Here is a 127701-nt window from a genome sequence, read left to right as displayed (position 1 = left end):
TTTAATCATAAGACCCAATTACTGAATGTCAAGTCTCTGGGTTTTCTTCAGAATATGTATGGCTCTGATTTACTACGACACTATATATGACACATTAGGAGTCCTACTAGTGGTTCTCAAATGTTTTATTTGCAAGGACCCCCATAACTCTGAGAGTGTACAAATGGAACCAAATGGACCCGTAAATATCTGGTCACTTCAGAAGAGAAAACCCAAATAAAATGCTCTCCACTCCACTGGTCTACTCTGCACATATGTATTATTATGCAGGGTGACAAGGGGGTGTGGTCTCTGAAGACCATATTCACACGGCGGCCATTTTATTATTAAGTTAATGAAATGCCACCCCGTTACTTCAATGCAAAATGACTAAATGGCCGCCATGTGAATATGCTCTATTATCTCCAATTCCATAGTGTAAAATAATACCAGTCAGAGTTCCATAGTTTTTGTGTCCACCCCCTCCCCACCCCCCCTTGTGAAAAAGTCTTGCCCCCCCCTCCTGCAGAAGCTAAAATTGTGTGTGTGTGTGTGTGTGTGTGTGTGTGTGTGTGTGTGTGTGTGTGTGTGTGTGTGTGTGTGTGTGTGTGTGTGTGTGTGTGTGTGTGTGTGTGTGTGTGTGTGTGTGTGTGTGTGTGTGTGTGTGTGTGTGTGTGTGTGTGTGGTTAAACCACTGAGGCTTCTGACTGGAAACTCGAATCTCGAAACTTGAATTTCACTTCCTGATTCACTCAGCAACCAATCAGAATTATTATTTTATTAAACATCACCTGTTACTATAGAGACATGTTGAACAACCTGAGAGACAGACAGAGTGAGTGAGTGAGTGAGTGAGTGAGTGAGCGAGCGAGCGAGCGAGTGAGTGAGTGAGTCCACATCAGTCCAGAAATCCTTTTGACATTTCTATGCATCCAGTAGAATGAATGGTTATCAAAGTGAAAGTGTCAGTTATTAAGTCAGAGATGAGACGTACGGCATGGATTTATACTCAGAGGGCATTTCACTGCATTCAAGTTCAGGAGAGTTTGGAAAGGCAATTCTTTTGAACGCTGCCTTTAGGTACCACATGGAAAGCACTAAAGCAGGCGTTTACATTTCTTTCACCATTTAGTAAATATCTGGAGAGAGAGAGAGCACTTTTAGCAGATGGATAAAGGGGCGCGGTCTTGAGCCCCCTTTAACCCATTTTGGGCGGGAACCCCATATTTAAAGTTTTTCAGAAAACTTAGGTCAGGATTTAGAAGGTGTTTTTAGAATCGGTCTCAGGTCTAAATGGCTTAAAGGAGTAGTTCACCCAAAAAAGTACTTATTTCTATCAATTACACCCCATGAAGCCTTGAATTCATGGAAATGTATTTGTTTTTGTCTCATTCCTGAGTCAATAATTTGATTACCGGTGGTCTCTCCGGTAGGAGCATCTTTCCACCGGTCATCATATTATTGGCTCCATGAATTCAAGGATAGCAGATCTACAAGCTCACAACTTGTCGTTGTGAGCTGCAATTTTCACTACTTTTGGGGTGACACTCTTGTATGTTGAAGTAGAGCAGGGGTCTTCAACGTTTTCAGCCCAAGGACCCCCTAGTAGAGACAGAGACGAAGCAGGGACCCCTTACCTGAGAGAGAGACGAAGCAGGGACCCCCATACATTCCATACAATTGTGTTGCAGATTAAACTTTTCAATAGATTTTATAGATAGCTTCATTGACTATCATCGGTGTTGTGTAAATTAATATTTTTTGTTCATTTCAGACATTTAACCACTTAAACCTTCAATAGTTGGTACTTGATTTTATTCTTTTCCCCTCTATACGCTAAACCCCTTTGCCGAAAATAGCAGATCTACAAGCTCACAACGCCTCGCAGCGCGAGGCGTTGTGAGCTTGTAGATCTGCTATTTTCAGCTAATGTTCATCAGAATAGAAATGCTAGGGTTCAAGTGGTTAAAATGTAAAAAAAAAAATCCTATCACAAAGATTTGGCGGACCCCCTGGAGTAACTCTGAGGATCCCCTAGGGGTCCCGGACCCCCTGTTGAAGACCCCTGAAGTAGAGCATTAATTTACGAAAAAGAAAACACTTGAACATTTTAAATATGGAGATACAAGGTTATTATAATAAACATGTTACAGCTTTGTGAAATAATAAGACCCACTCTTCAGTTATTATTGACACACACACACACACACACACACACACACACACACACACACACCTCACTGGACGGCCCGCCACACTTTTTTTTACACCTCTCGCGCTTAGCGGAGAGTGTGGTATTGTAGAGGAGGTCTCCCTGAACGCGTGCGTATGTCCAAAGTGTTGCCTCGCGGAGCCGTCTCCTGTGCAGCGCCCACTATTGTCTAAAAGTGGCACTTTTCTGACCTCTGACCTCACTGGACGGCCCGCCACACTTTTTTTTACACCTCTCCCGCTTAGCGGAGAGTGTGGTATTGTAGAGGAGGTCTCCCTGAACGCGTGCGTATGTTCAAAGTGTTGCCTCGCGGAGCCGTCTCCTGTGCAGCGCCCACTATTGTCTAAAAGTGGCACTTTTCTGACCTCTGACCTCACTGGACGGCCCGCCACACTTTTTTTTACACCTCTCCCGCTTAGCGGAGAGTGTGGTATTGTAGAGGAGGTCTCCCTGAACGCGTGCGTATGTCCAAAGTGTTGCCTCGCGGAGCCGTCTCCTGTGCAGCGCCCACTATTGTCTAAAAGTGGCACTTTTCTGACCTCTGACCTCACTGGACGGCCCGCCACACTTTTTTTTACACCTCTCCCGCTTAGCGGAGAGTGTGGTATTGTAGAGGAGGTCTCCCTGAACGCGTGCGTATGTTCAAAGTGTTGCCTCGCGGAGCCGTCTCCTGTGCAGCGCCCACTATTGTCTAAAAGTGGCACTTTTCTGACCTCTGACCTCACTGGACGGCCCACCACACTTTTTTTTACACCTCTCCCGCTTAGCGGAGAGTGTGGTATTGTAGAGGAGGTCTCCCTGAACGCGTGCGTATGTTCAAAGTGTTGCCTCGCGGAGCCGTCTCCTGTGCAGCGCCCACTATTGTCTGAAAGCGGCACTTTTTGCCACTTTTCTGACCTCTGACCTCACTGGACGGTCCGCCACACTTTTTTTTACACTTCTCGGGCTTATCCGAGAGTGTGGTATTGTAGAGGAGGTCTCCCTGAACGCGTGCGTATGTCCAAAGTGTTGCCTCACGGAGCCGTCTCCTGTCCAGTGTCCAATTTGTATAGGCTATGCATTCCTTTGAACAGCATTTATCCATTTATATAAATTATTAATGTTTTAAATCCCTTTTTGTTACACAGAAACATAATATGTGTTGTATAGAAACATAATATGTCGTTTAAATGCTTAATTTATAGTTTTAATGTGCAAATTAACCGTTTTTCAATGGCTCCTTTTTGCTCTAGAGGGTACTCTTATTCTGAAGAGTTCGTCCACCGGAAGTCTTATTGTTGCCACCTTATCGTTGCTGACGGAACACAGCTCTTATCGTTGCTGACGGAACACAGCTCGTCACTCACAGTGTTTGTACCGTATCGTTTTAGACCGTAAACAAGTGTTCGTAGCCCTCCGTGAAGTGGACGTTAATCCCACGACAGAAGGAGCCACTTACCCCTCAATCTGACCCTGAACAACGGTGTGATTCCCCACATTCTGGCCGTTCCTGCTGGAACAACAAACACATGGTTTATTGACACTGACACGCAGGGAACCGTTCCAGATCACCTCCGCTGCGGTGCTGCCTGCCTTACTGGTATTTCATTTGTCCTTTGAGCTCATAGACCTACTCTTGTTTTGGGGAGATAACTTTATTATGATTTGTTTGTTTATTATTTGGGGAATCTAAAAAGCTGCCGATCTACTCGGTGAAGTGGAATGAACATTAAAGGGATATTTCACTTTCAAAAAAACGTTGGGTAATTTTATCGTCTACTCAGGCTTTTGTGAACCCCCCAGACCGTTTTTAAGTTGCTCGATTCAATATTTAGATATATGATATTCATTTTATCAGACACGCCCCCTTCCTATACAAACACATTTTAACTTCAAACTCCATTTTTAACATGTTAGATTCATCAAAAACACCCGTCCTTGTTTCTGGTGACTCACCCTGCCCTCCTCATGCGTGAGGGGGCCGTGTTCTTTCGATAACCTTTATCATTTATTTTAAAATGTTTTTTTTTGGAAAATGAAAAAAATTAAATACAATAAAAAAATGTAATTATTATTATTTCTCTGGTACCCCTACGAATACAAATTAACCAATTCAGTGGAAACCGTTACTTATTACCGTTATGTTATTTTCTTGTACGATGAAGTAGAGATTAAATGTGAAGATGCAAGGTTATTATAATAAACATTCCACAGCTTTGTGAAATAATAAGACCCACTCTTCAGTTATTATTGACACACACACACACACACACACACACACACACACACACACACACACACACACACACACACACACACACACACACACACACAGAGTGTTGTACAGTATACCAGATATATAAATGATTTATTAAAAAGAAACAGGATGTTAAGTACACAACATAAAACATGATGTGAACCTTAGTACTGCAGTGAAAACACACTTCATTATTGTTACGTTTTTAGTTGAGATATATAAATATATGTATGGTCTCTGTCCAGAGGAAACCTCATTATGTCCAAAATTTTTCAGGATTCAAAATCATCAAAAGTAGCAGATCTACAAGCTCAGACACATTTGGAGCTTGTAGACCTGCTACTTTAAATGCTTTTGTGTGATGCTGTAGTATGATCAAGGACGTTAATTTAAGGAAAAAATCATAACAAGTTAGAATATGGAGATAAGAGGTTTCTGCCTGACAGCAACGATATCGGCTCCTAAAGGCCAGTAAGTGTTCATAATTCATAAATGATACAAAAAGCAACATTAATGATCAGTTTTCCAGGGAGGAGAGTTGAACCACGATCAAAATTCATGATATTCAGCCAAATGTGTTAATATAGCATCACAATAATTTCAACCACTTTATCCATATTTTATACGTTGGCTATGCAGGGGATAATTGACTGGTAGCTGGTCATTATTAAAAAATAAATCCGGACCGGGTGATTATGCACCGTCACGGAGCTGAGGTGCATAATCACCCTGTCTTTATTTTTCAATAATGACCAGCTACCAGTCAATTATCCCACTTATTACACGGCTACTTAATAAATTAATTAATACATTGACTCAAATTTAACAGCAAAATGAAGTATTTCCTTACTTACGGCAATTAAAGTATTCCATAAGTATTGCGCTGGGCAGACACAGTCGCCTTGGAAAACAAAGACGTTGATCAAATAGACTGCATGTTTGGTTACTGCATCGTCTATTTCTCACTTCAAATGTTTTCAACAACATTCTTGAGAGCAACGTTTAGTTGTAAATGACATGGTGTGCCCCCCTAGGGTGCAGCAGTATAGGACATGGTGTTGTGGGTAAATGCAGAGACATGCAGCTTTATATAGACCAGTGCTTCTCAACCTTTTCAGGCCACAACGCGACCCCCCCAAAATAATCATATTTGAACTGGAGACCCCCCCAAAATAATCATATTTGAACTGGAGACCCCCCCAAAATAATCATATTTGAACTGCAGACCCCCCCCTCCCCCAAAAAACAAACAAACAAACATATTTGAACTGGAGACCCCCCCCAAAATAAACATATTTGAACTGCGGACCCCCCCAAAATAAACATATTTGAACTGGAGACCCCCCCAAAATAATCATATTTGAACTGGAGACCCCCCCCAAATAATCATATTTGAACTGCGTACCCCCCCAAAATAATCATATTTGAACTGGGGACCCCCCACCCTGATAATCATATTTGAACTGGGGACCCCCCCAAAATAATCATATTTGAACTGGGGACCCCCCATCCTGATAAGCACTTGGAATATAGGAGTTGAGGCATTACATTTTGACTCGGTTCCACAGTTAAATATTGTGAAAATAACAGATCTACAAGCTCACAACGCCTCGCAAAGCGAGGCGTTGTGAGCTTGTAGATCAGCTATTTTCAAATGTTTTGCCTCTTTCTTATATTATTTGACAATTTGGCCAATGTTTGACCAATTTGTTTTTTTGGGAGGTATTTATTTGTATTTTTAGGTATTTTTATTTTAGGTATTTCACTTCACTGGGGGTCCCGCCCCACAGGTTGAGAACCACTGATCTAGAGCTCTGGCCTGTATCAGATATTTACGGGGCCAGAGCTCTGCTCTGGACACGTATTGTTATTGGCAGTATTCTGTCACTTCTTCTTCTGCCACTTTTCGCAGTTCTGGCTGAACCGCGCTGTCGTTTTTTATGAAACTCGGCCATATGGTAGATGGTCATGAAAAACGATAAACAAATAATTCTCACAATCTTTCGTCCAAAGGTGGCGCTATAGCACTCAATTGAAAATGCCAACTTTGACCAGGTACAACTCATGCCCTGTTTGACCTACAGCCATGAAACTTGGATACACATATGCGTCTCCTCATGCTGAACAACTTTCACCCTCTGACTTTTGACCTCTGACCTTTAGATCTCCCACCATTTTGAATTATATGAAAAACAGTCATTGGCTCCTAACTTCTGCATTTTTTCACTTATGGAAAATCCGTTGGAAATTTTTGTAGGCAGTGGTCCAAGGTTCAAGTGCTAAACGTTTCGTGCAGATTGCTCAAAAATCCCAGGAGGAGATAGATTTTAACTATTACAGTTTAAAGAAAATTATTCATCTGTGCCTAAAACATACATGCAGACTCACATTTCTTTGAAACTTTGCAGAAATGTACAGGGTCATTCCAAATATCACTGAAACCAATCTTACTCCAATTGGCCAAAAGGGGGCGCTATAGCAATTTTTTGAAAAGGCAGACTTTAAACAGGCATAAGTCATGCCTCGTTTGGCCGAAAGTCGTGAAACTTGCTTACACATGTGCCTTGACTCATGAGGAACACACGTATCGATTTGACCATTAAGCTCCGCCCTTAGATTTTCCGCAATTTTGAGCAGTTTGAAAAATACTTGTTTTTGCCAGTTCTGGCTTAACCGTGCATACGCTTTTTACGAAACTCGGCCATATGGTAGATGCTCATGAAAAACTACCAAGAAATAATTCTCACACTCATTCGTCAAAGGGTGGCGCTATAGCACTCAATTGAAAGTGCCAACTTTGAACAGGTACAACTCATGCCCTGTTTGACCTACAACCATGAAACTTCGATACACTCATGCGTCTCTTCATGCCCGACAACTTTCGTGGTCTGACTTTTGACCTCTGACCTTTAGATCTCCCACCATTTTGAATTATATGAAAAACAGTCATTGGCTCCTAACTTCTGCATTTTTTCACTTATGGAAAATCCGCCGCTTTTGTTTTGTCGGCAAAGGTCCTAAGTTCATGTGTAAAATGTTTTGTGCAGATTACTCAAAAATCCCAGGAGGAAATAGATTTTAACTATTGCAGTTTTATGAAAATTATTCATCTGCCCCTAACACATACATGCAAGACTCACATTTCTTTGAAACGTTGCAGTAATGTAGAGAGTCATTCCAAATATCACTGAAACCAATCTCACTCCAATTGGCCAAAGGGGGGCGCTATAGCAATTTTTTGAAAATGCAAACTTTAAACAGGCAAAAGTTCGGCTCGTTTGGCCGAAAGTCGTGAAACTTGCTTACACTTGTGCCTTGACTCATGAGGAACACATCTATCGCTTTGACCAGTAAGCTCCGCCCTTAGATTGTCCGCAATTTTGAGCAGTTTGAAAAACACTTAAACCCAGGATTTTTCAGCTATTTGCGTGAAACTGTATCATCTGTGTGATCTCCTTTTTCACAGTTACTTGTCTGTTGGGCCAATGGCGTCTCCCTTAAATGAATGCCTCACAATCTCAAGGTCGCCAGTTCAAGCCTCACTTGATGCAGACTTAATTTAAGTTGAATTGCAAACGACATGACTGTATCAATGAATACATGTGCAAATGGTAAAGATAACCTGAAATGCTTATTTGAGAGTACGTTTTTTCAACGTATGACATACTTCATTCTGAAAATAGCTGATCTACAATCTCACAACTTTTCATGGTTTGTGAGCTTGTAGATCGGCTACTTTCACTAGTTTTGGTTCTGAGGAGATGTACAATTTCTTCATTGGTAAATGGTTTGTGAACGAGTGATCTTAGCGTTAGTGAAACAGGGGCTTGGTTCATGAAAGAAGGCAAGAGTTTATGATCTTCAACAGACAATATCAGTCTGGACAAAGCTATAGCACTATAGGTAGTGTTGCAGCCTATAGTCTGAAGGTTGAGAGTTCGAATCCTGTTAATGGCAGTAGGTTGAGATGTCCAATCAAACCATTATGTTTCCATCTCTCTCTCTCATCAATCTATTGTTTCCATGTCACTCTCTCTCTCTTCAATCTATTCCGTTTCCATGTCTCTCTCTCTCTCTATTCACTGGCCCCGTATTATCGCTGCTTGCAGCTATATTTCTCATTATGTTTGAACAGGGCAATCTAACGTTGAGTCAGAGAAAGATGGAGTTTGTGGCTCCTTCTGCCACATTAAACAAATGAGTTGAGTTGTAGTGAAGGTTCTCAAAGTGTGTGTATTGTCATATATATTGATATAAAATCTGTTCATATAAGTTGTCGTCACTGTGGTGTTGATACGAGTGGCTGTGGTCAGACTAACAGCACAGTTACAGCTCTCTGTTACACAATACCTACAAAAACTTGACATAATGGACAGTTATAAATACCAAATGATTTTTACTGCAGCATTTTACAGCATATTTAGTATATTTTTTCAAATTTTATTACTCACCATATTGCCATCATTTGGTGTTTGGTCCCCTGGGGAAAAAAAGACAGAGTTGAATTTAGAATCATTTATAATTATTATTGTTTTTAATGTACAGTAACTCACTTAGACCTGACACACTACTCTACATTTACTAACGTGTCGCCCTTATTGTTACTATACTTCTTAACCTGACTGCAGTGTCGTCAAACGTGTGCGACTGTATGGACATTGTCAACAGTCACTTGGAGTCAAATACATTATTTAGCTGGAAACTAAAATAAATAAGAAATAACTTTAGTGAACCCTCTTCCCTCTCATAGCGGTTCAGTCATCTACAGTATAGAACGTTTTTCTGTGATGATGTGTTTAGTTTTAACAGGTTATTTGGCTGAGAGAGAACATTCTCACCTTTAGCTGACATACACCTGTATATGATATATGATATGATAAATATCATAACAAACATGATCAGGTACAGCAGTGCTCTACCAACAGTCCACAGGATGTGGGTCAGACCAGGGGACTCTGCAGGGGGCGATGTCTTATCTATGGATGACATTAAGAAACATTATACTGAAAAACGTTCAGGACAAAGGGCACATAACATTAAAGCGGCACTATGTAACTGTAAAAAAAAAAAATACAATTTAATGTCCAATCTGTATGGTCGAGTATGTTAATAGAATATAAATTATACAATTGGGGTGGTTGTATTTTGTCTACCTGATCTTCTATTGAGACATTTAGATAATGTCAAAGGTCATGTCTTACCTAGGATCTGACATGAATTTTGACCTTATGGTCAAGATTCAATTTATCCCCTGAGCAAGCAGCACCAATCAGCAATTAACAAACGTGTAAAATGTAACAATTGGCCAGGGGATTACACTATATTTGCGGACAATTGTTTTTCAAAAATTGCGAAAAGAGACGATCTACAAGCTCACAACATGTTGTAATATGTTCTGAGCTCTTTGATCTGCTATTTTAGCTTTTTGTCGTACAACAAAGTATAGATTAGGGTTTAATAGTGGTTAATAGTGGTTAATAACTTGCATTTTCATCACACAAAGGAAACATTTCCCACCTGAGGGCACGGCGGTAAAATCAATAGATTTAATCACTTCTCCATCGGTCAGCTGACACCTGAACACCTCACTGTTATTCCTCTTCTGGGGGATCTGAATGGTCACTGTGTCATTGCAGAGATGCTGTTTCTCTTCACTGGTTTTGTTCCATATTTTATTATCCTTATCTATCCATCTTAGAGAATGTCTACACTTTCTATACTGGTCATTTCCCACTATAGAGCAGGATAACAGCAGCTGGCTGCTCCTGGGATCGAGATCTGTCCCTGGTGACAGTGTTTGAGATACTGAGAGAGAGAAAACATAGTGAATATTAATTGTTGTTGATATTGATGTTGGCTGAAGACAAAATGTATGATTTAAACTAGAACTCTAAATATTCAGTGGATTGAGACAAAATAAATGGTAAAGAAGATACTCACTGGTGAAGAGAGAGACATAATAACGACTTTTAGGAGCACTGTCGACTAACCGGCAAGAGTACAGACCGACATCCTCAGCTGTGAAGTTCTTTATAACCAAAGAACAGTTTATTTCAACTCTCAGTCTCTGTGCTCTTGCTTTGTCATTTCTCAATTGATTATTGTCAATCTTCCCATTTCTAACTAAACCTAGAGTAGCAGGAGAACTGTACCCATGAAAAAGCCATTCATCCTGGTCACAATGACTTGTGTCACAAGGCAGAGTGACTTCTTCTCCAACTCTTTGGTAGACAACTACGTCCTGTTGTCTGGTATTTGCTGATGGATAAATGACAACGATAATTGATCATTGCATCTCACTGATACATTTATATTCATATGAACATTTCAGACAATTACAGTATATTGAGGAGTGTAAGGGTTAAGTGTCAGAGACACAAACACAGGCCAAACTATTGTTATTGTTTTAAACATAAAACATAAACGTGAATAAATAATAGATGTGTGCAACATCATATGGATATGATCAGTTGAATTTTATCTGTCAAGTAATTCAACCCTGATCAGATAAAATGTTATATTATCAAACAATTTGTAAAAGCAGTTGTCATAAAAAGGTGCATAATTGATGTTGCATTAATTATGTATTTATTGTACTGTAGGCCTACTTACATTGACTATATGTAAAAAATGTAATGTATTCTCACCAGGCAGATGAAGCAGTACTGTCAATAATAATAATAATAATAATAATTCAGTCCATTTGAATTCAGCCATACTTCACTTTCTATACTCTCTATTGTTCTGTTGATTTCGGCTGTCTCTGAACTACTGCCTCTTAAACACGCAGATGTACTTTCTATCATTAACTGAACTCCTCCTTGTTATTACAGCTATTTTATGCTATTCTGTATCTAGGCAGTTTAACTTCTGTTCACACACACACACACACACACACACACACACACACACACACACACACACACACACACACACACACACACACACACACACACACACAATTTCTAAATTCTAAGAAAGGATGTGCCAACTTCTATGAGCCAACCAGCTATTAAAAACACCTTGATCAACTAGAGAGTTGTTAGTTCCTCATTATCAGAAACACAAGCTTTAACATGTGTGTTTGTTACTATAGTTCAGATTGTGACGACAGTCACCCATCATGTTTACCACAAATATACAGAACGCTGTTTAGATGTTGTTGTTTAGACAGATGCAAGGTTAATTGTTGACCAGGTATCTTAGCCTTTTGAGGTATACCAGTGGTGAAAGTACTCACATTTTGTTCTTAAGTAAAAGTACCAATACCACAATGTAGAAATACAAATACAAATAAAAGTTTAGTATTTAAAATGTACTTGAGTAAAAGTAAAAAAGTATTAGTACTAAGTAAGTACTAAAAGTAAAAGTACTCATTTTGCAGAATGTCCCATTTCATAAGTTTCCATATTCATTAAAAAATGCTTTGAAAATAGCAGATCTACATACTCACAACACATCGCATTGTGAGCTTGTAGATCTGCTATTTTCAAATAGCCTAAGTATGCATAGGGCTGAAGTGGTTAATGCATGTATTGTCATAATAATCAAAATCTACAAATTAAATAGTAATTAAAGTTGTAAAATTGTAGTGGAGTAAAAAAGTTCAATATTTGCCTCTGAGATGTAGTGGAGTAGAAGTACCAACAATTTTAAAAAAATCCTCAAATACAGTACTTGATTAAATGTACTTAGTTACTTTACACCACTGGGTACTACATTGTTCTCACTGCACTCAACATAATTGTGACTCTTTACCTTGTTGCTTGCTCTGCTACTCTGATCTTGTATTTGTCGCTCTGGATAAGTGTGTCTGCTAAATGTCTGAATTGTAATTGTACTTGGTGGGGACTAATGATGTTGGAGAGACTGGAAATAATAATTATTTTCTGTCCGGCAGAAACCAGCTAACTCCATGTATGCGTGTTTGCATTTTTTCCCATAAATCGGTGCTATAGACCAATTATTTGTTTACTAACATTTAGACTGGACGCACAGGTGATTGTTTCACGCATTCAATTTCCAACCTGTTGTTTCGGGGTGCGCTGGTTTCAGCACACCCCAACCCCCTCTTGTGTGTTGGCTAGTGAGGCGCGTCCTAGCGAGACCTGACAGAATGGGCTTCATTGCGCGCATACTGGTTGCACGCATACTGGTTCTTATCAGTGTGACGTCGTCTGTTAAGGGGTCTATAGAACACCCTTTACGTCTGTGTGTTGATAAAAAAATCACACCCAGTGTGAAGTGGGCGGTGTGGTCACAGTGGTCATCACAGTGATGGAAGTGATTCACTTAAAAAAAAACAAAGTGTTTTTTTAAGTCCATACTGCTATTCATAGGGCTGCACATGTGTCATGTGTTTCGCTAGCCAATCACAGTCCTGAATTTGCAAAGTCAGCCAATCACATTACAGCTAGTGGTGATGACACTAGCTGTAATGTGATTGGCTGACTTTGCAAAAGTATAGATTTGCATTGACTGTGGAAGGGTTACGGTTGTAGACTGCGTTGTAGACTATTGGCCAATCACGGTGCAGGATTGGTCAGTGTCCAAACCTCACTTATAGGGGGCGGTTACACCGCCCCAAAAATATTGAACCAATGAAAAGTATTAAAAAGCGCTTCTGACAAAACCAGCTAACATTGGATCCTCAAACTTTCTGCTAAACCAGCTAACTCCACCAAAGGGGGGTGGAGTTAGCTGTTTTTTCTGACTCCAGGCTCCACCCTCTTTTGACCTCCAACCTCATGGTGAGCTTGGAGGTCCATTCAGCTGTTCTTATCAATGATGAACAAAAACTCCACTTTTTGTTTTGTTTTTGTCATTTCGTGAAAATTTTACATTTTGGATTTAGCTGGTTTCTGCCAGATAGCAGAGATATAATCTGTAATATAATATTGTACTTCGTGGGAACTAATGATGTTGGAGAGACTGGAAAAAAAGCAAGAGATGTTTAGTATTATGACATCCGTCTCCACCTGTTTTAGGTTGCTTTTTTTCAGGAGGCAGGGATCATCAGCGCCTGGGTCCAGTGCATCCCATCAGTACAGTGGTTCTCAAACTTTTTCATGTCAAGGACCCCCAAAATGCTATGTATATCGACCCCCCCCCCCCATCAAAAAAATATTTTGTGCCAGGGAATTTTGCAAAATAGCAGGCGGCTTAATGGGCAAAGTATACAATATAGTTAAAGTGGTTAAAATGATTGTGACGCTATATTTGCTCATTTTGCTGGGGACCCCCTGGTACACCCCCCCAAGGACCCCACTTTGAGAACCAATGCATAACCTAGTGGAGTGGTTCTCAACCTGTGGGTCCTCACATGATTGGGGGATGGGGGGTCCCCAGATGACAGTGAAGTGAATTTAAGGACTTTTAAAACATTCTTGCCTACAAAATTGCCAAATTGTCAAATAATATAAGAAAGTTGTGAGCTTGTAGATCTGCTATTTTCACAATATTTATCTATGGAACCGAGTCAAACTAAATGTATTGCCTCAACTCCAAGTGCTTGTCAGGGTGGGGGGTCCCCAGTTCAAATATGATTATTTTGGGGGATCGCGGCCTGAAAAGGTTGAGAACCACTGACCTAGTGCTGCACTTGTCTTGTTTAGCTTGCTGTTTGTTTGGTTCTGAACAACCCTACATCATATATGTACAGTATTTACATCCACTCACATACTGTACATCACTGGCTGACACACTACTCCACAATATCTTTTGTATTTGGAATTATTTATTACTTAAATTCCTTGAATGAGCTCTAATACATTTCTTTGTCGCCCTTATTGTTACTATACTTCTTAACCTGACTGCAGTGCTGTCAAACTTGTGCGACTGTACTATGGACATTGTCAACAGTCACTTGGAGTCAAATACATTATTTAGCTGGAAACTAAAATAAATAAGAAATAACTTTAGTGAACCCTCTTCCCTCTCATAGTGGTTCAGTCATCTACAGTGTAGGACGTTTCTCTGTGATGATGGTGTTTAGTTTTAACAGGTTATTTGGATGAACCATTTTGCTACAGTAGGAACTTTGAATAAAAGCATCATCTATATTGCATACAAACTGCACACGACTGTTCAAAGTTTAGTAGCAGAATGTGTAAAAAAAAAAACATAAAGATGTTTTATTTTGCGGAAGAGGACCAGGAAGATAGCATGATGACATCTACTGTAAACGCAATTAGCAATTTCCCCTCAGTAGCTACGTATGTTAAATGAGGAAGTGTTAATGTGTTAATAGTAGACTGGTGTGCATGTGGTATTGATTGCTTAAAGGTTATTTCCAATATGCAAAACAGAGAAGTCTAAAGCAATAACAAGAGCCAGATGAGGTTGGTGCCTTGCTCAAGGACACAATGTCCACATAGGAACCACATGACCCTTGATGCAGAAACATTCTGGACTGGAGCGAATAGAACCTTTGACAAAACCTTTTGGTCACACTGGTTTTATCCTGATGTATTTGTCCCTTAAGATTGCAATATGATATAATAGAATAGAATAGAAGAGTTGTGTTACTGCAAAATAGAATGAGAGCACTTTATTGAATGTCACAACAAAGCAAATTCCATATTCTCATCCAGGAAAACTAACGCAACTACAGTATTATACAGCGTGTCAGAGAGAAAATAGAGAGTTCTAAAAAGTTTCACAAAATATTCAAAGCAACTTTTGAAACAGTAACATGTCTAATATTAACATTAATGGTAGAACATTTCTTGCATACACGATACATGAAAATAGATCAATCACCAAGCACAGCTCTTATAACAATTAATGAGAGTGATACTGATAGGTTAAAGTCAAATCTTTTGTTTGTAAAACTCATTTATAGCCTTTACGGAATAACTTTATGTGAGCAAAATACAGTACATGAGCTGCATTACAATGCTACTGAATACGGCATTGGAATGATATCTATTTGAAAATACCTGACAGAGCAGGTATGGTCACTTATTTCTGTGGTGTGTTGACAATGTTGAAGAGTTTGTTGAATCAATGACGAGCAGAAACAGAACAGAAATATTGTGAAAATAGCCGAACTACAAGCTCACAACGCGAGGCGTTGTGAGCTTGTAGATCGGCTATTTTCACAATATTTGCCTCTTTCTTATGTAATATTTGACAATTTGGTATTCATTAAATTGAAACTTTAGAATAGGTGCAGATACCCTGTATACACTTGTACTGTATGTTGGTTTGTCATGTAGCTTGTAGTTTGGCTATTTTGACAATATTTATCTGTGGAACCGAGTCAAACTAAATGTAATGCCTACAACTGTGCTTGTCAGGGTGGGAGATCCCCAGTTCAAATGTGATTATTTTGGGGGGTCGCGGCCTGAAAAGGTTGAGAACTAATGGTGTAGTGTAGGGAGACGTGGGTATTATGGATTAAAGCAAAAATAAAATCTCACGACTGACATTTCTTGTATGACCAAGTCTGATTTGTGAAACAGTATGAAAAGGAGCCCTCCCCCCTCCCACACTAGCACTTTGTTCCTAAACAACTAGAAAAAGAGCTCCTCGGAGCACAGGTCTCCGCCAGGTCAGGTAGGTTATTGTGGGCCAGCAATGTTCGAAATTTGCCCATTGACCGATGACCCGGTCATCAAATCATTGGCTTTGGAATGCGACACAAACAAAACAAATCTCCTCAAATTCAAGTCTTCATGTAATTGATAGAAACGTCTGCTTTAAGTCAATTGACTTCTGCTGCAACTAATGCTTGCTTGATAATGTTAATAGATATCTATCTATAATTCACAAGTTTATGATATACCTTCAGTTCCTCATTATGGGTTTTTCTCTGCAAAAGACACAAAGGTTGTAAAACCGATGGTCTATTTCCACCCCCTTTAGAATGAAATTAATATAAACATAAATTCATAAATTATATTGGAAAACTACAAACTGCACGACAGCAATTTCCTCTTATCTTCAGGGTTCATACTGTCACTCATAATTTTTGTTTATTCCCTTACATGCATTAATCATTTCAAATTATCTTGATCAAGTGATTCTGTAGCTGCATTTGAAAAACAAGAAATTAAGACCAGATAAATTGGGATTAAAATCATTGTATTGTACAGATTTTACAATGTTTTGACTGTAACGAGAAAGTACAGGTTATTATCATGGATGAATCCAGACAGAGCCAACTGTATCTTTGACAAACAGCTTCTATCTGTCGACTTCTTTCAAACAACAAAGTCCAACAGCGCCTTCAAAAGTAAAAAGAAACTCGAAACTGTTTTAACAGTAGTACACTGTACATTCACATTCAACACTATTGTCTGCAAATATAAGCACATACACAGCATTGTCTGGGCATTCTACCTTCGGTTGTCAGGAAGTGAAATATTAACGTCTGTTTGGATAATACAGAGATATAATGAAAGAAGACTTGATATGACAAGACATGACCTCCACACAACCCAGGCCAGTATTGGCACAATAGATGTTGTCTGAATACTCTGAATCAATACATGCATCAAATTATTTTCCAGTCTTTTGTCCATATCTCAATTGGTTTAGAACAAGGGTTCCCAAACTTTTCAGGCCGCGACCAACCAATGCCAATGTTGTGCTATCATATTATGCTGTGTACTGTATATCAGGTCATTCACCTTTCTTCATTAAGCTCAACACATGTTCTGCCATAACTGGCTGAAGATGAACTGGGGCTGATAAATAGAATAACATAAATACATTATTTGAATATACTTTATAGGAGACTACAGCGCTCTCATAATGTACAAAAATAATGACTCCTGTTGTAAAAAAAAAGGTAGAAGTTAGAAAACAACAATAAAGTGTGTGAAGACTAAATGTCAGTTAATTTACCAAGTGTTGAAAAAAGTAAGAATGAGTAAGCTAACAAAGTATACGTAGATTAATTTACAGAGGTTTAAAAAACAAAAGGTTTAAAAAACACAAATAAATCAAAAATAAATTACCAACTGAAGGGAAACCGTGACATTAGTTCTGACATACAAACATTCCACATAAATAATTATGCACTAAATGTTGGTGCAAACACACATCCATACTGGCGCACAAATACACAGTCTTGAAAGAGATCCACAGCTTGTACCTCAACAAATACAGTGATAAACCGTCTCTCCATTGTAAACAATGGACATTTCACTACTAAAATAATAACATTTTGAAAGTTGAAATAGTACCCTTGCTAAATGTTTGCAATTTCCCCAAGAGATAGTTAATGCCAAGATACAAGCTTTTATTTGTCATTTTTTAAAAACGGACATGCTACTAAAAACAGGATTATTTAGAGAACTTGAGTGTGCGTCACATTAATACGTTTTCCACCATGTTTAGCAACAGCTGCCTTACGATACCATACTAAGCTGACAAGTGTGCATGGTCCAAACGGTTAGACTCAATTGAACTATTTAAGACTGCTATTCACCAATGTAACCCATTAAAACCGGGAAAGCATCCGTGTATAGATTTTTTTTTGCAAAAACAAATATTTTGCAAATCCTTGAATATATAGTATACTTTTAAAGCAACATTTTTTTTACTCAAATCTTTGCTTCTGGGGGCCCCTGGAACAAAATATTTTGAGAGGGGGTCGCGACAACGTGAATATAGAATGTTATTTTGGCCGAATGTTCACCTCCAGAATAGGGACGGGACGCGCTAGGGTTCATGTGATCCAGTCTGTAATGACAGTATATCGTCGCTGTCGACTAGAAACCTCTTATCTCCATATTCTAACTTTTTGTGTCTTTTCGTAAATTAACGCCCCTACTTGATTGCATAATACAGCGTCACACAGAAGTAGCAAAACTCAAAACGCGTCGCTTCGCACCACATTTCGAGCTTGTAGATCTGCTACTTTTACTATTTTTTAATTTGAATCCTGAAAAGTAACAGTTTTGGACGTATGAGGTTTCCACCCGACAGAGACGATACGGTGCATCCTGTTGAAACACCATTGCCCCATCACTACTGGCTGATGTAATAGTTCGATTTTCTACACAGTTACTGAAAGTGTATGAGATGTGTTCTGGTTCTGTTAAAGGGATAGTTCACCCAAAAAAGTACTTATTTTCTATCAATAACACACCCCTTGAATATAATATACTGCAAGGGTTCCCAAACTTTTAAGGCCGAGACCCCCCAAAATAATCATATTTGAATTGCGGACCCCCCCACCCTGACAAGCGCTTGGAATTGAGGCATTACATTTAGTTTGACTCAACTGAACTCAAGCTCACAACGCCTCGCACTGCGAGGCGTTGTGAGCTGGTATCGGCTATTTTTACATTGTTTGCCTCTTTCTTACGTAATATTTTTACATTTGGCCAATTAGGTCTCAAAAGTCATACATTGTCACTTTAGAAATGTGCAGATACCCTGTATACACTTATAGTGTATGTTGGTTGTGAGAAAACAATGTTGCACATTAAGCTAATCATCTGGGGACTCCCACAAAATAATTTGGGGACCCCGGCCCCAGTTTGGGAACCACTAATATATTCTCTATGAACTCATGCTCTTACATCACGGCAGTAGAAAATAGGATTGTGCATGTTGTCTGTATTGTGCACTATTCTGCAGAGCGCTGAGAATCTGTTTGGTCAATTAAATATTAAAAGTACACTTCAAGGTTTGTCTCATGAGTCATGATGACTCATCAAAAGTATTATTATTTATACCAAAGAGGTTTTAGTAAGCTGACCACATATTACCATATTACTAGATGCACTTTAGTAATGGTAGAACTGTTGTCATGAGAACTAAGCCCTATTAGTCAAGACCTTTGACATTTAAAACAACAAGACATTACTGTTACTTGCCTCTGTGGGGCAGTGTTTGTAGAGTGTCAGGTAGATTAAGATACATGGATTAAAGCAAAAAAAAAAATCTCAGGTTTAAAATGTGCTAATGTACTGTGACAACCCTGGGGTTGTCAGGAGTTTAGCTCATGTGGTTGTCATGGTTACTAACTTGGCGTCTTGTGTTTGTTTCAGAGAATGATTGGAGGGCGGAGTGTGCCGTCAGTGTAGATCTGGCCCACCTGGTTCTCCCTCTATATAAAAAGCTGCAGGACCAAATTCTATTCTATGTTTCTCACCATGCAGCTCACTGTGAACACTCCAGCCTTTAGCGGAATCGGTGTGAAAAGAGCCCCCCACCCGCAAGAAAGACTGAGGTCAAAATACGATTGTTGGTCTTTGACCAGTTGAGCAGTTGAGTGTGTTTACAAGCACACCTAAGAGCCAAAATAGTTTATACGTCTTGCAGTAAAAATGACTGGGGATGCTTCAAATGCTGAGATCCCTGATAAATATTTTTGACTTGGTTAATGTTGCCTGGCAACAACAGCAGTTGGTAAACAGAATTTGGCATCCAATGAAAAATAAAACACATTATATTGATGAGGTGCTAATCACAGTGTGCAACTAAGAGCTGTTTCCTAAACAATTAACAAAATATGTAAAATAATGATGTTTTAAGTAACACTGTTGCTGCTGTTCTTCATACAGTAGGCCTATACTGCCAACCAGGTGAAGAAATCACAAACTGAGGCTTTAACCTTTGCTTTTATATGAAATATCCAAGACTATTAAGATTTCACGGAAGATGCCTCTGAACATGTAGTTTGACCACTTAAAATGCTCTAATAATAATAACAACCGAAAATAGACGATCTATAAGCTCTCAATGCGTCGCAGACGCATTGAGAGCTTGTAGATCGGCTATTTTCTCTGCGCAACACGCTTCAATAGTCCATATTCACACGGCGGCCATTTTGGAATTTAACATTGCGTTGCTGTGGCAACTGGGGTGGCATTTCATTGACTTAATGGCAATATGGCCGCCATATTAATATGGTCTATAGAATCCAAAATGACCGAAATCAGTTTGTGGCGACTGAGAACTTGAATCCATGAAGATAGATTGGTAGTGCTGACCATGCACATGGGCTACACCCCGTTTAGAAAGCCAATGGAGATCCTCTCAGTCAACGCAATCACTGTCTTTAGTGTGAATACTTTGTTATGGGTGCTGGATTTATTTGTTGGGGGACATTCTTTCTTTTTTTTTAAATGCCAGATACAGACGGCAGCCACAGGAGAAGTCCGTTTTTTTCCTGCACTTTGGCGCCGCCAAGTGGAATTGTTAAGACATTTCATGTTTTAATCTATTATTACTTCTAACTAAATGTAGTTTGATTGAGACAGAATCATTCTGGGTTACATTATATAAATACACTTATAAACACACTTGGGGTGTTGGCAAAGTGTGGTCCAGGGACCCTTGGGGTTTCCAAATGGACCCTTACTTGTCTGCAACTCTGAGAGTGTACAAATGGAACCAAATGGACCCTTACAGTTCTGTAACTGAGAGTGTATAAAAGGAACCAAATGGACCCTTACTTGTCTGTGACACCGATAGATCTGCTATTTTTTTTAATAGCCATAGCTATAATCTAAAATGACACAGATGCGTTCCCGGTCTTAATGGCCTAACAACACTATAGAGCTCAAGACCCTGATGCTAGATAGGAGAGTTCGGAGGGCAGCGGATTCAGGAGTCCCGAGTTGGTGTTGGCTATAGACCACACTCTTAGTTGCATCACATCGCATCGCACGGGTCCATTTGGTTCCATTTGTACACTCTTGGGAGTTATGGGGGTCATGGAAATTAAAAAAAAGAAGTTTGAGTACCAGTGCCATACATTCCGTCTTTACAATGGAGATCACTTCCAGACGTGGTCAGAGGTGCATTTGGTTTACATGAACACCAAAGAGTACATGTAACTGCTTCACCAATCCACATAAATCAACCACAGTACATGAAAGGAAATAAATATATGTGCGCTCAGAGAGGCAGTTTAAACTAGAAAAGGGGTATAACTTATATTTTAAAAAAAAAAGGATAGTCAGGACACTAATATGTCACAAAAGGTGTGGGGGAGCGGTTGAGTTAGCCTAAAGAAATGGCTAATAATGACACAATAGAAATGTAATGTTTAGCCAATATATTACAACTCTACGCTGCAGAGCTACAAAGAATTCAAGTAACCTCAGGAAAATTATGTCCCATTGCAAGAGCCATGCACTAATTAAACATCACTGCTGACTCATCTAACACAGAAAAATTGTGAGTGTTAATTTAAGTCTAAGATTGCACAAATGGAATCAAATGGAACTGTTACAAATGGATGAATTAGCACTGAGGATTTCACTGTGTGGACACTTGAGAAGAAGACTTGTCTAATCTCGTGTCTTGAATAAATGACTTCACTTCTACCTCCCTTACTCAGCCTATTACTCTTTTTCATAAAGGGTCATCCATGGCTCTCAGGGATGTTTTGTGAAATCAGTTTTCAGGTACTGTTGCTCTGGGATTGAGTGCTTTAAGCTTTGTTACGTCTGTACTCGTCATAAGCAGCTCTGAATGAGGCCGTTGGTTAAGTAGTAACATGTAATGACATACATGGTGATGTAAAAACTTGTCGTTTTTGTTAAATTTACACAACTTATAACATATTTACTCAGCCTCAAAGAACAATGACCCTTTGGTAGAGGTTTGGGTTTTACCATTTGAATTAGGAAGAAGATCCGGATTGGGTCCGTGGATCCAGATTCGGATCTTCAAATAGTAAAACCAACAGGAAGTTGATATTTCTTATTAAAAGGAAAGGAAAACAAACCCCCAAAAACGTGCCAGGTTTAGAAATGGGCAAAATGTGCTTTGTTTGCCTTCATTGGTGTACAATAAAGGGTTGACTTGGAGTTTCATTGTGCAATCTTAAGTCAACGGGGCAACTGTTGAAGATATCTCACCAATATTGGGACTTACCTAATGGCAAGGTAGCTACACAATATAAAAGGAGGAAAGAAAAGCACATCCACACTGAAAAAAATATAACATAAAAACTGCGTCTAAGGAAGGGTGAGAGCCCGAAACGTCATACAGCAGCACTCAGGTGCAATAAAAAAGTCTAAAAAAACTGGAGCCCACAGTGTACGAGCGTTCTCTTTCAGTTTTCAAGGCATCTACACAACCCGTCCCACGCCTCTACCAAAGAGTCATTGTGATTTAACTATAATACAAATTGTTGCTGTCGGGGCAGAAACCTCTTATCTCCATCTTCTAACTTTTGGTGTTTTTTTTCGTAAATGAATGCCCTACTTGATCATACTACAGCGTCACACAAAAACAGCAAAAGTAGCAGATCTATAAGCTCAAAACACGGCGCGAAGCGACGCGTTTCGAGCTTGTAGATCTGCTACTTTTGATGCTTTAAAAAAAAATGTATTGAGTCAAAAACATGTTATGACAATACCTAATTAAGTTCATTTTTTCACTTTTTTCCCACATGTATTATCCTCCTGTTAACAGACATTTCGAACCATTTAAAAATAAATATTGTACAACTTTTAATTTGAATCTTGATTTAGATATGAGGTTTCCACCCGACAGAGACGAAATACAAGTGCAGTGGAGCCTTTTCCTCTTATTTTGTTTCACTGTGCTTCTGTACTTTGCTTAACAAACCGAACCCCCCCCTATTATGGTACGACGGCAACCGAGCCACGTTCATTTTGAGCAGAGTTCTCTTCCATCTCCACAGCGGGTGTTTGGGAACATGCGATAAAAGGACTGTGCACTGAACCCCATACCACACCACAGGAGGGGGGGCGGGGGTCAGCCACAGCCTGTCAGATGAAAGCTGGGAGATAAGACTCCTTGTGTGCCTTGCTGTCAGGGGACCCGCTCCACCCGGGGGTTAGAATCCACCCCACATATTTGTGACTGTAAAATACTTTTGGTGTGCTTGTTTTTTTTACGTGGGCTCGTGTTAAGAGTTTCCACATATCAGAATAAACCCTAAGTTGCTTGAAAATCAAGCGCTCCCTTTGGAGGATTTCGCACAGTATGCGTCCCATGTCAGCAAGAAGCGACTGCTGTTCTTCGTTTATCCTGTGATCCAGTGTGACATCCTTTTTGGGCTTACAGAGAGTTTTTTTCCCTGTGATCCAGTGTGACATCCTTTGGGCTTAACAGAGAGTTTTTTTCCCTGTGATCCAGTGTGACATCCTTTGGGTTTTACAGAGAGGTCTCGCGGGAGAAGCTGAAGGAATGTTCGAGCTTGACTCCGTTGGTTTCCTTCTCAGAAGGACACTCCACAGGACACTCGGTAGGGAGCTATAGGGCAGAGGAGAGAGAGACAAAGAGGGAGAGAGATGATTACTTTGAGGCCAAAAGTATCCCAAAAAAAAGTTCCATCCAAACAAATTGAATGGAACCTAGTAAGTAAGTAGGTCGGAGAGGCTTATTGTCGGTATCAGCCGAGAACGCAGCAGTCTATCCTCGTTACGATGCGCTATTACGGAAACTATATTAAAGGTGTGAATGTTCCTGTTTTCATAACTACTTTAAGTATGAAATGACAATGTTTTCATCAAAGATTCTTCGGGTTCCCGAAAAAGCAGTTTACCTCTGATGAAACAGGCCATATTCACATAGTTGCATGAATTTCATCCACTGACTATAATGGATAAGCCCATCTTTAGAAGGATAAGGCAACGTGTGTTTTGTCTGTCTCTGATCCACCTGTCATTTCGCTTCACCGACTCAGAGACATCCCAAACTGCAGCTGTAGTTAGTGTTATGGAATGTGTGTATGTACTGTACATTTGTGTATGTATTTGAGTAAATATGCATGTTTATTAGACAGCTGGACACAGAATAGGAGATTGCTTCATGTCTGCTTGCTTGAACTATATTAAGAGTAATGATGAAACATGATGACACATATGATATCTGGACATGTCACAATGACCCTTGTGTCTAAAGGCCTGTGATTCAAATAGAGATGAGAGAACAGACTGCACATATTAGGTCTGCAGCATACATTTTGATGAATGGATGCAGGAAGCTAATATTGAAACTAGCTTTCTGTCTGCCTGACGGGGAATGATAAGAGGGTATTTAACCCTTTTAGACCCGGAACGCATCTGTGTCATTTTAAGATTTCTTTGGCTATTGAAAATACATATATTTTTAAATCCTGAAAATGTGTGCAAATCTTTGAATATATTTTATATATATATTTTATATATACAGGTATATATTTTTGAACTCAAATCTTTGCTTCTGGGGGGTCCCTGTTTGAGCACCACAAAAAAACAGAAGCAAAGATTTGAGTTACAAATATTCGCTTTAGAAAATATATATATATTCAAAGATTTGCACAATTGTTCACGATTTTTCAAAAATAGCAGATCTACACGCTCATAGCACTTGGTGCCACGCTATGAGCTTGTAGATCTGCTATTTTTGAATAGCCAAAGAAATCTTAAAACGACATTCCCGATCTTAATGGGTTAAGCCAGAACCAAGGAACTCATGGGAGTTGATTGAGCTGAAGCTGATTGAGCTTTGACTGCTGATGCTGCTTGCTTCTTCTGCTGGTAGGATGATTCCTGCCTAAGTCATCGCTGCTGCCTGCTCGTGCACATGCTAGATTAAACCTAGGATGTTGTAATGTATAATTGATCGTGAAATAAATCGTGAACATGCAGACTGGTCTGTCATCCTTGCTTGGGGTGCCTTGCTCCTCGAGAGATTCCACCACATTAGCATAAAGCTATAAATGCAGTATATACCACCTGCAAATGTTTCTCCCACAACAAGGGGACATTCTGAATTACTTGTTCTAGCGGTGGTATCTCATCACATAAAACAGCCAGTGAAACGGCGAGGAGTACTTTTACAGCACTTAATTAACCCATTAAGACCTGAGGCCGATTCTACTTAATGTCTTCTAAGTCCTAACAGTTTTCTGAAAAAAACACGTATGTTGCTTATATCAGCGGTGCTCAAAACCTTTTCATGTCAAGGACCCCCAAAATGATATGTATTTGGCCGCCGACTCCCATCTCAAAATATTAAGTTTCAGTTTTCCAGAAGCAAAGAGTTTAAAATGTTCGCTTTGTAATGTATGTATTCAAAGATGTATGTATTCAAAGATCCATCACAACACCAGACCAACACCCCCCCCCCCCACACACACCCCCGCCCCCCCAGGTAACAGAGGACACTTGGTTGGGGGGTAATATTGTAGGGCAAAGACTGGGAAGACAATCAGATTGAGTTGGCTTAAGGACACTTCTTGGGGCCCTTGGCAGTCATTAAGGAATCCCAAAAGAGAGATACTGGACAGATGGATGACATAGATTTAATGGGCTAGCATTCTTGAAGGGCACTCTGTTGGGAAGGGAACCTAGTCTGAGGGGCCATTTCTTTCAGGCACTCCCAAGCAGAAAGAAGCTAAGATATATGGGACAAGAGATTGAATCAATAGTCTAGTCCCTTTGTAGACAGCTGGACTCCCTATAGCTGAAGGGCCAAATCGCCATGGTGCACTGAAACATTGTCTGGATTTAAAGGATAAATGCTCTTACACGATATGATATTTATTGCTGATATGACCTCTTGAGGTCCGGCAACTGGCTGAGGTAACATTCTTGCAGTGGTGTAAAGTAACTAAATACGTTTACTCAAGTACTGTACTTAAGTACAATTTTGAGGTATTTATTTTACTTTACTGGAGCATTTCCAAAATTCAATACCTTTACTTCTACTCCACTACATATCAGAGGCAAATATTGTACTTTTTACTTTGTAGATTTTACAGTAGTATACATTACATTAACCACTTTCAGCCCTATATATTTCGGCTATTTGAACATAGCAGATCTACAAGCTCACAGAGCATTTCTACATTGCAGTATTGCTACTTTTACTTAAGTAAAACATGTGAGTACTTTTTCACCCACTGCATCCTTATATAGTGAAGTATGTCCATGGCATTTGGCTGACTGCTGGCAGGCTAGGAGCTGAGAGCATACTGGAGCATTTCCAGCACGTATTGTCTTCATTGATTTTCTCACTCCGTTATCCAAACAACGCTCAGTCCAACCGTGCTCCCATAAACAGCAGCTAGCTGAGCTACTGAAAGTAGAATAGCTAATGCTTACAGTAAGCAGGTAATCACTGGTTGATTACTCTCACCATTTGTCTTGCTTTGCTGTTCTTTAATGCTTACACACAGCAAACAGTCTGCTACAACTCTCAGTTCTGCTTTTTACTGAGGTGTAAAAAGTGTGTGTGTGTGTGTGTGTGTGTGTGTGTGTGTGTGTGTGTGTGTGTGTGTGTGTGTGTGTGTGTGTGTGTGTGTGTGTGTGTGTGTGTGTGTGTGTGTGTGTGTGTGTGTGTGTGTGTGTGTGTGTGTGTGCGTGGCGTGCGTGCGTGCGTGCGTGCGTGCGCGTGCGTGCGTGCGTTGCGTGCGTGCGTGCGGACTTGCCTTCAAGTGATTGCTGTCTGCTCCTATGTTGACGTTGTTTCTTTTCAGTTCCGATTTGATCAAGGCTGAAACATATACAAAACACATGGCAATATGAGTGAGAAACAAGTACACAGGTACTGACGCGGACACAGCACACACACGCACACGCACACGCATGCAAAATGTTAACAAAGCACGCACATCCAAAAGTGTCCCAGGTGCTGATCAGGAGAACATAATTATTAAAATAGAAAAATATAGTCTGCACATTGGATCAAGCTCCCATAGTAATATTGGATTTCTGACAATTCCCGCCCGCAATGCTTATAATTCTGACCGCCTGCAGTTAATGTTTGAGCGACCGCTCCTGCCTGCATGCCAAATTTAAGCGACGTTTAGTTCATTCGTGATAAGTCACGAATAGATTGAGACCAATAATAGGTTGAGAACATTTTATTTATAAAATGTAAATACAAGTGTGGATATATTATATTTGATCTAGGCGTTTAGGCTCTGCTTATACATGACTCCCTGCTCAGCACATTAGCAGACAACCATTTAAGAGCAGGGAGATAACAATCTATAACAACCCCCCCCCAACCCCCCCGGGGGAAAACGGTTAACCCTTAGGGACAGCAGAGCCTACTGGTGGTGCTGGGGTGGTGGTGGTGGAGGGAGCAAATAAAGCACATACACAACATCAGTGGCAGCACTGACAGCCAGAAGAAGTGCAATGAATCAGGTGCACCTTAGTCCATTAAGACCTGGAAAGTCTGTCATTTTAGATTATTTTGGCTATTCAAAAATAGCAGATATACAAGCTCATAGCGCGGCACCGAGTGCCGCGCTATGAGCTTGTAGATCTGCTATTTTTTGAAAAATCTTGACAATTTGTGCAAATCTTTTAATATATTTATATATTTTTAAGCGAACATTTTTAACTCTGATCTGTGCTTCTGGGGGTCCCTGGAACAAAACATTTTGAGATGGGGGTCCGCGGCCAAATACATTTGGGGGTCCTTGACATGGAAAAAGTTGGAGCACCACTGATATAGCAACCAAACAACAACAATTACTGTATATGTATTTGGCTCAAAATATTTAGTTCCAGGGACCCCCAGAAGCAAAGTTTTGAGTTCAAATGTTTGCTTTAAAAGAATATATATTCAAACATTTTCAAGATTTTTCAAAAATAGCAGATCTACAAACTTGTATATCTGCTATTTTTGAATAGCCAAAGAAATCTAAAATGACACAGATGAGTTCCTGGATTGAATAGGTTAAGTAGACCACCAAATTTGGTCACTTGCTTGACTCGTCACATACAGTACATCGCCCACATAGTGTGCTGCACACATGCGTATAAACCTCTCGAGTGTTTCTGCCTGAACTAGCTCTCAGGCTACGCCGTTGGTTCTCAAAGTGGGGTCCGGGTACCCCCAAAATGTGTTAATATAGCATCATTTTTTTTAACACTTTAACCTTTTATACTTTGGCTATTCAAAAATAGCAGATATACAAGCTCATAGTGCGGCACCGAGTGCCGCGCTATGAGCTTGTAGATCTGCTATTTTAGAAAAATCATGAAAATGTGTCCAAACCTTTGAATGTATATGTTTTAAAGCGACCATTTGTAACTCAAATCTTTGCTTCTGGGGGTCCCTGGAACAAAATATTTGAGATGGGGGTCAGCGGCCAAATATATATCATTTTGGGGGTCCTTGACATGAAAAGGTTTGAGAACCACTGGGCTACGCATCATTTCTGCCAGGCATACAAACAGCGCCGAGGTGACATGTGACAACATGTTGTTTTTTTTCCGGGTCAGGTGTCACACAATTGTCCTATTTGGATTCAAAACGGCTATTGTAGCTGAAAAGCTACCAGTTTGCATGTCTGCCTGCATAATACTGCAATATTCTCAATGAGACCCAAACAGAAACTCAGAATGAGAGACAGACAGACAGACAGACAGACAGACAGACGGCCATAGGTTATTAAATAGATTAAATAGATGCATTAGGCACATACCAGTCGGGGCTCGGGAACAACATTTACAAATGACGTTCTCCTCTACATTGAGCCAAATACATATGAATTTGGGGATCTTTGACACGAAAAGGTTGAGAAGCATCACTGTAATATGGGAGCGTGATCCAGTGTTTTTATTTAAACTTATACAAGCACACGTAAACACCATACTGTACCTGTGAGTAATATTCCCAGGAATATCCAGGAGCACAGGAAGAGGTTTCCAGCCAAAGGTCTATAGTCCGTCGTCAGTCTGCCCTGGATCAGTGTGAAAATAATCCCAAACAGCTGGGTACACACGCACACGCGCACACGCACACACACGCACACACACGCACGCACACGCACACGCACACGCACACGCACACACACACACACACAGATCAACACATGAGGTGAGTGAAGTGAGCACTTCGGTCTGCCACCTCGGGGCGACTGATTGCCTCGTCACTCAAGGGCCCTTCTGGCCGATCCACACGGTCACGACTCTTTTCTGTTCTGGCCCCACAGTGGTGGAATGAACTTCCCACTGATGTTAGGACAGCAGAGTCACTGCCCATATTTCGCCGCAGGCTGAAGACCCACCTCTTCAGGAAACACTACCCTTCCTCTTTGCCTGGCCTACTTGTTGTTAACTAGTTGTACGAACGCTTGTTGTCTATTGTTGTATTGTTTATTGGATCTTGTTTAGTCGATACACTTATTTGTTTTAGCTCCTGCTCATTTGATTCTGCTATTTTGTCTCATCTGTTTAGGGAAGTAGGTAGCTGATATATTGCACTTTTACCTTAGCGCTAGGTATACTCTTGGTTGCTTGTTTTGGCAGAAAATGCACTTAAGACTTCTGGTGATTAGTAGTTTTCGTTCCCTACCTATGTTGAATGCACTTATTGTAAGTCGCTTTGGATAAAAGCGTCTGCTAAATGACTGTAATGTAATGTAATGTAATGTAATGTAATGTAATGTAATGCATTCCAAACAGGAACCTAGCTATATATCGATGCTGTCGGGGCAGAAACCTCTTATCTCCATATTTTAACTTTGTTTTTTCGTAAATTAACGTCCTACTTGATCACTCTACAGTGTCACACAAAAATCATCAAAAGTAGTAGATCTACAAGCTTGAAACGCGGCGCGAAGCGACGCGTTTCAAGCTTGTAGATCTGCTACTTTTTTTTGCTATTTTTGAATTTGAATCCTGAAAAGTAACTGTTTTGGACGTATGAGGTTTCCACCTGACAGAGACGTTTATTAGTCTAGATGGAAAGTGGGGTCCACGGGCATAGGGTGGATTTTCTTTCGCCACCTGGTTTATCTTATTCCTTGAAGTCTGTATTTTAAGATTCTGCCAGGTAACAGGCTGAAATAATGTCCCATGGCGTTCATTTTAATTTAACCCTTTATTTCTGGTCCTGAACCCAAACCAGAAAATGGAAAAAATAGATAATAGAAAATAGAAAAGAGCACAACTTTTGAAGGAGACAGCCTACAGAGACAATTGACAAAAAAGATCCACCCTATGCGCATGGACCCCACTTTGATAATAATTGCGATTAGGCGATTACGTAATAATTGTGACGGGCCTAGAAGTCACACAGGCACCTCAGGTTGACCTCTGTTACCTGGGCGAAGGCGTTGAGGAGACCCGAGGAGGTTCCTTCAGACTCCGGGTAGGTGATCTCCACTCCAAACTCAAAGCCCAGAGGGAGGTACCCGGTCATGAAGAACCTGGAGGACACACACATGTTTGTGTTGGTTAGCAACGAGGACATAGGACAAGGTTTGGTGACTCAACCTACAGCAGTGGTTCTCTTTGACTTTTTCAAGACAAGGAACACCCTGATATATATTTGGCCGTGGTCTGACCCCCATCTGAAAATGTTTTGGGCCAGGGACCCCCAAAAGAGAAGGTTTTAAAAAATATATATATATCTTCTAGATCTGCTGTTTTTGAATAGCCAACTTAAATGGATAGAGTGGTTAAAATAATTGTGCCGCTATATTAACTACTTTTGCTGGGGACCCCCTGCGACCCCACCAAGGACCCCTGGAGGTCCCCGGACCCCAATTTCCCCACCACCACACACACACCAGGATAACAAAGACAAGATATGGTGACCCGATGTTCTTAGCTTGCAAATACCCGCCCCCGACCCACACCACACGTTTGACGTTGCAACCGTAAACAGCCACACCTGCCTTCAGCAGCTGTGTTTGAACATATAACAAGCACTATACTGTACAATATTCTCCCAGACAGCATGTGAGTCTGTTTTAAAACAAAAGAAAAGGAAGCGCTGCCTGTGTTTCAATCACAGTGGCTCTCAAAACAGGTGCTCTTCAGTGGAACAGGTATACTTCAGGCATAGAAACAAAGGAAGCCAAAGTTCTGCTTGTGGTGAGGCAGACCGTAGGGGGAAGAAATACTGAGGCACTCCGTCTTCAGGTGAAAAAATAAATGATTTATTTTGCAGATGAGCAAGGCAACAGCTGACCGACGCGTTTCGACACTTAAGACCTCGCTTTTGCCTGAACAGCCTGTCCCGGACAACAAACACATTATTGTTTAGCGTCCATTCTGTTAATGCAATAAATCACTTTCTACAGTCCAGGACGACTGACAATCCACCAAACAAATTCATTCAATCATTAACAGAATGGATAAACAATAACGTGTTTGTTTTCCAGGACAGGTTGTTCAGACAAAAAAACGAGGCACAGCCATGGGTGCCAGTTTTGCCCCCCAACTACGCATGCCTTTTATTAGGACTATGGCAAGAGAAGCACATCACAGGCCCTTCCAATCTCCACAGAATCATCTGGTATGGACCAGTGGTGTACAATTACTCTGCTACAATTATTTGAACACTAGTTACTAGTAACTTTGTAGATTTTGGCTACTTTCACTTTTTGGACCTCAATATCATGAAGTCATCTTCAGGGGAGCTGCATACCACCATCTTCCGTAAGAACACAGACCGCAAAACGATTGTGCGAGCTGACAGTTTTCACATCCCCTCACCTTGTTAAAAACATTCCCTACGGACAATTCCAGCGTCTCCGACGCATCTGTGACCAAGAAGAGGATTTTTTTTAAAAGCTACTGGGGTGAAATTACGGTTCCACAATATATACGTAACTACAGCTTTAGATTCTCTCTAAAGCATACAGTCCTATCCACCACAGACACAGTTTGGTTTGTAAGAGTTCATATACGGTCAGTCTTTTACCCGAGCGCTCCGGCAGTGACGAACACCAGGTAGATGTTGTTGAGGTCCAGGGTGAAGGTGAACACCAGCATGCCCAGAAACGACAAGATGTACACCAGCAGAGTGGTCATCCTGGAGAGTAGAAGACCAAGAACACAGGAACACATGTTCAGTAAAAAAATAAATAGACTTGTAAATGAGTAAAAGTAAAAGTATAGACAATTGGACATACTCCAGTAAAGTAAAAGTAAAAGTAAAGGAGGAGTCGGTGTATGAAAAAGCACCATTCTTTGGTACGACTTTGGTACTCTCCTATTAGACAAACTAACCTGACATAGACCTACTGCACATATACATGGAGCTGCTACCTTTAACCCTTTAAGACCTGAGGCGATTCTTAATTTTTTTTTCTAAATCCTTGGGGGGAAAAAAAGTAAAAAAAAAAAAAAAAAAAAAAAAAATTTTCAAGATTTTTCAAAAATAGCAGATCTACAAGCTCATAGCGCGGCACTCGGTGCCGCGCTATGAGCTTGTATATCTGCTATTTTTGAATAGCCCAAGAAATATAAAGTGACGTTCCAGGTCTTAATGGGTAAAACACATTTTAAATCTGAGACTTTTGTGTGTACTATTTAAATTGTTTTGGGAAAAAGTGACTGCAAAAGATTGCTGTTATTTGTCTCAAAAAAGGTGTATATATAACATGTCATGTACATATAAGGTCTGTCGCAATGTGACATAGCTCTGTACCCCCTCCAACTGTACATACTTTCCCCATTTTGTTGTCTTACATTGTTGTTATTATGTTTTGACTCTTGCTTTGACAATGTAAATGTATGTTTTCTTTTGCCAATAAAGCTGCTTGGAATTGAGAATTGAATTGTATGCACGTAATCCATGTATGCATGTGTAGGTGTGCGTAGAAGAGATTGTCTTTTTGTGTGTGTGTGTGTGTGTGTGTGTGTGTGTGTGTCAGGGGCGTAACTACCGTCACGCAGACAACGCGGTTGCGTTGGGCCCCATGACGTTAGGGGCACTTCCCCACCAAGAGAAAATAAAATAAAAATAAAATTAAGATATAAAAAAAATAATTATGAATTAAAAAATAAACCTGGGTGTGCCCCTTAACATTGTTACAAAACCGTTGTTTATGTACCCGAAATCCGTCACAAACCCGCAAAAAAAGTATCAGAAACCACTAAATAACCGCAAAATTTTCCGGGCGCACATGCACGCGTTGTGCGCGCGTGCATGTGCGCTCATGAGGGCCCGCTGTGACCACCTCGCGTCGGGGCACACTGTTGCCTCGTTACGCGACTGGTGTGTGTGTGTGTGTGTGTGTGTCGTTTTGTGTGTGCACGTGTGTGTTATGTACTTGTATGTCTTGGTGTAGTCCAGCCATAGGCCACAGATGATGGAGCCCACCATCCCAGCTACCACCAGGGTCAGTCCAATACGCCCTGCGTTCAACTCCTGGTTCTGTGGACAGAGAAGACAAGAGGAGACGAGATCAGAATCAGAATCAACTTTATTGTCACATCACAGGGTTTCCAGGTGTAACACAGTGGGTGGAATTCGTTTTTGTGCTAGCTCCATTGATTTTGTTATTTCCAAAGCCACTATAACAGCTCACAACGCGTCACAACGCGTCGCATCATTCGGCTATTTTCAAAAAGCCAGTGTATACAGTATAGAGGTTTAAAGTGCTCATGTGGCCTAATAGTCGCTTCTTTTGGGCTTGTTTTCATAAACCTGCTGGTTGCTTATTTATCTCGTAAAATCTGGCAGCACTGACCTGGACACACGTATAGACTAGGACGGGCTGGGGGAGGAACCAGTGACCTTCTGATTCCCAGGCGGCCTCTCTACCCACTCAAGCACAGCTGCCCCCATTGTGTGTGTGTGTGTGTGTGTGTGTGTGTGTGTGTGTGTGTGTGTGTGTGTGTGTGTGTGTGAGTGTGTGTGTGTGTGTGTGTGTGTGTGTGTGTGTGCTCATGTACAAATCATTGGTGTCGGGGCAGAAATGTCTTATCTCCGTATTTTAACTTTTTGTGTTTTTTTCCCCTAAATTAACACTATACTTGATCATACTACAGCGTCACACAAAAGCTTCAAAAGTAGCAGATCTACAAGCTCTAAACGCTGTGTTTTGAGCTGAGAGAGGCGTGCACAAAAGACATGATGTGTGTGTGCATGCACGGTGGACCATAGATAAACTGTTTTGCTGGTTGCACGGTGTCTCAGTGTGATTGTCTGCCTTATGCTCAGTGGTGTAAAGTAACTAAGTACGTTTACTCAAGTACTGTACTTAAGTACAATTTTGGGGTACTTTTACTTTACTGGAGTATTTCCAATTGTCTATACTTTTACTTCTACTCCACTACATCTCAGAGGCAAATATTGTATTTTTTACTTTAATTACTTTGCAGATATAAATTATTACATCATAAAACATGCATTAACCACTTTAGCCCTATACCTAGGCTATTTGAAAATAGCCGATCTACAAGCTCACAACGCGTCGCATCGCGACGCGTTGTGAGCTTGTAGATCGGCTATTTTCAAACATTTTAGTACTTTTACTTTTGGTACTTTAAGTACATTTTGATACCAATACTTTTGTACTTTTACTCAAGCACATTTTGAATTCCGGACTTTTACTTGTAACAGATTACGTCTACATTGCAGTATTGATACTTTTACTTAAGTAAAACATTTGAGTACTTTTTTCCACTGCATATGCTCTTGCTCATGTTGCACAACTCTCTGCGACCGTCTCCTGGTACAGTGTGAACCCACAGCCCTGCATCAGCAGCAGTGAACATTCACACAGCTGACAGGCAACTTTTTCTGCTCTTGTAAACTCTCTCCTATCTCTCCACAAAGAGCCACATGTCAGAACACATAGGGTCATATCTCTCCATAAAGAGGCCATGTCAGAACACATAGGGTCATCTTATGGAAGGGATAGCCAGTCACATGCTCTGTCTGTGTGTGCGTGCGTGCGTGCGTGCGTGCGTGCGTGCATGCGTGCGTGTGTGAGGGAGGGAGGACTGCTTAAGTCATCTGACATTTTAACTGGTAGAAATAGAGAACCTAACACAGGAGGGAAAGTCTTGTGTGACTACGTGTGTGTGTGTGTGTGTGTGTGTGTTTGTGTGAGAGAGAGAGAGAGAGCCTGCATGGTGGTACATGTGTGTGAAGTTGTACAGCGCGCACATGTGTGTCTGTGTGAGAGTGGATTTTACTGGTTCTGTAAAAGCTTCTAGCCAAGCACAGTCATAGAGTTATAATATATCTAGAGGGCAGACTGCCCCTGCCCCAGCTATTCATTTCAATGAGAGTTGCTCAGTGGTGTTTGAAGCACCCGGAAGTCTGCCCGAAGTACCAATATCGGAGCCAATATCGGAGCCAATAGAGCAGGCCATAGAGTTATGAGCCGGCACCACTAGGTTTTCAAACGGTAGACGCACGCGCAGTAGCATTTTAAATGCGGAAATATTGCTATCCCAGATTTGACCACCAGGTCGGACGCTTCAATGTTCTACCGTGGTTCTGGGGGCTTGAGCGCAGTGCGTCTCATCGCCATGTCCATGAAACCTTGTATGTAGGCCTGTCACAATAAATGCATCTTCTATTCCCTCCTTGTAACCTTTTTTGGAACTTCATACTCGTATTCCAGTGTATGAATTGTACATACTGTACAATTCAAATGGCAAAAAGCACTTTGAATTTGAAAGTGAACACACAATTACCGGAGGCGAGACGAATGAACGACACAAAAATGCGGAAATACTCCGGTGAATAATATTCCCATCATAATGATTAACAGTACGTTAAGACATAAACACGATAGATAAAGTCAGAAACAGAGGAAGAGCAAGAGATAAAGTCATATTCACATGTCGGTATATTTGTGTCTGTGAGACAAACAGAAAGACAGATGTTGGAATTGTTTTTAATTGACGATTTTTTTGTTTAAACTTTTTTTAAATATTTTATTTATTTATTTATGTTTCAAAAGTAGGAAACAAAAAAATAAAAGGGGATATTTACTGGCGACCCATAAAAATTGGTCCGTGACCCAACCACTGACTCCCGAACCACTGTTTGGGTTTATACAGTGTGTGTGTGTGTGTGTGTGTGTGTGTGTGTGTGTGTGTGTGTGTGTGTGTGTGTGTGTGTGTGTGTGTGTGTGTGTGTGTGTGTGTCTCACACACACACACACACACACACACACACACACACACACACACACACACACACACACAGAGTGTTGTTCTGGGTGGCAGGCATGCGTGAGAGCAGCTAATGAACTCAGTCACAGACAATGGACTCACAGACATGTCTCCTCGTTGCTTCAGCGTCAGCTTCCCCTCCCTCCCTTCATCTCTCTTTCTCTCTCTCCCTCTCCTACTCTCTTTTCATCTTTCTCGTTACCCCATGCACATCCCCAAGACAGTCCCTGTATGTGTGTCCCTATCCCTGTCTCTCTCTACTGTGTACTATCAATAAATGCAGAAAGAATGCAACAATCTATTAAAAATTGAGGGAAATATATCCATACAGTAGCCTACTGTGACTTTACCTCATAGCAAGCCATGATCATCTGGTTGAGAAGAGTAGATACAGAGTAGAAGGAGCCAGTCATTATACCTACAAACACAAATAGAGAAAACGGTTCATTTCTTCCATAGAACAGCGACACAGAAACGCATGAGTTTGACCCCCCCCCCCCCCCCCCCCCCCGCAACTTGGTCAAACGTTGGTAGTGGGTTACTTTAATATGGCCAAAGAAGGCTAATTTATGAAGATCCGCCATCCCAATTGGAGCCACTAGAGGCAAAATGGTACACAAATCCTACAAGTGGGCGACGGCAGATCTCGTGAACGTTTGTTTACTGGTGCTAAATCCCGCGAGAGTGGGACAAAGAAAGGTTGATAATAATTTGTCTCTGAAAAAAATAACATTTTGGTATGAAAATCTTGAGAATAATTGTGTGTCTTGTGATGATCGCGTCCAATATTTAGTTCAGTGACCATGGAGCTAAAGAATGGTTCAGAAGCTGTGTTCACTCTCCCATTGGAAATAATAATAGACTCCAACCTGCTTCCAATCTCCTAAAAAAGTTAGAGCGAGTCAATGACACTGCCAGGGTTGGAGGTTCTATATGAAATGTGCTGCCAAAAAAAACACTGGGAGAATATGTGTCTGTGTCACATTGACTGCTCAGATAAAATCTAACTAATGGAACAAATGGCTGCAGGACACAGACTCTCCTAACTCAGTAAACACAGTCAGAAAACCCGGTCAGGAAGCACAGCATAACAGAAAAGTGGAAGTGACAGACACAAAAAACGACACAGTGGGATTGATTTGACAAGGCTTTTAACAGGACTGGAGGATTCCCAGAGCACCTCGAGGTGCTCGGTCATGTGCAATTTGATGGATATAGTATAAAACAGGCAGCTGGTGGGTTTGGAAGGCGGCTTACTTAGTAGTAGTCACAGGGTAGGGTGGGTGGTTTGATTACCGGAACTGACAGTGTGCAACGGCACTGACCGCAGTGGTTCTCAACCTTTCCAGGCCGCAACCCCCCCCCTCCCCCCAAATGAATCATATATTGAGCTGGGGACCCCCACCCTGATACAGTAAGCACATATACATTTTGTGAAAATTGCAGATCTACAAGCTGAGGCGTTGTGAGCTCGTAGATCGTCTATTTTCAAAATGCCTCTTTCTTATATTTTTTTGACAATTTGGCCAATGTTTGACCAGTTTTGGAATATGGTTTGTTTATTTTTGATGCAGTAAGTAATGGTCTTTTTTTCCTTCTTTTTTTTTAGGTATGAAAAAGGTCTTAAAAGTCCTTAAATTGTCACTTCACTGTCATCTGGGGACCCCCCACCCCCCAAAAAAAATAAATCATGTGGGATGAGAACAAGTTGAGAACCACTGAACTAAGGGCTACTTAGGTACTAAAACCCCTGGAAATGGCATAATCCTAAGAAATGTGCTTTTTGCTGGGTGGATACTATACTCGTACTGACGATGCTGTTGACCGTCCGTTGAGCTCATTTTCATTTTGAATTAGCATGTGTCAGGTTTCAAGGGAGTTGGCTTGGACCTGGTCTTCTAGATAATCAAGGGATCAGGAGTGCCCATGTACCTGTCAGACTACTTCAACAACGTGAGAGACACGCAGGTTCAACACCAGAGGGAGCTCCACTGATCTTGTTCAACCCAATGTCAGCACAAACACAGGGTTAAATTCATTCTACTGTTATGCCACCAAAATGTGGAATGCCCTACCAACAGCCGTTAATAACTGTGACTCCCTACCCTACTCTAACCGCCATAAGAGAGGACCTGTCCTGGTCCTAGAAAAGTATTTTGGTTTCTGGGAATCTTCTTCCGCTGTGGATCGAAACATTGCCATTTTTGTAATAAAGAAGTAAATCTTTTACCTAGTGGCGTAGCCAGAACGCTAGCGTAGGCTGGGCTAGGCAGGAGCGGGTGGGCACGTGCACGTGTGTGTGAAGATTTGCGTTTTTTGGTGGGGTTTGGGTACTTTTTTTGCGGGTTTGTGACGGATTTCAGATACACTGTTAACAAAATGGCTGAATATGACATATAAAAAAACCTATATATATATATATATATATATATATATATTTTGCGCCCCTGCCTTTACCTGCTTTGGTGTGCGGGCTCTACCTTTTTGAACTGAGGCCTCTTTAGCCCAGCACCCAGCACCCACAGTCTTATGTGAAGTTTGTAGGAAGGGGCCATTATTTTTTAATTCAGTAATCGCCCTTAGGTCAGGCACTCTCAACTGTTTTACTACAGCCAGCCCATTGGGTAAACAAAGGCCCTATTTAACATTACAACAGACTAACTGCATAATAATAATGTGTATAATAAATATGAATTGTATTGTGAATACATACTACTTGCATGGTTATTTTGTCCACAACAAGTGCAAGTACTTTATGAATAACTCCCTCAGAATATAAAGTAAGACACACAGGTACACAGGATAACAGGTAGACAGGATAACATACACACGCACGTGTGCGTGCGTGCGTGTGTGCGTGTGTGCGTGTGTGTGTGTGTGGGTGGGGGGGTGTGGGGGGGTGTTGTGTAACATCCCCCCAGGTCGTAACAGTATATGATAATGTGTTTTTCACTCAAATGACCTTGAAGAAGGTTCATAAAGGCTCGTTGAAAAAAAGTCACATCAGCTAATCAGTGGTACCGTAAATACAGTACAAATGTCAATTTAGGCATTCAGCATTACTGTAACAGTAGTAGCTGCTTTTACTTTTAGAAGTAATAGCAATAACAATAGACTAAAATAAATTATATAATAATAGAACAACAATAATAGAACCCATATTCTCGAGACTCAGAGTAAAAAAAAAAGTTTTATCCACAGGAAGACCGATCCGCGATTCGCGACTGCGGACGTTTTAGATCTCTTTCTAGTTCGGCTTCAGAACTGTTACACCCCTAATTGTTACCATTGTTGGGGTTTGGACGGTCCTTTGACAATCCATTTAGTCTGTAGCCATGTTCATGGAATAACGCAAAATAAAATGACTGGAACATTTGACTTTCTTTCAACTCTTGTTTTTAGTGTTTTGTTGCTTATCCAAGTTCTTTTTTCCTAATAAAGCTGTTCTCTTTTTTCTCCCTCTCCCCCTGGCCCCCACACACACATGTAAAGCGAGTACTAAGAAAAGAGATATATATATTCCAGGTATTATTATTATTTTGTCAGATTTTGCCAAATCCTAATCAGTGATTTATGAAACAGCGAGAAAGGAGACCTCCCCACACAAACACAAAGACACACAAAAACACACACAACGCACGCACGTACGCACGCACGCACTAGCGTTTCCTAAACAATTAACACAGTACAGAATGTAACATTTTAACGTTTAGTTATTATCATTCTAAACCTAGGTTGCTGCTGTTCCACATACAGCCAACCCTTTGAAAAAAAGAAAATCACTGATTGAAGCTTTAATTGAGGCTTTGTTTTTGTAAAATATCTGAGACCATTCATGTTTATGGAAGACGTTTCTGAACATGTATTCTATTGCTAGTTTGACCTCTTCAAATACACTTTGATCTTAAAATAACCAAGCTGGGAACCCATTTGGTATAAAAAAGAGGGAGAATTGTTTTTGTTTGTTTTCCTTTGTTTTAGCCTCTGGGGGCAGCACCTCCCCTTTCTTAATCCATTTCCTCCCAGGTGCTGCTGTGTTTATTCCTACTAACAACAACACTACATGCTAAAGGCACACGGTGCTGACAGATTCTGCTCTTTTAGAGATTATATAAAGTAATTGACAAGCAAAAATAGCAGATCTACAAGCTCACAACGTAGGTTCGCAGCGCGACGTGTTGGAAAAAGTACTCACGTTTCTAAATAAAAGTATCACTACTGCAATATAGAAATACTCTGTTACAAATGAAAGTCCGGAATTAAAAATGCACTTGAGTAAAAGTACAAAAGTGTTGGCATCACAATGTACTTAACACGTTGAGTGCCATAAACGGTCCGGACCGTTTATGGCCCATTTTTTTTTAAATATATTTTTCCCACGTGGGGCGCTCTAACGAAACTTTGGGATCATCCAAGGAGTCTCTGAGAAGGAGAGGCCGGATGTGGATCCATGTCAAAAATGCTTCCGGTTGGCCGCTCCAATGTTAACCTGTCCTTGACTAAAAGCTTAATATCTCCATTTCTTTTTAACGTGGTGGAGCCGTTTTCCAACGTAAGTGGATGGAAGATATGCTGGCATTGAACGTACCCATTTTAATAAACCTCTGGCACACAATGTGTTAAAGTACCAAAAGTAAAAGTACTCATTATGCATATAAAAATAGCAGATCTACAAGCTCACAATGCGTCGCATTGTGAGCGACGCATTGTGAGCTTGTAGATCGGCTATTTTCAAATGGCCGAAATGTATATAGGGCTGAAGTAGTTACTTAGTAGTATGTTTTGTAATAATAATCAGTCTACAAGGTAACAAGTAACTAAAGTTTTCAAATAAATGTAGTGGGGTAAAGGTACAATATTCGGATCCGAGATGTAGTGGAGTAGAAAGTAAAAGTACTGAAAAAGTACAAATACCTCAACATTTTACTTAAGTACCGTACTTAACGACATATACTTAGTTACTTTCGAGCACTGGTTGGAGGGCTGATTCCAGCCTCCAAATGAGTGAAATCAGTGGTTGGCGAGTGAGAACTTTGATCCATGCATGTTGTCCTGTCTCCTGTCCTTACCGTAGCTGGCCAGCAGCAGCAGGAAGGCCTTGTTCCTGAAGAGGTTGACGATGGAGCGTCTGTAGGAGTAATCCTCTGGAGGGGAGGATGGAAGCACGGCCTGGGCCTGGCTGGGGGGCAGCGGGGGGCGGTCCTTTATGACTGGACACACACACACACACACACACACACACACACACACACACACACACACACATTTATTTTATGTGGATCTACACAGAAAGCGCAATATATTAATGACCAAACTGACACAGAAATCACTATTCAAAAAGCTAGTAAAGAGACACAATGGGGAAATATTTGTTGTAGGACGTTCTAGATGTTTTTCAATGCATTATAATTAGTCTTATATGTGTTCTTAAAATTATTTTGTATATGGACTATAAAGTTTAATGTACTTTATCTTTTCTCTTTATGTTTTGTCTTTTTAAATGTATGTTTTAAATGTATGTATTGTTTTTATATGTGGACCCCAGGAAGACTAGCGGAACCTTTAGGGCACAGCTAATGGGGATCCTAACAAATAAACAAATAAACAAATACATTATAGATCCAAACACTGATCAGAATAAGGTTACATTACGGTCAAACCAGATACAACTGCTTCACATGCTTATTAACACGCAGAGGAAAAATGTATTAAGTCATCAACACAATGATGACTTAATATATACAGAATGTTTTTTGCATTAGTCTTTTGCGATCCTCACAATCGCAGGCCAAGGAGCACAAGTTTGTGAACGTGACCCAGACTCCCAAACACAAGGACAAGTTGACAGTGCAGGAACACTTATCCATGGTTACTTCGACAATGCATGCACCTCATGGTACCATAACCGCACCGCGTGACGCGTGCTTCAGGACTCCACCGCACACTGGTCAAAGGCCGCGCCCCTTGAACCCTTGAGTGACAGCGATGCGTCCAAACACGCCCCCACGGCTGTTTTCTATGAGAACATAGGCTAACACAGTTATATATCAAGACGATGCGTCGCGCAATCATTATATTTACACTTATATTACAGAAACGGCAGGTCAGCTGCCACTCTTAGTTCTTTCTTTTAGATCGCCTAAAAACACTGCTATTATTTCGGTGCTAGCCCAGTTTGTATCCCTATTCATAGCCCTGTCCTCAGCCTGTTTCCTAGGTAACTAGCACTGCTGTTCCTCCATTTGTCAGTCCCCCTGTTACTAAGGTTGCTAGCTCTCACTTTGCCCCGTCTGCTAGCCCACCTAGGTACCCTGTCCTGCCTAATTGTTTGCCTGCCTGTCTCCCTGTAACAGAGAGAGGTCCTCTGTTACTTATGTTTGAGATAACCTTCATGTATTGACTGATATTTGCACAGCACATTTGCACTTTTAGTATTTTGCACAGTTCACCTTGCAGTGCAATATGGAGAGAGTGCAATATGTTTGTGGTGTGAGGTTTTATTGTTGCGGTTGATTGAATGCTCAACAGTACGTGTTTGTTGCCAGCATGATTGGGCTGGACCATAGCAGGATAACAGAGGGGGGGTTATGATGTGATGTGTGGTTGCAATTGCTAATAGTTATGTTGTAGTATAGTGTGGATAAATAAGCATTATTGGTGTAGTTCATGGAGCTTTAATAGATGTTAAGAGAGTTCATGTTATCTGTATTTATGTATGTGTATTATCCGGTAATCTACCCCTTGACATGGTTGAGTCCAAAGTAATTGCCTCCACCTGAGTATAAAAGGCTGCCAGCCACAAACACACTCAGTTGGTGGTAGGATGAGAGCTGGACACCACCATGTCACCTGTGTGGAGAGCCTCCTGTGTTCATGTATTGTTTGTATTGTCGGTGAACAATCGGAATAAATACACCTTTTTGGTTGCACCCTATCAAGGCCTCTGTACTAACTCCAACCGCAAGTCGGGCATTCTCACACTCCCTATCTGTATGTCTGCTAGGGTGTATGCCAGTCTGCTTGTGTGCCTGTCTACTACCTAGTCCTCTACTCTCCCTTCTATCTTGTTTAACCACCTGTTATGTCAGACCGCCTGTTTGTCCGCTTGTCTGTCTGTCTGTCTGTCTGTCAGTCAGTTAGTTTGTTTGTCTCTTGGTTTGCTCAACTATCCCTTGAAGGGGGGGGGGGGGGGGGCTGTCATGAACTGTCTGTTGGGTACCTTATTATGCAGTGTTGTTCCTAGTGTTCCTTGTCACCAGTCTGTAATTGCAAATGTAGTTCAACTTAGCCTGGGCAGCATTCCTTTTCGGGTATATGATCCGGTCGGGAGCGGAAGTAGCCCTACGTCACCGGGCGCGTCATCAGCGACCGGATCGCGACAAACCGGAAAGACGTCTCACCCCAAAATAGGTCCGTCCTAATAAAATCCTTGATGCGGCGTAGTTTAGCTTATTTTTTAAATAAAAATGTGAGTGTACTTTCCGGAGACTATTTAGCGTCTGTATTATCCATATTATCCCACGGGGAAATTCTATTCCATTTAAATAGGGATTGGGGAACCAAAACAAAGCGGCACCGCAAAACCGGATCGCGACAATCCGGAAAGAGGATTATTTTTTCTTTTTCTTTTTTTCAGTAGGCGTGGCCTAGACCGGATCATATGGGTCTTTAGTAACGCATACCAGGCTTTCATCCGAGGTGGAAAGACTGGTGACGCGAGGTTAAGTTCAACTGTGTCCTGTTCAGTTTCAGCCAATCATGTGTTGATTGTAATTATGTTTCACCTGTGTCCTGTTAGTCTGTGTCTATTTAAACCTTCCTGTGTTTAATGTTCCATTGTCAGATTATAATCATTGTTACCGTGTGTTCCTGCCTGTGATTGTTCTGCTATAAGTCTGTTTGGTATAACTTGATCTGCCTGCTTGCCTTGTTCTGCTTCGTGTGTCCTCACGTGACACAGACCGTGACTAAATGTTTTGATGAATTGAGTACAAAGGACCCCAATGGAAACAAGCCATAGGCTTTCTTGGGTTTAAAATCCTCTTAGCAGACCTTGTCTTGAACTGTACTTTCCTGTGCTTTTTTTGAAAACTGCTAAGTATTCAATCAATCAATCAATATCGTAAGGCCATAATACGTTCCACCAAAGGCTGATATTTCATAAGTTTGGATGTAAAACAAGTGTCCACGTGCAAATCAAATGGGCAGCCTCTTTCCACACACAATACACAACACACACACACAATAAATATTTATATTGAGGTACTTGGTAAAAAAAACTTTGATATTTGGTTTTGCCCCTATCGCCCAGCTATATTCCCCACACTCACCCAGAACAAATGCAAACTGGGTATGTGTGAAAAGAAGGAGTAATACTTCTCAGGCCATAGCCTTCAATTCATGGGAAGTTAGACCTGGACGCACCTGGTAGGCCTATGTACTGTATGCATCTGAGTGTGTGTGCAATGCATGCACGTACACACACACACACGCACATACGCACGCAGGTGCACACAAACGAACATGCACGCACACACAGAACTCTTTTCTTGTCTACAAAGGTATGCCTGTTGTTGGCTTAACTTGAATGTAAAGATACAAGAGGTGCCAGGCAGCCAACTGAACTATATGCTTTGAGACACCAGATGGCAGATGGCTACATATATATACGCTACAGAATCTCCAAGATTGTGTGTGTGTGTGTGTGTGTGTGTGTGTGTGTGTGTGTGTGTGTGTGTGTGTGTGTGTGTGTGTGTGTGTGTGTGTGTGTGTGTGTGTGTGTGTGTGTGTGTGTGTGTGTGTGTGTGTGTACATTCATGTGTGTGTGTGTGTGTGTGTGTGTGTGTACATTCATGTGTGTTTATTACGTGCATGTTTTTGTGTGAGAGAGAGAATTAAATGCAGCGAGAAGAGACTGTGTGTGTGTGTGTGTGTGTGTGTGTGTGTGTGAGGAGGAAATGAGAGGTGTTAAATATATCGTCTCTGTCGGGTGGAAACCTCAAACTGTTACTTTTCAGAATTCAAATTCAAAAACAGCAAAAGTAGCACTCACAGAGACAGTTTGTAAACCTTGTCACTGTTGCGTGATGTGTCCTTTAGATTTTACAAATTTTCAGTCAATTCTGTTCAATTTGCCTTGCATATGTTGAGAAACGCGGTGCTGATTTTTGATAAGAGCCTGAGTGCACATCTTCACATTTGCAGAATACAGGTGAATTTTGTTTGTTCCAAGTACAATAGAAATATGTTTAAAAATTAATAACTGAGGTGAATTTGTTTCAGAATCAGTCTGAAAGTCATCATTGTCAGCAGTCATATTTGTTTTCTGTGGCTGTCTCTGTGTGTGTCAATGCCTCTGTCTGTAGCGGTACCACTGCACGGCGACAACGTGCGCTGTCCTATGCCCTTCAGAGCAGGTGTAGTGTTTGTATTGTGTCCCGTCTCCCTCACACGGTCAAAGAGGAATACACAAATCTAGAATTACACCAACCATTGTTTTATCTCCATTTCATCATCATTGCTTTTTAGAGCTATTCTACATTTTCACAACACATGTGTGCACTGGGTAATAGACTGTTACAGAAGCAAGCTCAAAACGTGTCGCTTTGTGCCATGTCTCGAGCTTGCGGATCTGCTACTGTTGATGCTTTTGTGTGACGTGACGCTGTAGTATGATCAAGTAGGGTGTTCATTTACAACAACAAAAATCACAAAAAGTGAAAATATGGAGATAAGAGGTTTCTGCCCGACAGCAACAAAATGGTGATTAGCACCTTTATCCAAAGCGCTTAACAGTGTGCATTACATTCACACACCGACGTCTGAGGAAACCATGCAAGTCACAACAAACCTGCTCATCCTGGAGCAGTTATAGAGCGTGCCAACGCGTCGTCACCACCGGGGGGCGCGGCATAGTAGCGAAGACATGTTTGTTTTGGGCAATGTTAAGTCAACCTGGTTTATACCCCTCAAAGATGTCCGCTGCTACCAAAAGACACTTGTTGACGCCCCCTTCAGGATTTTTGGCACGCTCTATAGGGCTCAGTGTCTTGCTCAAGGACACTTCGACTGTACATATACAGCCAGGAGGAGTGGCCGGGGGATCGAACCGGAAACCTTCTGATTCCCAAGCAGCCGCCCCAAAAGACAGACAGACAGACAGACAGACAGACAGTACCTACCTATCACAGTGAGCACGAGGAGGACAGAGGAGATGATGGCAGTGCCGTAGAACATGACGCTGATGTTGCGTCCCATCTGGTCCAGGTCTGGAGTGTTGGGGACCAGGACTGGAGGCAACAGGAAACCTATAGCTGTACCCAACTAGAGAGAGAGAGGGGGGGGGGGGGCACGGTTTAGTGCATGACATAGGCTAGTAGTGAGATGAATAAAGAGACTGACACACATGATGTATACACAGGCTTTAGTTACTATACTGTTATTACCCTTCAATGTAGTGGCTACATAGTGGTCCTCCTGCTTATCCAGAACCCACAGAAAACAACCTGAGGCGATTAACATATCATATTTTTATGTTTACATAATGTACTGACAACAGCATCCAAAGGAACCACACATCGTGGCTTTAGATTAATCCCAGTACAGTTGGTGATTAACAGAACTCTATAAACCCTGAGTTATACTTGCATGCTGAATGCTTGTGAGCTTCTAGATCTGCTATTTTTGATGCGCAACACCTGCCCAACTTAACCCATTCAATCCGGGGACGCATCTCTGTCATTTTAGATTTCTTTGGCTATTAAAAAGTAGCAGATATACAAGTTATGAGCTTGAAGATCTGCTATTTTTTGAAAAATCGTGAAGATTTGTGCAAATCTTTGAATATATATATTTTTAAAGCAAACATTTGTAACTCAAATCTTTGCATCTTGAACAAAATATTTTACAAATGTTCGCTTTAAAAAAAGATATATTTGAAGATATGCAAAAATGTTCGAGATTTTTCAAAAATAGCAGATCTACAAGCTCATGGCGCGGCACTCGGTGCCGCGCCATGAGCTTGTAGATCTGCTGTTTTTGAATAGCCAAAGAAATCTAAAATGACAGAGATTGAATGGGTATAAGCGTATAGCCTCGTCAGTGTGTGTCAGTCAGTCAGTCAGGCACCTTCATATAAACACAAGACAACCATCAGATTTTTTTAGGCCCACCTGATTCCCGAGCACGGCCGTGGCGCACGCCGTCGACACCTCCTTGGGTCCGAACCAGACCGAGGCCACGCGCGACGGCAGGCCCAGGATGAACACCTGCGCCACGGAGCAGACCACCTGCGCCGCCATGGTGACGGCGAAGCGGTCGGGGGCGACGCTGGCGCACTTGAGCCAGGCGCCCAGGCAGTTGAGGCCGGCGCCCAGCACCGCCGTCAGCCTCAGACCCCGGCGGTCCAGCAGCCACGTCGCCGGGAAGATGAGCGGGATGTAGGCCACCATGTAGACGATGGAGAGCCAGTCCACCTTGTTGTTAATGGAAAATTACAATTTATATCGTTGTTGATTTACTATTGTTATTAACTTATTATTCATTCATTATTCCTCTTATTTGAGTATTACTGTAGGACTGGATTCTGAATGAGTGCAATCAGAAGTACACATGATTGTTGTTATGTTTATGTTATGTTTATTCAACTTTCAGCATGATCACAGGTTTAAAGATGCAGGTGCCATTGAAAACACTGAAATATTTTACAATACAGCACAAATCTCACAAACGCAATCGCCTATCAAATAAATCCAATAACCTAAAACAAAAGTCTAAAATCCACCATCATTTAAGAGTCAAACATGTTTTGCACATTGTTATGATCATGTGATTGATTGAATACTTTATTAGCAGTTTGCAAAAAAAAAGGCACAGGAAAGTACAGTTCAATACAAGGTCTGCTAAGAGCTAAGAGACACTCTCCATGAATGGAGTGCCCAAAAATACTGCATCAGGGTCGTCTGATTACATTTGTATCCTTGGGGTTAAACTTACATCCTCCTGGAACTCTGTAGGTTTTTTTTATACCAATACTGGGATCTGTGTCAGACTCCCTTTGCCTTCCCAGGCAACCAGAAGCTGTCAGCTTTCTCTTATCACTTTGTCTATTCTCATTTCAGTCCATCTTTCATGTTCATATACAGTGACGGCTCCAGAAAATTGTGACTGGGGGGGTCTATGGGGGGGCTGTTTTTTTTTAGAGCAGGGGCTAATGAATTTTGGTAACAAACAATAATGAATAATACTAATACAACAAACGAGATTCAATGGTCCTGTTTAATAGGCCACATAATGTAAATACACATTACAAAATGTTTAGTGACTGGTTCTCAACCTTTTTAGACTAAGTACCACCTATATTGTACAATATTTGTCTCTCCAAGTACCAGCATTATGACTGATGTTAAAATACTCTACAGTATTATAGACCTACCCCATCCTATTCAGCTATACCAGGGGTCTTCAACAGGGGGTCCTCAGAGTTACTACAGGGGGTCCGCCAAATCTTTGTGATATATATATTGTTTTTACATTAACCACTTGGACCCTAGCATCCCTTTTCTGATGAGAACTTTAGCCAAAAATAGCCGATCTACTAGATCTGCTATTTTTGGCAAAGAGTTATAGATGTAGAGGGAAAAAAGCAGCAAACGTTTATCTGAAACACAATTTTATACAATATAGAGGGGGTCCCTGCTTCATCTCTCTCTCAGCTAGGGGGTCCTTGGCCTGAAAACGTTGAAGACCCCTGAGCTATACTGTATATGCACAGTTAACACATGAGGTGTGATCTTTTCATTGTTATATTGTCATCTGCTGTATCAAATAAATCTACTGAAAGACATTTAGCTGCAATTCTTCATTCATTCTCTGAACTGGGAGGGAAATGTTCAGTTTAATGTCCACAACAACACCAACACTCACCTTGTCGCTGGTCACCCCATAGTACTGGGTGAAGACATTGGTGATGATGCTGTACTGGATCCACTGGAACGCGTTGACCAGAGAGTACAGGCTGAACACCGCCAGCACGGCGAAGCGATGCCAATAGAGCCGGGTCTCCAGACCCTTATCACCGCATCCTCCTCCCTCTCCTCCTCCGTTGGGCAGCATCGCCTCTTTCTCATCCGGCTGAGGGATCTCCTGCTCCGCCAGAGCGTGATCGCTCAGGTGGATCGCATCATCCTCCGCCCTCGCTGGTGATCCGTTGCTCTGCACCAGCTCGTACGTCGTCGTTCCGTCCGGTTCGGGAGGAACGTCGTCCTTCTTGCACATCACCGTGATGTCGTCAGGTGCAGCGGTAGTAGTAGTAGCGGCTTTGTCAGCAGCACGCAGATGCTCCTCCTGGACCAGCTCCCCGGCCACCATGATGATGGAGGAGGAGGATGATGCCGGCCCCCGGGCGGTGGAGAGCGGCGAGCCGGGCGAGACGATCAGCGCGGCGGCAGGAAGGAGAAGAGCTCTGAGTCGGTGGAATAAAGGCTGCTGGTGGTGACGCGAGGTTTATAGATGCAAAGCAGCCGGAGGGACGCTCCCTCATGTCGGTATTATTATTATTATCACACTGACAGACGGACTAGACTACAGCGGTACGCACCACGCTGCAGGCATGTTGGTTATTACGAACGATCGAAAAACTATTTTTAAAAAAAATCTATGGAATATGAATAATAATGGCCATATTCTACCAACTCATTAAATCGTGGGCCAGCCAGGCTTCCTCATTCATGTAGTCACACTCTCAGTCTCATATCATGCTGCTGTCTAGTGTCTAGTCTACAGTAGCCTACTATATCTCTATCTCTATCTCTCAGGCAACGAGGCTTTTGTGTGAGATATCTCTCCCTCCGACCTCCTCTCTCTCTCTCTCTCTCTCTCTCTCTCTCTCTCTCTCTCTCTCTCTTTCTCTCTCTCTTCTCTAGCTCTCTCTCTCTCTCGTGCTTCCCCCTAGCCATGGATACACGACGGTCGTCTGTCACGACCGTCATGGATGAACTTCAACCTGGTGTTTGCACTTTATCCATTTACGGCCCGCACATGTACATAAACGTTCAGATTTCTAATCTAAGTTCTTACCCCATAGCCACGGATGTTACAATTATGTACGGTTCCTCAGAAGTACTCGTATCTTCTGTATTGTTCAATAAAAAGCATTTTAATCCGATCGGTGGCCATTTTCTCATAGAGTTATGATGTATCAGAGTGCAATACACCTCCCAACCGATAGGGTCGCGTAGTTGAAAGCATATGGAGAAAATACGAAGAAAATAGCCACCGATCGAATTAAAATTATGTTTATTGAACAATACGGAACATATGGGTACTTCTGAGGGAACAAACAGAATTGTGACATCCGTGGCCATACGGTAAGCATATATATATTTGAAATCTGAACGTTTATGTAGATGTATGGGCCGTAAGAGAAGTGCAAACACAAAGTTGAAGTTCATTCATGACTGTCATGATGTGACAGTCATGTTTCAGGGCTAGTTCCCTCCTCCCTCTTCTCTCTCGCTTGCTCGCTCGCTCGCTCGCTCTCTCTCTCTCTTCCTAGTACAGGCAGAGCCTTCCGACGATGACACGACCAATAGCAATGCAGAAACGGAGAGGGTTGTACCATTTCCAGTACACGCCGTGTGTCATGTTGTGTGCGTGTGTGAGAGAGAGAGAGAGAGAGAGAGAGAGAGAGAGAGAGAGAGAGAGAGAGAGAGAGAGAGAGAGAGAGAGAGAGAGAGAGAGAGAGAGAGAGAGAGAGAGAGAGAGAGAGAGAGAGAGAGAGACACACACACACACACACACACACACACACACACACACACACACACACTTAGAGAGACAGACAGAGATAGATAGCAGGGCATGAGGGGTGATGTGTAGGAAAGGATGATGCAACAGGCCACACATGTTTGTGAACATATGTGTAGACCATATGATATATACAGTAATAGTGTAAAGGCCTTTAGCCTGCAATATTACTGTCACTTCATAGTTTACAGCTACAGTATAGATATAATCTTAGCCCCATTGATTTCAAGTTTGTATGTGTTTGTATGCATGTTTGTTTGTAGGTTAGCACTGGCTCCATTAGTTAGTGCTGCTAGTCCATATGTTCAGGCAATTATCTTCTGCTAATCCTAATCTTGCTTGACCCAGTGGGACTGAACTAGGCCTATTGCCAGTCTAGTGAGGCCAATAGAATGTTTTAATTGTGTGTGTGTGTGTGTGTGTGTGTGTGTGTGTGTGTGTGTGTGTGTGTGTGTGTGTGTGTGTGTGTGTGCGTGCGTGCGTGCGTGCGTGCGTGCGTGCGTGCGTGCGTGCGTGCGTGCGTGCGTGCGTGCGTGCGTGCGTATATATATATATATATATATATGAAAAAAGAGGACTCCTGCACATCCAAAAAACCCGGTAGGAGGTGCAAGTCTAGTCAGCAGGCATATAAACTGTAAATAGAGGATAGACCTTCCATAAGGGACTGCACTCCCCAGAGAACAGAGATGGACAACTTACTTCTGCATTTAAGTGATCTATATAGCACCTGACGAAGCTCACGGCGAAATGCATCGTGCTATGTAAATCACTTAAATGCAGTAGTAAGTTCCAGACAGTAGTAAGTAGAAGGTCCATCCTTTTTTACAGTGTGTGTGTGTGTACATTTAAAAGATCCATGTTATTACTATGTTATTACCCATATACTTAGACTGTACATTAGGCTAAATACTGTAAATGTTAAAATGACTGATCATATTTTATATCTATCTATCTATCCATCCATCTATCTCTGTATATCTACCTACCTACCTTCATACCCATACCTACCTACCTATTAGGCCTATTTCAATTTGTAAAGAATAGTGAATCATGACAGTGACTATAAACAGCAGCTGTATTTCAAATACATGTGAAATCCCACTGTGGTTGTGCTGGTGACCGGTAACATGTCTCTGGGTGATCCGGTGACAAGGCACTTCCTCAGGTTTCCTGTACTGTACCCATGGAAACGCAGTGGACATCAAAGCACTCTTCAGGACACCAGTCAGTGTCACACAAAGCTTTTGGATACAACAAACATAAGCAACCAAAAATAACCACACGAATAGTTGGGATCGTCATGTCCAAATCTAACGAGCAAGCCGCCGTCTGTGAGATGAACCTGCACAGGGAGACGTGGTGCCAAGTGGAGACCGACAGCAGAGCGTTCCTGGAGAGAAGGGAGATGAGACATTTCCGGTGTCACCTCCGGAACAGCTCCCAGAAGACTGTGGCACCACAACCCAGGTCAGCCTGGACGGAGAAGCCGGTCACCAAGAAGCACGTGGAGAGGAAACACTATGAAGAGAGCTGTAAGAACCTTCTATCTTAACCCAGTGGTAACTGTCAAGGACCCCTAAATTGATATGTATTTGGTCTTGGACCAAATACATATCAAGCGCTGCAAGCTTGTACGTCTGCTATTTTTTGAATAACCAATGTATAAATGGAGACCTGATAGATGTGTTTTCAGGCCAATTTTGAAAGAAACCAGTGATCGTTTAATGGATGGTGTCAGGGCATTCCACATTTTGCTGGCAGAGTAGTAGAATGAGTGGAATTTGGGTGGTACCAGGTATCAAGGTTGCTTCCTCTAGTGTTGTGTCTGTGGGTGTCACTCACTTTGGAGAAGTAGTTAGACAGGTACGAGGTATTGAGGACGATGCTTCTTTGATACTAAATACCAATCCAATTTGTATAATATTTGCTTAACCCTGTCTATTGGTTTGATCCTGACTCTTACTATTCTCTCTTTCAGACAACCACAGAGCCCACCTGGTCTAGACTCTCACAGACCTCAAACACAATTTGTTTGAGGTGAGTGATTCATATGAGGACAACATATGTGAAATTCCTGTATTTATTTATTTTTAGCCGCCAGCTGAAAGCGCGGCTCTGTATTCACTCTGACTCTGACCCGACAGATTTCCGACATGTATTCAACACTTTTTTTGCTATTGGCTGTCCTGGCTGTCCTTCACTACTTCACAGCCAATGGGCAGACACTACTTTAAAGCCAATGGACGGCCGTCCTAGCCAATGGACGGCCGTCGTTTACAGCACCCGCCTTGGTATGTTGTTAGCTGCTAGCATGGCCTGCTACTTGTATTGTGTAACTGCTGGTTCATAATGCAACCTGATAATAATGTCCAAAGCATGTCTGTGAACGTTTACATCCATTACTGTGTTGGCATTAGTTGGGATTAATGATTATTAGCCAAACCAACTTAATATGAGCCGTTAGCGTGTTGCTAAGCTAACGGACGTTTAGTGTTAGCATGCGGCTAACGTTAATGCTAACGTCGTCACCGTGACTGAACTAACAATGTAAACATCTCATCTACAAACTTTATGAACCTTACTGTGGTTAATGTTATCAGTGCTACCCAAGTAGTCCATTGAAAAGTATTATTTTGGTGTATTTTGTGTATTGTAACTTGGACACTGTAACTTAATGGTAGAGGGGGACGCGTTGTACGTTCAGAATGCCTCATGGGTAATGTAGTCATTTTCTGCTATTTCGGTTCTACTGTGATAGACTGTATTGGGGCAAAAAAAGCCTGCCGCTGGCGGCTATATTATGACTTGTCATATCTTGTTTACTTATTTACAACGTGAAAGCAATACAATAAGAAAACAATGCCATTGTGACAGAGCAGCCAGACAGACACATTTCCTAAAGTTCAGCAGTACACATTCATTGTATGTATGCTTAAAACGTTTATAGATTCTCAGTCCCACAGAAAGCGCACATTCTGCTGTGACTGGAATTCTAATGCTTTTGCTTATCTGCACAGATGCTGTTATGGGGAAGCTGCCTTGAAGCATAACTGTGTAGTGGGGGTGTGGTGCCTGAAGAGCTGATTAATACATGGGGAGCATCTTGGGGGGGATTGCTATTGCACTGGGGTTGGTTGATTAGATGGCCACGGGTGGAGTATGAGTCGACTATATAAAGGGAACAGCTCAGATAAGTATGGGCTGTCATGGGTAGAGGCTGACACCTTACCACTCTGTTAAAAGTTATGTTGTTTGAGTTTTGAGTTGCCTTTTCTTTAATTGTAGTTTCACCTATGTTATCCAGGCCTGGAACAAAAAACACACCTTTATTCTCCCTGCATTTCTGACATTATAAAGGGTTTTCACTGACTTTAAGCCGATCTACAATCCCACTTGGTAACAGCTATTCTTCACCATCAGTTCATTCAACCATGTGTTTCCCCATCAAGTCTCAATCTCACGGGCATCTAGTACAGATGCTCTCCTGCACATCCCCCTAGGGAGGCAGGTCCTCTGGGCACGTGGGCCCTGGGGCAGACCAAGGACCATCTAGTACAGATGCTCCCTGGAAGTCTCCCTTGGGAGGGAGGTCCTCTGGGCGCGTGGGCCCTGGGGCAGACCAAGGACCATATTGGGGGGGGGGATTATATCTCCACGCTGGCATTGGAACGACCTCGGTATCCCCCAGGGTTCAAAGTTGTTCTTTATTGTTACATCTTGTGTACAGGTACATACGAGTAAAACGTATTTTGGTTTGGCTTCCTTCAGACAATACAGCAGCATCAGCAGAACAACAGAATAATGATAGAAAGATAAGAGTGCAAAAAAATAGCAAAAAGAGAATAAAATAGAGCAGGGGTCTTCAACGTTTTCAGGCCAAGGACCCCCTAACTGAGAGAGAGATGCAGCAGGGACCCCCTCTATATCGTATAAAATTGTGTTTCAGATAAACTTTTGCTGCTCTTTTTTCCCTCTACACCTATAACTCTTTGCCAAAAATAGCCGATCTACAAGCTCACAACGCCTCGCAGCGCGAGGCGTTGTGAGCTTGTAGATCTGCTATTTTTGGCTTAAGTTCTCCTCAGAAAAGGGATGCTAGGGTTCAAGTGGTTGATGTAAAAAAATATATATATTTCACACAAAGATTTGGCGGACCCCCTGTAGTAACTCTGAGGACCCCCTAGGGGCCCCGGACCCCCTGTTGAAGACCCCTGGTATACACCAACAGCATTTTTTCCTAGTAGCTGCACCTAACTTTGTGTAAACAACTTTGTGGCTAATGTTGCCCAGCAAAGTAAAGTCTTGAGCTCTCTGCTGGAACTGTTGCCCCCACGCTCCGGAATAAGCGGTCGTCGATGGATGGATGGATGTGCGTGTGTTACTGTGTATGTTAATATTAATAAAGTGCGATGGCGTTACATTTTCCTAGCCTTGGGGAACAGTCTGAATGCATTGTTTGTGGTGGCCTGCTGAACGCTTTGGGACGACACGCCCTTGACGTCAGCAATGTACTGGCACGACATGAAGATGTTCCGGGGTTCGTTCCTCACCTAGGGAACAGGTCAAACAGGAAACAGATACTATTAGATCAATAGCTGCCATTTAAAGAAGAACACCTTTATCCAACAGTAACAGTAACATAATGTCTAATCCATACATTTACTACTGAGCTACTCTGATGTTCAAAGCAGGATTATCCACAAAGACCTAATTTATACTTCAAAATGTTTTTAATTTTTTATTCTTGACTCAATTTTTTGTTCATCTAATAAGACATGCCACATGGCTAAAATACATTAGATTGGATGATATGAAAATCAACGTGCAGAAACTGACTGCATTTTGTTTTTGTCAAGTAGGTTATTGTTTGTGTTTTAATGCATTTCAAAGCCGGATTAATTTGGCAAGCCTATAGCCTGGAGGAGAGATTGATTTACTAACCAATATCAAATGACCAGCTTAAAAACCATGCAGCTACTGTAAATCGGTTAATTATTCCAAAATCTAATAACATTCAGTATGCTTTGGAAAATGTTCCGCAGAAATGTCCAGTGAATTGGTTCAACATGCCAGACTCAGACAGCCAGTATTGCCCTGATAAAATAGTATCTACCGTGTCTTCTAAAGCTGTGGTCAAGTCAAGCAAGCAAGTCAAGTACCCCCAAGTTGATATGTATTTGGTCGCAGACCCCCATCTTAAAATATTTTGTGCCAGGGACCCCCAGAAGAGAATATCTATGCTGAAAACATAACATTTGTGATATTTTTCAAATATGTTCAAAAATACAAAGTACAAGCTTGCAGCTTGAGCTTGTAGATCTGCTAATTTAGAAAATATTATTTCAAAATTATTTCAAAATTATTATGTGATATGGTTTATTATAATGATAAAGACTTGCCTGCTTGTCAGGTCCCAGTGCAGGAGAGTCCGTTTCCAGGCAAATGTGTTCCAATGGAATCTGCTTGATCAGCTTGGCTCTCTGACATGATGGTAATAATCACAATCAGTATCAATTACATGTACCGTAATCCCCAAACTAGTTCTGGGCGATATGGACATAATTAAATATCATTATATTTTTGACCAAATGCTTCAATATTGATATTTTGACAATATCATTATTTTTCTCCAAATGTTTTAAAAAATAGAAAAAACGAATAGTCAATCTACAAGCTCATAAAATCATCATATCAAATATCACTGTATGGCCCCGTCCTACCTCAAACCCAATACAAAGGGAGGAGAGACATGCACATCCACACCCAAATTTGGGCAGGTGCTACGCGAAAAAATATAACATGAAAACTGATGAGAGAACGCTCGCACACTGTGGGCTCCAGTTGTAGGAGTATTTTTATTGCACCTGAGTGCTGCTGTGACGTTTTGGGCTCTCACCTTCCCTCAGACTGAAGGCCAGTTCAGTTCATGTCAAGCAAGCAAAAAAAAAAAATCAGTACATGGGCAATCATAACCCTTTAAAATACTGCTTTTACACTAACTTTATTGCTGCTCTTTGGTAGGTGTCCTCAGCCAAAACGTGACAGTCCAGTTCAGTAAGTGCATACAAATACATGTGTGTAGGACTTTATGGCCTCTTCAAGACTTACAGAAGTCTTTACACAGTGGTAAAATGCTGTAAAAAGGTGAGATTGTAGAATGTGATAGGTGTATAGTCATCATCATGGTGTTGATATGCAGTAGATGGCACCTCAGAGTCAACCACATGTACACGTGCATGCCCACACCTACAATAAAAACAAACCCCTATCCCAACCCCACACAAACACATAGGACAACTAAGTTAGATATTTGTAGTGTAAAATATACTTTCTGCTTAGCAGCAGAACGTTGGGGGAAAGAGTCACAGTCCCTGGATACTTACAGTACAAGGACAATATATTGATTTTATATCTATTGAGATTGCGATATGAGACCAATCGTCTGGGATTTTTGTAGTAATAGTGATATGTTGTCTTTTCCTGGTTTTAATCACTTAAGCCCTATTTTAGAGTTTCACAATATTTGAGTTTCTTCAGCCCTACCTGTACCCTAAGTAAACAAATAAACACACACACACACACACACACGCACGCACACCTACCTGTTGGTTGGTGCAGACGGCAGGGGGAAAGGAGAGGAAGTATCCAGCCTTCACGGCCTCCAGACCCACCGACGGCCTCCCAGCAAAGTTATGGAGCAGAGCTCTGGTGACACCTGAGAGAACCAAGGAAATTAGACTGACCCTGGAACCAATCACCACATAACTTGGCATAACTTGCCATATGCTCTCAGCTTCTAGCGAAGCTCTCCAAGAGAACAACTGAAACGATGATCGTATTCACACCTGGCCATACTGTACGCACCTTGTTCTCTCATGGTTGCTATGGTCACCTGAGCAGCAGATCTTGAGTGGACGTTCCTGTGCATTGGGGAGCAGGAGACAAGGAGTCATCGTCATCATCATTGTCAGAAACGGCAAGGTTCATTTCCCCTCCGCTCCACAAGGAGACACCACAATGGGATTCAGACTGGTACCTGTGGTGGTGACCTCACTTCCTCCCACTATAAAAGCAGGACTGGATTCCCATTTCTCCCCTTGTCCTTAGTTTCCAAACACATGCGGCCGGCCTGTGTGTTTGCCGTGTGCTGCCCATGTGCTGATGTTTGCCACACGTCTGTTAAACCTGCTATAATGTAAGTTCCAGTGTTTTACTTCTAGTGATGTGGATTAAGAATTGAAGAATTGATGAACTTGAGTTATATGGATATTTAGATGTGTTTAATATTATGAAGTAAATACTTGGCCAATTATTATTTTGATGATATACCTTTAGTGATGTGGATTAAGAATTGAAGAATTGATGAACTTGAGTTATATGGATATTTAGATGTGTTTAATATTATGAAGTAAATACTTGGCCAATTATTATGTTGATGATATTTATGTTTGATATTTTACCTGGCATGATATTCTAATTTGTTTCTTTGAGTCTTTGTTTAGAACCATGGCATCATCATGAAAACCTACTGTCATACTATTCCATCAGTATCCGGCTAAATAAACTGGATATTTGATTGCAACCTTGTTTCCTGGTGGTTTGTGGCTCCAGTATGAACTTAAACCCATTAATACCTGGAACTGTCATGTTTAGATTTGAGCTAAAAAGCATTATTTTACACTTTAGGCTATTTTTGAAAAATCATGAAAATGTGTGCAAATCTTTGAACATAATATATTTTTAAAGCGAACATTTTTAACTCAAACCTTTGCTTCTGGGGGTTCCCTAGAACAAAATATTTTGATGGGGGTCCGCGGCCAAATACATATAATTTTGGGGGTCCTTGACATGAAAAAGATTGAGCACCACTGATATAGAAACATACGTTTTTCAGAAAACTGTTGAGATTTAGGAGACATGTAGAATCGGCTTCAGGTCTCAATGGGTTAAAGCAAAAATGTCAGTCCTAATGTGCGATTTGTGAAACAGTATGAAAAGGAGCCCCCCCCTTCCCACAATAGCATTGTTTCCTAAATAAACACAATATGTAAAATGATGATGTTTTAGTAATACTGTTCCTGCTGTTCTACATACAGCCAACCAGGTGAAGAAATCACAGATTGAGGCTTTAATCTTTGCTTTTATATGAAATATCCGAGACTTGAAATCCGAAGGCGTTGTGAGCTTGTAGATCGTCTATTTTCACAATATTTTACTGTGGAATCCAGTCAAACAAAATGTAATGCCTCAACTCCTACAATTCCAAGTACTTGTCAGGGTGGGGGGTCCCCAGTTCAAATACGATTATTTTGGCGGGTCCCCTGTTCAAATATGATTATTTTGGGGGGGTCCCCAGTTAAAGAAAACTGAAGTCTTGAGAACCACTGCAGTAGACAACCTTTCCATTTCGGAAGACCAGTTCAGCAACGTTTAGCTGTTGCACTTGTGTCTTGGACCAGTGCCCTAAAGTTCCTCTGAGCTGGGAACGACTTGTTCCTTAACTCAGAGACTGAGCCAGAATCCCTGTACTCTTCAATTTCTCATTCTCAGTAGCCACTCTGAACAATCTTATAGAGAACATACACAGAAATGGCTCGGAGACACCTAGACTTCACATTTAGTGGAAATGGGGAAGTGCATGGGCCGTAGAATATACGCTATAAATATCACTCTCTATATATATATATATACGTTAAGCATACAGTTACACCGTGTATAATCACTGTGTAATCGCGGTTGGCACTCATATGGCTGAAGATGTATTTGGATGTACCGCATTAACCTTTATATTTATACTTGATAGGTTGAAAGCTGTGCACACACATGATCTTTTACAGTGAAGCCCTCATGGCCCCAACATGCATGTCTTTTTTTTTGGTGTGGGAGTAAACTGATGTTCAACCCATTAAAACCGGGAAAGCATCTGTGTCACTTTTAGATTCATTTAGGCTATTCAAAAATAGCAGATATACAAGCTCCGCGCTACGAGCTTGTAGATCTGCTATTTTTGTAAAATCGTAAAAAAATTGATATATTTGAATATATATATATATATATATATATATATATATATATATATATATAATTTTTTTTAGGATTTAGAAAAACTTTTTTTTTTTCGGCCTCAGGTCTTAATGGGTTGAAACCGGGAAAGCATCTGTCATTTTAGATTTTAGCTATATATACTGTATATACAGCAACATAAGTTTTTCAGAAAACTCTTTTTAGAACAGTGGTTTAGAACAGTCTAATAATATTTCACATTGCTACGGATGGTCCTGTTCTATTGGGGTTAACTGATTGCTCACACGGGCAGGTCCAGCTCCTTGGCGATCTGGAGCTGTTGGATGAAGACAGCCATCTGGTCTTCTCTGTCCTGGGCAGTGGGTGCACACCATGGAGTGAAATCCAGCCCTATCTGGAACCATGGGGGACACAGAACAAAAGGACACTCCTTATGAAACCAAAGGAAAAAGGTTTATTTGCACCGGTTTTGTAACCACCCACAACATGTCTCACAGATACATGCACAGATATTGTTTGGGTGGAGGCTGTAGGGAGTCTAATGTGCTTTTACACTACTAACCCCATATTTCATTCTCTATCACAGGGGTCTTCAACAGGTGGTCCGGGGCCCCTAGGGGGTCCTCAGAGTTACTACAGGGGGTCCGACAAATCTTTGTGTGATAGGAGTTTTTATTTTACCTTAACCACTTGAACCCTAGTATCCCTTTTCTGAGGAGAACTTTAGCCAAAAATAGCAGATCTACAAGCTCACTTGTGAGCTTGTAGATCGGCTATTTTGGGCAAAGAGGCTATAGGTGTAGAGGGAAAAAAGAGCAGACCAAGTAAACAAAAAATGTTGAATCTGAAACACAATTTTATACGTTATTGAGGGGGTCCCTGCTTCATCTCGCTCTCAGCTAGGGGGTCCTTGGCCTGAAAACGTTGAAGACCCCTGCTCTATTACACACGCACACACGCTTGCTCGCTCGCTCACTCACTCACATTCCTATGCGAAACATGGAACCCAGTCACCCAGACATAATCCTATGTATCCAGAGAGAAACATGTGTTTCATGTTAATCCCCCCTCTCCGCCCTCAGTTTCCTATCACCCTACAAACCTCACAAATATTTTTAAATAACAATAATTAGGGTTAGGGACCAGGCTGGTTGACTTTGGCTCTTTAATGCCCGTCTCTTAGCATGTGTTAAAGAGGAGGGGATGATATGATGACAAATGATATGTTTCGTATGTGTGTGCATTCATGTCCTTGATAAGACAGTCTCTAGATGGTTCTATGTCATTAGAGAAGGAATTGTGCGAGTGAGAGAGGATGTGTGTATGGGACAGTCTGTGAAGGAAAGAGTATGGATGCAGCCGGTGTGCCTGAGAAATGATGTGTGAGAGATTTAAGAAGTTACATGACAAGGGCTTAGGAGGCCAGTTAGACTTTTAACAAGTTTAATCCTCTTGATGCTCAAAAAAAATGGTCATTACAGTCTTGTGCTGTTTCACTAATGCGGTCGGGCCACGTGTGTGTGTGTGTGTGTGTGTGTGTGTGTGTGTGTGTGTGTGTGTGTGTGTGTGTGTGTGTGTGTGTGTGTGTGTGTGTGTGTGTGTGTGTGTGTGTGTGTGTGTGTGTGTGTGTGTGTGTGTGTGTGTGTGTGTGTGTGTGTGTGTGTGTGTGTGTGTTTGCAAGCGCAACTGTTATCACTAAAGGCCCATAGTCCCATACCATACTGGTGTTTGTTGACATTTTCCAAAGCATACTGTACCATGGTTTGTTTGATTTTCCATTCAGTTCAGTACAGTATACGAAAATGAACATACAGACTTGAAACTTGCACGAGATAAGTAATCAAGTAGTAAGTAATAAACAGTAAACTTTATGACGTTTTAAGGCACTTATGGTCTACAACACTGAGTCAATAGCTGTGTCCCAATTCAGGGGCTGCACACTTTCAAGCCTGCAGCCCATGGAGGCAACTATTCAGGAAAGTTTGGTGACCCTTTAATGAAGAAAAGTAAAGTAATGGGGAAACCAAACTACAATTAATCATACAAATCGATGAGATTGATTATTAAAGAAAAATTAAAAAAAATAGAATAACAGATGTTGGGGTCAAATTTCAAATTTGTTCCCTTTTTTTCTTGACATTATAGGTGATAGCAAATAGCAACAAAATAGCAGAAATAGCAATGTTACACATTGTGTACTTGTAGATCAGCTATTTTCACTATTTCTGTGTGACACTGTTGTTCAAAGTGTGAAACAGGGCATCAATTTGTTGATAAACTAAATGTAAATAATAAGAAAATATCCAATAGCTGCAGCCCTACAAAGCTGTGAACAGACAATGACATGTATTGATGGTGGTGTGGTCTGTTGAATGTCCCTAATCTAGAGTAGACAATGGAGTTGGCTTTACTCTTCTACAGATGACAATGTGGTGAAATACCTCTCCCCTCCTACTCTGTAACAATCAGCAGAAGATAGGGCAACTGTGTGTGTGTGTGTGTGTGTGTGTGCACAGATTACTGAAACTATGGCCCACATCCTCAATGGTTGTCATGCGTACAGAGGGCTTTACATTTGTAGACATGATAGAATCGTGGATCTGATTGCAGACAGTATCATTTACACATTCAGGTCACCTGCACCAGTGCTGTATAAGCACTCCACGTGAAGCCGAGTATGTTCAATCTGTGTAGTGATGTCTCAATGTTCTCTGATATAGCAGCAAACACCCCTGATATTGTTGTTGATGAGAACAGTAGAGAGGTTCTCATTCTAGAGGTTGGCTACGTTTGACCACAGCCTAGAAGAAGCCTTTATAACTAAAGTGTTGAAGTATCAACTGCTAGAGCAGACCATGTCGCAACTGGGGTACAACTGTAAACTTATAGTTTTCATATTTGGCAGCCTTCAAGAATTCATGTGTGTGTGTGTGTGTGTGTGTGTGTGTGTGTGTGTGTGTGTGTGTGTGCGTGTGCGTGTGCGTGCGTGCGTGCGCGCGCGTGTTACCTCTCCGACACCGACTAGACGATCTCTGTGTTTGTAGAAGAGTGGCAGTGCAGACTCCAGGTCCTGGAAACATGGCATATTGTTTTGTTTTTGCTTTTAAACACAAATCACAATGCGAATCACAAGACATGTGGTGAGCTTGCAGATCAGCTTTTATTCCCGAAAAATTCTGAATATGTAGTTCAATAAAATAAAAATAAATTACAAAGTTCAGTTTGTATTTTTATATTTATATTTACTTATCAAACTTAATGTCCTTTTTAAATATTTAAGTTTACATAATACATAATTATATAATTGATATAATATAATTATGTCAAATCTGCACACTACTGTATGTAACTTTCCTCTTCTACCCCGGATTTGAACCCGTTTTCCTGCGCAAGTGCTGACATTTTTACCATTGAGCTAATGGAGCCTGCCTGCTTGCTCGGGGGATACATTGAATCTTTGACCATCAGGTCAAAATCCGAGTCAGATCCTGTGTCTAGGTCAGACATGACCTTTGACACGATCTAAATGTCTCAATAGAAGAGCAGGGAGACAAAATACAACCACCCCAATTGTATAAGTTATATTGTATTAACATACTCTACCATACAGATTGGACACAATTTCATTTCATTCATTTAAAGGACAACTTTGTTTTTTTACAACCAAGGTTTATATTTTAGCTTGTAATTAAAATAAATAAAAGACGAGTGTTATTTTTTTTTCATTGACTGCTTTCTATAGTTTTAGCAATTTTCGCGATCTTTTTTACAGTGGGCGGGGGCATTCTGTCCGGTGGCTAAATATGCCTTTTTTACACAATAAAAACGGTCCTGTGGTCTTTGATGGCCAGATGTGAGTTATTGGGGGCTAGAAGAGCTACTGTAATTAATAATAAAGAAAACGCCGGGTTATTGTGTAAAAAATACATATTTAGCCACCGGGCAGAATGCCCCCGCCCACTGTAAAAAAAGATCGCGAAAATTGCTAAAACGCAGTAAAAAAAATAATAATAACACATCTTTTACTTACTTTAATTACAATCTAAAACATAAACCTTGGTTGTAAAAAAACAAAGTTGCCCTTTAAAAAGTTACAATTAAATGTTCTAAAAGAAAAAGGTTTTTCAAATTGAATTTATGTCAAAACATCGGTAATAATCAGTGGTCTAGAACTCTCCTAACACGGGATCAGCATCGAACAAAAGAATCTGGCATTGATCAGGCTGTAATGTTTTCACACCACAAGGAGGAACCCTGCATGTGTTGTGTAGAACCAATGTTTTCTCTACCTGGGACGCCACTGAGCAAAAAGAGATGTCATTACTTCTCTCTTTGCTTTCCCAGAAGAAGTGAAGTGAAAACAAACAGCTGCTGAGCAGAAAGGTGAGAGGATGTTTAAATAATGTACCTCTGGCTTCACGCTGCGCTGCTCTGGGCTCCCACAGGCCTGCAGGGGATGGAGGCCCAGGCATGGTGCCACCAGACCTGGGTACCTACAGTACGTGAATGATGGGTGGAGGAGGTGGTTAACCACATGGATTACCCATTAAGACCTGGAACGCATCTGTGTCATTGTTTTGATTTGAGCTAAAAAAACATTATTTTACACTTTATTATTTGGCTATTCAAAAATAGCAGATATACAAGCTCATAGCGCGGCACCGAGTGCCGCGCTATGAGCTTGTGAGTTGTATAGAAAACGACATTTGTAGAATCGGCCTCAGGACTTGATGGGTTAAAGCAAATGAAAATATGACCAAGTCCTAATTTGTGATTTGTGGGACAGTTTTATTCATTTTTAAAGGTGGATATTTCATCTTTTAACAGCAACCTTCGACAGCCAATACCACAGGAAGCCAACCCCCCCCCCCCAACCCCCCCGCAATATGCTAGTGTTATGATTGATGCAGAGTTCCCAGTTCCCAAAAACAGCATGTGTGTGATTCTTATGCATTATGTTATTATAAGTGGGTGTGGCAGCAGACTAGAGGTATTGAAACAGCGGGTCTGTGATGATTGGAATGTCTCCTATTATTGGAATGTCAGCATACCAGCAGGGAGAAACATGGCTGAATGATAAACACTCTCCCTTCTCCCAGCGATGGAAGAAGTACTCACCTGTTTTTTTACTTAGGCAAAAGTATCAATACCCTATTGTAGAAATAGTCACTTGTTACAAGTATAAGTTCGGTATTCAAAATTTACTTGAGTAAAAGTACAAAAGTATTGGCATCAAAATGAACTTAAAGTACCAAAAGTAAAAGTACTCATTATGCAGAAGGTCCCATTTCACAAGTTTTCAAATGTATAAAATGTATAAAAAATCCTTTGAAAATAGCAGATCTACAAGCTTACAGCGCGTCACTTTGTGGCACGTTGTGAACTTGTAGATTGGTTATTTTCAAATTGCAAAAGTATATAGGTCTGAAGTTGTTTTGTAATAATACTCAAAATCTACAAAGTAACGTAACTTAAGTTTTCAAATAATTGTAGTGGAGTACACGTACAATATTTGCCTCTGAGATGTAGTGGAGTAGAAGTAAAAGTATTGGAAATTGGAAATACTCCAGTAAAGTAAAAAATACCTCAAAATTGTACTTAAGTACTTTCCACCACTGCCTTCTCCCAACAGCTAACCTTTCTGTGCCTGTGAGAAAGGCACTCATCCCCAAAGTACAGTACTGAGCCGCCCAGTGGCCAATAATAGAAGTTGAATTGGACAACTCAAGTGTGTGCACATTTTTATGAATGTAAAGCAAGCAAGTGCTCTAATTGGTGGGAACTTTCTGGGAAGTAACTGAAAGAAGGAACTTTTTACTTTACTTGGGTATTTCTATTTTGTGACACGTACGTTTTGTGATACGTCTACAACACTACATCTCAGAGTCAAATATTGTACTTTTTACTCCACTACAATTATTTACTAGTTACTTTGCCGATTTAGATTATTAATACAAAGCATGCCGTACATTAACTGATAAATTATGAAGTATTAGTATAGGTTAATCTACCCAGCAACACATAAGGTAATTAAAGTAAAACCAGCTGCAACATTAAAGTGATTTAATACATTAAAGTCATTACTAATAATAATATGACTTTTACGATTGATACTGCAAGTATATTTTAGTAACAATATTTTTACTCAAGTAAAGTTTTGAACGCAGGACTTTTACTTGAAACAGTATTTCTACATTGTCGTATTGCAACTTTTATTTATAGCAGCACTATGTAACTTTTGAACAACTATATAGCATATTATGTCCCACAGAATTATAAAGTTCCATGTTTAAGCAATGGCATCCTTCCATAAATGTATAGACACAGGGGGGTCCCTGCTAGGGGGCTGGACTGCATTCTTATAGGGGAGACATTGATGAGTTTCATCAGGGACGTGCACAGATAGACTCTAGGTGGCGCTAGAGCACCTGCCCTTTGCCCTCTTGACCAGAAGTGCCCTTTTGAAGTGTGCCCAGTTTACAGCAGGGTTCTTCAACAGGGGGTCCGCCAAATCTTTATGTGATATGATTTTTCTTTTTACCATAACCACTCGAAATCTAGCATCCCTTTTCTGAGGAGAACTTTAGCCAAAGATATCAGATCTACAAGCCCACAACGCCTCGCGCTGCGAGGCGTTGTGGGCTTGTAGATCGGCTATTTTTGGCAAAGAGGTATAGGTGTAGAGGAAAAAAAGAGCAGACCAAGTAAACAAAAAAAAAGTATAATTTACTTGAGCACCTGCCCCTCAAAATGTCTGTGCACGCCACTGAGTTTCATCCTGGCATTTGCCAAGACACCAAGGCAGAACTGCCAGTCAAAGTGAAGACATCAAATAAAAGGTGAGAAATGACCGACTGTGTCAGAAGCTGCAAGGTTCATTTCCCCTCCGCTCCACAAGGAGACACCACAATGGGATTCAGACTGGTACCTGTGGTGGTGACCTCACTTCCTCCCACTATAAAAGCAGGACTGGATTCCCATTTCTCCCCTTGTCCTTTGTTTCCAAACACATGCGGCCGGCCTGTGTGTTTGCCGTGTGCTGCCCATGTACTGATGTTTGCCACGCGTCTGTTAAACCTGCTATAATGTAAGTTCCAGTGTTTTACTTCTAGTGATGTGGATTATATTGAATAATTGATGAACTTGAGTTATATGGATATTTAGATGTGTTTAATATTATGAAGTAAATACTTGGCCTATTATTATTTTGATGATATACCTTTATGCATAATATAATTTAAAGGCCATATTTATGTTTGATATTTTATCTGGCATGATATTATAATGTGTTTCTTTGTGTCTTTGTTTAGAACCATGGCATCATCATGAAAACCTACTGTCATACTATTCCATCATATCTGGCTAAATAAACTGGATATTTGATTGCAACCTTGTTTCCTGGTGGTTTGTGGCTCCAGTATGAACTTTAAATCCTAACAGACTGCTTAGAAAAAGTTGCTGATATAGACGGTCACTCTGTGGACGTTAGGGGCCTTGCAAACGTGTGTCTTGGTATTGAGTACGAGACAGCAGGTGCAGGCTGTACGTGTGGCACAACAGCAAGGTCAAATCCATGTTGTAACCATGTGTCCTGGAGGAACAGCCTGAACTGTTAACTTCTCACTCAGTGTTCTAGATAAGAGTAAAGAGGAAGCAACAGCACAAAGACATCCACTGTGAATGAATGGTACCAACCTGTCACTGAGCTGGAGGACTCTTTCGAACTCACCCACCTCTTCTGTCACCGCAACCAGGGTCTGCACCCCAGCCTATTGACACACACACACACACACACACACACACACACACACACACACACACACACACACACACACACACACACACACACACACACACACACACACACACACACACACACACGATTTTGAAGAGCAGTTGGGCTCTATTATATAATAAATATAATATCACTATTGTGATATGTGAAATAATCTGCAATTTTCCCCAGAAGAAAATGTTAATACAGTGTCCCATCAAGTCCAGACGGATCTGCCAGTTCAATCACTTTAAACATATTTTATACTTTGGCTATTCAAAAATATCAGCTATACAAGCTCATAGTGCATCACTTTGTGCCGCGCTAGGAGCTTGTAGATCTCTATTTTTTGAAGAATCACGACAATTAGTGCAAATCTTTGAATATGTATACTATTTTAAAGCAAATATTTTTAACTCAAGTCTTTGCTTCTGGGGGTCCCTGGAACAAACTATTTTGAGATGGTGGGGGGGACATGAAAGAGTTTGAGAACCACTGATATAGACACAGGTTTTTCAGAAAACTGTTAGGATTTAGAAGACATTTGTAGAATCAGCCTCACGTCTTAAAGGGATAGTTCACCCCCAAAAAATATTTGATGACCAAAAAAATGTCATTTTGGGGTTGAACTATCCCTTTAATGGTTTAAAACACTGCAGTAACTCAGGGCAGACTACTTCCTGAGCCTCCAGAACAACAGATCAACACTGACCTCTGTGGTCCTCTGGATCACCTCCTCTAGATCCTACAGACAGAGGATTGAACAGGTTCATTCATTTGATTTATTCTGATCTGATCAAAGCATAAAGCACAAAAGTTAAAACAAAATCCAAAGATAAAATGTAGAAGAGCAGAATTAATAATACAAATATTGTATCTATTAAAAAATAACAACATACATATCAGTTATCTTATGCTGTTATCTTATTTTTATGTATCTGCTATGTTTTATTGTATAATTGTATTTTCTTCTTGTCCTATGAAAAGCACATTGAATTGTCTAGTTGTTGAAATGTGCTGTTGCCTTGCATACACATTTTTTCAATAAAATAAACATCTGATCTAATAAATATACATATAGGCTATTAAGGCTAAACTACAATGGATAACAACTGAGATTAAACTGCATCAGTCAAGAATAAGAAAACACGTGAATGACATGTTTAATTAGGACTAGCCTTGATTACAAGACTATCATATATTAAATGACAGTCTTGGATGATCTTACAAATAGTGTTTGCACTTTCTCCCTTTTCGGTCCCTACATCTACTTAAACGTTCAAATTTCAAATATAAAGTGCTTACCCCATGGCCAAGGATGTTACAATTATGTACGGGTTCTAAGAAGAACCCGTATCTTCCGTATTGTTCAATAAAAAGCATTTTAATCCGATCGGTGGCCATTTTCCTCATAGAGTTGTAATGTATCAGAGTGCAATACACCTCTCAACCGATAGGGTCACGTAGTTGAAACCGGAGAAAAATAGGCCACCAATCGGATTAGAACACCTGATTAGAATGCTTTTTATTGAAAAATACGGACTATACGGATATTTCTGAGAAGCCGTATATAATTGTAACATCCGTGGACATGGGGTTAGTACTTCATATTTGAAATCTGAACACCAGGTTGAACATCATCCAAGAACTCATGATGATGACAGATGACCGCCGTGTTGTGATTCAAGGCTAGTTGAGGACAGAAGAGGGGAAACTAGACTGATTTATACTTCGGTCATACGCCGGGACCGGGTGGCGCGCGCCAAAAATAGGCGATCTTCAAGCTCACAAGAGCTTGTAGATCTGCCATTTTCGGTATCATCATTCACAACCAGCCTGCAACTGAAGGCTGACAGGTTGTTGTCAACAACAGCTAGCTTACCTCTTCAAACTCACGGGCAGAGATGTGACAGTGACAGTCAACGAAACCATTCTCCATTTAAAACAAACTAACCAACTTGAACTTGGTGGAAAAAACAACTTAAACAATGTAAACTAATACACCTTTTATTGTTTTAGTTGAAGTGTTCAGCTGAGCATGTGTTAAAATAAAGTAAGCGGAACCTTTCCTCTAAAAAAAAAGCATAATAATGTCTCTTGTCGGGCACATTACGCAGGCGGACCCCGGGGCGCGAGACGAGACGCCACGCCCACTTCCTCCACAGTGTTGCCATGTCGGCTTTTTAGAAGCGACTTTGGGCAAGTTTGGGCTTGTTTCCTGTAAAAGTTGCTTGCAAAGTTAGTTCCGGGGTTTGCGTTTTTGGGGGCTTGAAGTTGTTTGAAGTTTAGTTGTTTTTTTTGGTCTTGTTTCTACAGTGCAGCTGTTTATTTGGGCTTGTTTCACCATTTTTTAAAATTATTTTAACCAGTGGTTCTCACATATATTTTCATGTCAAGGACATAAAAAGCATCCATTACTTTTGTTTTATTTCAATGGATTAAGTTCCAGCCCTGTAACAGATGGATCCTGGGTCATGGGTGACATGGACAGTTGTGATCATCAAACTCCTCTCAGTAATCTGTACTTTCATATATCTCACGTGAGTAGCAAAGTACTGTACTCTACTCTACTCTACAGTGGTGGAAAAAGTACTCAAATGCTTTACTTAAGTAAAAGTATCAATGCTTCAATGTAGAAACATTCTGTTACACAAGTAGAAGTCCGGAATTCAAAATTGACTTGAGTAAAAGTACAAAAGTATTGGTATCAAAATGTACTGAAAGTACCAAAAGTAAAAGTATAATGATGTCTGAAAATAGCAGATCTACAAGCTCACAACGCATAGCGATGCAACCTGTTGTGAGCTTGTAGATCTGCTATTTTCCAAAATACTTTTACACATTTTAGACGGGACATTCCGCATAACTAGTACTTTTATTTAGATGATGATCTAAATATACTTGAGTACAAAATAATTGGCATCTAAATGAAATGCCAATAGTTTTGTACTTTTACCCACATTTTGATTAGTACATTTTGATTACCAGGATTATTTTGCTTGTAAACAGAGTATTTCCTATGCACCTTTCAAGAAGGCGTGGTGCCCTAGAGCAGTGGTTCTCAACCTTTTTCGCATCAAGGACCCCCAAATTGACACATATTAGCCCAGGGACCCCCATTTGAAAAGATATGCCAGGGTCAATTTGGTTCCTAACTATTCATCTGGCTGGGGACCCCCTGGAACCCCCTCAAGGACCACTGGTGGTCCCCGGACCACTGGTTGAGAACCACTGCCCTAGAGGCATAGTTGCTTTGTTTAGGCTTGTTGTTTTCCTAGACCTGGTTGCTTGCTGGCCCCCGGAGTCAGGTTAATTACGACCCTCTCCTCTCCCTCCGAGAAGGGGTGTCACTTAGCCCTGAAACATGACTACTAGCGCTACTTGTTCCTGTTTTTTTGAAAATGTTACATTTACAACCAGTACAGCTACATACCGGTTCAGATCTCAAATATAAAGTGCTTACCCCACGGCCACGGATGTTGCAAGTTAAAGCGCCTGGGTTTAAGTACCCGTATCTTCCTTATTGTTCAATAAAAAAGCCTTTTAATCCGATCGCCGGCCATTTTCTCCGAATTTTCTCCATATGCTTTCAACTACGCGCTCCTATCAGTTGGCAGGTGTATTGCACTCTGATACGTTATGAGAGAAACAAAAGAAAATTGAAAATGCCCGCCGATCGGATTAAAAAGCTTTTTATTGAACAATACGGATGATACGGGTACTTAGACCCGGCGTTTTAACGTGTTACATCCGTGGTCGGGGGGGTCAGAACTTTATATTTGAAATCTGAACGTTTGTGTAGATGTACTGGTTGTAAATGTAAAACTTAAAAAAAACAGGAACAAGTAGCACCATGACGCTTTTTGACAGACGAGCGTCATGCGTCACGCGTCTACCGGGAATCGGTGGAACACCGGCAAAGGGTCCGTGGATTACCATTTTTCGCCACATCGTATCCAAAAACTAATGATGGTCCCCAAATTCTACAGATGTTTGAGAATGTTCCGGAACCCTAACTTTTTAGACCGAGTCGAAAGAACCGTTTACATCGCTTATTTAGTCAGCCTGTGGCCATGTTTCCCCATTGTAGCCGAACTGGCGCCTGACGTAAGGGGGGGTTTTTCCGGGGTTGAATGGGGGAAACATGGCCACAGGCTGATTTAAATAAGCGATTTAAGTGGTTGTTTCGAGCCGGTCTAAAAAGATAGGGTTCCGGAACATCCTCAAACATCTGTAGAATTGGGGAACCACCATTAGTTTTTGGATACGATGTGGCGAAAAGGGTAATCCACGGAATCTGCTGGTTGTTCCACTAGCTCCGACGGAACCTCTCCCTCCGCTGTATAGCTCCGAGATGAGGTTCCTCGTTTCCCTCTGCCGTTTGAGCAGGACATTGTCGCACATTTTCCACTTTACATGTTTCTTATCCCTTTCTGCACATCGTATCCAAAAAGTAAAGGTTTTCTGCAACGCTCACAGATGTTTTAAGTTTTAACTGGCAATAAAATCTATCCAACGAGTTGAAAAAAGTATTTAACCCGCTCCTGTCCTCATCCGGCTACATGTTTTAAGACATTGCGCAAGAGTTGCGCCCGTAGATATAACTGATTCCCCTACTGGTCAAATGTTGAATTGCATCTTCTAATGCAAAATATTATGGAACCGGCTGAGGACGGAGGCGAATTAAATACTTTTTTCAACTCGTTGGATAGATTTTATTGCCAGTTAAAACTTAAAACAGCTGTGAGCGTTGTAGAAACCCTTTACTTTTGGATACGATGTGCAGAAAGGGGTAAGAAACATGTAAAGTGGAAAATGTGCGACAACGTCCTGCTCAAACGGCAGAAGGAAATATAGGACCTCATCTCGGAGCTACATAGCGGAGGGAGAGGTTTTAAATGGGGCCAACGGGGCTAGTAGTTGCTTGCTTGTTTCTCTCGCTAAACCTGGCAACACTGGTTGTTGTTCATTTTGAAACGGGTTGGCGCTGGAGAGAGAATGAAGTGAAACACGGATAAACGGTCATGTTTTATATTAAAACAACAATAACAATATTAACTACTAATTAAAAACCAACAGTTATAAGTTCTCACCGAAAAGATGGAAGTCCAGGGCCAGGCGAGCGTGGAGGAGTGTGTGGTTTACGGAGTACAGGTCAGTGGGTTTGTCTTCAAGTAAAAGTATCAATACTGCAATGTAGAAATACTCTGTTACTCTGAACTCAAAATTCACTTTGAGTAAAAAAAGTACAAAAGTATTGGTATCCAAATGTACTTAAAGCAGGGGTCTTCAACGTTTTCAGGCCAAGGACCCCCTAGCTGAGAGAGAGATGAAGCAGGGACCCCCTCTATATTGTATAAAATTGTGTTTCAGATTCAATTTTTTTAGTTTACTTGGTCTGCTCTTTTTCCCCTCTACACCTATACCTCTTTGCCAAAAATAGCAGATCTTGTAGATTGATTGATTGATGTACTTTATTTAGTAAGACATGAGAACAGTACATGGCAGTACATAACAGTACATGGAAGTACAAATTCGCAATACAAGGTCTACTAAACTGGATAGCTCAGTTAAGCACGTAGCTTGTTTAAGATGAGATCCCCATGCACACAAATCATGTTGACATATAAGAGACAGACAGATATACACACTACTATACAGAATGTCATACAATCAGTTTACAGGTTACTGGTATGAAGTATGAAGGGTGAAAAATATGTACAAAAAGAAAGAGAGGGGGGGGGGGTAGGTTAGGTTAGGACATGGGGTAGGTTAGGTTAGGACATGGGGTAGGTTAGGACTTGGACAGGGGCCATTTTTGAATTGCAGCCTCCTGAAGGTGTATCTTTAGGGCATTTTTGAAAGTGAGTAGGGTTTTACACTCCTTTACTCCTTTTGGTAGGGCATTCCACATTTTAGATGAATAGCATGAGAAAGAGTTCATTCCCTTTGTTGTGCCAAATCTGGGTTGAACATGGTTTGTGGAGCTGCCTCTGGTGTTATGATCATGGACTTGATTAACATTTTGGAAGTATTTTGACAAATACAGGGGGATCCCAATGTTGTGGTGTATCTTGAAGACCAGGCCCATAGCAAGTTGCTGTACTCTGTCCTCAACCCTAAGCCATCCAAGCCTAGCAAAATGGGCATGGGTTAGATGGGCTTTGTAATTGAGGCCAAGAAGTAGCCTTACAAGTTTGTTTTGGGATGTTTGGAGCCTTGTTTTTAGGGCCTTGGAGGTGTTGTGATACCATGAAGTGCATGCATAATCATAATGACCTTGTATGAGGGCCCCTACAAGAATCTTCAGAGTATTCTTACTGACTTTACGAACAAGCCTCCACATCCTCCGTGTTATTTTGTGGACCTTTTTGTTTTTGATCGTCTTTTCAGCGTTTTTGTCACCTGAGAGGTTTGCCTCCAAGATGGAACCCAGGTAGGTAATTTCCTCCTTTCTTGTGATAACATTTTCACCCACTTTGATCGTGAAACTCTCAGCCTTTCTAAGGTTAGGGTTGGACCCAAAGAGGATGGATTCAGTTTTACCCAGGTGTAATGAGAGTTTGTTGTCGGAGAGCCAGATGCAGATCTTGTTGAGTTCAGTGCTGAGAGTTTTCTCAACCTGCAGCCTGTCCCTGTCCGAGACCAGCAGAGCCGAGTCATCTGCGAACAGGAACAGTTTGCAGTCGCAAGCTGAGGACATATCATTCACATATATCAGGAACAGTAGTGGTCCTAGTATGCTTCCTTGAGGAACACCACAAGTCACTGGGAGGGGAGGGGACTGGGTGCCGTTTACTTCCACCACTTGCTCCCTCCCTTCCAGGTAGGATCTCATCCAGTTCACCGACGTGTCATCAAAGCCTATTGCTTTGAGCTTATTGATCATAATTGGGTGATTAACGGTGTCAAAAGCCTTCTGGAGGTCCAGCATGACCATGCCGCAATATTTGCCCTTGTCGACATCTTGTTTGATAGAGTCGTTCAAATAGAGAAGGCATGTGTCAGTGGAGTGGTTTGTTCTGAAACCAGATTGGAATTCGTAAATTAGATTTTTTTCGGCAAGGTACTTTTCAACCTGTTCATAGACTATTTTTTCCATGACTTTCGAGATGGAGCTAAGAATAGAAATAGGGCGGTAGTTGCCAGGGTCTAATTGGTTTCCTTTTTTGTACAGAGGGGTCACTCTTGCTTTTTTGAAGTCGTTAGGGACCCGTCCCTGTATGATGGAGAGGTTTATTATGTGGGTAATGATTGGGGCAATGGAGGCGGCTGAGTCTTTTAGAAATTTAGCGGGGATGTTGTCGGGACCTGTGGCTCTGTGTTGTTGGAGTGCACTCAATTTTTTAAACACCTCATCTGTTGACACAGGGGAGAGTTTAAAATCGTCTTTGCGTACACCCTGTTTATCGTAAAATGAATCAACATACTCTCCACCATGACTCCCAGAGTGAGGGGGTAGTTTTTCAACTAACTCTGAGGCCACGGTCGTGAAGAATATGTTGAGGATTTTACTCACTTCCCGTTTGGATGAAATGAGAGTGTCATTCACCTTGAGGTTTATGTTTGTAAACCTGGTTTTCAATTTCTTGCTGCAGCCTAGTAGGTTGTTGAATAGCTTCCAGAGCTCACGTGGTTTGTTTTGATTTTCCTCAATTTTGCCATCGAGGTAGCTTTTTTCTGCTAACAACAGCATGCCATTAACCTTGTTTCTTAGCATGTTTTTCTCTTTTTTGAGTTTCGCTACGTGGGATTCGAGACCTTTATTGAAGCTTTTGGCAAGTTTGATCCTACTTTTATGATAGTCAGAACACTTTTTGTCTCTGACTTTCATGGTAGTAAGGATATCCGAATTCATCCATGGAACCGAGCGGGTTTTGACCCTGATGGTTTTCATGGGAGCCACACTGTCCAAAATTGGAATGAATTTGGTTTTGAAACTTGGAAATTTGGTTTTTAGATCGGCTATTTTAAAAAAAATAAAAAAATAAAGTTCTCCTCAGAAAAGGGATGCTAGGGTTCACGTGGTTCAGGTAAAAAAAAAAAATCATATCACACAAAGATTTGGCGGACCCCCTGTAGTAACTCTCTGAGGACCCCCTCGGGGTCCCGGACCCCCTTTTGAAGACCCCTGACTTAAAGTACCAAAAGTAGAAAGTACTCATTATGCAGAATGTCCCATTTCACAAGTTTTCAAATGTGTATAAAATGTATACAAATCTTTTGAAAATAGCAGATCTATAATGTGAGCACAGCAAGTACAGCACTTGAGTAAATCTACTTATTTACTTTCCACCACTGGTCCAGGTGTCTTCTAAGCAACGACTGACGGAGCAGATGGACAGATATAAGGACCTGATGAAGAAGGTCCTGGACGGACAGACCGCCATGGACCAACCGACCAGGACACGCCTACTGGAACAGATGCTGGAGGTCAGTCCTTTTTGATGTTAATCCATTAACCCATTAAGACCTGGAACTGTGTCATTTTTAGATTTGAGCTAAAAAGCATTATTTTGCACTCTGGCTATTCAAAAATAGCAGATATACAAGCTCTACGAGCTTGTAGATCTGCTATTTTTTTTAAATCGTGAAAATGTGTGCAAATCTTTGAATATATATATATATACTTTCAAAGCGAACATTTCTAACTCAAATCTTTGCTTCTGGGCGGTCCCTGGAACAAAATAATTTGATGGGGGTCCGCGGCCAAATACATATAATTTTGGGGGTCCTTGGCATGAAAAAGATTGAGCACCACTGATATAGAAACATACGTTTTTCAGAAAACTGTTGGGATTTAGGAGACATGTAGAATCGGCTTCAGGTCTCAAGACCTGAGGCGATTCTTTTAAAAAATCTAAATCCTAACAGTTTTTTGAAAAATATATAAAAAATATTTTTTCACGATTTTTCAAAAATAGCAGATCTACAAGCTCGTAGCGCGGCACTCGGTGCCGCGCTATGAGCTTGTATATCTGCTATTTTTGAATAGCCAAAGAAATCTAAAGTGACACAGATGCGTTCCCGGTCTTAATGGGTTAAGGCTGCGAAGTGGGAACGCATCTGTGTGTAATTTTTAGATTTATTTGGGATACTCAGAAATAGCAGATCTACAAGCTCATAGCGCGGCACTATGAGCTTGTAGATCTGCAAAAAAAAAATCCAATCGTGAACATTTGTGCGAATCTTTGAATATATATATTTTTTTAAAGCGAACATTTGTAAACTATTTTTGTCACGTGACGACTTAGCTGGAGTCTGTCTTAGCGCGTAGCACACTGGAATAAGAGACTCAGTTATTGCACTATATTGCTATAGGCCTGGAGTTATGGGGTATAATACTTTTGAAAGGTTATGGAATTGTTTTGAAAATTCATTGTGTGTGTGTGTGTGTGTGGTTGTCACTGTGCAGAAGTTCTCGACCGCGGTGCAGGATAATGTGTTGGTGAACGGTCAGCCTTGGGACGACGCGCCCGATGATGAAGGTAAACCAGCTGTTGAATCACACAGCAGCATAAATGAATACTATGTCTGCATCTGGAAGTTATTCGTGAGGCAGAGAATGCTCTTGAATTATGGATAAACCTGTGTGTGTATGTTTTTAACCCATTAAGACCTGGAACGCATCTGTGTCACTTTTTGATTTGAGCTAAAAAGCATTATTTTACACTTTGGGCTATTCAAAAATCGTGAAAATGTGTGCAAATCTTTGAATATGTTGTTTTAAAGCGAACATTTTTTACTCAAATCTTTGCTTCTTGGGGGTTCCTGGAACAACATATTTTGAGATGGGGCTCGGCGGCCAAATACATATAATTTTGGGGGTCCTTGACATGAAAAAGTTTGAGCATCACTGATATAGAAACATACGTTTTTCAGAATACTGTTGGGATTTAGAAGACATTTGTAGAATCGGCCTCAGGTTAATTTATGCAGGTGACTGCGGTAGTCATGGTGACACTCACAAAATATAACCTAAATACTGTAGTGTTATTACTCGTATTATGCACTGATATGTACAGTAGTAAGAGAGTTTTTCTTGAGTATTTGGATAGAAAGTTACAAAAACCTTTAAGTGCTGTACATAGGGCTGTCACCATTACATATTTAAGTTGACGACTAATTGTCACTCAAATAATTGCGATTAACGATTTTAAATGTGTGTTTGGCCATTGAACATTATTGGAACATATGAAGCCTTTTAGACTTTGTAATCAAAAGTTGCACAGGACAGATATTACAAATAACTGAAATATACAAAAAATATTGACATATTTAATAATTTTCATACATGTCAAAAAAGCAGAAATAGCTGATCTACTTGTAGATTTCTGCTTTTTTTTAATATTTGAAAATGTGTGAAAATCTTTCAACATGGAAACGATTATGACGATTATGAAATAAGATTGCGATTATCTCAAATAATCGCCATTAGACGATTATGTAATAATTGTGACAGGCCTAACTGTACAGCTGTGCTTAAAATGATGATGACATTATGGATGTAATCAGTCAGTCATCCTTTATTGTGTCCTCATGTGATAAAAAAAAAACTCCCATTGGAAGACGAGGCCCTGGAAACCCAGCTGGATGACATCATTGTGGAGACGGTTCGGAAACGCCGCAGGTATCCCAAGGAGATCCGGCCTCACCTGGTCTCCTCACTGCAGGCTGAGCGGAAACTCATGGTGCGTCTCAACTAAGTTACACTGACATTCATTTACCAAGAACACCATGTGTAATACAACTTTGTTTCGACCGAGCTAACGGTTTAGCCAATATATCGGTCATTATTTGAGTTTTTTGATGACATCAGTTTTGCTGCTAATTATGCAGCCAATGTGTCCCAATTTTTAAAGGGCAAGAACACTTTGGTAGAGGTTTGGGTTGTTTAGTTAGAAACAATAAAACTGGCACATAGATAGACAGAAAGATACTTTATTTGTCCTTGGGGAAATTCATTTTGTGCCAAGCAGCCATCAGGATACAAAAAATGACAAAACATAACATAAATACAAAATACATAGACAGATCACACAATACATTGACAGTGCTACACAGCTCCTCTGTTACAGAGTGAAAACCAGAAAAGGCTACCAGTCATGATTCAAGAGGCATCACATTACATTTTATGCACAGAACTGAGATGGAGCCTGTTTGTTCAGGAGTCCTATACTTGTAGGGACAAATTATCTTGAAGCCCTATAGCCTGCAACATTGGCACTGTGTACCGTCGTCCTGATGGTAAAAGGTGGTATTGACTGTATAACGGGTGCGTTCTATCCCTAGCAATAGCTCTCCCCTTCCTAAGCACCCGGGTCTCATACATTGCTGCCATACTCTCATGTCGTACTCCAGCTATCTTGCTGGATACACTGATGATTTTATGGAGTTTGTTCTTATTAACCAATGATAATGAGCCATACCAGGAAACAAAACAGAAAGTCAGTGCACTCTCCACGAAGGATCGATGGAACAGTACCATTAAACCTTTTTCCACGTCATACTGTGTCAGTCTGCGCATAAAATGCAGCCTCTGCTGACCTTTCTTATAGATGGCATAAGTGTTGGAATTCCATGTCAGCTTGGAATCAATCGTTGTACCCAAATACTTGTATTCCTCAACAGTCGCCACCCCATCAATCAGTCAGGAAGGACTCCACCCATCTGATTATATTGGTTTTAACACCCAGATCATACAGTTTCCTCATCAAAACATGAGGTCTCATTGTGTTAAATGTCGAAGAAAAATCTACAAAAAGTACCCGAGCATATCGTGTCTTTTTAGGTTGGTCTAGATGATAATAGATCTTATTAAGCATAAGAAGAAGAGCGTCATCAGTGCCCCTTGCCTTTCTATATGCAAACTGTAAGGGGTCCATTTCATGTTGACGCACATTACTAAGGAGGACATTTAAAATAATGCGCTCCAAGCTTTTGATTATCAATGATGTCAAGGCAACTGGCCGATAGTCATTAAGGACTTTGGGATTGGACATTGTCGGCACTGGAACTACTGTATAAGTGAAGTCTTCCACGCTTTTGGAATGTAGTGCGTTTCTACTGATAACTGGAACATGTGTCTCAGTACAGGGCTGAGCTGTTCCCTACACTCTTTGAGCACATAACCCCTTTATCCCATCGGGACCCGGTGCTTTGCGTGGGTTAATTCCTTTGAGGGTTCTACACACCTCTTCCTCTGTTATTAAAAGTGATTGACCACTGCCAAATTGGTCCTACATCCACTGGATGGCAGGTGCAGGACTAACAGTGGAAAGTCTGCACACTGTACATTTAAAAGAAGCTCCCTGTCAAGGCTTTATTAACGTTTCAACTCAAGGTCTTCTTCAGAATGAGGTTGGGTTGTTTAGTCACCTTGCCATGGTGTAACTCCAAAGGTGGGCAAGACATAAACAATAATTGCTCCATTGATTAGAAATTGATAATTCAGAATATGCTCCTCATTGACTTACATTGTACGGTGAAACGGCTCTCAAAGTCATTATCTTAGCCTTTAAACAAATGCAAACAAAGATGATTCAGACAATATAGAACATAAAACAAAAACTGGTACTTTTTGTTAATAAATTAAAGTTTGTACATTTTATTTGTCAATACAAATGTCAACTTCCTGTTGGTTTTACTATTTGAAGTTCCGGCTCCACAGAGCTATTTTCAGCGAATGTTCGTCTATTATGACACGCCTGCCCAGCATTGTGACACTAGGGTTCATGTGGTTTATGGTGACCATAGGTGTGTGTCAGGGTTGTCACACACCTGGGTGTTGAGGGAGAGGAGAGTATTACTTTTTCATTTTATCTCTCCAGATTCAGATGCAATGTTTGTTTGTTTTGTTTTTTTAGAAGCTGTACGAGCAAACGGTACAACCTGAGAAAATGGAGCTAGGTCCTGAGCAGGGTGAGTATTTACACACACAAATCTACTTTTGTCTCTCCTTGATCTTAACCCATTAAGAACGGGAACGCATCTGTGTGTCATTTTTACATTTCTTTGGCTATTCAAAAATAGCAGATATACAAGCTTGTATATCTGCTATTTTTGAAAATTTGTGCAAATCTTTAAACATATATTTTTAAAGCGAACATTTTTAACTCTGTTACAACTTCTGGGGGTCCCTGGAACAAAACATTTTGATATGAGGGGGGTCCACGGCCAAATGCATATCATTTTTGAGAACCGCTGCTATTATATAATCAAAAAATTACACACAGATGTGTTCCCCGTCTAAAAGGGTTAAGCATTAGAATCCGAAATCCAAAGCTTGAAAGAAGATCTCTAGCACTGCACCACAGAAACGGATGGGTCACGAATGTTGGTGTAACATGAAGCATGGAAACATTCTTAATGGGGTCATGGATTAAAGTTCTCAGTCGCCATGACTGATTTCAGTCATTTGAAAGCATGCCGTGGACCTAAAATAGTTATGTTTGGTTATTAATTATTTTAAAATTAAAGACTTGAAGTGGTCAGTGAAGATTTGAATTGGTAAAACTAGCAGTTGAATACATGTCCAGAAGCATTTCCCATAATCCCTAATGGTCTCGGTTATTTCATAAAAGCCAAGGCTAAAGCCTCAATCTGCGATCTCCTCAAGTGGTTGGCTGTATGTCGAACAGCAGGAACGATAAAAACCTAAACATCATGCTTCTACATACTGTGCTAATTGTTTAGGAAACGGAGCACTAGTGTGGGGTAGGCTCCTTTCATGCTGTTTGACCAATCACAGATTAGGACGTGGCCTGACAAAATGTTTGCTTCATTCCATGTTGTGTGTGTCACCAGAGAACATCATGAACAGTGTGTCATCTTCTGCAACAGTCAAAGAGGTGGCCCAGGTTATAAAGGTAAATGCAGCGAATCACACATGCTCGTCTCATTTAACTCTTTATTATAGTTTAATTTCCCCCCATATTAATTACTGTAATACTGTTTGGGCTGCTTGCTACATTTCCATCATATCTAACTAAACTACTGATCATTCAAGAGGTTTTTGAGAATGATTTCACAAGTCAAATAGACATGAGCCATCTGCACCTACTTTTTATTAAATATTCACTATTCCCTATAGATAAGGTACATGTTTTCAAACCTGCTTATTTATGTTCAAATATAAAAGATGTAAACCTATTATTTTCACACTCCTAAACCTTCCTATACACATATGTGTTAGTTAATTGATGCACGAAAAAGTGTGAGAACTACTTATTTAGAAGGCATTTGTAGAATCGGCCTCAGGTCTTAATGGGTTAAGTGAATTCATTATGAATTGACACTCATAATGTACTTTTGTACATTATGGCACCATATTCTTCTTTTGGGTCTCTGCCACAGGAGCCACCAGGGGGCACCAGACTTGTACATATTAAAGAACATAAGTCTTTTCAGGCCTGATCAGTGGATAGTTAGAAAGACATGTCTATTACAGTGTTTCTCCAAGTGGGGTCCGGGGACCCCCAGGGGTCCTTGCGGTGGTTCTAGGGGGTCCCCCAGCATAATAAGTTAATATAGCATCACAATCATTTTAACCACTTTAACCATATTATTTTATTCTTTGGCTATTCAAAAGAAAAGCAGATCTCACAGCGCGTCACTCCGTGCTTTTGAGCTTGTACATCTGCTATTTTTGAACATTATTTCTTTTTTAATCTAACACGCTCTTCCCTTCCCCTGCAGGCCATGAAGACCCTCCAGCAGCGCGCCGAGGGTCTCTGTGAGGTGCTCAACACGAGGCCGAGCTCCACCGACCAGGAGATCTACAAGGACGTGTTTGGCGGCGATGGCGGCCTGTCGGGCGCACTCTTGCCCCACACGATCGCGGTCAAGAGAGCCGTAGCGATGGCGGAGACGGAAGAGGGCTTTACTGAACTATCTAAATGAATAAAACACGCCTGGAGGAGGTCGCAGAATCCCGCTTTTTCTATTTGTTTATTTTTTTGTACCTATTATGTAAGTGTTGACCGTTGTGACCTTGAGTGTTATCTTGATCATCTCTTTGGGGCTAGACTGAGAGAACGAGAGCAATCCATGGTCTCGAAGGGCGGATCCAAACCCAGGCGCCCGGAGCAGGCGCGTCCTCCGATTGCTTCACCAATCTATGTCCCCGCCTCCCCCCCCCCTCCCCCCTCCCCCCCCCCCGGTCTGTGCACGGAGCAGGCTGACGTCACCAAATTTAGAGCGACGCCCCTCTGCACTCTGAATGGTTAGGAGATAACAAGCTTCAAAGACCATCGTTCCTGCATCGTTCCCCCAGACTTTTTTCTTTTGTAACAAAAAAAATGGCTGGGTTTCCGAGGCTACTTTGGGGCAGACTAATCAAGCTTTATGAAAGTCTGCCCGGCAACCCACCCTGTCGAGTTATTTTGTTCTCAGATGAGAGCGATTACAATTCCCTGCCATTCATTGCCATTCAACTTTTCTGTAATTTAACGCCCTACGTGATCATACTACAGCCTGCAGCTTCACACAAAAGCATAAAAAGTAGCAGATCTACAAGCTTGAAACGCAGCGCGAAGCAACGTGTTTTGAGCTTGTAGATCTGCTACTTTATTTTATTTTATATATATATATATTTGTGTAGCTTTTTCTTCCTTTTGATAGTGTACAGTAGACTGACAGGAAAGAGAGAGAGAGACAGAGAGAGAAGGGGAGTGACACGCAGCAATGGTTGCCGGGATCTGGATTTGAACCCGCGACACGACACGCTGTCAGGCTGCATTAGTAGCGTAGGTGCCTGGACCGCTATGCCAGCCGTCCAGCCAGGGCTGGGGCTGCGCTAGCCCCCCCCCCCTTGTGGAAATAAACAAAAAGGTAAAAGATATGTATATTTAAGTTTTTTGGGCTTTTTGGCACTCCACGGGTGTATTTGCAAAACCGTATATTCACGGTTTTGGCAACCAATGTGTTAACACCCTACTTGATCATACTCCAGCGTCACTCAAAAGCAATAGCAGATCTACAAGCTCAACGCGCATCGCGTAGATCTGCTGCTTTTGATGCTTTTGAATCCTGAAAAGTAACAACTTTGGACATAAGAGGTTTCCACCCTACAGAGACCATATGATGGTGTGTTTATCTGTGCACACGCCTGGGTCTAACATTTGAGTCCCACCTTGGTTTGTGTTTTTGTCGTTTTGGGCTTTGTAGGCCAGGACGGGGTTGGTGACCCATCTTTATGTCTGTCTTATTCATGCTTCTACCTCTACATCAGTGGTTCTCAAACTTTTTCATGTCAAGGACCCCCAAAATGATATGTATTTGGCCGCGGACCCCCATCTCAAAATATGTTGTTCCAGGGACCCCCCAGAAGCAAAGCTTTGAGTTACAAATGTTCGCTTTAAAAAACATATATTCAAAGATTTGCACACATTTTCAAGATTTTTCAAAAATAGCAGATCTATAAGCTCATAGCGCGGCACTCGGTGCCGCGCTATGAGCTTGTAGATCTGCTATTTTTGAATAGCCAAAGTATAAAAGGTTAAAATTATTCTGGTGCTATATTTACACATTTTGCTGGGTACCCCCTGGAACCCCCTCAAGTACCCCTGGGGGTCCCCGGACCCCACTTTGAGAACCAAGGCTCTACATACTGTATAAATCTGGTATTATTTCTGACTATAACTGTAACGGTGCCGTCTGTTCTTCACTGTGGGTGCTGAATGATACTATAGCGCCCCTTTGTGAACATTAATGACAATTACATCAGCATGAGTACCACAGGTTTGTTTCAAGTCTAAAGTTTATAGTTTTGTCTTTATACATAATGCATTCTGTCAAATAAAACGCATATTACACAAGAATGAAGGGTAAAGTTGCTGTGTGATGAGAGACTACTGTTCTACTATTCTTATAACCAAATTAGAACTCAGTTTTTCTCTGTGTACATTATATATGCTGTATATTTTTGAACATTTGATTTCACCTTTGAGTGATTGTAGTTTACAAACTACATTGTCAAAATAGAAAACAAGAGAAAACACGAATGTGTCATTGGATTAAACCAAGCTCAACCGATCAGGAGATCTACAAGGAAGTGTTTGGCGGCGATGGTTGGCCAGTCAGACGCACCCTTGCCCCCAAATGGATCATTTGTTGTTTGAGTCAGATATCATTGTCATTTTCAACGTCAGCGATAGAATACAGAAATAAAGTGTAGTGATGTAATGGTCACGGACATGTACAAGAGATCGTGTTATAAGAAGCCAGTGCACTTTTGAACATATTGAAAGATGTTATGGTTCGAATATTTACCGGTAGATTGTTCCAATCAGAGGGGGCTTTAAACATGAAGGCTCTCTTACCTAATGATGTGGAGACTGAAGGTACAGAAAAGTAAGGCTTCGTGGAGTGTCTCAACTGGTAGTTGTTAGGGGATGGTCTTAGAAGCTGTTTGAGATATTGAGGATAGTTGAAATGTATTGTTATATACAGTATTAAGCAGAGTCAGGTTGGTTTTGGACCAATCATGACCATAAAACATTTGATTCTGTGTCAAAATGTATTTAAAAAACACAAAAAAAGGTATTTATTAAATATAGGCCTAGTATATATTTTTTTCACAGAATCAAATGTTTTATTGTCATGATTCACCAGGAGCCTAGACGGCTTGGTTCCAGGCAGGCTTTAAATAATATATATCAATATTTTCTGGAATCTTTATGGGCGAAATTAATTGATTTTCTATCTGTGGCACCACAACACGGCCTATAGGCATATATGCACACTCACGTTTGTACAGTAAGTCATATGGGGTGTTGCGTCATACGACTTCAAAGAAGTTATGAGGGCAGTTCAAGTAAAACAGCAGCGAAATTGAAAAAGTGGATGGAAGTTGAAGTGAAACCGTGTTGCCTGTCTTTGTGTGAGCTGCTGCCCATACAGATAGATATCACCTCTTAAATGAGTGACTCCATGATCCCATGATGTCTGACTGTCAGTCGTCCTCAGGAATAGGAAACCGTGAAAATAACTTGAGCCCCCAGAACTGTGAGGTAAGGTCAAATCTCCTTAGAGTCATACTGTAACTGTGTGTGTGTGTGTGTGTGTGTGTGTGTGTGTGTGTGCACGTGCGTGTGGTTCTCACTTTGTTGACCTAGCATTTTGTTTGAGAGAAAGTGCAATTATTGTAAAACGCTCTTTTGAATTCCAGGAATGTTAAAATGTCTTCTGAGGGCATTGAAGTTCGAGTCTCCACTGTGCTTTCCCTGTGTGTGTGTGTGTGTGTGTGTGTGTGTGTGTGTGTGTGTGTGTGTGTGTCAGGGTTATGGTGATGATAATGCCGGTTGTCTGAAAAGGAGAGAGAAGAACAGGGTTGCAGCACGAAAAAGCAGGAAAAGACAAACGCAGAAAGCAGATCTCCTACACCAGGTATATATGGGTGTGTGTGTGTGTGTGTGTTACACTGAAGGTCATATCATAACCTTTTTTTATGAAGAAAATAATTCATCCAACAGTGGTTTTGAGAGTCATCTAGTGGCCGATTTCTGTCTATTGCACCTTTAATACTAAACATTATTCTTCTCTTCTCCAATCTCCCCTCTCCTCTCCTCTCCTCTGCCCGTTAAATGCAAAAACTTCAGGTGGTATATATTTAATGATGCGTTAAATTCTAATATTGCTGAAACTCCCAAGATTGACCACTAGTGCAAGTGAAATGTTTGTGACTTGTAATATACCTACCTTTCATGCTGTATTTTATGTATAGATGTATGTGTAGACTGATGGAGTCAAAGAATGTGTTATTTATGGCCTTAACGGGGATAACACAGAGTTATACAAGGTATTCCTCATGCTTCTGGGAACACTCGAGGCAATGTTTATATGTTTTTAACAGATCTGAGCTGAATGGAGTGAACTTAGTCTGGTACTCAGGCTATCTCTGTGTTGTTGTTTGTTTTGCATCTCTGTTTTATCATGGACCTATTGTGTCTGAAATAAAGTTTATCTCTCTTCTCTTCTCTTCTCTTCTCTTCTCTTCTCTTCTCTTCTCTTCTCTTCTCTTCTCTTCTCTTCTCCACCAGGCCTATCAGTTTTTAGAGCAGAGGAACAGCCAGCTGAAGAAAGAGGTGATAATAATAATAATAATTAACACAATCATTCATTGAACTGAACAACACATGTTTAAAGTATATGGGGTTTTCGATGCATCTATCATGGTTAAAATGGAGTTTGAAGTTACAATGGGATTCATTAGGAAGGGGGCGTGTACATGGTAAATGGTGCATGTATATAGTGCTTTTCATAGATTGTGCATTACATTCACACACACATTCATACACTGATGGCAGAGGAAACCCTGCAAGGCACCAACCTGCTCATCGAGAGCAATTAGGGGTTCAGCGTGTTCTTGCTCAAAGACACTTTGACACTAACTCTGGGGGAGCCCGGGATCGAACTGGGAACCTCACGGTTGTCACAAAACCATGTCACAAAACCATGTGACTTAGGCCAAAAAAAAGCCTATTTTGGCCTAAGTCACACTACGGAGTTAGGCCATTATACTAAAAGGGGAGTGAACAGCATGATCCTTTTCAATTAGGAGATGGGCGATTTTACCAGAGGTGGCCAATGTCATGAGGAGCTGACTTAGGCAAAAATATATTTTTCCTCAAAAAATGACTTGCATTGCAAGGTGACGATATCCAATCAAACATCTAAATACTGAATCAAGCAACTTACAAAATTGTCACAAAAGCCTGAGTAGACGTTAAAACGACCCCAAACATGTTTGAAAGTGAAATATCCCTTTATAGTCCAGGGGCCAAGGCAGATTTTGGTACCACCTAAGGTGGCCGTACATTTTTGGTATTTTTGTATTCCTACATGTCTCTAGTTTATATTTTGGTATGATACATCTTCCAATTCAGTAGCTTAATGACAGTAATCACTCTAAACAAAGTAGTAGAATCTTTGTGTCTCCTACCGGAAATACACCCGGGCATCAAATTATTGCGACAAAAAACAAAATATATCCATGTATTCAAGGCTTCATGGGGTGTGCAATTGATAGAAAATAAATCATTTTTTGGGTGAACTCCTCCTTTACGTTTCCCAGGGGGACTCTCTACCCATTCAGCTATGACCACCCTATACCGAAGGAGGGTCAACTTTTACAAGCTTATGGAAAGCAGTCTTTTTGCAAACACCAAAAATCTGAGAAGTTATCAATTGCACACCCCATGAAGCCTTGAATACATGGATATATTTTGGTTTTTGTCGCAATAATTTGATGCCCGGGTGTATTTCCGGTAGGAGACACAAAGATTCTACTTTGTGTCTCCTACCGGATACATTAGCTGGTAGGTAGTGCTAACTACCATTAAGCTACTGAATTGGAAGATGTATCATACCAAAATATAAACTAGAGACATGTAGGAATACAAAAATACAAAAACTTTACGGCCACCTCAGGTGGTACCAATTTGTGAAAATATCAGTGTTGGCCCCTGGACTATTAACTGAAGTGACGTCTTGTGTTCTCATGCACATGTAGGTGGCATCTCTGTCCGAGGAGCAGTTTCTACTGATGGAGGTTCTCAGGACGCATGAGCCTTCATGTCCCATCATGCACTGCTCCACGCCTGTGTCCTCTCCCTCCTCTTCCTCATCCAGTCTGACGGCGAAGGACAAAACAACAACAACAACAACAGCAGCCCACTAACGATCAGTGGTGGAAAAAGTACTCGATTGCTTTACTTAAGTAAACGTATCAATACTGCAACGTAGAAATACTCCGTTACAAGTCCGGAATTCAAAATTGACTTGAGTAAAAGTACAAAAGTATTGGCATCAAAATGTACTTAAAGTACCAAAAGTAAAAGTACTCATTATGAAGAATGTCCCATTTCAAGTTTTCATATGTATAAAAATCTTTTGAAAATAGCAGATCTACAAGCTCACAATGCGTCGCATCGCGACGCATTGTGAGCTTGTAGATCGGCTATTTTCAAATGGCCGAAATGTATGCAGAGCTGAAGTGGTTAATGTATGTTTTGTAATAATAATCAAAATCTACAAACTAACTAACTAAAGTTTTCAAATACATTTAGTGGAGTGAAAGTACAATATTTGGATCCGAGATGTAGTGGAGTATAAGTTTTGGAAATTGGAAATACTCAAGTAAAGTACACATACCTAAAAATGATACCTAAGTACAGTACTTAGTTTCTTTCCACCACTGCTAACGATACCTTCAGCCCCATTTGCACTTTATGGTGTGTACAGCGATGTGGCGTGCCGGAAAAAGGCGATCTACAAGCTCACCACAAGTCGCGTGAGCTTGCACTTCTGCTATTTTCTTTATGTGACATAATGTGTCATAGGACAAAGCGTAAGTTAGGCATATATGCATGGACACACACCGTGAATCAAGCTAAAACTGGAAAATTCTGTATCAAAACCCTGAATATTGCTGTTATGATGTGGCTGCTTTTCCTACTAAATTGATCACTATTATTTTGATTTAGCCTATTAGTTATTATAAAGTGCTACCATTATTTTGAAATACATTGTCATCATTAATAAATACAAATAATGTATCTATATATACAGGAGGCTCTGTCTTTCACATTTCTCAAGAACCAATCGACTTCTGCACTTGACGGGTGTATGTGTGGCTGAGGACCCAGAGTGTGAGTGCAGAGCGCTTCTAAATTGCACACATTTCCAACTGGCACGTGTTCCAAATGTCATGGCCTTGATTTTATACCGGCTCTGCACTAAATAGTCTCTCTTTGAATTCAAGGAATGTCTGTCTGTCTGTCTGTCTGTCTGTCTGTCTGTCTGTCTGTCTGTCTGTCTGTCTGTCTGTCTGTCTACATAACTCGAAAACCGATCATCCGATTGACTTCACACTTGGCGGGGGGTTGAAGTCTAACTCTGAGGACCCATGGGAGTGCAGTGTCGAGTCTGTGTGAAGTCGGTACTGTCGATTGGATGAGAGGTGCTCGAGAACGCTGCAAGTAACCATACCATGGTTTGAACGCCCCGAACAGGCATTTCATTAGTAATAGTAATCATGTAGTATAAAGAGTCTAAAATAAGTCTAAATAAGCCTGATCCTTAACTCTAGTCATAAAGTTTGAATTCACTTATGATGATAACCATGATGATCACTTATGATTATAACAATAATAATCATTATTATCATTATTATTATTATTATTATAATCATCGTATTCATTAAGTGAATTCAAACTGTATGACTAGAGTTAAGGATCAGGCTTATTTTAGACTCTTTATACTACATGATACAATCATATCACGTCAGTGCCCAGCATTACCGGGGTTATTGCGTGGGTGAGATGAAACTTGAACTTTATTATTATAGACATGACCTCATTGTGGTGAAACTATCTGGGGTAAATTTAGTAGTTTTCATATTGGTCATATTGCGACGCAATGCTTCCTATGACTGCTGGATGCTCAAAATGAAACAGATAAATAAAACCACAAATACTGCAAAAGATAGTCATTTGTATAAAACACAAGTGTTTATACATGTCAAATATCACTTCCCTTTCTTGGGAGTGATGTGATGAGGAAGGATGTTTATAGTTACATTGAGCTATTCGCGGTTTACCTTCGGTTTTACTTCCCTCTTTCAGTTTGACGTGCATCGTGCAAGTAACTTACAGTATGTTCAGGGTCACTCAGTGCAAAGTGACTCACACTATGTTCAACCTGTTGAGTCAAAAAGCTCATGTAAGGTCACTGCTTTATATAATTTTTAAGCGCAAAAGATGTGTGCCACTTGTTTTCTGAGATGTGATGGTGGGTAGCTGCTGGAAAACAGCACTTTTTAGAAGGCCGGACACATTCTGTGTGCATTTACATGCTCAGATTACTGGGAATAATCAGATTCTGGCAATGATTCGATTGAAGCGTTCATATACTGAATAGCGTTAATCAGTGGCGTGCACAGACATTTTGAGGGGCAGGTGCTCAAGTAAATTATACTTTTTTTTGTTTACTTGGTCTGCTCTTTTTTCCCTCTACACCTATACCTCTACAAACCCACTGCGAGGCGTCGTGGGCTTGTAGATCGGCTATTTTTGGCTAAAGTTCTCCTCAGAAAAGGGATGCTAGGTTTCGAGTGGTTGTGGTAAAAAGAAAAATCATATCACATAAAGATTTGGCGGACCCCCTGTTGTAACTCTGAGGACCCCCTAGGGGTCCCGGACCCCCTGTTGAAGACCCCTGCTGTAAACTGGGAAAAAAAACACGTTTTTTTCCCTTTTTTTTCAAAAGGGCACTTCTGGTCAAGAGGGCAAAGGGCAGGTGCTCTAGCACCACCTAGAGTCTATCTGTGCACGTCCCTGCGTGTGCCACTTGTTTTCTGAGATGTGATGGTGGGTAGCTGCTGGAAAACAGCACTTTTTAGAAGGCCGGACACATTCTGTGATCTCTGTGTGCATTTACATGCACAGATTACTGGGAATAATCAGATTCTGGCAATGATTTGATTGAAGCGTTCATACTGAATAGCATTAGTGCAATCATGTCATGACATATTTCACTCAAAACCGAGGTTGCTGCTTAAACCTGTTGTAGCTAGTCCACCAACCAACCAATACAATTATTTTGAAGGGATAGTTCACCCAAAAAAATACATTTTTCCTATGGATGGACCCAGGGACGTGCACAGATAGACTCTAGGTGGTGCTAGAGCACCTGCCCTTTGCCCTCTTGACCAGAAGGGCCCTTTTGAAGTGTGCCCAGTTTACAGCAGGGGTCTTCAACAGGGGGTCCGGGACCCCTAGGGGGTCCTCAGAGTTACTACAGGGGGTCCGCCAAATCTTTATGTGATATGATTTTTCTTTTTACCATAACCACTCGAAACCTAGCATCCCTTTTCTGAGGAGAACTTTAGCCAAAAATAGCAGATCTACAAGCCCACAACGCCTCGCGCTGCGAGGCGTTGTGGGCTTGTAGATCTGCTATTTTTGGCAAAGAGGTATAGGTGTAGAGGGAAAAAAGAGCAGACCAAGTAAACAAAAAAAAGTATAATTTACATGAGCACCTGCCCCTCAAAATGTCTGTGCACGCCACTGGATGGACCCCATGGAGACTTGAATTCATGGATATCTTATTGTTTTTGTCGCATTCCTAAGCCAATAATTTGATGACCAGTGGACCGGTAGGCAGCGGTTCCGGTAGGAGATACAAAGGAGACTGGACGGTTCCGTCCCAAAATGGGTTAAATTGCCAAGGCGATAGCCTTAAAGCCAAAAGTCTGTGCCAAACCTCTCATTTTTGGTAGTTTTCCGTTTCCCTTTAATATTTATTATTTACAGTATGAGAGATAACTAAGAGAGGGGATTACATCCTAGGCCACTCAAGGAGCTCAGTTGTACCGGAGGCCTACAACTAGTTACTTATCTTTAGCCATTCCCGACATCAGACTATTGAACTGTCTTTTCCCCGAAACAGAAATTGCAACATTTTATTGCTTCATACATGACCATAAGAGGTTCAGAATATCGAGGCTCTGTAACTGAAAGTGTAGTGAATGACTGAGATAAGAAGGTACAGTAAATCCCCCTATTAGACACAGCACAGTGGACATTGCATGAGTAACAGCAGGACATAGTGGGAGGGAGGGCAGAGGCCAGTGTTGCCAGATTCTGTGAGAGGAATAAGCAGCAAGGTCTAGGAAAACAAGCCCAAAATAAGCGACTTTATGGCCACGTGAGCACTTTAAACCTATATACTGTATACATTGGCCATTTGAAAATAGCAGATCTACAAGCTCACAACGTGTCGCGATACAACATGTTGTGAGCTTGTAGATCTGCTATTTTCAAAAAGATCTTGAAATAAAATGTGGAATATTTGGAATATATATTTTGGAACACTAAAATCTGATATGGGGCTCCCTGGCACAAAACATTTTCAGATGGAGGTTACTGACAAATACATATACATTTGGGGGGTCCATGACGTGAAAATATTTGAGAACCACTGGTTTAAATAATAATAAAAAAATGGAAGCGATAAGCAACGACACTTAAGAAACAAAGCTATAAAAAAAACACAACCCGCAACTAACCAATATTTACAAGGAACATACAGAAAAATAAGCCCAAAGTCGCTTATAATAAGCGGACATGGCAACACGGGCAGATGAGGCCATTCAAAGGAAGTATAATTACGTCATACGTTCTGAGGAATACACTTTGGCATGATGCGCATGCACACAAACGAAGGAACGTTTTAAGTAGGCCAATACATGAGGCAGGATGTTTTGATTCATTCTGCAATCTGCTTCTATGTTTTTACTCATTTGAGTAATGCCTGTTGTCATCTGAAGAGGACATCCTGGGCTTTCCAGTGATGTCACAGGTGTGGTGATGATGGTCAGGGACGTGCACAGATAGACTCTAGGTGGTGCTAGAGCACCTGCCCTTTGCCCTCTTGACCAGAAGTGCCCTTTTGGAAACAGTTTACAGCAGGGGTCTTCAACAGGGGGTCCGGGACCCCTAGGGGGTCCTCAGAGTTACTACAGGGGGTCCGCCAAATCTTTATGTGATATGATTTTTCTTTTTACCATAACCACTCGAAACCTAGAATCCCTTTTCTGAGAAGAACTTTAGCAGCGCGAGGCGTTGTGGGCTTGTATATCTGCTATTTTTGGCAAAGAGGTATAGGTGTAGAGGGAAAAAAGAGCAGACCAAGTCAACACAAAAAAGTATAATTTACTTGAGCACCTGCCCCTCAAAATGTCTGTGCACGCCACTGGTGGTGATGATGGTGGGACCACGCTGACAACTTCAAGGTTCTTCGAACACAAGGGTTCCCAAACCTTTCAGGCCGCGACCCCCCAATATAATCACATTTGAACTTGGGGACCCCCCACCCTGACAAGCACTTGGAATTGTAGGCATTACATATAGTTTGACTCGGTTCCACAGATAAACGTTGTGAAAATAGCCAATCTAGAAGCTCACAACGTCTCGCAGTTACGTATTATTTGGCCAATTTGGTATTTATAAGGTCTTACTCATTACATTGTCACCTTAGAAATATGCAGATAGCTTGTATACACTTATACTGTGTGTTGGTTTGTTTACTGAGTGAGAAAACAAACCAGACCCCCAAAACAGACCCCCTAAAATAAATTGGGGGCCCCCCTGTGCAGGGTCCCGACCCCCAGTTTGGGAACCACTGTTCCAACAACTTGCTGGTGGTGCTATTTTCCAACTGCAACACAGTGATGTATAATATTCACCATCATTTTGGACTTTATTCTCTTTTTTGTATCCATTTAAACCTAGCCTGGTTCCAGACGAATCTGCCTTTGCAAAATTGCATCGCACTTTAGCCCTCGGCAGCAGTGTGTCGTGTGATATTGTCTGGCCACGCGAGGCTAATTTAAACCTATACTTTGTTGACCGGGGTCCCCCAGGGGTCAGTCATTGGCCAAATCTGTTCACTTAAAATAGCTGATCTACACAGCTCAAAATGCATCCCAAACGTGACGCGTTATGCAGATCTGTTATTTTCAATGAACGTTCACCCCAGAATAGAGATGCTATATGGGTTCATGTGCTTAAGAGGTAAATTAATCAAATATTCAAAAAAGTAATTGACGGACTAATACATTATGCAAAAAAAAAAACATCATTTGAAGGCCAGATACGTAGGCCTACTGCCATGTAAACTACAGCTTTGTGTAGAGTGCATGTTGTTGTAGATCAGTGGTACCCAAACTTTTTTAGCTCAAGACCCAAAAGAGAAATTAGAAGTTTGTCCGGGACCCAAACCAGTGAAAATAGCAGATCTACAAGCTCACAAGGCGTTGCTTCGCACCGCATTGTGAGCTTGTAGATCTGCCATTTTCACTACTTCTCAGACTTTTTAAAAATGTATACGGAAATGATGAGATTTTTTCTTTTTACTTATAAAATACTTTTGAAAAATCTGTTGTTATGTATCCATGGCATCATGCACATGGTCATGTTTAAGCTCCGCCCTCTTGCGTGCACTCCTACACAGCCTTCCAGGGAACTCTGTCTTTATTTAGTTTCCTGTGAAGTTCTTCAGAAACATATCCCGCAAGCCGCAAGGTTCGGAAAGTGGGGGTCCTTGGGGAGGGAGGTTCCATGCAAATGTAGTTGACATTGCATCACAAACCCTTTTCAGATAGAGAGTCTGTGGCCAAATACATCAGTTTGGGGGTCCTTGACAACGTTTGAGGACCGCCCTCCTTGCATGCACTCCTTCCTTCACAGACTTCCAGTGAACTCTATCTATATACACGTTTCCTGAGAAGTTCTTCCGTAAACGGATGGCAAGCCCACGCCTACAGCAAGTTAGCACGAATAAGCTATTATACTGGTCACACATTATTATGACACTGTGTTGCAAATACTGTACTCTTTCCTGCTCGTTGCATCATCAGCGTTCTTTGGTCATTAACTGAGGGCATGACAAAGTTTCTCCTTTTTCTCTCTGTCACTCTCTCAATGCATTTTAGTCAGTGGTGTAAAGTAACTAAGTCAATTTACACAAGTACCATGTTGATGTATTTTTTACTTTACTGGAGTATTTCTCATTTTCAATACTTTTACTTCTACACCACTATGTTTCAGAGGCAAATATTGTGCTTTTACTCCACTACAATTAGGCCCATTTGAAAATGTTAATTACTAGTTACTTTGTAGATTTAGATTATTATTACAAAACATAGTCATACACTAACCACTTCAGCCCTATATTTCGGCCATTTGAAAATAGCATTTTCAAAAGATTTTTTTACACATTTTGAACTTGTGAAATGGGACATTCTGCACAATGAGTACTTTTACTTTTGGTACTTTAAGTATATTTTGATGCTGATGCTTTTTTACTTTCACTCAAGTTGAGCTGTTTCTCAACTCCCTTCTCTCTCTCTGTGTGTGTGTGTGTGTGTGTGTGTGTGTGTGTGTGTGTGTGTGTGTGTGTGTGTGTGTGTGTGTGTGTGTGTGTGTGTGTGTGTGTGTGTGTGTGCGCCATTGTTAACCAATTTCCATAGAACCTGACAGCCACATTCTCATTCAAACCTGCAGGTTTGAGGCCACGGTCAAACTCCAGATGTATTAAAGCACTTATCAAGACAAAGTCATAAAGTGCTTTAGAATGTTTTTAAGGGTTTTGCAAGAAGACCCGGATTTATCAAGCCTTAGCTCTGTGTGAAGATGGTAAGCACTAAGCAGTCAGACCTGGAGTGAATCAAACTAATTAAGACAAAGAGGTAGGTGTGACGACACACATGTTGTGTATCAAGTTAATTAATACACACAATGAATCAGCCATCCCCCCACACACACACACACACACACACACACACACACACACACACACACACATTCAGGAGGAAGAGACTGTCATACAAGTCTTTTATCTGGTCTAATATCTTGAGAGTCACTTTTTTCAGGGTGTATTCTTTTTCAGGGTGCCTCAAATTGGCTTGGTTTTGAGGTTAGGATTTATAGGCACAGGCGAAACATCCTAAACCTAACCCTAAAAACCCTAAGGTGAGTAGGAGACATAGAACAGGAGAACATAGAACTTGGGGAACATATGACCCCAAAGAGGGAGTCCCCTTTTATCTTATGTCCTTGTGGCTAAGTAAGTAACTACCATTACAGTTACAACTAAGGCGTGGCAAGCAGTACTTTATGTTGTTACTTGGAAATAGAGAACTTCGAGGCAATTGGCTCAAAGTTCTCTATTTCCAAGTTTCAGTGGTGGAAAGTAACTAAGTACATTTACTTAAGTACTGTACTTAAGTACAATTTTAAGGTATTTGTACTTTACTTGAGTATTTCCAATTTCCAATACTTTTACTTCTACTCCACTACATCTCAGAGGCAAATATTGTACTTTCACTCCACTACAATTACTTGAACTTTAGTTACTAGTTACTTTTCTGATATAAATTATGATATTACAAAACATACATTAACCATGTACCTGCTATTTTCAAACATTTTTGTACTTTTACTTTTGGTACTTTAAGTACATTTTGATGCCAATACATCTGTACTTTTACTCAAGTAAATTTAGAATTCCGGACTTTTACTTGTAACTTCTACAGTGCAGTACTTCTACAGTGCAGTATTGATACTTTTACTTTAGTAAAACATTTGAGTACTTTTTCCACCACTGCAAGTAACAGAACCTTGACTGAACTCTGTCTTATACCTTTGAGCCTCTCGTATGGTTTCGATGTCTTTTATGATCTGGATGTATTCCTGAGATGACAAACGAACATGCCTGAACTAGTTTGCTCAGACATATAGACTGGGATTAATAAGACGGCAAGGTTTTTGGCAACAGATCTGTCGTTGTTGGATAAAGGATCAAGTGATCTGGACCAATTATGAGACTTTAGTTTCTGTTTTGCCTTTAGTTCAATTGAGTTCTATGGCCACCAGGCCAGGCCAGCAATGTGCCAGGTCTCTGAGCAAATGGCTGCTCACTGCTCCTAGTTGTTATAGGATATAGTAGTGTGTATATCTGTCTGTCTCTTATACTGTATGTCATCATGATTTGTGTGCGTGGGGAACTCATTTGAAACAAGCTCAGTGCTTAATGAGTCTTCCAGTTTAGTAGACCTCGTATTGTGAATTTGTACTTCCATGTACTGTTGTTCTCATGTCTTACTAAATAAAGTACACCAACCAACCAATGGGTAAAAGGCAGAAGACAAATTTCACCTATGTGCATATATATGCACACATATAATGTGACACAAAACAACCCAAAGGAGTGGGGATTATTCTATTATAAAACATGTATTTGACATGCCGTGTTTAAAATCTGGCAGGCTGTTGTTAACTAAACACCTTTGCTGGGTGATTGTTGAGCTTTTCCAAGAGCCCCAACAAGAACTAACTAACTAACCCTAGAAAATCTATTTAAAATTTAAAATCTAAACCGTTTGTTAGATTATTTTCTAATGTAAATTCATTATGTAAATTTCAACTTTTCTGTCCCTTTCTTACTTATTTAGGCTTTGTATAAATTATATATTTGTACCACTTTTGTGAGATGTTATATTAATGTGGGTAAACAACCCACTGAATCAGATTACTTATACTATTCACCTTATTCTTGGCCCTTCACCAGGCAGCACCATTGCCCTCCCCATAAGGAAACAAGGAACAAGGAAACCCCTTCATATGGGGCTCCCCCCGCCCCCTACCCCCCTACACAGTGGGAGTGGCCAGGAACAAGGTGAATACCGTCTATTCTTACATTATGCAACTAAACCACTTAAAGGGGAATACCACTCATTTTCAACATTGAACTATGTCTTTAATACACCTTGAAGCTGTTGTGTGGAAATAAGAAAGAAATCCCCCCCCCCCCCCCCCCCCCCCCCCCCCCCCCCCTTCTATGTTGCCTAGAACTGGATAATTGATTGAGGTCATGTGATCAGTGACATGCGCAAGGTGTACTTTTGGCTGAGGAGCCATTAAAGACGTAGTCCAATGTTGAAAATGAGTGGTATTGATATGATCTACAAGCTCTCAACTTGTTGCGTTATGATGTGTTGTGCAGCTTGTATATCTGCTATTTAACCTTTTTATTTTAATCTTCACCTGTAATGATGAGGATTAGCTTTATGTAATTCCTGCCCTTGGGCAGTAAGAGCTACAGTAGGAGGTTAGGATGGAGAAAACAACAAATTGCTCAATGATATTTCGTCAGAGTGAGGATTCTTAAATGGTCACATTGCTCATCATGGTACCATCTCTGCTTGGAACCTGTTGGCCTGCTACTCTGTGGTGTAAAGTAATTTATTTACTCAAGTACTGTACACTTTTGAGGCAGTTTTACTTTACTGGAGTATTTCCAATATTCAATACTTTAACTTCTACTCTTCATTGCATTTCAGAGTCAAATATTGAACTTTTTACTCCTTTACAATTATTTGAAAATGTTAGTTTCTAAATACTAATGGATTTTCATTATTATTACAAAACACATATTAACCACTTCAGCCTTATATGTATACTTCTACAAGCTTGTTTTGAGCTTGTAGATCTGCTATTTTCAAAAGATTGCCAGGGCAGGATTTTTGGAGGGACAGTGAGTGCATGCCGCTGCCGGAAAATGCACTCACTCCTTCTGGATTTTTATGCATTTTGAAAACTTGTGAAATGGGGACATTCTGCACAATGAGTACTTTTACTTTTGATACTTTAAGTACATTTTGATGCCAATACGTTTGTACTTTTACTCAAGTACATTTTGAATACCGAACTTTTGCTTGTAACGCACTATTTTTACATTGTGGTTTTGATACTTTTACTTGAGTAAAGTAAAAGGAGTACTTCTTACACCACTTCTGCTAATCCAGTGTGATGAAGCAGGGAGGAGATGATGCAATATCACTGATGAATTGCATTCATTGTCAGAACACTGTGTCCTCCTTAAATTCCTGCTGTAAAGGTTTGATTTGGATGCATGATTGGAAACATCCGTCTATAAAGTTGTCTGACTGTGTGCCAACAAGTGGAGAAATGAATGAGACATCATCCTCTTGCATAACTCTGGCGTCCCTGTTTTGGACAAGTGTCATTTTTTTAAACATAATATATATTTTTAGATAGCGAAAATAGATGATCTAAAGCAGGGGTCTTCAACAGGGGGTCCGGGACCCCGAGGGGGTCCTCAGAGTTACTACAGGGGGTCCGCCAAATCTTTGTGTGATATGATTTTTTTTTACATGAACCACTTGAACCATAGCATCCCTTTTCTGAGGAGAACTTTAGCCAAAAATAGCAGATCTACAAGCTCACAACGCCTCGCAGCGCGAGGCGTTGTGAGCTCGTAGATCGGCTATTTTTGGCAAAGAGTTATAGGTATAGAGGGAAAAAAGAACAGAAAAGGTTTATCTGAAACACAATTTTATACAATATAGAGTAGGGGGTCCCTGCTTCCTCTCTCTCTCAGCTAGGGGGTCCTTGGCCTGAAAAGGTTGAAGACCCCTGATCTAATGGTCATAACACATGATCACATCACACTATGCAACGTGTTGTGAGCTTGTAGATCTGCTATTTTGTACCATACGACTAAGTATAAAATGGCTTAAAATTGTTAAAATACGCATACCCAGCAAACCGACTGTGGCCAATAAATATAAAAATGAAAATGTGCTCAAAAAGATTTGACTATATCTAATATGAGCCTTTTCATAATTTTATTTAGAGTCTGCTTTTAGGCCTATTCCTTTGTTTTTGATCAACAGGAATTGAATCTGATGTTTTTTCTGCCGTCGGTGTATGAATGTGCGTGTGAATGTAAAGCGACTTGGATAAAGGTACTATATAAATGCACCATTTACCATTCTTGACATTAATTGCACGTTTCTTAATTTCTAGCCTGCGTTGACAGGTTCATTGATGCCTGTTTTCACACTAGTATTTATTCATCTGATCTTCTGTCAGGCAAAAAACAGAACCATGCCTTCTGTGATGTTTCTATGACGCTTACATCAATGTCACCAATAAACCCTGAAAATCTTGTTATGATTACTAAATGGCCCATACATCAAACGGCATGAAAAGAAAAGTGTTTTAACTTACGACAGGCATTATCAATCCATATGAGACTAAAGTACCAGGAATTCATCAAATAGCATTAAACATGTTGAAACCTGGCCTCAGTGTGCTGTAAGCTACTGTAGGAGAACCCCACCCACATTCCGGCACTTTAATGAGGGTTGTAAATCTTAGTGATTTAAAAGCTATCATAGGGCTCCAATCTGATGGGCAGAGATGCCCATGACTTCTGTTTACCACCTTAACCCTGGCATATCGTTGCTGTCGGGTAAAAACGTGTCACGAAGAGACGCGTTTTGAGCTTGTAGATCTGCTACTGTACTCTGTGAATCCTGAAAAGTAACAGTTTTGGACATATGAGTTTTTCCACCGGACAGAGACGATATATTTCATATCAATATCAATTTACATACGACAAAGGGCTTAAAGGGATAGTTCACCCCCAAAACAACTTTTTTTTTTCTATCGATTAGTCACCCCATAGGACTTCAATTTATGGGTATTTTTTTGTTTTTGTAGTATTCCTAAGACAATAATTTGATGACCGGCAGCGGTTCCGGTAGGAGACACAAAGAGTCTCCTTTGTGTTTCCTACCGGAACCGCTGCCAACCGGTCCGCTGGTCATCACACTATTGGCTTTGGAATGCGACATAAAACAATATCCATGAATGCAACATTACTGATGAATTGCACTCATTGTCAGAACACTGTGTCCTCCTTAAAATCCTGTTGTAAAGGTTTGATTAGGATGCATGATTGGAAACATCCGTCTATAAAGTTCAATCGATAGAAAGAAATGTATTTTTTGGGGGGTGAACTATCCTTTTAACCACTTAGCCCCTATAAATGTGGTTGACGGTCTTCGCTCTACACTAAATATCTTCACCCAAAATAGCTGATCTACATGCTCACATCATTGTGAGCTTGTAGATCTGCAATTTTTACAGAATGTTTGCCCTACAATAGAGACTGCTATAGGGTTCATATGGGAAAGTGATTAAGTGGAAGCCAGGGGGGGTATGAGACTATACAATCTATTTTTGAGATCTCATTCTACTGCACAGAGTAAAATACAGTGTTTGTTTAACTCTGAAAGTGGGAAAATTAACCTTTTTTTTTTACACTATCAGACTACTACACTAATGTTGCTCTAGATACACTAGATCCAGTTACACTATGTTGCCCCAGATTGCATAGACTCTATACTATAGAGACGGTGGTTTTCAACCTTTTTCACGTCAAGGACCCCCAAATTGACACATAATAGCCCACGGACCCCCATTTGAAAAGATATGCCAGGGACTCAACCATTTTGATTTCTTGGGGGTCCCAATCTACACTGTATCACCCTCATCAGTGTTCATTTAACTCTGAGAGTTCATTTAACTCTGAGAGTGTACAAATGGAACCAAATGGACCCGTTACAGACACATAAGGGTCAATTTGGTTCCTAACTATTAATTTGGCTGGGGACCCCCTGGAACCCCCTCAAGGACCACTGGTTGAGTGAGAAACACTGCTATAGAGCTTTCTCAGACTTGAGCATATGGACATGCGGCACGTTTCATTGACATTCCATCAGTCCATTCATTGATCCCTGTGTTGTTTTAGTGGGTTCAAAGTGGGTTTTTAGTAATACGATGTTTTGCTCGTGGGACGAGCTGTTATTTGCCTGGCATTTCACAACTTATCTTCACACAGATAACAACAAACACATTGAGTCATCTGCTGCTACCGGCTGCAACAGCAAGCTACCTCTGTTCTACTCAGCGTTGCCAAATGTTGTGAGAGAAATAAGCAACCAATGTCTATGAAAACAAGCCCACTATAGGCCACATGAGCACTTTAAACTATACTGTAGATCGGCTATTTGAAAATAGCCGATCTACAAGCTCACAACGCGTCGCAAACGCGTTGTGAGCTTGTAGATCTGCTATTTTCAAAGAAATCTGGAAATAAAATGAAACATTTGAAACATTCTAACAACACAAATCTGGTAAGGGGCTCGCCCTGGCACAAAACATCTTCAGATGGAGGGGTCAGGGACAAATACATATTCATTTGGGGGTCCATGACATGAAAATATTTGACAACCACTGGTTTAAATAGTAATGATAAAAAATGTGAAGCAAGCCCAAATACATAACTACAGAAACCCCCCCCCCCCCCCAATATTTACAAGCATCTTTACAGAAAAACAAGCCTAAAGTCGCTCATAATAAGCAGACATGGCAACATGGTTCTGCTGCCTCTCTCTCTCTCATTTTATCTCTTTCTCCCCTTCTCTCTTATCTCTCACAGACTATATTACACTCTCACTTCTCTCTCTCTCTCTCTCTCTCTCTCTCTCTCTCTCTCTCTCTCTCTCTCTCTCTCTCTCTCTCTCTCTGCCCCCCCCCCCCTCTTTGTCTCTCCCTTGCCAACAACTGTTTTCTTTGTTTGTTATATTTCTCTGTCTTCTTTTACTACCGTGTAACTACACGGTGCAACATTATCTCTCTCACCACCTCTCCGTCCCTGTGTGTTAGTCAGCATGCCCTGGCATGTGCCTCAAGTCGAACCCGCAACCGCAGCTGATGTTTGTTCCTCAACGGCTGCGAGTTTCGAGTTGCTGCACTCAAGGAACCTGCTGCTCGTGCTCAAACACGCGCGATAAAATGAAGCCCAGCCTCTACTTAAAGTTACCAAATTGAGAAAAACAAACAGACCCTTCTGAGACATGGTTCAGCAACCGGTGAAAAAGGGGCCACTAGACAGTATTTAAATAGCAGGTCTACAAGCTGTAGCTTGTAGACCTGCAATTTTTGCCGGGAAACACCGTGGTATGACGAAGAATAAATCGGCAATAACCGCTTAAGCCATACAGTATGTTATCGTCTCTGTCGGGTGTAAAACTCCAACTGTTACTTTTGAGGATTCAAAAAGTAGCAGATCTACAAGTGTGTCGAGCTTGCAGATCTGCTACTTTCGATGCTTTGGTGTGACACTGACTGTAGTATGATCAAGTAGGTCCGTTAATTTACGAAAAAACACAAAGTTAAAATATGGAGATAAGAGGTTTCTGCCCGGACAGCAACGTTATACTTTGTCGTATGACAGCGTCTTGCGGCAAAAAATAGCTAATCTACGTACAAGCTCACAATTCACATGCGTCGTGAGCATGTAGATGTGCTAATTTGGAAAATGTTTCACCCATAATGACATGGCAAAAATAGGGATGTGGTTATGAGACCAACAATAGTTCCTCTTTTAGAGAAAATTACAACATGACAAGAGTAATCAATAATACATAGCTACATTTATTAACAAAGTATCAAAAACAGAAAAGGTGACAGAGATTGTGTAGACGGAAGTACATATTGGTATTATTAGCAGTGCGATTTTTCCACTTAGATACAGTGCATTCATTCATTTCTGGTATGCTATGTTTTAATACTCTAGCAATACTTCCATTGAGCAGCTACAGAAGAAAACAAACAAAAAAAAAACTCTCCTGGTAGAACTAGATACAATAGACTCTCATTTACTACTTTTGTGTGGCATCATCAACCAAAAACACTCAGTGCTTAGTACGTAGCTATCTTGTCAAAGACCTTCATTAAATAACACAAACTTGCACCACAGTAGGACATACTGTACACACACATACGAATACACAGACGCCTGCGTCTCTCACCCATCTCCAATTCATGCTTTCAACCAAAACATAAGAAAAATAATAAAAACCCATCCTGTCTCGTGCTTTGAATACGAACACACACAGAAATCAATCCTATAACCATTAATCAAAACCAGGCGTTGTCCAGAGTAGACCCATCATGAATCACGCCTTTGTGACGAGACATTCTTCAGAAATAATGGATAACCTCTGTTGCATTACATGCAAAAAGGGACAAAAGATTATCTTCGTGTCCTTGTCTCGCGTTTCCTCAGAGTTTCTGTTGATGCAATAAAGCCTCCCTTCGCGATTACGTAAGAAGCACTTCGCCACAGAGGGACACAGAGGGGGGTTTGACAAATATTTGGCAGTGAGCTTTAAGTACTTAAGTCTGGATAATGACACATATACACACACACAGTAAAGTCCTCAGTGTTAGTTTGATCCAGTTGTAAACTCAAGAGTGCGACCACACATGTGTACACACTCTTAAGAGTTAAATTAACACTCTTAACGCACTGTGTACCATATCGTCCATGAAGGGCAGAAACCCTGCATCTCCAAATTTAAACTTTGTTTGTTCGTCATTTAATGCCCTACTTCCTCAGTGTCAAGAAACCGCATTCTGAGCTTGTAGATCTGCGACTTTTGAATTTGAACTGAAAAGTAACAGTTTTGGACACATGAGGTTTCCACCCAACAGAGACGATATATATATATTTTTTTTACATACCACACTATCAGACATTTCAGACGATCCATAAAGAATGAAAGCCAACGTCACACGGTCGATACCTAGCTACTGATATCTATAGTGAACACAACTTTCACACCAATTCTCAACAATAAATAATATATTACAAAACCAAAAAGCCCACACCTTTAGATTACTGTTTACATACAAAGTAGCCTCTGCAGTTAGGGCTGGGCCATATGGAAGAGTTATCAAATATCATAATATTTGACCAAATACCTCAATAACGATATTGTGGGGATGACTACTGACTCGTGCCATATCACCATATTACAATACCAGTCACATGTCACGATATATTGATAATACCGATATATCGCCCAGCCATTACCTGCAATCAATGCAATATAATGAGATTCGGAAGTAGAAAAAAAGATACAGTGAAAATACTGCGCACACAAAACAATGGTAACTTCACTTCGGTATGCCTGAAAGCAAAAAGGTGTCTAAGGCCTGTATAGAATTGAGCACAGTGATAAATAACATATTCCAGACCACCATGACGCACACTTCCATTTGCCGTAGGCGTACTAAATAGGGTTGGGATCCTAACGATCGGAATATTCCGGTTCCTTAAAGATTCCCTCTAGTACTACATGCAAACGGAGACGAGTGTGTGTCATCATAGATGCGTGTCATCGATGCAAAAAACAAAGATGGCCGCATTCCTGTCGGACTCGTATAAAACTCGCTGAGTTTCTTGGGACAACCTGACTTCTTTAGTCACACCATTATGGAAATGATGCGACAGAAACATAGCAGTGAGTTCAACTTCTGTAGTCGGCATGTCCTGAGTGGATATTAAGTTGTAGCAGCAGCTTTTTTAGAAGTCTACAGTATGTACAATGAATTCCTTGAGTGTTCAATTAACCACATGAACCCCCAGCGTCCCTACATGTCTGAGGCAAACAATGAGCAAAAACAGCCGATCTATAACCTCACATAACGCGTCGCACTGCGGATAAAATACTTTTCTTTGAGTTTACCCTCAACACTACAAATATATTATAGTGTTGAGAGCGAACAAGAGGAGGCCTAATATACTGTATATCCCTATAGTATAGAGACCAAGTCTATAGGGGTTTGAGTGGTTAATACTCGGCAAGTTTGTACAAATGGATAAATCAACACTTGAGGATTTTACTGTGTGTCTTATAATGGCAAGGCAGCTGGGGGAAAACGGCCTACAAACTAACAGCAAGCTACACAGTGGTTACTGTGTATAAATGTTCATATTCTAGTAGTCATAATGCTAAGTGGAAATACCATTGTCGTCGTTAACGACAGGGATTTTGCAGCTTGTACAGTGGCATGCACGCACATCCATCCATCCATACACCCGCGCACACACACATACACACACTCTCCCTCAACAAACGTTCCATCTCAGGTGAACTTCTGTGCCTTGCTCACCTTGAAATCATGCTTTGGTACTAATTCAGAGTATAAGAGTTGCAATCCATAACCTTTTATGTTCAAAACTGGGATTTGAACCTGTGTCTCCGGCTTTTGCGCTTATGTGCTTCCGGCAGTACCTTCCTTTCAACGGGTGTATGTACTACCTGGATTTGGACCATGTGTCTAAATTTCTCAAATGGGATAGTTGGGAGACCACCTCCAACCACTGCAGATGTGCCTGTTATCTATTATAGACTATGTATTAACATAGTCTACCATACAAATTGGTAAAAGTTTTCAAATGCGTTCTGGATTGCAGCTTTAACTCCTCAAAAACAGTAATGCACCTTTTCTTGTATAAATGCATCGTAGTTTTTAGTTGTATTTTTCTTTCTTTGTTGTTGTTCTCAAAGTCCACACAAAGGGGGCGGGGTGTTGGTGCTGTCTGTTCCCAGGGCACTTTGTGGTTCTCATTTAACCGTCAGCCACACTTCTTCGCCCCATCTAGCAGCTTAGCAGACAGCTAATGAAATAAAGACGTTTTTTTCCCCCCAGGGCAGACACTTCTTTGACTTGGCTTGGCTTACTTGTCTTTTTTTTCTCTTGGGAGATGGCTCCTCCTCCTCAGACTAAACGAACGTGTGCTACATCATCAGTGGCAGCCTCTGGTTGTGGTGTTCAATACATAGATCAAAGTCTGTCAAAAGCAAACCATACACACACACGCGCGAACTCACTCACACAGTCCTGGACACACACACACAGACACACACACTCATAGCTGATCACACAATGTCGAAACACCATGGCCGTGGCACTGCAAATGTCCAAGGGTAATAAGTCCTCCGTCCAGAGAGGGCGCTAGCGTGAGGTCGGTGACTCCTCCTCCGTTCGTGACGCCGCCGCCCAAGGCGGAGGAGGAGGCGGAGATGTTGTTGTTGGTGAGGTTGTGGAGCTGCAGGGTGCTCTCCTTGATGTGCTGGATGAAGAGGTTGCGCTCGTCCTCGGGCGTCTGGCCGTTGACGGCGCGCACGATGCAGGTGGGCCGGTGCAGGTTGAGCATGTAGACCAGCTGCTGCTTCTGCTGCTTCAGCTCCTCGATCTGGGCCTTCAGCTCGGCGTTGACCACCTCCAGCTTCTCTGACTCCTGCCGAGAGGAGAGGAATGAAATGTTAATCGTAGCCGCATTGACCCCTAGTGTCCCTATTTAGGGTGTGACATTATAGGCGGACATTTAAAAACAAATGTGTAATATATGATGCGATGCATTGTGAGCTTATTGATTGGCTATTTTACTGCGCAGTAAAATCCTCTGTGTGAAATCTGTACCCGAACCCTGTTTGTACATTTTTAGCGTACAAAACAAGAATTACAAATGGACAATTTAACACTGAGGATTTTACCGTCTAGTTCACTCTTCGATATTGTATTGTTTACATCTCATACAAGTACTACACAAGACTGAAATTCTTTGGTTTCAGTTTCATTGCCACAACCCATAGCAAAACAAATACAGAACAAAAGTAATCATAGCACCCTTTGAGGTACTTTTGAAGGTGTTGTCACTGTGTGCATGGGTGCCACTTCTAAAATGGTCTCTGCTGGGTGACATCAGCTAAACCAATTAAATAGGTACAAAACGTTATCTTTTGCTGTCAGCAATACCTTCTGTAAGCCGTCTGTCTTCTCCTTCTTCTTGTTGCGACACTTTGCAGCCGCAACCTTGTTCCTCTCCCTCCTCCTCTTCCGCCTGTCTGTTTCTTCTGTTGTAAGCTAAGAAAATGGAGGGGAAGAAAAATACAAATGGAAACTGTCAATGTTAACATCTAGAAGATTGCTACTAGGCCCCTGGACAGGAGCAACAACAACCTCCCCTCAAATATGTTTAAAACTTTGATTTAGAGTGTATTGTTCTTGGTTGTCAACAACATTTGCTTATAGCCTAGAGCATGCTGTATGTGCTGTGAAATTCAGATGAAGACGATGACTTCATTTCTGTGTCATTGATATGGGTCTACATAAATTGAAGACAGTTACAGTCAAATAAATAATCAGGGTCCATTTGGTCCCATTTGTAGCCTGTACTCTGAGGGTGTGTTTTATTCTAATTAAACATCGTCAAGGGGGATAACTAGTCTCGAAGAGGTTTAAAGCCTGCCTACTAGTGCCCTTACCACTCTCCTGGGCCCGCCCCGTTTGCCGGTCCTCTCGGAGCCGGAGCTGCCGCAGTCGGAGCTCAGGTCGGCGCTGAGGCCGTTGGAGAGCCGCCGCGTCTGGATGGCGAGCCGCAGCTCGTCCTTGACCAGCGGCGTGAAGTTGGTGAAGTCGTCCAGGGTGAGCGTCCCCGGCGGGGACAGGCACGGCACCAGGGCCGAGCAGCTGATGTCGGCCAGCGAGGGACCGCCCGCGTGCTGCAGCATCATTTTGAATCTGAAACTAAACATGAAACAACTGAATGTTAGTTTTAGACCCCGAGGTGTGGACTGTGGACCATGATTGTACAAGAAAGAGTTGCTGGGGTGGAGCATAGGCACAGAAACGAAACCAAACATCAAGTCATGTTTTTGAGTTGCTTGGTGGTCATGTTGGGTCAGTAGTTCTCAACCTGTGGGTCTGGACCCCCAGGGGGGTTCCCACATGAGTTATTGTTTTTTTTTTGGGGGGGGGGGGGGTCCCCAAATGACAGCGAAGTGACAATTTAAGGACTTTTAAGACCTTTTTAAATAACCCCAAAAAGAGAAGAAAATACTATTACTGCATCAAAAGTCATCAACAAACTATACTATAAAAACTGGTCAAACATTGGCGTAATTGTCAAATAATTTAAGAAAGAGGCACATTTTTTAAAATAGCCGATCTACAAGCTCACGCATTGTGTAATGCCTCAACTCGACTACACTCCAAGTGCTTATCAGGGAAGGGGGTCCCCAGTTCAAATATGATCATTTTGGGGGGTCCCCAGTTCAAATATGATCATTTTGGGGGGTCACTGCCTGTAAAGGTTGAGAACCACTGACGTTGGTAAGTAACAGGAAGAGTGAGCACCTCGGTGTAAAAAATAATCTTTTTTTTAAAAACATTTTGCACAAAATAGCACATTTTTAAATGGAGGTGCCCTGACCCTAATAGTGCCCACTCTTCTTGTAATGTCCTTCATATCAAGCAAGTCAGACTCGATCAAATACATCTATGATAATCTTGAATTGATCCATAAGGCTCAGCAGCATAGACACAGAATGAAACCAAACACATCTGTCAGAATGTTTTCAGCTGTTTCATCATGTTTATGTAAAGTTACATCATCACACAAACATGACTCCACCAAATAGAAGCAACAACAAAGTTGAAAACAAAGTTTTAAAGTAACAAGGAGGGAAGGAATTCATTCCACGCAATAAATATTACACAACAGAACAATGTGCTGCGTTTATAACTAGTCAATTAACATTACATTTACACAATGTGTGGAATAACCTAATTATCTCTACAGATGCCAATACAAATTTAACATTTATTTCTACTAACAAATAGGACTCCCATATCGAAATACCAGTGGGGTAGAGTAACTTTAGTAAGTACATTTACTCAAGTACTGTACTTAAGTAAAATGTTTAGGTATTGTTTACTTTACTGGAGTATTTCCAATTTTCAATACTTTAGTTCTACTCCACAATAGCTCAGAGGAAAATATTGCTCTTTTACTCCACTACAATTATTTGAAAACTTTAGTTACTAGTTACTTTGCAGATATAAATCATTATATCATAAAACATTCATGAACCACTTTATCCCTATTTTATACATGCTATTTGAAAATAGCCTATCTACAGCTTGTAGATCTGATATTTTCAAACATGTTAGCACTTTTACTTTTGGTACTTTAAATATATGTTAATGCCAATACTTTTGTACTTTTACTCAAGTAACATTTTGAGCACAGACCTTTTACTTTATAGCTACTTTTACTTAAGTAAATTATCTGACTACCTCTTGACTTTCACCACTGCAAAAACAATCCTCTAACATAACATGCTTGTTTTTTAAACAGCCCAAATGAGCCCCCCCAAAAGAAACTCAAAACTAAGTATAGCCAGTATTTTTCAAGCGTGTGTAAACTGTAATAACTAATAACAGTATTATAGGCTACAGCACCAATACAACATGTTTTTTAAGAGCCAACAGGGTCGAGACAGTGAAATAAACCTTAGTTTAATTCACAAAACACGTCTATAAACGTTATTATCATAATTATTCGAGGTGTCACGGTTTTATTTATGTCGCTTGTTCAGTTGTTCTGTCCACGCAACAGAACGCTCGAGCGAGAACACACACGATTATATCGCGACAGTAGTCTCGCTCGCGCTCCAAAAAAAGAGCAGATCTACAAGCGATCAACGCGTCGCGAAGCGACACGTTGATGGCTTGTAGATCCGCTCTTTTTGGGGGGCGCGCGAGCGAACGGGACAAACGAACGCAGAGGGAATCACCGATATAGCTCCGCCGCCGATACCGCTCTCTCTCTCTCTCGTCGTATATACCACTCCGCCGCACTACAAACAAACAGACCCTCTCTCTCTCTCTCTCAAAATATAACTCAAATAAAAACGTACCTGATAATTCTTAGACTTCAAGTAGAATAAGGGAAAGAATCCTCCTCTTTCTCACCGGGTTTTCAACCTTGAATATTATAGTTTTAAACGTGTCTCTCCTCTCCTCTTCCTCCTCCGCGCTGTAGTAAAGTTACAGTTTGTGGCCGGATCGTTGCATCACCCTCTTTTTATAACAGTGAGCCCGGCGTGGTCTGCTGCTGCTACGTCACTGAGGGCCCCGCCCCCTCACGCTCCTCCCCCCTCCCTCTCTGCTGTCAGACAGTCAGGGCAGGGGGGGTGACGTCATCCTATTTATAGAAGGCTTATTTGGCTGGTGATGCAATCCTCGAGCCTCCCTGTCCCTCCTCCTCCGCCTCCCCGTGTAGTTGTGTTCTCTGTTCTGCCATAACAGGACAGCAGGCGAGCCCCCCCCTCCCTCTCCCTAAATTCAATCCCCTCACATCACGTCACATCACATCACCATCCAGTGATGTAAAGTCACTAAGTACATGTAGCCTAACTCAAGTACTGTACTATAGTAACATTTTGAGGTATTTTCTTTTTTTTACTTTACTGGAGTATTTCCAATTTTCAAACTTGTGAAATGGGACACTTTCTACTTTTGGTAGCCTACTTTTAAGTAGGATTTTGATACCAATACCTTTGTAGTTGTACTCGAGAAAATGTTTAATTCCAGACTTTTACTTGTATTTCTACATTGCAGTATTGATACTTTTACTTAAGTAAAACATGTGAGTACTTTTTCCTACCACGATCCCCTCACATCACATCACCATCTCTCTCTCTCTCTCTCTGTCATCCCCCTCCCCGTCTCACCGGCGGTGATGGAATTTAAAATGTTAACATTTTATACTAATGACTGAATAACAGTCTCTATAGCCCCAATGACACACCAGTATCATTCCCCGAGTACTGAGTAGCCTATAAAGTTAGAGAGGGGTGACTGACCACCAGCCTATAGGGGACCAGGCACCAGGGGACCATCAACCATCAAGCCCAAAAAATCAGGGCAGGTCTCATTATATATATCTAGGCTATAATGTTAAGTTGGGTTAAATTCTTTCTGTCTGAATTTAAATGATACAGTGCCTTTGTATAGACAATATGTATAGTTTCTTCAAGAAGTTCTCAGGATTGGTCACTCAAGGTAAAGTGCGTTTGTATTGATTTGATAATTCGTTCTCTTTGTCGACTTGTCAAAGTTGATTATTACTAATCCGTATCATCCCATACGACAAGATTAATGTCTTCTTAATTCATACGTCAAGCCAGTACACTCTTTCTTACAAAGCCAATGGACAGTGGGCAGCATGATTTACCTGTATTAATCCATTAAGGCCGGGAACGCATCTTTGTGTGTGTGTGTGTGTGTGTGTGTGTGTGTGTGTGTGTGTGTGTGTGTGTGTGTGTGTGTGTGTGTGTGTGTGTGTGTGTGTGTGTGTGTGTGTGTGTGTCATTTTTAGATTTCTTTGGCTATTCAAAAATAGCAGATCTAAGCTCATAGAGCAACGAGCTTGTAGATCTGCTTTAAAAATGTGTGAAAATGTGTGCAAATCTTTGAATATATATATATTTTAAAGCGAACATTTGTAACTCAAATATTTGCTTCTGGGGGTCGTTGGAACAAAATATTTTGAGATGGGGGTCCGTGGCCAAATACATATAATTTTGGGGGTCCTTGACATGAAAAAGTTTGAGAACCACTGACAGCAACATAGGTTTTTTTCAATAAATGGTTAGGATTTAGAAGACATTTTGTAGAATTGGTCTCAGGTCTTAATGGGTTAAAACAAGAGAAATACCACTTCAAAATATATATTTTCTATCCCACCATAAGTTACAGTTAAGTGCACAAGGTATAATTTTAAAGGAGAAAATTCTTTAAACCTCTTGTCATAAGTTTTTAACATTTGAAACAGAAAGGATTGACCTCAACAGACACTTATGTGTTGACGTCCATAGCTACCGAGGCTGGCTCCTGTGTTGTTGTTACCAGTTTATGAGGGCATAAAGTGGGCATAAAGTGGGTTATGAGCATGGTACCTGGTTGAGTCTGGCTCCAACCGTATTTCACTCTGAGAAATATTTAACTGAACACTGCCTGAAATTACACATCTGTAAGGATTTTATATTTGAGAGCTAAAACATACCAGATAAGACTGATGCAATATTACATGTGTTGACAAGACATGTCTTGACTTGTCTTGGCTTGTGTTTTTTTATGGCTTGCCTTGGTTTTGACTCTCCTCTCCTCTCCTCTTATCATATTGAGTTCCATAACTTCCATATGAAACCACTTACTTTTGCCGTCCTGCTAATGTGTAAAAGAGAACATTCTATTTTATTCTAATTCCATTGTGTTATTCTGTTCTACTGTGGTCTCTGATGAGACAGACGGTAAGCGAACTATGTGACTAGTAGGAATACACAGATACAGTAGGCTACCAAACAGAGCATTCCTCTTGTCTATGAGAATTAAGACCATAAATTAAACTCTGAGAATGTGTACCTTTAAATTTGCGCTGAGGATTTTACTGTGGCGTAGAATCTCTCAAGACAGATTCTGCTAATACCTGCATTCCCCCCTTTTTTCCCTTTTAAACCGAATGGGTTCCCAGATTGCTGTGGCTCAGACTATGATCTACCTTATATGTTTTAAAGAATATTGGTCCAATATTTGAGTATATTTGATAAGATATATAAGACATTATATATCTTTGATTTAGATTCTATGAGATTTAGATTGTCTGAGATAGGATCAAAATCCTCAACAATCACACCCTCCTCCTCTCTCCTCCACCTTCCTCTCTTTCACCATTCCTTCCTCCCCCTCTCCTCTCCTCTCCTCCCTTCCTCTCCTTCTCTCCTTCCTTCCTCCCTCCCGTCTCTCGTCCAAGTGAGAAATATACAGTACGCCGTAAGATCCTCAGTGTTCATTTAACTCTGAGAGTGTACTGTACGTGTAAAACTATTTGACCAAAGCAGCTTGTATACTGTCTGATAAAAGTATACTGTATGATAAAAGAATAAAAGTTTAAGAGGAAATTACAAAACAAACAATCCAGAATTTCATACCGTGTACCCTGTGTTTAACATAGTAATATAATACATATAAGTTTTGCTTATCAACATTCAGAATCATTTTATTGTCAAAGTATGAGGTTCATACAATTGGAAGTCATTTTGTGATACATGGTGCAAAGTCAATTTACGGTATTGTTAAATGACTAATACAGGTGTGACAACACATGGACATAGAAGGATGGACAATATGAACACATTCAGACAGAACATAGCCTACTGTATGACATCATAGAGGCCATTCGGATCATCAACGTGATCTAGAAACTTCTAGCTCTCTCCTCACTAAACTCTGCATGCCATCTGTCATTGTGTGTATGCGCACGTACACGTGTGTGAATGTGTGCGTGCGTGTGTGTGTGTTTTCATCTGTCTTCGTACACACACATCATTGTTTCCTAGGGAGCCTAGTCTGAGTGCTGAAAACACCACCATGGTGATTTTCCATACAGGAAACGGTGTGTGTGTGTGTGTGTGTGTGTGTGTGTGTGTGTGTGTGTGTGTGTGTGTGTGTGTGTGTGTGTGTGTGTGTATGTGTGTGTGTGTGTGTGTGTGTGTGTGTGTGTGTGTGTGTGTGTGTGTGTGTGTGATAGCGGCCATATAACCGGTGCGTCAAGCAGCTGTAAAACAGTTAATTATGAACCAAATGGTGTTCCCCTCTTAACCCATATAGATAAATAAATAAACAGATATTCAAAGTCACGGAATCAAAGTCATCTTTGGAATCTACACAGTAAGTGTAGATTCTAAACTTTATTGTCACACAATTTGATTTGCATACAGGGTTTTGAATATGAAAATGAACATGCCCTGTAGACAAACATCCGTTGATAAGAGCGAAAGCTCAATGCAGTGAAATACAAACTGTAGAAAGTACTTCCCATCGTGGAAGACACTACATTCCATATTTCCAAGATTAGGAGTCCTACTTTTTTCACGTCTACCTTCACCTTCTCCTCTTCTCAGAGTCTACATTAGGAACCGGTGTGTCCAAATGTCTGATGAAGGTCCTACGGTGACTGAAACGTCACATTTGAACCACTTGAACCCTAGCATCCATGGCACTCAAATTATTTATTTCCTTTTTTTAAAGATTTGTTTTGGGGCTTTCATGCCTTTATTTATAGGACAGTATAAGACTGACAGGAGATGGGGAGTGACACGCAGCAAAGGTCATCGGGATCGGGACTCGAACCCGGCCGGGGCACGCTAGCATTGCAGCCTTAGGGTGCCTGGACCGCCACGCTGCGGCCCAGGCTGGGTAGACATTCTTTTACATGACTGCCCAGTCATTCATTATTACACTTTTGATGCAGTAATGGTCTTTTTCTTTTCTTTCTTTTCTTGAATTTTTTTTATTATTTTGAAAAGATCTTAAAAGTCCTTAAATTGTCACTTGGGGACCCCCCTCCCCCCCCAAAAAAAAGAAAAAGAAAAGGGGGGGAAAAGTCACGTGGGGACCGGCTCACAGGTTGAGAACCACTGAATTAGACAAACAAGTGCAACAACAGACAGACAGACAGACAGACAGACAGACAGACAGACAGACAGACGCACACGCGCACACACACAGTGGTACAGATGCAAGCGCACACACATTACCCTCATGGACAGGTGTTGTAAAGGTTATGAGGACAGTTCAGACGTACAGACTGCGCGACGCGGTCGATGCTGACCTGTTTTCCTATTTATATCGTGTGATAAGAACAGCCGTCCCATCGGCTAAATGTTACACTAACACCGCTTGATTAATAATGTAAACTACCATGATAACTTTATTATTATTAATTGTTTTATTATCATGAGAGTCAATGAAACCAACTGAGGAATATAGCAATGCTTCAAACTCTTAAACTAGTTCAGCATGTGGTATTTAAAGCTGCCCTATAACTTTCTTCTACCCCGGATTTGAACCCAGTTTCCTACACAAGTCATGATTCCCCCCCCCCCCCCTTTTCTTTTCTTTTTTACCATTGAGCTAATAGAGCCTGCCTGCTTGCTCAGGAGATAAATAGAATCTTGACAATCAGGTCAAAATCTGTGTCAGATCCTGTGTCTAGGTGAGACATGACCTTTGACATGATCTAAATGTCTCAATAGAAGAGCAGGGAGACTAAATACAACCACCCCAATTGTATAAGTTATATTGTATTAACAAACTCTACCGCACAAACTGGACAAAATTACATTTTATTAATTAAAAAGAAGTTACATAGTGCCGCTTTAAAGGGTGATGTGTCTGCGGGAGCAACAAAAGATTCATGTTCAGAGCATCTTATGATTTTCAAACATTTATATAAGTCAAGGACCCCCAGCTTGACATTTATTTGGTTGTGGACCCCCATCTGAAAATATATTGTGCCAGGGACTTGAGAGAGATTTGTTTAGCCGATCTACAAGCTCACAGCGGTTCGCATTGTGAGTACATCTGCTATTTTGGAATAGCCTAAGTATAGGGTTATGAACTGATTTGAGCTCATTTTGCTGCATGGGACCACCTGGAACCCCCTCAAGGACCCCTGGGGGTCCCTGTACCCCACTTTGAGAACCTCTAACAAAGACCACCTTATTTACAAGAAACCCTTTCCGATTTTTCGTAACTCTACGGTTCCATTTTCAGTTTGAGGTCAACCCCCCCGGTGTTAACTTTCAGTTTGCTTTCTGGATGATGAAGTGTGTTCATGTGAAAGGTGCGGGGGAGAGGGGCGTTGCTGTGGATAGTGGTAGTTTCATTATGTGAGAAAAGACACAGGATATAAGGGGCTTTCTTCTTGTTTTATGGGATACTTAAATAATAATTAACAAATTGACAGCAGGACATTGTGACCTTTTTTCTTTCTATTTACCTGTCTGTCTGTCTGTCTGTCTGTCTGTCTGTCTGTCTGTCTGTCTGTCTGTCATATAATAAGGTAACATACTATAATATAAAATAATACAATATCATAACATAGGCCTACTGTAATATAATATAACATAACATAGCAACATAATATAATATAGGCCTAATTTAATATAATATATTAGGCCTATAACATATCATATCATATATTACTGGATCATAGACACTAGTGTATAACAGCCACAGAGGCCTAGTGTATGTTTTTGGATTCATTCCATAATATATTGTTAATTGCGTTAATAAAAACAATGAATAGGCTATAGCATCTAATTGAAGTTATTGAACTCTAGTCAACCACAACAAAACATCGGTTCTCAAAGTGGGGTCTGGGCTGTGGGGTCCAGGTCCAGTAGTTGATACATTTTAACCACTTTGTCTTTATCCATTTATACATTGGCTATTCAAAAATAGCAGATCTGCCGCGCTGTGAGCTTGTACATCTGCTATTTTAAATATTTTGAAATATATTGAACATTTTGAATATTTTTTTATTTATTTAACATTTATCATCTTCTTTTCTGGGGGTCCCTGGCACAAAACATTTCCTGATGGGGGTCCGCAGTCAAATACATATAGGCCTACATCCTTGACTTGAAAAAGTTTGAGAACAAGTGCACCACACTACAGTGCAGTATGTGTGTTGTAACAGTAGCAGCCTCCATGCCAACAGCAACAACAGAACAGCTCCCTCTGTGTTTCTTCCTTCTTGTGCATTCTTTCAAGGATGGCATTACGTCATCCTTTCCGGGAAGTGGCGCTTCTCATCCTGACACTGTGGGCATTAAGCAGCAGTGTTGCCATGTCTGCTTATCTATAAGCGACTTTGGGCTTGCTTTTCTGTAAAGTTGCTTGTCGATTATTGATAGTTGTGGGTTGTGTTTTTTTGGGGCTTGTTTTCTGAGGTGTAGTTGTTTATTTGGGCTTGTTTCTGAAGTGTAGTTGCTTATTATGGGCTTGCTGTGTTGAACCAGTGGTTTTAAACATTTTCATGGACCCTCCAAATTAATAATATGTATTTGTCCGCAGACTGGAAATCTGGAAATATTTTGAGCCAGCTAGGGACCCCTGTATTTGTTTGTTTGTTTGATTGATTGATTGATTGATTGATTGATTACTTTATTAACAGTTTGCAAATAGACCCCTTAACAGACGACGTCACACTGGCTGCACGCAGCCAGTATGCGCGCAACGAAACCCATTATATCAGGTCTCGTTAGGACGCGTCTCACTAGCCAACACACACAAGAGGGGGTTGGGGTGTGCTGAAACCAGTGCACCCCGAAACAGGTTGGGAATTGATTGCGTGAAACAATCACCTGTGCGTCCAGGCTCAATGTTAGTAAACAAATAATTGGTCTATAGTAGGCTACAGTGGTACGATTATGCAATGGTGCTAAAAGGATAACAAAAAGTCCTAAGGGCTTATTTCCATTGTGGTCCTGTGTATTCAATCCATCAAGACATTTAAAGACATACAATAAAATACAATAAAATATAATAATATACAAGACATCATCAACATACCATATTTGTGTTATAAAATGTTTCAAAATATTCCAATTTTTCCCCTCAAATATCTTTTGAAAATAGCAGATCTACAAGCGATGCGACGCGTTGTGAGCTTGTAGATCGGCTATTTTCAAGTAGCTGATGTATGTATAGATTTAAAGTGCTCATGATATTTGGCCAATAATAGTTGCTTCTTCTTTTGGGCTTGTTTTGGGGTTATTTCTCTCGCGGAATCTGGCAACCCTGGGTGGCGTTAAAGCATTGCCTTACCGGCGTCCGGGAAATGATCCATAACATAGGAACCCCCCCCCCAGCTCCTTCTGCAAACATCACGCGACCGACCAGAAACCGGAGGATGAGGCGAAACGGGAGGGATGGAGGAGGTCGAGAGTGTTAAGTTAGATTACGGTATATAACAATATATCATTTCCATTTTCGATCTGATGTGAGTGAATCACACATTCCTGTAAAAGCTCCAAGGCGTTGAGTCATCGTCATATGGCGTGAAACCAGAAGCACCTGCAGCTTAATGACCGAGACATAATATATAATATAATATGGTATCTGGTTATTGTTCGCTCCAGATCTGGGTGGGCTGATACTAGGGTTTTCTTTTCTTTTTTTCTTTTACAGTAGCCTATGTCATTATAAATCCCTATGTTTCATCTATCTACAGTAAACGCTTTTCTCCATGGCTCCTGCTACAGTGATATTGATTATTGAAATGAAACCTACTGTATAATTATGATGAAACAGGAATCTGGTTTGCTGGTCCACATTTGCTATGCAATAACAACATTAATAATAATAATAATAATAATAATAATAATAATAATAATAATAATAGGTGAATAGCCTAATAATAATAATAAACAATTATCGTTAGTAGGTTTGGCTATTATTATTATTATTATTGTTGTTGTTGTTGTTGTTGTTGTTGTTGTTGTTGTTGTAGTAGTTGCCTAGCTAGTAGTGTAGAGCAACTAAAATAATAGGAATTATATGGCCTATCTGATATTATAATATCTAGTTTATAGTTTTGCAAGTTGCAGGTAGCAGAATATTGTTAAAGTTAACAATACAGAATAAATAAATAACCAATAGACAGCCTACAACTATAAAGCTGCTGTAGGCTATTTAAGGGGACCACATTTTGGTGCCAAATCAACAAAAAAAAAGAAATTAAACAAATTAAACAATTAAATTAGGCATGTCATGTACCTCGAGACAACTTGTGATTTGACAATATATAACTTAAATAGACCCATTGATTGCTTGATTATGAAGGAAGCACACTTTGGTGACTATGTGCTCTACTTCAGTGGTTCTCAAACTTTCTTATGTGAAGGACCCCCAAATTGATATGTATTTGGTCGCAGACCCCCATCTGAAAATGTTTTGTTACCTTTTATTACTTTTTACATTTTCAATATTTTTCTAATATTTTCAAAAATAACAGATGTACAAGCTCGCAGCGTGGCACGTATACAGTATGGATAAAATGGTTCAAATGATTGTGATGCTGTATAAACACATTTTGCTGGGGGTTGCTGGGGACACAATCGATTGATTGATCAAAATGAACATGCTCTGAAAATGCCCGTGGCCCACCCATCTGACCACTTAACATGGCAGACAAGTGGGCCCCTGATCCATAAAAGGTTGAGAACCACTGTGTCCGTAATACAAGAAATTGCCATCACATTTATAATGACTGTCAGAAAAGCTCAGCTTTCTTGTGAACAGGTTGAATGAACGGAAGCAGTGGCGTGCACAGACATTTTGAGGGGCAGGTGCTCAAGTAAACTATACTTTTTTTTGTTTACTTGGTCTGCTCTTTTTTCCCTCTACACCTATACCTCTTTGCCAAAAAATAGCCGATCTACAAGCCCACAACGCCTCGCAGCGCGAGGCGTTGTGGGCTTGTAGATCTGCTATTTTTGGCTAAAGTTCTCCTCAGAAAAGGGATGCTAGGTTTCGAGTGGTTATGGTAAAAAGAAAAATCATATCACATAAAGATTTGGCAGACTCCCTGTAGTAACTCTGAGGACCCCCTGTTGAAGACCCCTGCTGTAAACTGAAAAAAACCAAAACGTTTTTTTTTCCTTTTTTTCAAAAGGGCAGGTGCTCTAGCGCCACCTAGAGTCTATCTGTGCACGTCCCTGAACGGAAGCACAGATGCATCTGTCAAGAAACACAGTTGGAAAAGTGACATGAAATACGCAGCGTTTGCATGTTATTACTTGTGTGGCAGAACATCGCATGGAAGGTGCTGCTTGGTTTTAGGAGAATGTGACCAAAAGGTTGGGGTGACACTTCTTGTATGGCACAGGGGGGGCATGTACTGTATCTTCTAGTTACTACTAGAAGTTACTAGAATCTAGTAGGATACTGAGGCAGAGGTTACTGGGACACAGGCTGTTTGTTATAGTCAGAGAACATTCATTTAATGCATTTATTATACTGTATATGAGCCACATCATGGTGACTAAAGTCGTATAAGTGTGGTGGAGTTCAGTTCAGTTATTTGTATAAGGAACACTGTGATACTGGGCCAAAGGCCCTGCATTGTGTTGTGGTCAGAGATTAGCAATATAATGGAATGAGTGGTTACCTAAAGTTGTGGTGTGGACTCTGCCATTCACTTGAGTTAGAATTATTTTTACGACAATATATTTACAGCATATTTACAGCTACAGTATAGTTATAATACTGCTTGGAGTGGATGGCATCACATTTTGTCAAACTGTAAAAACAATGTATTTGATATTGTGGACTTTAAACAAAAAAATCTATAACTGAAATTGTTTCCTATGAAGACATGCCCTAAATAGGGATGCCAGGCGGGTATGGGATGTGTTTCTGTAACTGGAAATCAGTGTTTTCACCTGCACACCGCTAGGAACCACTGGGCTAAGATGCTAATGCTAGCATATCATTGTGTAATGGGCCATTATGACACTGGGGTAAAGGCAAAGCATTATGCCATAGTCAGGCAATAGTCATACTGTAGGTTTATCATACATTAATCACAACCCAAACCAACCAAATTATGGACAAAGTTCAATGGAAGTGTGGATTATGATGTAATTTTATGACATACTGTACAGTAACTGTGTTATCTTTGATTTGTAAACAAACAAACACATTTTAAAACAACAGTTAAGCCCTATGACAATTTGCGAAAATGGGCAATCCACAAGTGCAACGTGCAGTGCCTTGTAGGCGCTCACAATGCAAGCTTGTAGATCTGCTATTTCAAAAGATTTTGTACGTGTTGAACTTGTGAAATGGGACATTCTGCATAATGAGTACTTTTACCGTTGGTACTTAAGTTTATTTTGATGCCGAATCGCCGATACTTTTGTACTTTTACTCAAGTCAATTTTGATTACCAGACTTTTACTGCAGTTTTGATACTTTTACTTGGGTAAAAAAAATGGTATTTTTTCCACCGCTGGTGTCTTTGCAGAGGTACTGTAGGCCTTTGTGTTGTTACATGTTGTCTGTCAGTGAACTCTGCTCTCAGAGCATAATGAGGGAAACACATAATGCACTGAATGAACTGGGTTCTCAGTAGAGCCTGGATAAACTCAGGCGAAGTTCAAGGCATGTGTCTGGCCAACGGCCATGCTCTGTTTACAGACAGACAGTGGTAAAATAGAGGTTTCTCAAGAAGAGACACAACAACAGTATGTATGGGGTTTTTTCCAACCAAAGGTTAAGCCTGGATGAACCTGAAGTAAATCTAGAAAGTAACACGCGCACACACACACACACACACACACACACACACACACACACACACACACACACACACACACACACACACACACACACACACACACACACACACAGACTGAACGCAACACATCCAGAGTCGCTGCTGAGAGTAGTGATTTGTTGACCTACTTAAGTGCTGATAAGTGAGGTTCACTTCACACAATACACTTTGTGCTACCTGCAGTCACCGCAGTAAAACTATGTTATCAAGCAACCGAGAAAACCCAGATATTGTTTCTGTCTGTCAGAAACCTTGTATCTCCATTATTTTTTCATGTTATGTTTTATGTTTCTTTAGTTTTTTCCCCCCATAAAATAATGCCTTACTTTGTCATACAAGAATGGCATGCAAAAATAGCGAAAATGTTCCATTGGGGACACAAGTTCTTTTTTTCCCGTTTCCTGAGAAACAAACAGGTTTGGACATAAAAGGTTTCCACACGACACGTGATGATACTCAACAGGCCTCTGCTAATTGGATAACATTTGGTATCCTGGACATGTATTTTCTGTTTATAAAGACAGGTGAACATGGCAACAGGTGAAAGTTAAACATTAGCACAGCGGTGTAAAAATAGGCTAGAGGTGACGTAGTTACTTTTTTTTCTCCCTGTTCTTTTTTTTCCCTCCATGTGGAGGCTAAACAGGTTGGACGACGCTCACAGCGTGGGAATGTAAGACGAGCTGACAGAGACGGACGCGCTCTAAATAATACTTATATGAGCTTCTTTACATTCCAATCCTCCGTCACGCATAGCAGTGGTCCGCCCGGGGGATCCCCCCCATGGGATCCTTGAGGGGGTTCCAGGGGGTCCCCCAGAAAAATTTGGTGTTAGTTCAAATATCATCAAAATCAGTTTAGCCACCTTAACCTCTTCGAAAATGTACAGATCTACAAGCTCATATTTAAAAAAAAAAAACTTTTGACAAATGTGTGGAACTTTTTGAAAAATGTTGAATGATTTTGAACATTCTTGACGCAAAGCTTCTCTTACGGGTGTCCCTGGCACAAAACCTTTACAAATGGGGGTTCGACTGTTTCCTCTTCAGGAAACACTACCCTGACCCTTCCTCTTAGCCTTGCCTACTTGTTGTTAATTATTTGTACGAGCTCTTGTTTATTTGATACACTTATTTGTTTTAGCTCTTGCTCATTTGATTTTCCTATTTGTCTCATCTGCTTAAGAAATTAGGTAGCTGATATATTGCACTTTTGCCTTAGCGCTAGGTATACTCTTAGTAGCTTTTTTTTTAGAAGAGAATGCACTTAATACTTCTGGTGATTAGTAGTTTTCTTGCCTACCAGTATGTTGAATGCACTTAATGACTGTAATGTAATGTAAATGTAATGACTACTAATACGTATCAATTTGGGCGTCCTTGACATTAACATGTTTGAGATTCACTGATGTATAATATATCATCCTACTGTACCTCCTTCTCCTGTTTCCTCTTCCAGGTCTCCTCATTCCCTCCCTGTCAAGGACCCCCAAATTGATTGATGTATTTGGCCGCGGACCCCCATCTGAAAAGGTTTTGTGCCAGGGACCTCCAGTAGAGAAGACTTTCTGTTTATTAATGTTCTTTTTAAATTATTTTCGATATTTTTCTAACATTTTCAAAAAATATCTTTCTCATCACCCGCTACTCTCTCCCCCCTCCTTCCTTACTCCCTCTCTGTGCCCCTTCCCTCCCTCCCACCCTTTTCCTCTCCTCTCCTCTCCTCTCCTCTCCTCTCCTCTCCTCTCCTCTCCTCTCTCTCTCTCACCTTTCTCTTGCTACTGTACGTTTGGCAGAGTTCTCTGACTGCAAGTCATAGCTATTTATAATTCCAGAGCTGCCTTGAGGCTAAAGGTGCATTCCGCGATTGTGATAACTTGTCTGTGACCCTCAGACATTAAAAAAACGGGACAGTTATTGGCTGCTATACGAAATACAAACTAGACCGGGGCATAGTAACATCCTGAGTGTTGATTTAACTCTGAGTTGGACCCTGTACGGGTCAATTGCTAGAGAGTTTTATTAACACTTAGGTTTGGCCCGTAGGCAACATATAAAGACCCAGGTCACTAAACCATTGTTTCTCAAAGTGGGGTCCGGGGACCCCCAGGGGTCCTTGGGGGAGGGTACCAGGGGGTCCCCAGCAAAATGAGTTAATAAAGCGTCACAATCATTTTAACCACTTTGTCCATATCTTGTACTTTGGCTATTCAAAAATGGCAGATCTACAAGCTCATAGTTTGTAGATCTGCTATTTTTGAAAAATCCCTGTCACAAAATGTTTTTGGAGATGGGGTCCGCAGCCAAATACATATAATTTTGCGGGTCCTTGATAAGAAAAGGTTTGAGAACCACTGCACGAAACAAACACTATAGCAATGATTACTATCAATATATTCACCACCATTAAATCTCACTATAGTGGAATTAATTGAGTTAGTATTACTGTCATAAACATTTCTATAGTGTTAATTGAGTTGAATTTAGTCGAGGCCAATCTAAATTCTTTGCCAACAGCATTGGATTCCGGTAGCGTTGTAATTGTAAATCTTTGCTGTGACACACCCGGAACTTATTCCATTCCATTCTGTTCATTCCATTCCGTTCCATTACAACACCCTGTGGATGGAAGGTTCTAATCTGATGACAGGAAGGAAAAAACAATGAAGGGTGACATTCCAGAACAACCATCTCCCATCGTATAGGAAAAAATGTCATCAGTCAGCAGATAATAATCATTCTGATATTAATAAAGCAATTGTAAGCAAGTGAGTAATCACAATTCAGGTTTTTCAGGTCTTTGTGTGATAGTATTTCGTTTTTTACATTAACAACTTGAATCGTAGAATTCCTTTTCTGAGGGGAACATTAGCCAGAAATAGCAGATCGGCTATTTTTGGCAAAGAGGTATAGGTGTAGAGGGGGAAAAAAAAAACTTTAATCTGAAACACAATTTTATACAATATAGAGTAGGGGGTCCCTGCTTCATCTCTCTCTCAGCTAGGGGGTCCTTGGCCTGAAAACGTTGAAGACCCCTGACCTACAGTGAATATAGGTCAGTACTGTAGTTCTCAAACATTTTCAAGTGAAGGACCCCCCAAATTGATATGTATTAGGCCACGGACCCCCCACCTGAAAGGGTTTTGTGCCAGGGAAACCCAGAATAGAAGATTTGTGTTAGAAAATTCAAAACGATTCATGATCATTTCCCAAACATTTTTTATATTTTTCGAATATTTTCAAAAATAGCAGATGTACAAGCTCACCGCACGGCACATCTGCTATGTACTGTTCTTGAAAATATATAAATGGATAAAATGGTTAAAATGACTACTTTTGCTGGGGACCCCCTGGAACCCCCCCAAGGACCCCTGGGGGTCCCCGGACCCCACTTTGAGAACCAATGATCTAGATGGCATGCAGGAACTTATATCATTGTCGTATATTTATTTATTTATGTATTTATTTATTATCTTAACTTATTAGTTATTGTATATATTGTGCCTAAAACTCTGTATTGGCTATTATTAGAGTTCATACATTGTTGTGACGTAGCGTTCCCATGTCTACGTGGATCGCAGAGCAAGGCTTTAAGGCAACACTACACCACCCCTCTGCCTGCTTTAGACCTTGACAAACAGCCATGCTAGAATGCCTTTGTTTATGTTTATGTGGCTGCTGCCATGGTGACAAGCCATGGGAGAGAGAGAGAGGGAGAGAAGGAGAGAGAGAGAGAGGGAGTGGGCGAGAGTGAGAGGGAGTGGGCGAGAGAGAAGGGAAGCCTCTGTGAAGGTCTCATTCCATTATGAAAAGAACAATGTCCTTTCTCCGTCATTTCCTTTCCTTTTCTTTATGAATTTGCTTTTCTTGTGTGTTCCGTTTTTGTCATCTCTCCCTTATTGAATCCTATTGTATGTCTACGCTTGGGAATGAAACAAAGGGAGTAATACGGAAGGAGGCATGAAATAAGGAGTGGTTGTTGTTTTGGGAATGGAACGTGTCCTAGGATTCCCAGGCCCCCCCCCCCTCCTCTCTCTGCCCTGCTCAGCTGTTATGGATCACATTGTGACATCACTTCCTGTCTGCGGCGCGCTGCTATTTTTGGGATCATGTGTACGCTGGGTTGCATGGCCTTGGCAGCCACACACACACACACACACACACACACACACACACACACACACACACACACACACACACACAGACACGTGCGCGAGCACCAGTCCGTGTTAAGTGTCTGTGACGTTTACTGGTCTATCTTTAGTCTTACGCAAGTGTTAAAAACAAGATATTATGTCACTGTGTCAAGATTAACAAGTGATATAAACCACCGGTTGTCAAAGTGGGGTCCAGGGACCACCAGGGGGTCCTTGTAGGGGTTCCGGGGGGTCCCAGGGCAAACCGAGGACCAGTTTTAAAGGAGTAGTTAGCCTAAAAATGACTACTTTTCTATCAATTACACACCCCATGAAGACTTGAATTCATGGACTTTGTTTTTGTCTCATTCCTGAGCCAATAATTTGATGACCGCGTCATCAGTCAATAGGAGACTCTTTGAGTCTCCTACCGGAGACTGTCGGTCATCAAATTATTGGCTTATAGGAATGCGACAAAAACTAAAAATGAATTCAAGTCTTCATGGGGTGTGTAATTTATAGAAAATAAGTATTTTTTTGGGTGAACTACTCCTTTAACACTCACGTCCTATTTTGTTCTCTCCATCTATTCGAAAATAACCGATCTACAAGCTCGCCACGCATCGCTTCGTGACGTGTTGTGAGCTTGTAGATTGGCTATGTTTGAAAAAAATGTTGACAAACTATTTTTGTGCGAATGTCCCCTGGAACAAAATCATTGAAATGGGGGTCCGTGGCCAAATAGTACATACAGTATCAATGTGGGGGTTCCTTAACATGACTTATATGTAAGAACCACAGTGTAAATAGATTTCATTAAAGCGGCACTATGTAACTTTATTTTTAATGATTAACGTGTCATTTTGTCAAATCTGTATGGTAGAGTGTTCATACACTATAACTTAATACACAATTGGGGAGGTTGTATTTTGTCTCCCTGATCTTCTATTCAATAGAACAGTGGTTCTCAAATTTTTTCATGTCAAGGACCCCCAAATTGACACTTGTTAGCCCGCGGACCCCCATTTGAAAAGATATGCCACGGACCCCCCCATAAGAGATGATTTTTACAGCTCTAGCAGTCAATTCTCAACCATTTTGATTGTATCTCTGGGGCCCCAATTCATATTGTAAAATCAATGTTCATGTAACTCTGAGAGTGTACAAATGGAACCAAATGGACCCTAACGGGTCCATTTGGTTCCATTTGTACACTCTCAGAGTTACAGACACATAAGGATCAATTTGGTTCCTACTATTAATTTGGCTGGGGACCCCCTGGAACCCCCTCAAGTACCCCTGGGGGTCCCCGGACCACACTTTGAGAACCAATGCAATAGAAGATCAGGGAGACAAAATACAATGTCTCAATAGAATCTATTGAGACATTTAGATCGTGGCAAAGGTCTCAGATTCAGATTCAATTAATTTAATCAATTCAGCAGG

The 127701-nt window shown here is 40.9% G+C and overlaps 5 protein-coding genes across 8 annotated transcripts; 2 read left to right on the top strand and 3 right to left on the bottom strand.

Annotated features, from left to right (window-relative positions):
* Nucleotides 1-22901: 22901 nt before the first annotated feature.
* Nucleotides 22902-49977, bottom strand: flvcr1 (FLVCR choline and heme transporter 1). The gene is made up of 11 exons (XM_084083491.1): nucleotides 49172-49977; nucleotides 47419-47721; nucleotides 46429-46570; nucleotides 41317-41457; nucleotides 36598-36665; nucleotides 33385-33488; nucleotides 32031-32141; nucleotides 30423-30528; nucleotides 28977-29088; nucleotides 26788-26852; nucleotides 22902-23624 (listed from the first exon to the last, which is right to left on the bottom strand). The coding sequence occupies exons 1-11, from the start codon at nucleotides 49613-49615 to the stop codon at nucleotides 23526-23528; spliced, it is 1695 nt and encodes a 564-aa protein (XP_083939617.1). The 5' UTR covers nucleotides 49616-49977; the 3' UTR covers nucleotides 22902-23525.
* A 5359-nt stretch (nucleotides 49978-55336) lies between these two features.
* Nucleotides 55337-69917, bottom strand: tatdn3 (TatD DNase domain containing 3). 2 transcript variants are annotated; one of them, XM_084081899.1, is made up of 10 exons: nucleotides 69736-69917; nucleotides 68566-68598; nucleotides 67775-67848; nucleotides 64488-64572; nucleotides 63087-63149; nucleotides 60364-60473; nucleotides 57920-57975; nucleotides 57658-57770; nucleotides 56455-56535; nucleotides 55337-55605 (listed from the first exon to the last, which is right to left on the bottom strand). In XM_084081899.1, exons 1-10 carry the CDS (start codon nucleotides 69790-69792, stop codon nucleotides 55471-55473), a joined length of 807 nt encoding a protein of 268 aa, XP_083938025.1. In that variant the 5' UTR covers nucleotides 69793-69917; the 3' UTR covers nucleotides 55337-55470. The 2 variants fall into 2 exon arrangements, with proteins under 2 accessions (XP_083938025.1, XP_083938026.1); XM_084081900.1 differs by lacking the exon at nucleotides 56455-56535.
* A 142-nt stretch (nucleotides 69918-70059) lies between these two features.
* On the top strand, nucleotides 70060-83193 carry nsl1 (NSL1 component of MIS12 kinetochore complex). Of its 2 annotated transcripts, none has more exons than XM_084081902.1 (8): nucleotides 70060-70393; nucleotides 72933-73007; nucleotides 76161-76286; nucleotides 77269-77341; nucleotides 78420-78544; nucleotides 80720-80774; nucleotides 81660-81721; nucleotides 82551-83193. In XM_084081902.1, exons 2-8 carry the CDS (start codon nucleotides 72954-72956, stop codon nucleotides 82752-82754), a joined length of 699 nt encoding a protein of 232 aa, XP_083938028.1. In that variant the 5' UTR covers nucleotides 70060-70393; nucleotides 72933-72953; the 3' UTR covers nucleotides 82755-83193. The 2 variants fall into 2 exon arrangements, with proteins under 2 accessions (XP_083938028.1, XP_083938029.1); XM_084081903.1 differs by having other exon boundaries at nucleotides 70062-70393; nucleotides 78423-78544.
* A 2566-nt stretch (nucleotides 83194-85759) lies between these two features.
* On the top strand, nucleotides 85760-88765 carry batf3 (basic leucine zipper transcription factor, ATF-like 3). Its single transcript, XM_084082819.1, has 4 exons — nucleotides 85760-85864; nucleotides 86133-86240; nucleotides 86894-86938; nucleotides 88366-88765. The coding sequence occupies exons 1-4, from the start codon at nucleotides 85793-85795 to the stop codon at nucleotides 88531-88533; spliced, it is 393 nt and encodes a 130-aa protein (XP_083938945.1). The 5' UTR covers nucleotides 85760-85792; the 3' UTR covers nucleotides 88534-88765.
* Nucleotides 88766-103706: 14941 nt separating this feature from the next.
* On the bottom strand, nucleotides 103707-110977 carry atf3 (activating transcription factor 3). 2 transcript variants are annotated; one of them, XM_084083142.1, is made up of 4 exons: nucleotides 110848-110977; nucleotides 108412-108673; nucleotides 107903-108010; nucleotides 103707-107384 (listed from the first exon to the last, which is right to left on the bottom strand). In XM_084083142.1, the coding sequence occupies exons 2-4, from the start codon at nucleotides 108658-108660 to the stop codon at nucleotides 107013-107015; spliced, it is 729 nt and encodes a 242-aa protein (XP_083939268.1). In that variant the 5' UTR covers nucleotides 108661-108673; nucleotides 110848-110977; the 3' UTR covers nucleotides 103707-107012. The 2 variants fall into 2 exon arrangements, with proteins under 2 accessions (XP_083939268.1, XP_083939267.1); XM_084083141.1 differs by having other exon boundaries at nucleotides 108412-108667.
* Between the last annotated feature and the right edge of the window lie 16724 nt (nucleotides 110978-127701).

The sequence above is a fragment of the Gymnoscopelus microlampas genome (assembly GCF_963454915.1).
Source record: "Gymnoscopelus microlampas genome assembly, chromosome: 16".
Classification (NCBI taxonomy): Eukaryota; Metazoa; Chordata; class Actinopteri; order Myctophiformes; family Myctophidae; genus Gymnoscopelus; species Gymnoscopelus microlampas.
This window is presented reverse-complemented; position numbering and strand designations above follow the sequence as displayed.

Excerpts from the sequence above, each read along its gene's own strand:
- batf3 (XM_084082819.1), top strand. The coding sequence starts at position 85,793 with ATGATGTCTGACTGTCAGTCGTCCTCAGGAATAGGAAACCGTGAAAAT. Across the intron at positions 85,865-86,132 it reads TGAGCCCCCAGAACTGTGAG|GGTTATGGTGATGATAATGC; the intron begins GTAAGGTCAAAT and ends TGTGTGTGTCAG. Across the intron at positions 86,939-88,365 it reads ACAGCCAGCTGAAGAAAGAG|GTGGCATCTCTGTCCGAGGA; the intron begins GTGATAATAATA and ends ATGCACATGTAG.
- nsl1 (XM_084081902.1), top strand. The coding sequence starts at position 72,954 with ATGGAAGTCCAGGGCCAGGCGAGCGTGGAGGAGTGTGTGGTTTACGGA. Across the intron at positions 76,287-77,268 it reads TACTGGAACAGATGCTGGAG|AAGTTCTCGACCGCGGTGCA; the intron begins GTCAGTCCTTTT and ends GTCACTGTGCAG. Across the intron at positions 78,545-80,719 it reads AGGCTGAGCGGAAACTCATG|AAGCTGTACGAGCAAACGGT; the intron begins GTGCGTCTCAAC and ends TTGTTTTTTTAG.
- flvcr1 (XM_084083491.1), bottom strand. The coding sequence starts at position 49,615 with ATGGTGGCCGGGGAGCTGGTCCAGGAGGAGCATCTGCGTGCTGCTGAC. Across the intron at positions 47,722-49,171 it reads ATGGGGTGACCAGCGACAAG|GTGGACTGGCTCTCCATCGT; the intron begins GTGAGTGTTGGT and ends ATTAACAACAAG. Across the intron at positions 36,666-41,316 it reads GCTGCTGCTGGCCAGCTACG|GTATAATGACTGGCTCCTTC; the intron begins GTAAGGACAGGA and ends TTGTGTTTGTAG.
- tatdn3 (XM_084081899.1), bottom strand. The coding sequence starts at position 69,792 with ATGGAGAATGGTTTCGTTGACTGTCACTGTCACATCTCTGCCCGTGAG. Across the intron at positions 57,771-57,919 it reads AGCAACCATGAGAGAACAAG|GTGTCACCAGAGCTCTGCTC; the intron begins GTGCGTACAGTA and ends TGGTTCTCTCAG. Across the intron at positions 55,606-56,454 it reads CACTGGGACCTGACAAGCAG|GTGAGGAACGAACCCCGGAA; the intron begins GCAAGTCTTTAT and ends CCTGTTCCCTAG.
- atf3 (XM_084083142.1), bottom strand. The coding sequence starts at position 108,660 with ATGATGCTGCAGCACGCGGGCGGTCCCTCGCTGGCCGACATCAGCTGC. Across the intron at positions 108,011-108,411 it reads GGGGCGGGCCCAGGAGAGTG|CTTACAACAGAAGAAACAGA; the intron begins GTAAGGGCACTA and ends CCATTTTCTTAG. Across the intron at positions 107,385-107,902 it reads AGACAGACGGCTTACAGAAG|GAGTCAGAGAAGCTGGAGGT; the intron begins GTATTGCTGACA and ends TCCTCTCGGCAG.